The 130,776-nt window shown below is 44.7% G+C and overlaps 6 protein-coding genes across 27 annotated transcripts in view; 3 read left to right on the forward strand and 3 right to left on the reverse strand.

Annotated features, from left to right (window-relative positions):
• Positions 1–9,766, forward strand: part of LOC139573124 (trafficking kinesin-binding protein 1-like) — a 41,580-nt gene extending 31,814 nt beyond the window's left edge. For 5 of the 7 annotated variants that reach the window (XM_071396238.1, XM_071396239.1, XM_071396241.1 and 2 more), the window contains 2 exons: positions 482–584; positions 7,018–9,766. In XM_071396238.1, coding sequence (XP_071252339.1) covers positions 482–584; positions 7,018–7,843 — 929 coding nt within the window. In that variant the 3' untranslated portion in view covers positions 7,844–9,766. Of the gene's footprint in view, positions 1–481; positions 585–1,048; positions 1,149–7,017 lie in introns of all 7 variants that reach the window. The other 2 variants (XM_071396244.1, XM_071396245.1) reach the window with 2 other exon arrangements.
• A 4,194-nt stretch (positions 9,767–13,960) lies between these two features.
• LOC139573120 (cholecystokinin-like) lies at positions 13,961–17,218 on the reverse strand. Its single transcript, XM_071396232.1, has 3 exons — positions 16,996–17,218; positions 15,567–15,827; positions 13,961–14,273 (listed from the first exon to the last, which is right to left on the reverse strand). Exons 1-3 carry the CDS (start codon positions 17,201–17,203, stop codon positions 14,134–14,136), a joined length of 609 nt encoding a protein of 202 aa, XP_071252333.1. The 5' UTR covers positions 17,204–17,218; the 3' UTR covers positions 13,961–14,133.
• Positions 17,219–59,844: 42,626 nt separating this feature from the next.
• On the forward strand, positions 59,845–79,327 carry cnot10 (CCR4-NOT transcription complex, subunit 10). Of its 4 annotated transcripts, none has more exons than XM_071396234.1 (19): positions 59,846–60,077; positions 60,682–60,725; positions 60,911–61,072; positions 61,264–61,414; positions 61,612–61,751; positions 62,474–62,560; positions 62,667–62,750; positions 63,066–63,183; positions 66,074–66,232; positions 66,458–66,660; positions 66,763–66,884; positions 67,072–67,251; positions 67,448–67,528; positions 69,142–69,255; positions 77,001–77,131; positions 77,307–77,342; positions 77,765–77,892; positions 78,028–78,103; positions 78,501–79,327. In XM_071396234.1, exons 1-19 carry the CDS (start codon positions 60,059–60,061, stop codon positions 78,665–78,667), a joined length of 2,202 nt encoding a protein of 733 aa, XP_071252335.1. In that variant the 5' UTR covers positions 59,846–60,058; the 3' UTR covers positions 78,668–79,327. The 4 variants fall into 4 exon arrangements, with proteins under 4 accessions (XP_071252338.1, XP_071252335.1, XP_071252337.1 ...); XM_071396236.1 differs by having other exon boundaries at positions 77,768–77,892; XM_071396235.1 differs by having other exon boundaries at positions 61,615–61,751.
• Positions 79,328–79,977: 650 nt separating this feature from the next.
• Positions 79,978–106,015, reverse strand: trim71 (tripartite motif containing 71, E3 ubiquitin protein ligase). Its single transcript, XM_071396233.1, has 4 exons — positions 104,275–106,015; positions 92,591–92,758; positions 87,127–87,261; positions 79,978–86,971 (listed from the first exon to the last, which is right to left on the reverse strand). Exons 1-4 carry the CDS (start codon positions 104,968–104,970, stop codon positions 85,520–85,522), a joined length of 2,451 nt encoding a protein of 816 aa, XP_071252334.1. The 5' UTR covers positions 104,971–106,015; the 3' UTR covers positions 79,978–85,519.
• Positions 106,016–108,733: 2,718 nt separating this feature from the next.
• On the forward strand, positions 108,734–115,124 carry LOC139573126 (putative nuclease HARBI1). 11 transcript variants are annotated; one of them, XM_071396259.1, is made up of 10 exons: positions 108,734–111,601; positions 111,689–111,865; positions 111,956–112,017; positions 112,100–112,186; positions 112,834–112,875; positions 112,944–113,117; positions 113,197–113,232; positions 113,331–113,885; positions 114,167–114,278; positions 114,373–115,124. In XM_071396259.1, exons 1-7 carry the CDS (start codon positions 111,538–111,540, stop codon positions 113,230–113,232), a joined length of 642 nt encoding a protein of 213 aa, XP_071252360.1. In that variant the 5' UTR covers positions 108,734–111,537; the 3' UTR covers positions 113,331–113,885; positions 114,167–114,278; positions 114,373–115,124. The 11 variants fall into 11 exon arrangements, with proteins under 11 accessions (XP_071252360.1, XP_071252359.1, XP_071252354.1 ...); XM_071396258.1 differs by having other exon boundaries at positions 112,944–113,232; XM_071396253.1 differs by adding an exon at positions 113,955–114,070 and having other exon boundaries at positions 108,734–111,865; positions 112,944–113,885.
• Positions 115,125–115,569: 445 nt separating this feature from the next.
• Positions 115,570–121,652, reverse strand: tcaim (T cell activation inhibitor, mitochondrial). Of its 3 annotated transcripts, none has more exons than XM_071396246.1 (11): positions 121,508–121,652; positions 120,929–121,033; positions 120,428–120,560; positions 119,918–120,068; positions 119,423–119,687; positions 119,013–119,135; positions 118,508–118,605; positions 118,251–118,342; positions 117,917–118,149; positions 116,432–116,563; positions 115,570–116,293 (listed from the first exon to the last, which is right to left on the reverse strand). In XM_071396246.1, exons 2-11 carry the CDS (start codon positions 120,961–120,963, stop codon positions 116,068–116,070), a joined length of 1,488 nt encoding a protein of 495 aa, XP_071252347.1. In that variant the 5' UTR covers positions 120,964–121,033; positions 121,508–121,652; the 3' UTR covers positions 115,570–116,067. The 3 variants fall into 3 exon arrangements, with proteins under 3 accessions (XP_071252347.1, XP_071252348.1, XP_071252349.1); XM_071396247.1 differs by having other exon boundaries at positions 121,386–121,523; XM_071396248.1 differs by having other exon boundaries at positions 116,104–116,334.
• Positions 121,653–130,776: the final 9,124 nt, after the last annotated feature.

Here is a 130,776-nt window from a genome sequence, read left to right on the forward strand (position 1 = left end):
ACACTGCAGAGTCCACACACAGCTCCAAACAGTCAACACTGCAGAGTCCACACACAGCTCCAAACAGTCAACACTGCAGAGTCCACACACGGCTCCAAACAGTCAACACTGCAGAGTCCACACACAGCTCCAAACAGTCAACACACCACTTCTCTGCAGTGTTTTTAGTTCAACCTGCATTGTGTTCCCTATGGAGAATCCCTATGTTAGAGTGGAACACTAATTCATGCCTGGGATATTAGGAATCTGCTGAAATCATTGTCATTCCTTTATCTGCCTTTCTAATTGTTTTCAGTGGTTTAAAATGGCTTCTTCAGGCAAAAATACAGCGGTTTCATCTTTGCAACTGATGCAGCTTTAAACCATCCACTCTGTCTTTGAGTGTTTGATTTTAAGTTTTGTGTTTAAAAGAATGTTGGTATCTCTGCCCAGTACTAACCCTCTACCCTTCCTCCCTCTCTCCCTCTCTTCCTGTCTACAGCCCACTACCCTGGTAAATGCATGTCCAACACCAGCTCCACCTATACCTTCACCACCTGTCGGATCATGCACCCCTCAGACGAGCTGACCAGAGTCACCCCCAGGTTAGATAACCCTCTTACCCCACACTGGTGGAGTCCCAAATGGCTTCCCTATACACTGTGGGACCTGGTCCAAAGCAGTGCACTACAGCATATAGGGAATAGAGTGCCATTTGAGATGCTGACACTGCAGTGTACCCTTGTAGCCACTAGGTGGCAGTGTCTGTCTGAACCGCTATCACTGCAGACGGTGGAAACCTCCTTGGCTTTCAGCATTGGGCTGAGAATGATAATACAGAGAGGATCATAATAAGCCCATATTGCTGAAGGAAATACTGACATAGAATAATAATATTAATTAATGTTGATGTAAAAACTAAGTTAGTCATGATTCGTTCACAAGTACGTTTTCCTTTGCCCTGGCTGAGCCATAGTGTGTTTAACACATACCCACTGTCTGACAGCTATAATTGCCCCTCCTGAATAAAGATGATTGAATTGTATTGAATTGCCCCCATCCCCTCCAGGTCATGTGATGAGGAAGAGGAAGCCGCTCTCTATCATGTTGTTCTGAAGGCTGATTTAGAACAGCAGGCCCACTGAGCCACGCCCCCTCCCGCCACGTGGGTGAGACCTGTCGCATGTCACATGACTAGTAGCGTGGCCTCGTTGTAGGGGATTTGGGGTCTGACTCCGTAGTTTTGGGGTTGTTCCGGGGAATAACAAAGCCTGCCTCACTGTCCCCTTCTAACTATTCTGCTTCCTTTGGTCTCTAAACCCTCTAACCCCCCTCCTGTCAACTGTCAATCAAACAAATCTAGAACAGCTCCGCCCCAACGGGCTGAGACTCTCTAATCAATGACGATCAGATCAAAATGTCTTCCATAATGTAATGATGGCCCCTGGCAGTGATTCATACAATACAACTTGATTGTGGTCTGATGATTGATGCTAAGCTTGTGGTTGTTCATTGCTTACAGAACTATGTTTGGATCAGTGTTCATAACACTGGTTTGTATAATTACCGGTGTGTTAGCACTGCGTCTCTGATACTAATTGATGAGTAAATTTCCTTTGGGGGTTTTCCAGGAAATGTTATCTGGGGTTGAAATAGCATGTGTTTGAGTAAACATCCAGATTACCTTGTCAAAGTGTCCCATTGACTTGTCTGTTGGTTTCTGAATGAAATAGTCAGTGAGATGTTGATGTTAATATTGTTTTCTATTTGATCTGATATTGATACGGGCAGTGATTGGTTAGTACATTTACCTTGTACCAGGAAGCTCCATTATATTGTACTAGTCTTATTTTATTTTATTTCACCTTTATTTAACCAGGTAGGCAAGTTGAGAACAAGTTCTCATTTACAATTGCGACCTGGCCAAGATAAAGCAAAGCAGTTTGACACATACAACAACACAGAGTTACACATGGAATAAACAAAACATACAGTCAATAATACAGTAGAAAAATAATTCTATATACAATGTGAGCAAATGAGGTGAAAGGCAAAAAAAAGGCCATGGTGGCGAAGTAAATACAATATAGCAAGTAAAACACTGGAATGGTAGATTTGCAGTGGAAGAATGTGCAAAGTAGAGATAGAAATAATGGGGTGCAAAGGAGAAAAATAAATAAATACAGTAGGGGAAGAGGTAGTTGTTTGGGCTAAATTATAGATGGGCTATGTACAGGTGCAGTAATCTGTGAGCTGCTCTGACAGCTGGTGCTTAAAGCTAGTGAGGGGTCTGCATCAGTGTGTGTGCTAAAAAAGGAAACTAACATTGATGATCAGACTAAAATCAACCTATTGAATAGCTATTGTATAGCTCAATAAATCCTTGTAGAAGGATTTATTGTGTGGTTTAGGCTCTAGAAGGATTTATTGAGTGGTCTAGGCTCTAGAAGGATTTATTGAGTGGTCTAGGCTCTAGAAGGATTTATTGAGTGGTCTAGGCTCTAGAAGGATATATTGAGTGGTTTAGGCTCTAGAAGGATTTATTGAGTGGTCTAGGCTCTAGAAGGATTTATTGAGTGGTCTAGGCTCTAGAAGGATATATTGTGTGGTTTAGGCTCTAGAAGGATTTATTGAGTCGTCTAGGCTCCAGAAGGATTTATTGAGTGGTTTAGGCTCTAGAAGGATTTATTGAGTGGTCTAGGCTCTAGAAGGATTTATTGAGTGGTCTAGGCTCTAGAAGGATATATTGTGTGGTTTAGGCTCTAGAAGGATTTATTGAGTGGTCTAGGCTCTAGAAGGATATATTGTGTGGTTTAGGCTCTAGAAGGATTTATTGTGTGGTTTAGGCTCTAGAAGGATTTATTGAGTGGTCTAGGCTCTAGAAGGATTTATTGAGTGGTCTAGGCTCTAGAAGGATTTATTGAGTGGTCTAGGCTCTAGAAGGATATATTGAGTGGTTTAGGCTCTAGAAGGATTTATTGAGTGGTCTAGGCTCTAGAAGGATTTATTGAGTGGTCTAGGCTCTAGAAGGATATATTGTGTGGTTTAGGCTCTAGAAGGATTTATTGAGTCGTCTAGGCTCCAGAAGGATTTATTGAGTGGTTTAGGCTCTAGAAGGATTTATTGAGTGGTCTAGGCTCTAGAAGGATTTATTGAGTGGTCTAGGCTCTAGAAGGATATATTGTGTGGTTTAGGCTCTAGAAGGATTTATTGAGTGGTCTAGGCTCTAGAAGGATCTATTGAGTGGTCTAGGCTCTAGAAGGATCTATTGAGTCGTCTAGGCTCCAGAAGGATTTATTGAGTGGTCTAGGCTCTAGAAGGATTTATTGAGTGGTCTAGGCTCTAGAAGGATCTATTGAGTGGTCTAGGCTCTAGAAGGATCTATTGAGTGGTCTAGGCTCTAGAAGGATCTATTGAGTCGTCTAGGCTCCAGAAGGATTTATTGAGTGGTCTAGGTTACAGAAGGATCTATTGAGTGGTCTAGGTTACAGAAGGATCTATTGAGTGGTCTAGGTTACAGAAGGATCTATTGAGTGGTCTAGGTTACATAAGGATCTATTGAGTGGTCTAGGTTACAGAAGGATCTATTGAGTGGTCTAGGTTACAGAAGGATCTATTGAGTGGTCTAGGCTCTAGAAGGATTTATTGAGTGGTCTAGGCTCCAGAAGGATCTATTGAGGGGTCTAGGCTCTAGAAGGATTTATTGAGTGGTCTAGGCTCTAGAAGGATTTATTGAGGGGTCTAGGCTCCAGAAGGATCTATTGAGTTGTCTAGCCTCTAGAAGGATTTATTGATTTATTTGAACTCCATCTGTGTTGACTCTTATAAAATATTGTCATGTGGATATGATCTCAGGACCAATAGCCAGTAATATTAAAGCTTGAATCATCAGTCTAGCTGACTGGCTGTGTCTGTCATAGCTGAGGAGCATAGCTGACTGCATAGCCGTATGGCTGACAGTATAGCTGTATAGCTGACTGTAAAGCTTTATAGCTGACAGTATAGCAGTATAGCTGACTGTGTGGCGGACTGTATAGCAGTATAGCTGACTGTAAAGCTTTATAGCTGACTGTATAGCTGACAGTATAGCAGTATAGCTGACTGTGTGGCGGACTGTATAGCTGACTGTTCAGCTGACAGTATAGCTGTATAGCTGACTGTAAAGCTTTATAGCTGACTGTATAACAGTATAGCTGACTGTAAAGCTTTATAGCTGACTGTATAACAGTATAGCTGACTGTAAAGCTTTATAGCTGACTGTATAACAGTATAGCTGACTGTAAAGCTTTATAGCTGACTGTATAACAGTATAGCTGACTAAAGCGTTATAGCTGACTGTAAAGCGTTATAGCTGACTGTATAACAGTATAGCTGACTGTATGGCAGCATGGCTGACAGTATAGCTGTATAGCTGACAGTATAGCTGTATAGCTGACAGTATAGCTGTATAGCTGACTGTATAGCTGTATAGCTGACTGTATAGCTGACTGTATAGCTGTATAGCTGACTGTATAGCTGTATAGCTGACTGTATAGCTGTATAGCTGTATAGCTGTATAGCTGACAGTATAGCAGTATAGCTGACAGTATAGCAGTATAGCTGACTGTGTGGCGTACTGTATAGTAGTATAGCTGACTGTTCAGCTGACTGTACAGCAGTATGGCTGACTGTATAGCGGTATGGCTGACTGTATAGCGGTATGGCTGACTGTATAGCCGTATGGCTGACTGTATAGCCGTATGGCTGACTGTATAGCCGTATGGCTGACTGTACAGCTGACTGTAATAGCAGTATAGCTGACTGTATAGCAGTATAGCTGACTGTAAAGTAGTATAGCTGACTGTATAGCTGTATAGCTGACCCTGTGGCGGACTGTATAGCAGTATGGCGGACTGTATAGCAGTATGGCGGACTGTATAACGGTATGGCTGACTGTATAGCCATATGGCTGACTGTATAGCCGTATGGCTGATTGTATAGCAGTATAGCTGACTGTATGGCTGACTGTATAGCCGTATGGCTGACTGTATGGCTGACTGTATAGCCGTATGGCTGACTGTATAGCCGTATGGCTGACTGTATAGCAGTATAGCTGACTGTATAGCTGACTGTATAGCTGACTGTATAGCAGTATGGCTGACTGTATGGCTGACTGTATAGCTGACTGCATAACGGTATAGCTGACTGCATAACGGTATGGCTGACTGCATAGCTGTATGGCTGACTGCATAGCTGTATGGCTGACTGCATAGCTGTATGGCTGACTGCATAGCCGTATGGCTGACTGTACATAGCAGTATGGCTGACTGTATAACAGTATAGCTGACTGTGTGGCTGACTGTATAGCCGTATGGCTGACTGTATAGCCGTATGGCTGACTGTATAGCCGTATGGCTGACTGTATAGCCGTATGGCTGACTGTATAGCGGTATGGCTGACTGTATAGCCGTATGGCTGACTGTATAGCCGTATGGCTGACTGTATAGCCGTATGGCTGACTGTACAGCTGACTGTATAGCAGTATAGCTGACTGTATAGCTGTATAGCTGACTGTGGGGCAGTATAGCTGACTGTGTAGCTGACTGTATAGCTGACTGTATAGCTGACTGTGTAGCAGTATAGCTGACTGTGTAGCAGTATAGCTGACTGTGTAGCTGACTGTATAGCTGACTGTGTAGTAGTATAGCTGACTGTGTAGTAGTGTAGCTGACTGTATAGCTGACTGTGTAGCTGACTGTATAGCTGACTGTATAGTAGTATAGCTGACTGTATAGCTGACTGTATAGCAGTATAGCTGACTGTATAGCAGTATAGCTGACTGTGTAGCTGACTGTATAGCTGACTGTGTAGCTGACTGTATAGCTGCCTGTGTAGCTGACTGTATAGCTGCCTGTGTAGCTGACTGTATAGCTGCCTGTGTAGCTGACTGTATAGCTGACTGTGTAGCTGACTGTATAGCTGACTGTGTAGTAGTATAGCTGACTGTATAGCTGACTGTGTAGTAGTATAGCTGACTGTGTAGCTGACTGTGTAGCTGACTGTATAGCTGACTGTATAGCAGTATAGCTGACTGTGTAGTAGTATAGCTGACTGTATAGCTGACTGTATAGCAGTATAGCTGACTGTATAGCAGTATAGCTGACTGTATAGCTGACTGTATAGCTGACTGTATAGCTGACTGTATAGCAGTATAGCTGACTGTATAGCTGACTGTGTAGCTGACTGTGTAGCTGACTGTGTAGCTGACTGTGTAGCTGACTGTATAGCTGCCTGTGTAGCTGACTGTATAGCTGACTGTGTAGCTGACTGTATAGCTGACTGTGTAGCAGTATAGCTGACTGTGTAGCAGTATAGCTGACTGTGTAGCAGTATAGCTGACTGTGTAGCAGTATAGCTGACTGTGTAGCAGTATAGCTGACTGTGTAGCAGTATAGCTGACTGTGTAGCAGTATAGCTGACTGTGTAGCTGACTGTGTAGCTGACTGTGTAGCTGACTGTGTAGCTGACTGTGTAGCTGACTGTGTAGCTGACTGTATAGCTGACTGTATAGCTGACTGTTAGCTGACTGTATAGCTGACTGTATAGCTGACTGTATAGCTGACAGTATAGCTGACTGTTTAGTAGTATAGCTGACTTTATAGCAGTATTGCTGGCTGTATAGCTGACTGTGTTGCAGTGTAGCTGACTGTGTAGCTGACTGTATCAATATAGCTGACTGTATATCAATATAGCTGACTGTATAACAGTATATCTGCCTTTATAGCTGACTATTTAACAGTATATCTGCCTTTATAGCTGACTGTATATCAATATAGCAGCTGACTGTATATCAATATAGCAGCTGACTGTATATCAATATAGCTGCCTGTATATCAATATAGCTGCCTGTATATCAATATAGCTGACTATTTAACAGTATAGCTGACTATTTAACAGTATATCTGCCTTTATAGCTGACTGTATAGCAGTATGGCTGACTGTATAGCAGTATGTATGTGTGACTGTCTGTGTGTGTCCCTCTCCACCTCCCTCTTTCAGCCTTATGTCTGGCCCTACTGCCTCCTGCGTCATGACCAGCAGCAGCAGCGTCAAATCTACCCCCTGCTCAACCCCTTGCACCCCGCGCCGCCTCAGCCTGGCAGCCGAGTCCTTCACCAACCTGAGAGACTCCACCAAGACCATGAGCACTAGTGGAGGTCTGGTGCGGCTCCTCCAGGAGCGAGGCATCTCTGCAGCAGTCTACAACCCTCAGAGCTGGGACCGAGCAGACTGTAGCACCTCAATCACCACTGGAGGGGTACCGTCGCTTCTACCGCCGCGGCCCCCCGACACCCTACCCTCCACGCCGCCCAACTCCCCAACCCACCGCTCCCTCTGTGCCAAACCCAGCAGCCCCGTGGGCCCCTTCGAACTCAGTCCCAGCGCCCCGCCCTATGACAACTTCCTGGCTTCGAAGCCGGCCAGCTCCATCCTGAAGGAGGTGAGGGCAGAGGCCCAGAGCAGTGAGTCAGCAGACAGCGATTGTCAGACTGACGTCAGCGTCCACAATCTGAAGCTGGTGGACAAGCTGAAGCGCTTCAGCGTGGCTGGGGCCGGTCCCTCTTTATCAGGGTCCACGGGGCCCACCATGCTGGGGCCCCTCAGCGGCCTCCACCGCCCTTCCCACTTCTGCCCTTCTGTGGTGACCAGTCCCATAGGGGGCCTCGGCCCCGCTCTGAACGCAGGCATCCGCCGTAACCGCAGCTACCCGGCCATGGTAGGGGCCGGCATGGCTATGAAGGGCCCGGGGCCCCACAGCCCCACAGACATGCTCCTGGCTTCTTCCTCCAAGCTCCTCAGACAGACTAGTCTCAATGATGGGTGAAGGAATGTTGACTTTTCTCTTCTGTCTGTCACCTGTCAGATGAGTTGGATGTATATATAGCTGCTGTATGAGTCCCCGGTCTGTGACAAATCAACTCTGTGCCTGAAAGAGATGCCCTTTCTTTTTACAGTGCATTTTGTATCAATGCTAATTATTTTGTCTTTATCTTTCTTTCTCTATTCTGTCTCTCTCTCCTCTCCTGTCCTCTCTTTCTCTATTCTGTCTCTCTCTCTCCTCTCCTGTCCTCTCTTTCTCTATTCTGTCTCTCTCTCTCCTCTCCTGTCCTCTCTTTCTCTATTCTGTCTCTCTCCTCTCCTGTCTCTCTCTCTCCTCTCCTGTCTCTCTCTTTCCTCTCCTGTCCTCTCTTTCTCTATTCTGTCTCTCTCTCCTCTCCTGTCCTCTCTTTCTCTCTCCTGCTTTTCTTTCTCTGTCCAGCTTTTCTCTCTGCTTACAACCTTCAGTAAATAGTACCATGATGTGTTATTGTTTTATTGTTGATTGGCCCTGCAGATCGGTAGGCTGAAGAACATGTACTGTAGCACCTGTTATCTGTTTAGGAAACGGAGCGCTTCCAAGCCCAGGTAAACTCATATTAAAGATCTATTTATTTTATTCCCAGGTCTAAACGTATACATGTAGAGAGAAAACACTGTCTCTTCCTGTTAATTAGCCAATGAGTGGCAAGCAGTACCAACGAACGCACCTTAAGTGGTATTTAAGGGTGTTCTGTGACATCAATGACAATATGCACATAACTAAGACCTTTATTGAGGAAATGAAGTGTTGGAGGTACAGTTCATACTACTAGCTAGCACAATACTGGGCAACAACACATGTTATTCACCTCAGAGTTTATCCAAATAAAGAGTGGGAAGGAGCCACACTTGAAGCTAAGAGGGATGCATGGATGTTTGCCGTGAATGAATAGGCTATGGTTTGAACTTGGATACATTGTAACAGACCAACATGATTTCTAGACATTTGTGTGCAGTGTGAGTATGTGAACTTGTGTGTGTATAAAGTTGTTGAAAGATTTACCTATAGGCCTAGATAGTCTAAGAAAGGCTGGAGTCATTTGGTTACGGTGATAATCAGATATACAGGACATTTCAACCAGAGCCCACTAACTGCTGTCTCCCAATACAAAAAGTGTGTAGGAGAGTTCTCTGGGAGGGACGCCGTTGACTTTTATGAGAGAAACATTATACAAGTTAGATTTTTCTTCTGCCTTTCATCTTTCTGGTAACAAGCTTTGGTGACTGAACTGTTAGCTTTAAACTAAAGCCACTGTACTGTAAATTAAGTTGTGGAACGGAGAGATGGAGGGAAAACGTCCTAGTGCCTCATACTTTACATAGTTCCCTTGTTGTTGGGCTGATCTGTCTGGTTCCACCCTGGTATGAGCAGACAACTGCCTGGTGTTCTGAGGATATCCTCCTCGTAGGAGTTTTCACTTGAACTGCAGAGAAGATGAGCTCTCATTACATCTTGGATAGATGCAGTACATGTGTTGAAATAAAGAAGAAACACCTATTATTTATCATTAACCTCTGACAAAAGTAGAGATTCGTCCTTGCTGACATTGTGTGTAACTTGAATATCCTTTGAATGTATTGATTAAGAGCAGAAAATATTCTGTCCATATGTGTCTGTTGATTTAAAGGATGGTTTTACTGCATTTCAACCACAAAGGGAATTATTATTATACTACTTGTACATTGTAAATGGTATGTATGCAATGAATTTAGCCATGTTAACTATTTTTTAATAAACTAGAAAATATATATAAGGGACAAAAATGTTGTTCAGGCAATGAAGTGGTCAGAACACTGGTATAAAAATAAAAACAAGGGTTTTGTGTTCTGGAATTTCAAGAGCACCAATTTGCAAAAAAGGCTATTATCAATAAAACAATTGATATGACCTGCTTGCTATCATGTCTTTTATTTATCCGTCCATGTATTGTTGGTTGGAGTTCACTAAAGACAAAATAATAACATGTTGGAGCACTAATCATCAAAAGTCCTCATGATAATGAACCGTTTGTGAAGAAATGTACTTGACAACAGTTGGTTCATGGTGTTTCACCATTCTGGTGCCCACACAGCTTTATGAGGACAACATGGACCGAGCTACAACACGTGTTCACATGGGAAAGATCTTGGCCTCAGTTTCATGCAATTAGATGAGAATTTGAGTGTTGTTGGAACCAAGTGCATTGTGTTGATGGTCCATTACTACAGACAGCAGCAGAAATAAACCCACTACTCATTCAGCTGCCAATGTTCCCCTAAGTGCTCTTTCACTGCCCTTTTCTCCATGTTCAAGGAAGTCTTCTCTTTTGTTCCTAATTAGTGGGCACGTATGGCATGATCACACATCCACTTGAAAAACAATCCACTTGATATTCATAGATGGATAAAGCGTAGCAGGTAGCCTTGAGGTTAAGGCATTGGGTCAGTAACTGAAAGATTGCTGGTTCGAATACCGGAGCCGACAAGGTGAAATAAATAATCTGTCACTGCCCTGGAGCAATTAACCCTAATTGCTCCAGGGGTGCTGTACAATGGTGACCCTGGCCATGATCCCACTCCCTTCGGGTGTCTTAGGGGGAGTTGGAATATGCAACCCCCCCCCCCCAATTAATTATTTATGTCAATTTGTTTTTGCATTATTATAAGGTCGTTCAATTAAATATGCTGGAGCTCTTGTTCTATTCAACATATTCACATTGTCTTAGTGATATTTTTGGTTTCTTACAAACCGATTGATGATCAAATTGACATTTGACTTGCATTATCATAGACTTCAAAAGAGAATGTTGATGCCCAAAAAAAAATATTCAAGGAACTGAAATGATTCATCCTTTTTGGGATCTACAACAAGTTTTCCAAAATGTTTAGTGGTCCTACATAATCCTCCCTACCTGCCATCTCTCTCTAGGTCTGTCAAATCACTGTCTCCCTGTGGGGTTTCACCATCACCAGTCCCAACCTTCTAGCATCTCATTGAGCCTAATGTGGACCCAGCAGTCAGCCACTGTCTGTTGTAAATGGGCACCAATACATGTAATTGCCCCAGCAGCAGCAGATGTTTCATGTTTTTCTGTATTTTATTGTCATGCTTTATTATGCAACAGCTCCCTCTCTACTCCCACCTCATCCTCCCCTTCTCCTCCACCTCCCCTCACCCTCCCCTTCTTCCCTCCTCATCCTCCCCTTCTCCTCCACCTCCCCTCATCCTCCCCTTCTTCCCTCCTCATCCTCCCCTTCTCCTCCACCTCCCGTCATCCTCCCCTTCTCCCCTCCTCTGCCTCCCCTCCACCCCCCCTCCTCACCCTCCCATTCTCCCCTCATCCTCCCCTTCTCCTCCACCTCCCCTCACCCTCCCCTTCTTCCCTCCTCATCCTCCCCTTCTCCTCCACCTCCCCTCATCCTCCCCTTCTTCCCTCCTCATCCTCCCCTTCTCCTCCACCTCCCCTCATCCTCCCCTTCTTCCCTCCTCATCCTCCCCTTCTCCTCCACCTCCCCTCATCCTCCCCTTCTTCCCTCCTCATCCTCCCCTTCTCCTCCACCTCCCCTCATCCTCCCCTTCTCCCCTCCTCTGCCTCCCCTCCACCCCCCCTCCTCACCCTCCCATTCTCCCCTCATCCTCCCCTTCTCTGCCTCCCCTCCGCCCCCAATTCTCCCCTCATCCTCCCCTTCTCCCCTCCACCCCCCCTCCTCCTCACCCTCCCATTCTCCCCTCATCCTCCCCTTCTCTGCCTCCCCTCCGCCCCCAATTCTCCCCTCATCCTCCCCTTCTCCCCTCCTCACCCTCCCCTCATCTCCTCCTCACCCTCCCCTCATCCTCCCCTTCTTCGTTCCTCTGCCTCCCCTCATCCCCCCTGATTCTCCCCTCTGCCCCCACATTCTCCCCTCCTCACCCTTCTCCCCTCTTCTGCTTCCCCTCATCCTCCCCTCCTTCTCCCCTCCACCTCCCCTCATCCTCCCCAGCTCCTGTCTCCCATCCCACATCGAACACCTGTCGCAAATAATTAAATCAGCTCATTGAGGGACACCTGTGCTAGCATTAGTGCAGCGCTAGCCAAGCTTTATGCTCACAACAGTGCAATCCAAGCCATGCCATTGTCTCTCCAATGCACCTAAGTGGTACTCCATCCAATATTTGTTAAGCTGCGTGCGTTGTCTAATGTAAAAACCCAAGCTTTATTTGTCTCCTCTGTGTTCCGGTTTTTCTATTTAGTGACAGATGTGATATTGCCTCTGTTATTGCTGCTACAATCACCCCCTAAGGCCGTGTGTCTGGAAAAGTAGATCTGGAGGACTGCTCGTTAACAAAAACGCTCTTGCTCTTTAATTCAGTCAGAGTGATGTGCTGGGCTGCTGTAGGTACAGTGCTCTTTAATTCAGTCAGAGTGATGTGCTGGTCTGCTGTAGGTACAGTGCTCTTTAATTCAGTCAGAGTGATGTGCTGCTCTGCTGTAGGTACAGTGCTCTTTAATTCAGTCAGAGTGATGTGCTGGGCTGCTGTAGGTACAGTGCTCTTTAATTCAGTCAGAGTGATGTGCTGCTCTGCTGTAGGTACAGTGCTCTTTAATTCAGTCAGTGATGTGCTGCTCTGCTGTAGGTACAGTGCTCTTTAATTCAGTCAGAGTGATGTGCTGCTCTGCTGTAGGTACAGTGCTCTTTAATTCAGTCAGAGTGATGTGCTGCTCTGCTGTAGGCACAGTGCTCTTTAATTCAGTCAGAGTGATGTGCTGCTCTGCTGTAGGTACAGTGCTCTTTAATTCAGTCAGAGATGTGCTGCTCTGCTGTAGGCACAGTGCTCTTTAATTCAGTCAGAGTGATGTGCTGCTCTGCTGTAGGTACAGTGCTCTTTAATGCAGTCAGAGTGATGTGCTGGGCTGCTGTAGGTACAGTGCTCTTTAATTCAGTCAGAGTGATGTGCTGGGCTGCTGTAGGTACAGTGCTCTTTAATTCAGTCAGAGTGATGTGCTGGTCTGCTGTAGGTACAGTGCTCTTTAATTCAGTCAGAGTGATGTGCTGGTCTGCTGTAGGTACCGTGCTCTTTAATTCAGTCAGAGTGATGTGCTGCTCTGCTGTAGGTACAGTGCTCTTTAATTCAGTCAGAGTGATGTGCTGCTCTGCTGTAGGTACAGTGGGTCTATAAGAAGACAAGTTGCTCAGGGAGGTATCACTTCAGACCTAAATTCATTAAGTGCTGCTAATACACCCACTGTAGTCTCTCACTGTCTAACCTCCCTGTACCTTCTGCATTAAGAGGAGGATCCTGCTGTATGTTGCTGCATCTCCGTGGCTCAGTGATGACTAGAGCTGTAAACAATGTGTGGCAACTGTGGTCCAGCATAATAGGGGAGCAAATATGAGTCAGATGAGCTGTTGTGTAACATTATTATTTGTAAGTGACAAATAGAGCATGAGCCCACTAAATGCACTAGACTGCATGGCACTTAGGACTACAATGAACCCAAGGCCTTAGTGTTTGGAAACACTATGGAAAAGGATGTGTGTATATTATGCAGGCTTGTTTTAATCTACTACAAAATCTGTCTGATTAGATATCTCTGTGTTTTAAGGACATCAGACTGTGTTTATTTATTTTATTTTATTTTTTTATTTTACCGTTATTTTACCAGGTAAGTTGACTGAGAACACGTTCTCATTTGCAGCAACGACCTGGGGAATAGTTACAGGGGAGAGGAGGGGGATGAATAGGCTAATTGTAAACTGGGGATTATTAGGTGACCGTGATGGTTGAGGGCCAGATTGGGAATTTAGCCAGGACACCGGGGTTAACACCCCTACTCTTACGATAAGTGCCATGGGATCTTTAATGACCTCAGAGAGTCAGGACACCCGTTTAACGTCCCATCCAAAAGACAGCACCCTACACAGCGCAGTGTCCCCAATCACTGCCCTGGGGCATTGGGATCTTTTGTTTAGACCAGAGGAAAGAGTGCCTCCTACTGGCCCTCCAACACCACTTCCAGCAGCACCTGGTCTCCCATCCAGGGACTGACCAGGACCAACCCTGCTTAGCTTCAGAAGCAAGCCAGCAGTGGTATGCAGGGTACATGTAAGAAAACCATGAAACTTTTTAGTTTTCTTCAAAAATCTGTATACGTACTGTATATATATTGCTTCATATCAGTTTTACAAACACATTTACATCAAATACATCATAATAAATATAGCTTTTGGGGACAATGATTTTTTTGTTTTCCGATTCTGATAATTGAGATGGATTTAGTGGCGGTGCGTCTGTTTCTATGAGGAGTACTCCTCGTACTCCTCTGCACTTCGGCGTCCGAAGTCCATCCAGCCCAGGTAGTCTCTGTCCTTTATCTTGTGGCTGGGACCCGGACCGCTGGCTCTGCTGCTCAGGGACGAGCTCCTCTGGAAGGGTCCTGGAACCAGGGAATTTGAGGGGTTACTTTTCTCCAGCACAATCCTTCAGCTTTTTACCAAAGAAATGGCGGTTGTGCCTGGTTTAAATCCCAGATTGCCCTTTTAAATACTACATTATATTCTAATGTATATGGATATAATATATATTTCTATGTCTGGAACAGAGACAGATGTCACATAGCATCTATACTGTAACGGGCACTGGAGTCTCCTGTTGGAATAACCTTATTAATTTGATTGTATCATTAGATGAAAGAACATAGTATAATTATTCCTAGAAAGCATCCCACCCGTATGACTGTTTGGGATCATGATAACACAACTCCTTGATATGTTGGATCATGTTTCTTAACCATTTTTTGTTTCAGGGAAGACCTATTGGATTAAAACAAATGAACACTTGTTAATTGACTAAATCAGTGTTGGCTAGCTATCTGCTGGAACCATTCAGCAACATCCGCTCAGCATCATCCCAGGGACTGGTGCCGGTCAGTCATTATCAATCCACTGGAGACACTGACTCTTTCATTCTTTGGCATGTACTTCTGTGTGTAAATGTTCTGGCACTCTTCAGAGGAGTTAAGGATGTCTACAAACCGCACTAACCTACACAACTTTTGTAGAGTGCCTTTTAAAATGGCAAAATATAGCCATTTATTTGATTGTTTATAAAAGTCAAAAAGTCCAGTTCGAGCAGGGCCAGACAACAGCAGCATGACAAAGCCATGACTGGATTGTGACAACACCCAGAGAGATGAATGATGACAGAGGAGGAGGCACGGAGAGAGAGGGAGGCTTTCTTTCTCTAACGATGTCATATTTCTTCATCTCTCTGTTACGTGATGAAAACCACCGGAGGGAAGGCCTCCTCTCAGTCTGGATAATTCCCACTATCAACTTTCTCCTCCATGGCTGTCTGTCTCATACTGTGGGACTTCTCTTCCTTCTCAGAGGGAAAGTGCTTTAACTATAGAGATGGGAAAGCTATCAGAGTGGAGATGATGCTAATCCAAAACTCATACAAGGTCACTGTCCTGAGCCACAAATGGTACCCTATTCCCTAAATAGTGCACTACTTTTGATCAGAGTGCTATGTGCCCTGGTCAAAGTTGTGCACTACATAGAGAATACGGTGACTTAATACATGACTTAATATAATTGGTGACTTAGTTCATGAGTGAGGGATACTAGGATTGTGATAACATACAACCCTAGAATATGATATTTATGAACAAACCTTTAACATTGTTCTATTTTACTTTAACAAACATTTAACAGATGTCATGGCTTACCTTTCCTGGATATCAATCTTGCCAGTAGTTCGTGCAGACTGGTGCGGGGGTCCTCTGCCTCGTCCTCTGACGGTTTGGAGAAGGGGGTGAGCTGGCCACTGGAGGGCGCTGAGCGGGTGTGGCGTCTGTGTTGGGGAGACATAACGCTGTCGAGCTGGGGGGGCTCAGGCTTGTCCTCATCCTGCGAGTGCGACGGGCGCCCCAAACTGCTGCTAGAGAATGCAGCCAGCAGTACACATACACAGATGCCTGCATTCATTGCTGACGGAGGGGGCACAGAGAGAGAGGGAGGGGGCACAGAGAGAGGGAGAGAGGGAGGGGGCACGGAGAGAGGGAGGGGGCACAGAGAGAGAGAGAGAGAGGGAGGGGGCACAGAGATAGAGAGAGATGGACAGAACATCAGAAAAGATTAGCATCAAAAGAGAACATGAATTAACATCTCTGCATAGATCTGTATTACATTTGAGTCTATTTAAAAAAAATACATTTTACAAGGAATACCATGATACATGATATGTTTTACAAGGAATACCATGATATGTTTTACAAGGAATACCATGATACATTTTACAAGGAATACCATGATATGTTTTACAAGGAATACCATGATATGTTTCTCATGACACAACTGAAACCTTTGTGTTGCATTATGCAGCACAGGGGTAGAAGGCAATTATCCAAAAGAATACATTTGGTTAAAACAAAATTAAAGTGCCCTTTCCCACCCAATATGAATTGACCAATCATATAAGTTGTAGGGTAGTAATACTGACGGATGAGTCTTTCCTGTTGTAATATAATCCTGGAGGAAAGGACCAACACAATTAGGCAGCGATCCATGTTATCGGCTTCTTCAGCTTCCAGTCAGGAGAATTTACTTTTCTACCATAAGACGCCTCAGAGGCAGAAAAAACAGACTCTTCTCTGTTTAAAGAGCCATTGGAAAGTACTCTCCAGGGTGAAGATGTCTGTGATTTCACACCACCATGCCACCAATGGACTAGTGAATAATTCATGTAGATTCAACAAACAAGAACTGTCTGGGTTGTATAGAATTAAAACAAATATAGAGGGACAGCAATCCAAAGGAAGGTATATCCAGGCAGCAATAATACACCAGATATTTAACAGGAGTCAGGACACACCATCATTTCTCAAACTAGCTACAGTGACTGACTGTCGATACATTCATTCAAGACAGATTTCATATGAAAAACACAATTGCGTCCTCACGTAATTGACTGGAACCCAGTCGGATTATTCCACTCATTGACCTGAACTTAAACCCTGTACTTCAATTTTAGAGAACCCATTGTGCAAGGAATTAGTCCCATGCTCCAAGTGTTCATTAAGCTTCTTTACTGATAACCACAGCGCCCTCACAGCAGAAACATTAGAAGAAAAAAATAGCCACACAAAGTTCAATTACCTTCAGTTAGTCCACACAGGCTGGGCTCAACAGTCTGGTAACAGTAGAGGAGAGGAGGAGGAGTGTACAGTAGAGGGAGTACAGCTGGAACAGACAGCGGGAAACTTCTCCTGAAGGTGCAGGAGTGACCCTTATATACCCGGAGTGGGAGGGCCGTACCCTTGGTCCCTGGAGCGGAGCTTTTGCATCCTGTCATGTATTTGCGCATCGCTGACGCAGTAACGGGATAGACGCACTCACCGCCTCCTTCAGAGAGGGACAGGGCACCACCCTGAACCCACTACATTCCCCACGCTCCTCTCTCCTCTCCTCTGATGCTGACGCACTAGGGAACAAGAGGGAGAGAGGGTCAAAGATCATAACAACCACTCCCCACACCCCCCTCCCCCAAAAACAAGGAACCCATGGTCGTATTCATTAGGACACTTTTTTAAATTATTGGGTGTGTTCAGGTATAATCACTCATAGTTTCAGTCCATTTTCTTCCGTTTGGTTCCTAATGAATATGACCCAGAAGTAAGCCCCTCTCCTAGACCCCAGTCATCAGCCTCAGTCTCCAGACAGTGATAGGCTAATCCTTCTCCCTCATAAGAGAGACTGCTGCCTGATTAATATGGGGATGCACATCTGGCTGTGTGCCTGGGAATGAAACACAAGGCACGATCTCTTAAAGGTCTTTTAAAGTTGTCTAACTGAAGGACGTGGAGATTATGTTTTTCAGGATTACATTCATACCACAGGAGGTTGGTAGCTACTTAATTGGGGAGGAAGTGGTAATGGTTGGAGTGGAATAAGTGGAATGGTTTCAAATACATCAGACACATGATCTCCATGTGTTTAATGCCGCTCCGTGTTTTGGACATTATTATGAGCCATCCTCCCCTCAGCAGCCTCCTGTGATTCATACACTGTATCATTAGAGAATTAAACAGTTCTCCCCTCATCAGCCTCCTGTGATTCATACACTGTATCATTAGAGAATTAAACAGTTCTCCCCTCAGCAGCCTCCTGTGATTCATACACTGTATCGTTAGAGAATTAAACAGTTCTCCCCTCATCAGCCTCCTGTGATTCATACACTGTATCATTAGAGAATTAAACAGTTCTCCCCTCAGCAGCCTCCTGTGATTCATACACTGTATCGTTAGAGAATTAAACAGTCTCCTCCCCTCAGCAGCCTCCTGTGATTCATACACTGTATCGTTAGAGAATTAAACAGTCTCCTCCCCTCAGCAGCCTCCTGTGATTCATACACTGTATCGTTAGAGAATTAAACAGTCTCCTCCCCTCAGCAGCCTCCTGTGATTCATACACTGTATCGTTAGAGAATTAAACAGTCTTCTCCCCTCAGCAGCCTCCTGTGATTCATACACTGTATCGTTAGAGAATTAAACAGTCTCCTCCCCTCAGCAGCCTCCTGTGATTCATACACTGTATCGTTAGAGAATTAAACAGTTCTCCCCTCAGCAGCCTCCTGTGATTCATACACTGTATCGTTAGAGAATTAAACAGTTCTCCCCTCATCAGCCTCCTGTGATTCATACACTGTATCATTAGAGAATTAAACAGTTCTCCCCTCAGCAGCCTCCTGTGATTCATACACTGTATCGTTAGAGAATTAAACAGTTCTCCCCTCAGCAGCCTCCTGTGATTCATACACTGTATCATTAGAGAATTAAACAGTTCTCCCCTCAGCAGCCTCCTGTGATTCATACACTGTATCATTAGAGAATTAAACAGTTCTCCCCTCAGCAGCCTCCTGTGATTCATACACTGTATCGTTAGAGAATTAAACAGTTCTCCCCTCATCAGCCTCCTGTGATTCATACACTGTATCATTAGAGAATTAAACAGTTCTCCCCTCAGCAGCCTCCTGTGATTCATACACTGTATCGTTAGAGAATTAAACAGTTCTCCCCTCATCAGCCTCCTGTGATTCATACACTGTATCATTAGAGAATTAAACAGTTCTCCCCTCAGCAGCCTCCTGTGATTCATACACTGTATCGTTAGAGAATTAAACAGTTCTCCCCTCATCAGCCTCCTGTGATTCATACACTGTATCATTAGAGAATTAAACAGTTCTCCCCTCAGCAGCCTCCTGTGATTCATACACTGTATCGTTAGAGAATTAAACAGTCTCCTCCCCTCAGCAGCCTCCTGTGATTCATACACTGTATCATTAGAGAATTAAACAGTTCTCCCCTCAGCAGCCTCCTGTGATTCATACACTGTATCATTAGAGAATTAAACAGTTCTCCCCTCAGCAGCCTCCTGTGATTCATACACTGTATCATTAGAGAATTAAACAGTTCTCCCCTCATCAGCTTCCTGTTGTCACGATCGTCAAAGGGAGAGATAGAGGACCAAGGCGCAGCGCGTGAAAAATACATCTTCTTTAATGAAGGAAAAAACAACCACTTACAAAATGAACAAAACAAACGATCGTGAAGCTAAACTGAACTAAGTGCACACATGCAACATAGAACATACATAGACAACTACCCACAAAAGCCTACTGCCTATGGCTGCCTTAAATATGGCTCCCAATCAGAGACAATGAATGACAGCTGTCTCTGATTGAGAACCAATCCAGGCAGCCATAGACATAACTAGACAACTATACTCTACTCTGCCCCATACACATACAACACCCCATAGACTAGACAAAACACACAAAAACAACCCACCCCAACTCACGCCCTGACCAACTAAATAATTAAAAGAAAAAGGAACAATAGGTCAGGAACGTGACACCTGTGATTCATACACTGTATCATTAGAGAATTAAACAGTTCTCCCCTCAGCAGCCTCCTGTGATTCATACACTGTATCGTTAGAGAGTTAAACAGTTCTCCCCTCATCAGCCTCCTGTGATTCATACACTGTATCATTAGAGAATTAAACAGTTCTCCCCTCATCAGCCTCCTGTGATTCATACACTGTATCATTAGAGAATTAAACAGTTCTCCCCTCATCAGCCTCCTGTGATTCATACACTGTATCGTTAGAGAATTAAACAGTTCTCCCCTCAGCAGCCTCCTGTGATTCATACACTGTATCATTAGAGAATTAAACAGTTCTCCCCTCATCAGCCTCCTGTGATTCATACACTGTATCGTTAGAGAATTAAACAGTTCTCCCCTCAGCAGCCTCCTGTGATTCATACACTGTATCATTAGAGAATTAAACAGTTCTCCCCTCAGCAGCCTCCTGTGATTCATACACTGTATCGTTAGAGAATTAAACAGTTCTCCCCTCATCAGCCTCCTGTGATTCATACACTGTATCATTAGAGAATTAAACAGTTCTCCCCTCATCAGCCTCCTGTGATTCATACACTGTATCGTTAGAGAATTAAACAGTCTTCCTTTTGGTTCTCCTCCTGACTCGATACTTGCATCTCAAATAACTATAAACTGAATTACTGTCTTTGTTCAATCCAATCCTTTGTCCAGCTTCTACGATTAGTGGAGGAAACATGCTTCCTGTACTTTTGAATTAATATACAGTATTCAGAGTGTCTAATATTCCGATTATCTTTCATGTCACCCAGTGAACACTATTTTATAGGAATGTAGTTTTATCTTACCGTTATACATCCAGATAGTGGTTTTAAATATAGGTTCCTTTAATATTTGTATAACTAACACATTACTCATTGCTGTTGTAACATGATTTAATTAATTGTTCTTAAGCCCAGTTGACTTTTCTAACGAGGGAAATTAGAATTCCACTGTACACCAATTAGCTGTCCCACGGGGATGTGGGATTCAATCTCAGATAAACAGGAATAGTGGTGTATCTGCACTCTCCCCTGTGTATTTTAAGCATGGTCCTCTATGTAAATGGACTAGCATTAGCGATCCGTTGCTCTTCAGAATGTCATCGCCAGGTGGTTGTCCTCTTGGAGTGATATGGCTGTCACACGGAACAAGCTGCCACTCAGCTCTGCACATACAGAGACCGAGAGAGAACAGACCCTTGTTGTTATAACAACAACAACATTAAGGAGAAAGACAGCATCTAGAAGAACATCAGTAACATCACCTACACCACTTAAAGAGCTGATATTGTTTGCGTCCCAAATGGCACCCTATTTCCTATATAGTGCACTACTTTTGATCGGGGCCCATAGGAGTCTGGTCAAAAGCAGTGCACTACAGGGCAGGGGTGTTCAACTCTTACCCTACGAGATCTGGAGCCTGCTGGTTTTCTGTTCTACCTGATAATGAATTGCACCCACCTGGTGTCTCAGGTCTATATCAGTCCCTGATTAGAGGCGAACAATGAAAGAGGAAACACCGTGGAACTAGTTGGTGGTTCAGGTCTATATCAGTCCCTGATTAGAGGGGAACAATGAAAGAGGAAACACAGTGGAACTAGTTGGTGGTTCAGGTCTATATCAGTCCCTGATTAGAGGGGAACAATGAAAGAGGAAACACCGTGGAACTAGTTGGTGGTTCAGGTCTATATCAGTCCCTGATTAGAGGGGAACAATGAAAGAGGAAACACCGTGGAACTAGTTGGTGTCTCAGGTCTATATCAGTCCCTGATTAGAGGGGAACAATGAAAGAGGAAACACAGTGGAACTAGTTGGTGTCTCAGGTCTATATCAGTCCCTGATTAGAGGGGAACAATGAAAGAGGAAACACAGTGGAACTAGTTGGTGTCTCAGGTCTATATCAGTCCCTGATTAGAGGGGAACAATGAAAGAGGAAACACAGTGGAACTAGTTGGTGTCTCAGGTCTATATCAGTCCCTGATTAGAGGGGAACAATGAAAGAGGAAACACCGTGGAACTAGTTGGTGTCTCAGGTCTATATCAGTCCCTGATTAGAGGGGAACAATGAAAGAGGAAACACAGTGGAACTAGTTGGTGGTTCAGGTCTATATCAGTCCCTGATTAGAGGGGAACAATGAAAGAGGAAACACAGTGGAACTAGTTGGTGGTTCAGAGTTGAGTTTGGCTTCGGGGAATAGAATGCCATTTGAGATGCACCCAGACTTTCTGATGTGAATCTTTGAAGAAAGGGGGGCCAGGTGGGCCATCACTGGCCAGCAGGGCGTCCCCATAGACCCTATCAGATCAGCCTGGCAGAGCTAAGCAGGTCCCCATACACCCTATCAGATCATCCTGGCAGAGCTAAGCAGGTCACCATACACCCTATCAGATCAGCCTGGCAGAGCTAAGCAGGTCCCCATACACCCTATCAGATCATCCTGGCAGAGCTAAGCAGGTCACCATAGACCCTATCAGATCAGCCTGGTAGAGCTAAGCAGGTCCCCATACACCCTATCAGATCATCCTGGCAGAGCTAAGCAGGTCACCATAGACCCTATCAGATCAGCCTGGCAGAGCTAAGCAGGTCACCATAGACCCTATCAGATCATCCTGGCAGAGCTAAGCAGGTCCCCATACACCCTATCAGATCAGCCTGGTAGAGCTAAGCAGGTCCCCATACACCCTATCAGATCAGCCTGGCAGAGTTAAGCAGGTCACCATAGACCCTATCAGATCAGCCTGGTAGAGCTAAGCAGGTCCCCATACACCCCATCAGATCATCCTGGCAGAGCTAAGCAGGTCCCCATACACCCTATCAGATCAGCCTGGCAGAGCTAAGCAGGTCACCATACACCCTATCAGATCAGCCTGATTGAGCTAAGCAGGTCACCATACACCCTATCAGATCAGCCTGACAGAGCTAAGCAGGTCACCATACACCCTATCAGATCAGCCTGGCAGAGTTAAGCAGGTCACCATAGACCCTATCAGATCAGCCTGGTAGAGCTAAGCAGGTCCCCATACACCCTATCAGATCATCCTGGCAGAGCTAAGCAGGTCCCCATAGACCCTATCAGATCAGCCTGGTAGAGCTAAGCAGGTCCCCATACACCCTATCAGATCAGCCTGGCAGAGCTAAGCAGGTCACCATACACCCTATCAGATCAGCCTGGCAGAGCTAAGCAGGTCCCCATACACCCTATCAGATCAGCCTGGCAGAGCTAAGCAGGTCACCATACACCATATCAGATCAGACTGGCAGAGCTAAGCAGGTCCCCATACACCCTATCAGATCAGCCTGGCAGAGCTAAGCAGGTCCCCATACACCCTATCAGATCAGCCTGACAGAGCTAAGCAGGTCACCATACACCCTATCAGATCAGCCTGACAGAGCTAAGCAGGTCACCATACACCCTATCAGATCAGACTGACAGAGCTAAGCAGGTCACCATACACCCTATCAGATCAGCCTGGCAGAGTTAAGCAGGTCACCATAGACCCTATCAGATCAGCCTGGTAGAGCTAAGCAGGTCCCCATACACCCTATCAGATCATCCTGGCAGAGCTAAGCAGGTCCCCATAGACCCTATCAGATCAGCCTGGTAGAGCTAAGCAGGTCCCCATACACCCTATCAGATCAGCCTGGCAGAGCTAAGCAGGTCCCCATACACCCTATCAGATCAGCCTGACAGAGCTAAGCAGGTCACCATACACCCTATCAGATCAGCCTGACAGAGCTAAGCAGGTCACCATAGACCCTATCAGATCAGCCTGGTAGAGCTAAGCAGGTCACCATACACCCTATCAGATCAGCATGGCAGAGCTAAGCAGGTCACCATACACCCTATCAGATCAGCATGGCAGAGCTAAGCAGGTCACCATACACCCTATTAGATCAGCCTGACAGAGCTAAGCAGGTCACCATACACCCTATCAGATCAGCCTGGCAGAGCTAAGCAGGTCACCATACACCCTATCAGATCAGCCTGACAGAGCTAAGCAGGTCACCATACACCCTATTAGATCAGCCTGACAGAGCTAAGCAGGTCACCATACACCCTATTAGATCAGCCTGACAGAGCTAAGCAGGTCACCATACACCCTATCAGATCAGCCTGACAGAGCCAAGCAGGTCACCATACACCCTATCAGATCAGCCTGACAGAGCCAAGCCAGGGAATATAAGTGGCAAATGAAAAAAGGATAAAATAAGATATTCCCGGTAAGCTTTCAATTGTTTCCTAAACAGTTTGGCATTAGTTGGCATTTCCTAAGCATATGGAAACCACGTTTGACTACGTTCCATTTATTCCATTTCAGCCATTACACGGAGCCCGTCCTCCTATAGCTTCTCCCACCAGCCTCCACTGGTTGGCATTATCTGTGCACTAATATCCAATAAAGAGAGGTCTCTCTCTCAATCCAGAGCGTCCAGCCAAACGCCTGGATGTTTTAGAGAGAGATACATCTGATCTGATTCCCTTTCAGCAGCGGTGATGGAAACAGAGCAGATAGGCAGAGCTCGTGTCCCAACCCATATGGCTCTGGTCGAAAGTACTATGTAGGAAATAGGGTGCCACATGACGCAGCCACAGAAATGTCTTGCCCATGATGACTCCATCTCCTCCTCTCAACACATTCCCTTCATCTCTCCATCCCCTCCTCTAAACACATTCCCTTCATCACTCCATCCGCTCCTCTCAACACATTCCCTTCATCTCTCCATCCCCTCCTCTCAACACATTCCCTTCATCTCTCCATCCCCTCCTCTCAACACCTTCCCTTCATCTATCCATCCCCTCCTCTCAACACATTCCCTTCATCTCTCCATCCCCTCCTCTAAACACATTCCCTTCATCACTCCATCCCCTCCTCTCAACACATTCCCTTCATCTCTCCATCCCCTCCTCTCAACACCTTCCCTTCATCTATCCATCCCCTCTTCTCAACACATTCCCTTCATCACTCCATCCCCTCCTCTCAACACATTCCCTTCATCTCTCCATCCCCTCCTCTAAACACATTCCCTTCATCACTCCATCCTTTCGTCTCAACACATTCCCTTCATCTCTCCATCCCCTCCTCTCAACACATTCCTTTCATCACTCCATCCCATCCTCTCAACACATTCCCTTCATCTCTCCATCCCCTCCTCTAAACACATTCCCTTCATCACTCCATCCCTTCGTCTCAACACATTCCCTTCATCTCTCCATCCTTTCGTCTCAACACATTCCCTTCATCACTCCATCCCCTCCTCTCAACACATTCCCTTCATCTCTCCATCCCCTCCTCTCAACACATTCCCTTCATCTCTCCATCCCCTCCTCTCAACACATTCCCTTCATCTCTCCATCCCCTCCTCTCAACACATTCCCTTCATCATTATCACATCCTCTTGTTTCTTTCTTTGGGAGAAGAAACGTTTGACCCTGTAAGCTGCATCACTTCCCCTTTATATACCCTTATGATTTGTCTCGGCAATTGTTTTAAAACGTCAGGCGGATGAATACTGAGATGGAGTGACATCGGGGACTTGCGTCACAGACCGGAGAGTGTGAGCGACTCTGACAAACTGAATGTCATCCTTGTTGTATTAGCTGTATGTTATAAAGCAGGGGAATTCAAATCAGAGCCTGAAGGTCCCGAGTACTGTTGGTTTTCTGTTCTACCTAATAATTCATTCCATCCACCAGGTGTCCCAGGTCTAAATCAGTCCTTGACTAGCAAGGACACATTTAAATCAGCTGTGGAACTGGCTCTGGGGTCCAGCATTGAGTTAGTCTGCTATGCATGAATGTTAATTCAGAATAGGCCACTGCAGCTATTCCATTCTCCTGTAGTACCTACCTAGAACTGACCTTTTACTATCCATACGCTCTACAATATTGTGATGAAACCACAGGACAACAATGGAGCTGCTCTTGAAACACAACAGATAAAGATAGCTTAATCAATGATCAACGTGGGGGGCAGAAACAGAAGAGGTGTTTTGATTCAAAGCTTTGTTAAAATGACAAAGACCGACGTACATTTTAGCAATGATAAATTGTTTTTATCTTTGTTGTATTGTTACGGTACTTCTGAAAACAACAGCTGGGTGAGTTTCTATCATAATGTTCATAATAAGCAAGTGTTCACAGCACTCCCACCTAAATCCCTCAATAGAGAGGTTTACACTCATGCAGCTAGAGCTGAGAACCTCCACTTCAGTGGCTGACCCTTTAAAAACCTGTACACACAGACACGTTTGTTTGTGAAAATACTACAGTTAATGTGTTTTCCACAGAATTGGCCAGTCTTTCTCTTCATATAGTTATGCCTGGACAATGTACTGCATAGAACCAAGGCTTGGTCCACAATGGGAGAAAAAAATAATCACATTTGTTTAACATTTTGGCTGCCATCTTCTCGGTTCACATTATGCAGATACAGATGGAGATTGCTGATTGCAGTCCAACAGACCTCTACTACAGAGAGCAATTAAGGCTTGGATTTGTCTCTCTAAGTATTTCTAGAGCATCAGTACCAGGCAGTTGTCACGACTTCCTCCGAAGTCGGTCCCTCTCCTTGTTCGGGCGGTGTTCGGCGGTCGGCGTCGCCGGCCTTCTAGCCATCGCCAATCCACTTTTCATTTTCCATTTGTTTTGTCTTGTCTTCCACACACCTGGTTCCAATTCCATAATTACATGTTGTGTATTTAACCCTCTGTTTCCCCCATGTCCTTGTCCGGAAATTGTTTATTGTAATGCTTGTGCACGTTAAGCTGGTGTGTGATGGGTTTTACCCATTTAATATTGTACTGTTAACGGGGGTTTTATTTATTAAACTGCGCCGTTGTAAATCAGTTTTTGCTCTCCTGCGCCTGACTTCTCTGCCGCCAGTACGCACCCCTTACAGCAGTAAATATATCATTACAGCGTCAATACATGAAAATAAAAATAAATAAATAAATCTTTCATTTTGTTCTTTTCAGAATTCAAATATCAAGCGAGGGCAGCTTTCATTCTGTAACCGTGATTAAAAACGGTCCCCAACGTAGCTATTGAACAAACCCTCAGCACCACTGCTCAGCAGGCCAGCAACCCCTCTGAAGCCTCACTACAATAACACTGCAGTACATCAAATCAAATCAAACTCATTTATATAGCCCTTCTTACATCAGCTGATATCTCAAAGTGCTGTACAGAAACCCAGCCTAAAACCCCAAACAGCAAGCAATGCAGGTGTAGAAGCACGGTGGCTAGTTAAAACTCCCTAGAAAGGCCAAAACCTAGGAAGAAACGTAGAGAGGAACCAGGCTATGAGGGGTGGCCAGTCCTCTTCTGGCTGTGCCGGGTGGAGATTATAACAGAACATGGCCAAGATGTTCAAATGTTCATAAATGACCAGCATGGTCAAATAATAAGAATCACAGTAGTTGTCGAGGGTGCAGCAAGTTAGCACCTCAGGAGTAAATGTCAGTTGGCTTTTCATAGCCGATCATTAAGAGTATCTCTACCGCTCCTGCGGTCTCTAGAGAGTTGAAAACAGCAGGTCTGGGACAGGTAGCACGTGCGGTGAACAGGTCAGGGTTCCATAGCCGCAGGCAGAACAGTTGAAACTGGAGCAGCAGCACGGCCAGGTGGACTGGGGACAGCAAGGAGTCATCATGCCAGGTAGTCCTGAGGCATGGTCCTAGGGCTCAGGTCCTCTGAGAGAAAGAAAGAGAGAAAGAGAGAATTAGAGAGAGCATACTTAAATTCACACAGGACACCAGATAAGACAGGAGAAGTACTCCAGATATAACAAACTGACCCTAGCCTCCCGACACATAAACTACTGCAGCATAAATACTGGAGGCTGAGACAGGAGGGGTCAGGAGACACTGTGGCCCCATCCGATGATACCCCCGGACAGGGCCAAACAGGAAGGATATAACCCCACCCACTTTTCCAAAGCACAGCCCCCACACCACTAGAGGGATATCTTCAACCACCAACTTACCATCCTGAGACAAGGCCGAGTATAGCCCACAAAGATCTCCGCCACGGCACAACCCAAGGGGGGGCGCCAACCCAGACAGGAAGATCACGTCAGTGACTCAACCCACTCAAGTGACGCACCCCTCCTAGGGACGGCATGAAATAATTAATTTGCACATTCATTCTACAGTACAGCGACAAGTCCTTAAAAAACACCCAAACGGTCTCGATCAGGGAGGAAAATCCAGATTCATTAAAATCCTGATGCCAGGCAGGGTACATCTTTTTCAAGTGGGTTCAAAACGCTGGAACTTGAACGTAGCCAATTACCTGGAGTGTGTGACTCAGTATAATAATGAACTTCATATTTGGCAGACATCACAGATACATTTAGGACTCTTTACAAGAGTAATTTGTGTGGCAGGAAACTAGGAGAGCAATCAGTCCCCAAGATACTCAAGAGACGAGAGAAAGGGGTAAGAGGTATGGGGAAAAGAAGGAGATGGAGAAATGTGAGGAACAAGAGGATGTATTTTAGGATGTGGACGTAAAATGGGTGAAAGGAGTTGAAGAGTGAAGCGAGTGATCTTGAGAATAGATTGAGTGTCCAGAAAGAAGTTGTTTCCCCAGTCTTCACCCCCCTGACCCGACTCATCCCTACTAGTGGCAATTCTCTGTCCATTTTAAAAACAATCATTTTATTTATTTCCTTTATAGAACTACTTTCCATAAATGATATAAAGCTCATCCAGGAGCGACCCCCACACTAACTAGCCCACCATTAACACCGACTTTAAGGCTAAATTCCCCAGGGAAATGAATTCACTCAAACACACCAGCAGCATGATGCATCATTCTCGATGGAGTTTACTTTATGAATATTGACTAGTGCATTTCAAAGAGGGAGAAATATGTTCTAATAACATCAGACGAATTAGCCGGGGAGGCCCCTGGTAAAACAAAGACATGGAATGTGTGTGGACGACTCCGCAGAATGTGCTAATTAAGAGACATTGATCATGAATAGGGTTGCAAAGGGAAGGTATAACACTGGAAAAGTTCAAAGTTTACCAGTAAACTACCAAATTATCAGACAGGACTTCCCAACTAACACATGACTTAGTCACAACGACGCAAGTAAGTTGTGAGGAGGTTGGTTGTGACATTACCATGTGGCAATGTTGTGACAACCTGTTTGGTTAGCAGCGTTATGGTACGTATCCCAGGATTCCTCCCAAATGACATCCTATTCCTTAATAGTGGACTACACTCTTAGAAAAAAGGTGCTATCTAGAATCCAAAAGTTTTTTTTTTCGGTTGTCCCCATAGGAGAACCCTTTGAAGAACTCCTTTTGGTTCCAGGCAGAACTATTTTGGGTTCCATGTAGAACCCTTTCAACAGAGGAACCCAAAATAATTCTGCCTGGAACCAAAAAGGTTTCTACCTGGCACCAATTAAGGGTATCTTCTATGTGGACAGCCGCAGAACCCTTTAGGAACCCTATTCCCTACATAGTGCACTACTTTTCCCTGTTCAAACGTCTAGTAAATAAGAAATAGGGTGCCATCTGGGACATAGACATAACGACACATTATGAATGAATCTTGGTGAGAACATGGCCGTCAGTCATTCTACCACTCCCATTGTCCTCAGAAAAGACCTGGCTGATTTCCCCTCCGTTCCAGTGTTTAACATTCACAGGAACGCTACAGTGGGCTTTGACCAGGACGATGACGTTCCCTCCGACTGGAAACTTTCTCATGTACCACTTATTCCTCTAATCCCCCAGACTCAGAGTTAGAACCTTTAAATCACCTAACGGTTTTTATTCTTCAAAGAAACAGAAAGACAAAAGCTCCACAAAGGAAAAGCTGGAGGAAGATGAATCTTATTTTATCGAACTGAGTTATTTGAAGCCGTATCATAACATTGTGAGCAATTATTTTTTTTAAATAGGGCAGAGCCTATCAATTTTCATGAGGGAACTCTTAAGAGGTATCTGACTGTAGTTGTGATGTAATTAAAGTTTTTCTGAGGGATTCTGAGATTTCAGGGGCTTTTCTCTGTAAGCCCTATATTATTGAAGGTTTCATTATTCTGGCCAAACTTTAAAGAAGAGGCTTATTTGAAAGAATGAACGCACAGAGAGGAAAGGATTGTCAATGATTCCATTATGATGAAGTATACTGTAATTATTAACACTTTACAGTAAGCTACCGTCTATGAGGGGTTAAATGGGTTTACAAACCAGCGCAGGTTATAAACGGCAACAAGACAATATTCCTCAATAACATCCTCCGACGGCCAGAAGTGACACATATATTACATGCCATTAGGCATTTTGTCACTTCCCTCAAACAGGAATAGAACGGCTTGCTACTTTGTGCTTGACTGGAGTACATGCCTATTCTACGTGTAAGATCCTTTCTGCACAGCGAGCATGAACACACACAGCATGCGCACGGCAGTGTCTTACATCAGTGTCACAGCTCACACTTAAAGATCAACCTATTCTTAGTGATCCGTCTGGACAAATAGAGACTGAGACCGTTGTTTTCATTGTGTCTTAACACACAATGCTTGCTTCCTACAGCCAAAGGCTTGTAATGTGTTGATTCTCCCTCAGCCTGTTCTGCTTCAGGACATATGATAGTCTGACACTTCAGGAGATTGATCATAGAAATCATGCAGCTTGCTGACTTGGGCCGGTGATAGGTAGCCTAAGCTGCTATATGATCGAGCACCTCTTACAGGTCGACCACACAGCCCTAAGGAGGCATAACAGAAAGCACCAATTAGGAAACAGTAGATCCATACAAGACTAGGGCCTTCAATGATGGAGCCACACAAAAAACTCTCTTCATACAATAATATTGTCTGTGTATCCCATCCAACTAGCTATGATAATACAACTCTATATGCTGGGACACTGAGGACAACTGTATTGTTTGAACAATTATACCATCAGAATGGAGCTGCTAGTTAGTCAGCAGCTGTGAAATGCTTGTGATTCATCCAGTGCTTAATTTGAGCCAGATCCTGCCAGAACAGGATCCTGCCGGAACAGGATCCTGCCGGAACAGGATCCTGTCGGAACTGGATCCTGCCGGAACAGAATCCAGCACTTCTCAGTTTTGTACTCTTTTATTCCGGAACCCATTTGCCAGGATCAGGTACCTCTTGTGGCATGAAACATCATTTTCACTGTTTGCAATGTAAAAATCCTAATAATTAGCAATCAGAGTAACTGAATTTGGATCCCTCTGTAATTGCCATGCTCCTAAAAAACGTGCCTGATATTCTAGGAATTGATTCACGTTGGACCGTCCCGGGTTTATGGTTTGTGCAACATTGTAGTCTATGTAGACCAACACGTGGTCATTGCTGTGGTGAAGAGAGAGAACAGAACTACAATGAGATTCATGTTGTATGATCTCTCTCCCTCTCTGTGCTGTTATTATTTCCTTATACAATAATAGCTGTGGGAAGTGTGCTGGAGGTGCTGCAGCACATATCTGTCTGTCCAGAAAGAAATGAAATAGTTCCCAATACTACACCAGTAGTAAGCCTAGAATTTAGGATCAATAGCTAATTAAACAAAAAATAACCTGACTGTGGATTGTGTGTAGCCCAATCACAAGGCATGCCTGCAGTCGGCAACGTGTGGCAAATCTGTCAGTGAACAGCATGCAGCCAAAACAGGCCTTTCGCAATATTTCAAATACAATTGTGGGAAAACACACTTTGGAAAGCAAATGGATCCTGCTGAAAAGAAAAGACTAATCTGTCTGTATGTTACCAAGCTATCAACTTAGGCCTGTTGAGCGAACAGCATTTTTTTACAAAGTAAAGCAAGAGATAGATGGGGCACTGCATCTCAGTGCTTGAGGCATCACTACAGACACCCTGGTTTGAATCCAGGCTGTATCACAACTGGCTGTGATTGGGAGTCACGTAGGGCGGGGCACAATTGGCCCAGCATCGTCTGGGTTTGGCCGGTGTAGGCCGTCATCGTAAATAGCAATTTGTTCTTAACTGACTTGCCTGGTTAAATTAAAATAATAGATAAGCTTTTGGCCAGTGAGTGAGCTGCACATCCTTGGAAGAGTCAGTGAAACTGGAAAGGTTTTTTAGAACTATAATTTCCTCTTCATTTTGAACAATATGTGTTTCTCCTCACACCTGGCCAAGGCTATTGATGGATTCAAGACAAGATCGTTTTTATTGACCTCAGATTCTCAGTTTGTCAGTGTCAAAGTAGCCTGTCATTTTGAACATTTGTGAGGTATTAAAAGAGATTCTGTGAAAGTCTCCAGCCATCTAAAATTTAGTAGAATTGCATGAAAGCCGTTTATATAAGGCCACATGTACTCCATGTATACAACTTCTGCAAGCAGCTCCACACCACTGCTCTAAGCGATGATAATGCATGCAATGCTTTATTATAAAGGTTTTTTTTTTTCATGCGTTCTGACACCTCAGAGCCCACAGCCCCCCCTCACAGGCTCACCTTCTGTTCCGGCACCTCCCAAATTACAAATGAATGTCACGCCCTTGCCTTAGTTATCTTTGTTTTCTTTATTATTTTAGGTCAGGGTGTGACATGGGGGATGTTTGTGTGTTTTTGTCTCGTATAGGGTGTTTGTATTGTATAGTTTTTTTTTGTAGATTTCATGGGGTTGTGTTCAGTGTAGGTGTTTATGTATGTCTATTGTTGCATGGATTGGTTCTCAATTAGAGAAAGCTGTCATTCGTTGTCTCTGATTGAGAGCCATATTTAGGCAGCCATAGGCATTAGGTAGGTTGTGGGTAATTGTCTATGTTTGACGTTAGTAGCGTGTCTGCACTTTAGTTTTGTAGCTTCACGTTTGTTTTTTTGTCTAGTTTGTATTAGTGTTCGTTTTTTCATCTTTTAAATAAAAGAAGATGTATTCATATCACGCTGCGCCTTGGTCCTCTCATTCACCTAAAGACGATCGTGACAATGAAGCACTGAATTGATCGTCATGAATCATATTACCTACTGAAAATGACTGTAGGCTACTATCTATCCTGACTATCTTACAATAAAGACTGCCTGTATAAAGACTGACCAACCAACCAAACAATTATAAATTATAAATCAAAATGAGAAAAGAAAAAGTGTTTTTATTCATTTGTTTTGTGTGTTTTTTTATTAAGTATTAAAGCACCCTTATGCAATGGGTGTAGTCGAGAGGTTTGATGATTGCAACTTTTTTGTAATGCTTAATTTAAAAAAATTCAAATCAGAACACTGTTGATACACACACTTCTAATACAGAATTCTCAATATCTTCAGAGAGATAGACAAAACCGTGGAACAGTTCAGATACCAGTACCATTTATCATTGCTCCAGTACTGTAGAGATGTACAGATGTAGGATCTTAATTTGAGCCAGTCTCCTACAGCAGGAAAATAATCCTACAGCAACAGGAAATGTGAATTATTATGTGGATTATATAATTAATGGACATTTTTGTAGCAGTTAATACATTTTCGGTCTGAAATTTCACAAGTGGAAATTACAAACTTTAGAAGCATTTTTAAACCTCAAATACACTACAAGTGTTACATTTGCTGCGTTGAAGTTCTCCTGCAACAGGGTGATCAAATTAAGATGCTACATCTTTACAGGTAGCTGCAGGTGATCCGTCACAAGTGTGGTGATGAGAGGACAGTATAAGTGCTAATATCATCCCTACAGCCGACCTCTCTATCACTCACCCTCTACAGCCCCTCTGGCAACAGGACACCAATAAAGAGTGAAGAGGAGAACTCAATTGCAGGTGTACCAGTAACAAGAGGTGTTTATGGCCATATTTGACACCAGGGAAACAGCGATAGCACTCTATTGCCTCAGAGGGTTGTAGCATTGTCATTGAAGACATCAACCCTCTATATCATTTCCTCTGTCTAATGTGTTGTGGAAGGAGCATTAAAAAATTATTAAAAAACGGTTATTAAAGGGATGCTTCACCCATATGTCATGTTGTAATTTGGATGAACTATCCCTTTAACTACTTATGAGCCCTTTATTGTCTAGATGTAAAGTGTAAATCATGCTGCATTCATAATAAATCATGGGCCAGTAACTGTTGGGCCAGTAACTGAAAAGTCACTGGTTCAAATCCAGCGAACCCAGGTGGAAAAACCTCTCTGATTCAGAGGGTAAAATGAGGAAGACACATTTCAGTTGCAAGCATTCAGAGAGGTGCGAGGGGCTGCCTTAGTCAACGTCCACGGCACCCAGGAAGGAGTTGTTGTTGAGGGTTAACTGCCTTGATTTTTCCACCTTCCCGGCTCTGGGATTTGAACCAGCGACTTTTCAATTACTGGCCCATGATTTATTATGAATGCAGCAACTGACTAGGTGTCCCCTCCCATGGGGTCCTGGCTCTAATTTGGGAGTCTTGGGACACTGTCACAGTCAGATGACAGCCAGGTTGATGTGAATGGCATCACATGATATTTTTTATTTATTTGACTAGGCAAGTCAGTTAAGAACAAATTATTATAATGACGGCCTAGGAACAGTGGGTTAACTGCCTTGTTCAGGAGCAGAACGACAGATTTTTACCTTGTCAGCGCAGGGATTCGATCCACCAACCTTTCAGTTACTGGCCCAATGCTCTAACCACTAGGCTACCTGCTGCCCCATGTGATACATGATGTCTATTGGTTGAAGCTGGAAACATTAATGATGAAACAACAACAAAGAAGTTACTTCAAACAACTGACACTGTTTTTTCCCTCAGACATCATTGCATGCAAGATAGAAGAGCACAGTCCCCTCACAGCCGATGCTGTGACAGAGGAGACTTTAGACTGATGGATGATGTCATTGTTGCTGCCATTAATGATCCCCAAACACCCACCTCCACATGATCCACTCACAATCAATACACAATAGAAGCTGTTTGCTTTGACAAAGTCCTCAGCCATTATGAGGCCTTACCTTTTACCTTTGAATCACTAAACAAATAGTGTCTGTAACTTCAGACGAGACAGCTGGATTACAGTAGGGCAGTGGAGGCTGCTGAGGGCAGAACGGCTTAATGTCTGGAATGGACTAAATGGAATAGTATCAACAACGTGGTTTTCATGGGTTTGAAACCATTCCATTCACTCCATTCCAGACATTATTGTGAGCCGTTCTCCCCTCAGCAGCCTCCACTGGAGTAGAGGTAGGTAAATATAGTGCCTGTCAAAACAACGGCTCATTTGTATTTCACAAAGAAATATTATATTACAGTGTTTATTATACTAATAGTGTTTCATAAGTTTCCTTTTCAGATATTTACTACAACTCGGTTTGTAAGAAGACAAAAATGGACTTGAACGATCAGAATAACATCACACAAACCATATGGCTTTTATATCGATATGCCCAAAAGCAATCGCTTGATAAGGGCAAATCAGGCAACATTAACATATGACCGATGGATTTTCATATTTCAGTTACGCTCCGCTTGCCCTGAGCTTCCTATAGTCAAGTGAAACCTGGGATTGTCTGTTGTAATCCCAAACATTAAACAGAACACAGTTCCACTGTCCGATTCAAGAAAAGGGCAGCACATTTTAATTGGTCACTTCGCTCTCTGCAATTGTCTTGTCCTTTGTTATTCTCAAGTTGTCTGATAATTATGTTCAAGAAGAGAGGCCCCAGACTCAAAATAAACAGCAAGATACGTTGGTCGGCCGACCAGGATTGTCATTTCAACACAAGCAGATTGTTGACGTTAACTAGGCTTTGACATTGATTTGATGTCTTTCAAATATTTTTGCTCACCAACTGGATATGTGTTCATTTATGACCTCTTTGATTCAAGGGGTCTATGTAAAATCATCACTTGGTAACATGGGGGGACAAGAACATGGGTGCCATTCCCAAATCCTCAAAACCCAATTAAATGACAAGATGTTTACAGCAATCAGACTGTGGATTAAAGTGGATTTGAAGTGTTGTTTGTGTCACACTGACAATGGACTTGCTATAGTCCTCTCATACTGGAGAGTTGTAACTTGCAGAGGTTGGCTACAGCAGGCTTGTCTGTTGGTGACGTGGTCATTGGATGGCTAATGTGCATGATGCCCACAGTATGAGCCCCGAAGAGGAAGGCAGAGGCAATCAAACTTCTCAGAGTTTAGATCTCAGTTCTGCACATAATGTCTGTCTGAGTGAGGATGGCTCGTCTGTGCTCGTCTAGAGTGGTCTGAAATGACTGACAGTCGTACAGACTGGCATAGAGACCCAATCTGTTTCCTCCACAACCCTGCACCAACCCTGTGCCTTTGCCAGCAAGAGTTATATGTCATAAACAGACATGTAAACAAGTCCGGGATGAGCTATTTCTCTGGCTGGAGACTGCTATTGTCTGCCCGGAGACTGCTATCATCTGCTTAATGCGGCTGCTATCATCTGCCTAATGCGGCTGCTATTGTCTGCCTAATGCAGCTGCTATCATCTGCCAGGAGACTGCTACCATCTGCTTAATGCGGCTGCTATCATCTGCCTAATGCGGCTGCTATCGTCTGCCTAATGCAGCTGCTATCGTCTGCCAGGAGACTGCTACCATCTGCCAGGAGACTGCTATCGTCTGCCTAATGCGGCTGCTATCGTCTGCCAGGAGACTGCTACCATCTGCCAGGAGACTGCTATCGTCTGCCTAATGCGGCTGCTATCGTCTGCCAGGAGACTGCTACCATCTGCCAGGAGACTGCTATCGTCTGCCTAATGTGGCTGCTATCGTCTGCCAGGAGACTGCTATCGTCTGCCCGGAGACTGCTATCGTCTGCCTAATGTGGCTGCTATCGTCTGCCAGGAGACTGCTATCGTCTGCCCGGAGACTGCTATTGTCTGCCAGGAGACTGCTATCGTCTGCCTAATGTGGCTGCTATCGTCTGCCCGGAGACTGCTATCGTCTGCCCGGAGACTGCTATCGTCTGCCAGGAGACTGCTATCGTCTGCCTAATGTGGCTGCTATCGTCTGCCAGGAGACTGCTATCGTCTGCCAGGAGACTGCTATCGTCTGCCTAATGTGGCTGCTATCGTCTGCCCGGAGACTGCTATCGTCTGCCTAATGTAGCTGCTATCATCTGCCTAATGCTGCTGGAGCAGCAGCCCTATTAGAGGGTGCTTAAAAAGGTTTACCTAGAATCGATGTGCACGCCCCCGCAGAAGTATAATTAGCATATTAACAAAATCCCCATTCAAATCTGTCAGTTTAAGCTATAGATATCTGGGGGGCTTTTCAATCCACCACATCCACTGACGTCGCAGTTCCGCATCTGTGGTGAAAGGTGACAGAGCTAGAGCGGTTTGAAAATTGGTCTTCTCACAAAATCAACTGTCGTCTCCAAATGGTTTGGCTTACGAACTCTATAGAAAAATAATGCTCTCCCGTTCACGATGGTGTTCTCCATTTTGCTCTATGACCCCCACAAGCATCTTGGGACTCGTTTGAAAGTCGGTTACAGCCGATCTGCCAACCTCTGTCTGGAGCTTCCGAACAGTTTGGGCTACACACTAATATGACCCCTCTGTGGAAAGGTGAGACTCTCACAAATAAGACTTGTCTGAAGGTCCCCTGGTACTAGTTGAAAAAATTAATGGAAGTACAGTAAATATGGAGACAAAAAAAGAGGTTAAATACATGTCAAATAAATATATACAGTGCATTCGGAAAGTATTCAGACTCCTTGACTTTTTCCACATTTTGTTGCGTTACAACCTTATTCTAAAATTGATTAAATCATTTTCTCCCCTAATCAATCTACACACAATGCACCATAATGACAAAGCAAAAACAGGTTTTTAGAAATGTTTGCTAATTTATAAAAAATACTAAACGGAAATATTATTAGTATTCAGACCCTTTACTCAGTACTTTGTTGAAGCACCTTTGGCAGTGATTACAGCCTCGAGTCTTTTTGGGTATGACGCTACAAGGCTGGCACACCTGTATTCGGGGAGTTTCTCCCATTCTTCTCTGCAGATCCTCTCAAGCTCTGTCAGGTTGGAAGGGGTGCGTTGCTGCACAGCTATTTTCAGGTCTCTCCAGAGATGTTAGATCAGGTTCAAGTCCAGGCTCTGGCTAGGCCACTCAAGGACATTCAGAGACTTGTTCCGAAGCCACTCCTAAGTTGTCTTGGCTGTGTGTTTAGGGTCGTTGTCCTGTTGGAAGGTGAACCTTCGCCCCAGTCTGAGGTCCTGAACACTCTGGAGCAGGTTTTCATCAAGGATCTCTCTGTACTTTGCTCTGTTCATCTTTACCTTGATCCTGACTAGTCCCTGCCGCTGAAAAACATCCCCACAGCATGATGCTGCCACCACCATTCTTCACCGTAAGGATGGTGTCAGGTTTCCTCCAGACGTGACGCTTGGAATTCAGGTCAAAGAGTTCAATCTTGGTTTCATCAGATCAGATAATCTTGTTTCTCATTGTCTTTCTCATTTAGGTGCCTTTTGGCAAACTCGGATCTGTTTCACCTGTCTTTGTGATTGTCTCCACCCCCCTCCAGGTGTGCCCATCTTCCTCATTATCCCCTGTGTATTTATACCTGTGTTCTGTTTGTCTGTTGCCAGTTCATCTTGTTTGTCAAGTCAACCAGCGTTTTGTGTCTCAGCTCCGGCTTTTTCCAGTCTCTCTTTTCTCGCCCTCCTGGTTTTGACCCTTGCCTGTCCTGACTCCGAGCCCGCCTGCCTGAACACTCAGCCTGCCCCTGACCCTGAGCCTGCCTGCCGACCTGTACCTTTGCCCCCCTCTGGACTACCGACCTCTTGACCTGTCTATTGCCCCCCTCTGGACTACCGACCTCTTGACCTGTCTATTGCCTGCCTCTGGACTACCGACCTCTTGACCTGTCTATTGCCTGCCTCTGGACTACCGACCTCTTGACCTGTCTATTGCTCCCCTCTGGACTACCGACCTCTTGACCTGTCTATTGCCCCCCTCTGGACTACCGACCTCTTGACCTGTCTATTGCCCCCCTCTGGACTACCGACCTCTTGACCTGTCTATTGCCCCCCTCTGGACTACCGACCTCTTGACCTGTCTATTGCCCCCCTCTGGACTACCGACCTCTTGACCTGTCTATTGCCCCCCTCTGGACTACCGACCTCTTGACCTGTCTATTGCCCCCCTCTGGACTACCGACCTCTTGACCTGTCTATTGCCTGCCTCTGGACTACCGACCTCTTGACCTGTCTATTGCCCCCCTCTGGACTACCGACCTCTTGACCTGTCTATTGCCTGCCTCTGCTGGAATATTAAACTATTGTTTATTCGACGTAGTCTGCATCTGGGTCTTACCTTCTTACCTGATAATTATGTGTATTTTACTGAGGAGTGGCTTCCGTCTGGCCACTCTACCATAAAGTCCCGATTGGTGGTGTGCTGCAGAGATAGTTCTCGTTATGGAAGGTTCTCCCATCTCCACAGAGGAACTCTGGAGCTCTGTCAGAGGGACCATCGGGTTCTTGGTCACCTCCCTGACCAAGGCCCTTCTCCCAAGATTGCTCAGTTTGGCCCGGTGGCCAGCTCTAGGAAGAGTCTTGGTGGTTCCAAACTTCTAGGATTTAAGAATGATGGAGGCCACTGTTCTTGCTGACCTTCAATCATGTTTTGGTGCCCTTCCCCAGATCTGTACCTCGGCACAATCCTGTCTCGGAGCTCTACGGACAATTCCTTCGACCTCATGGATTGTTTTTTGTATTATTTTTCATTTAACCTTTATTTAACTAGGCAAGCCAGTTAAGAACAAATTTTGCTCTGACATGCACTGTCAACTGTGGGACCTTATACAGACAGGTGTGTGCCTTTCCAAATCATGTCCAATCAATTGAATTTACCACAAGTGGACTCCAATCAAGTTGTAGAAACATCTCAAGGATGATCAATGGAAACAGGATGCACCTGAGCTTAACTCGAGTTTCATAGCAAAGGGTCTGAATATTTACGTATGTAAATAAGGTATTTCTGTTTTTTATTTTTAATACATTTGATACAATTTCTAAAAACCTTATATCTCTCAGATATAGAACAGACACTTCAGAACAAACTTCCTATTAGAATTTTCGCGGGGGACTATCTGTTGTTCCATATAGTGAATCTGTTTTTCAGTGCGTTTGTATGGGCTAATAGCAAAATATATATTTTTTATACTTCAAGGGGTCTTAAAATTAAAAATCAAATAGCAAATTATCCTTGGTATGACCTTCTTAAAATAATTCCATATACAGCAGCTTAATGTTAATTTCTCTACCATAAGTCGTCTCCAACGTCGTTTTAGAGAATTTGGAAGTACATCCAACTGGCCTCACAACCACATGTAACCACACCAGCCCAGGACCTCCACACAACTGTCAGAATCCGTCTCAGGGAAGCTCATCTGTGTGCTCATTGTCCTCACCAGGGTCTTGATGTGACTACAGTTCGGCGTTGTAACCGACTTCAGTGGGAAAATGCTCACCTTTGATGGCCACTGGCATGCTGGAGAAGTGTGCTCTTCACAGATGAATTCCGGATCTCAACTAGACTGGGCAGATGGCAGACAGCGTGTATGGCCCCGTATGGGCGAATGGTTTGCTGATTTCAACATTGTGCCCCATGGTGGCTGTGGGATTATGGTATGAGAAGGCATAAGCTATGGACAAATAACACAATTGCATTTTATCAATGTCAATTTGAATGCACAGAGATACCGTGACGAGATCCTGAGGCCCATTGTCGTGCCATTCATCAGCATGGTAAATCATTTCCCCATGTCGCAAGGATCTGTACACAATTCCTGGAAGCTGAAAATGTCCCAGTTCTTCCATGGCCTGCATACTCACCAGACATGTAACCCATTGAGCATGTTTGGGATGCTCTGGATTGACGTGTACGATAGCGTGTTCCAGTTCCCGACAATATCGAGCAACTTTGCACAGCCACTGAAGAGGATTGGGACAACATTCCACGGGCCACAATCAACAGCCTGATCAACTTTATGCAAAGGAGATGTGTCACGCTGCATGAGGCAAATGGTCACACCAGGTACTGACTGGGTTTCTGATCCACGCCCCTAACTTTTTTGAAGGTATCTGTGACAAACAGATGCATTTTTAAAATGTATTTAACCACCCTATGGGACTCCCAATCATGGCCAGTTGTGCTACAGCCTGGAATCTAACCAGGGTCTGTAGTGATGCCTCTAGCACTGAGATGCAGTGCCTTAGACCGCTGCGCCACTCGGGAGCCCAGCCATGTGAAAGCCATAGATTAGGGCCTAATGAATTTTTTCAATTGACTTATTTCCTTATATGAACTGTATCTCAGTAAAATCATTGAAATTGTTGCATGTTGCGCTTATATTTTTGTTCAGTGCAATATGTCTTCATGGCATAACGTCTAGCCAGATATTTGACATAAAGGGATATCTCTCAGAAATACACTCATTTAATAGGGTGTTAGAACATGCTAAATATTAACATAATGATCAAGCCATAGGTCTCAATGTAGCCTACAGCTGCCCCTACAAATCCCCCTTATCCATAGGCCAATTAGGTTGACAAATACCTCCCATCTCATATATGTACAGCTCTATATCTCCCCTGTGATTGGTGTACAGCTTGGAGCCGATTCACTCAATCGCTACGAATCATTGCCTTGGTGAAGTAAAGTACAGACCAGAGCAGACCAGCAGCGCAGACCAGAGCAGACCAGACCAGAGCAGACCAGACCAGAGCAGACCAGACCAGAGCAGACCAGACCAGAGCAGACCAGACCAGAGCAGACCAGACCAGAGCAGACCAGAGCACAGGGTGTAGAATGTAAATGCCTGTTGGTGCGTGTGTGTGTGTGCCTGCGTATGTGTGTGTGTGTGTGTAAGAGTGTGAGTGTGTGTGCGTGCGTATGTGTGTGTGCATGTTAGTGTGTTTGTGTGTGTGTTAATCATCTCCCTGATCAGCGCTGAACAGAGGAGACGTTTGGTTTGTCTTGAAACGCCTGCATGGCTAACAGGGAGAGATTGAGCCTCTGTTTCAATTTCTAGTTTCTAGTCTCAGCCAGTTAACAGACACAGACACAGATGCTTTGTCCATGTGGATTTGGTTGTCCAGAGCCACTGTCAGTGGCAGTGCTGCAGACTAGATGCTGTGTGTGTCAAATGGCACCCGATTCACTTTATGGTACACTACTTATGATTAGGGCCCCTAGGGAGACTCCTGACCTACGGGCCCTTCTGGCTCAGATAAGGCTTGTACAGTATGTAGGGAATAGGGTGCCATTTGGGATGCACCCAGAGGCTCTGTTGATATGGATGGCCTCTGACTAGACAGACAATGCTCTGTGGCTGCAGATGGCCACTGTCAGTGGTGTGGACTAGATAGGCAGAGGCAGGGCATTATTAACAGGGGACGAGACGTGACATTGTCCTGCCATTGGCCTTCGCTGTCTCTCCTGCTGAGTGTTGTGGACGAGTCTGGCTCAGTCTGGATGAGCCTGAATGAGTGTCAGCCTGCCAGGACTTACATAGCACAGGAGGTTGGCGCCACCTTAATTGTGGAGGACGGACTAGTGGTAATGGCTGGAGCGGAATGAGTGGAACGCTATCAAATACACCAACACGTGGTTTCCATGTGTTTGATGCCATTCCATTCACTCTGTTCAGGACATTATTATGAGCCGTCCTCCCCTCAGCAGCCTCCTGTGCTACATAGTCAACATTGCAATGCTGGCAAAATATTAGAGCCGCTACTATTTCAACTTTCTTTATGCTTTATCAATGTTTTATAAACCCTTTAAATAACTCTACACACAGGAAATCTGTCTATGAATGTACCACTGACATGAAATGGTTAGGAGAATGTCTTCTGAGCACACCTGCTCTGCCAAAAGCGGTTGAGTGATTGTGATGACATAACACTCTGTGGCTGAGGCAAGTCAGTTGTGTGATGCACAAAGCACAAACCATCACTGGTTATGTGCAGAAACAGTTTTTGGTTCAAACAGCAGAGGACATATAGCTGAACTGCACAACTCAGTAGGAAATTCAATACATACAATACAATATATTGGTCATTGAAGTTTCATAACACAGAAATGAATGGCGTTTGAGAGCTTTGCATCTAAACTAATGAAGAAGGCAAACCACTTAGCCTGGAGTCTGAGCAATATTCAGGCAGTGTGGATTCCAGGCGACAAAACACTTCAAGTCAATGACTGTTGTCTGACATTATGATGCAATAACAGTGCTCATTACACAGGACAGCTTAGAAACAACAAACAGCTGGTCTCTAGTCATTACTTGATAAAAGAAAAGAGCATTTACATTTTTACACACAAATGAAACATAGTGTAATAGTGAAATGCAATGTGTGCATGGCTGGTCAAAATGCAGCTGGCATTTGAAAATACTGTAATCATAAATATGTACTACAAATAACCATTTCTATTTATTGCTTAGCTGAGAGGACATTCTTATCAACGGTGACCATAATTAATTAATATTGCCATCACGCTAATGATCACACTCATACATTGTATCGATCGAAGCATGAGGGTCTTGGCGAAGCTTCCATGTCATTATCATCTTAATTACTTCCTGGAACAATAAAGAACTGCATTCTGGTAATATCGGGAGCAAATGTAATCAATCACATTTCCACTGACGTTGAACAGACGGGATCATTCTGTGCTTAAAAAGTCATCATTTTGTCTGATGGTTACCATGTCTACATGATGCTGTCTGTATCTAAGAACAGAAAGATACTGTATGATATAAACCGGTCCCACTGCATCTAAGAACAGAAAGATACTGTATGATATAAACCGGTCCCACTGCATCTAAGAACAGAAAGATACTGTATGATATAAACCGGTCCCACTGCATCTAAGAACAGAAAGATACTGTATAATATAAACCGGTCCCACTGCATCTAAGAACAGAAAGATACTGTATGATATAAACCGGTCCCACTGCATCTAAGAACAGAAAGATACTGTATAATATAAACCGGTCTCACTGCATCTAAGAACAGAAAGATACTGTATGATATAAACCGGTCCCACTGCATCTAAGAACAGAAAGATCCTGTATGATATAAACCGGTCCCACTGCATCTAAGAACAGAAAGATACTGTATGATATAAACCGGTCCCACTGCATCTAAGAACAGAAAGATACTGTATGATATAAACCGGTCCCACTGCATCTAAGAACAGAAAGATACTGTATGATATAAACCGGTCCCACTGCATCTAAGAACAGAAAGATACTGTATAATATAAACCGGTCCCACTGCATCTAAGAACAGAAAGATACTGTATGATATAAACCGGTCCCACTGCATCTAAGAACAGAAAGATACTGTATAATATAAACCGGTCTCACTGCATCTAAGAACAGAAAGATACTGTATGATATAAACCGGTCCCACTGCATCTAAGAACAGAAAGATACTGTATGATATAAACCGGTCCCACTGCATCTAAGAACAGAAAGATACTGTATGATATAAACCGGTCCCACTGCATCTAAGAACAGAAAGATACTGTATGATATAAACCGGTCCCACTGCATCTAAGAACAGAAAGATACTGTATGATATAAACCGGTCCCACTGCATCTAAGAACAGAAAGATACTGTATGATATAAACCGGTCCCACTGTATCTGGATAGACCCATATAGATGCTTTACAGATGGTCATACTATCAACAAACTATCTGTTGATAAGCAACTGCTTTGCTAGGGTCAGCGTTAGGGTTAGGGTTAGGTTTAGAATAAAGGTTAAGGTTAGGGTTATGGATAGTTAGTTGATATGTTGTTGACAGTGATTGAACATCTACAATCCATCTACTAGGGACTATCCCAATCAAGTGTTTCCTATGAATGTGCACCTCAGGGCTTGTCCACATTTTACATCCTGGCTAGCTCAATGTATTGTGGGTTCTCGAAATGAACTGTACATTCATTGTACACATTATTTAATTCAGGCCATATGAGTGAAATTGTTAAGAAACATAAACAGCTATAATCATTATCACTGTGATATAATTACTATTAAAGTACAATACAATACAATACACAATACAGTACACAATAACGTACTCAATACACACTACAATACTCAATACAATACACAACACATTATGGCAGGTAGCCTAGAGGTTAGAGCGTTGGGCCAGTAACTGCAGAGGTTGCTAGATCAAATCCCAGAGCTGACAAGGTAGAAATGTGTCATTCTACCTCTGTACAAGGCAGTTAACCCACTGTTCACTGGTAGGCTGTCATTGTAGATAAGAATTTGTTCTTAACTTGCTTGCCTAGTTAAATAAAGGTTAAAGAAAGTACAATACAGACATGCCTTTTTACATACAACAGGTATTCTTTTCTCACTCTCGTGTCTAAAACCTTCGTCTCGTGTCAGCTTGAGCAACTGAAGAATACATTTAACCTTACGACACACTGGATTTTATTGTGGATGACACTTTGACATTTGTAAGCCACAGTAGAAATAGCGAACCTGATCCTCAACGACAGATTTTCCACACTTTAGGCTCACACATTATTATTTTATTATTTAACCAGGCAAGTCAGTTAAGAACAAATGCTTATTTACAATGACAGCCTAGGAACAGTGGGTTAGCTGCCTTGTTCAGGAGCAGAACAACAGATTTTTACCTTGTCAGCTCGGGGATTTGATCTAGCAACCTTTCGGTTACTAGTCCAACGCTCTAACCACTAGGCTACCTGCCGCCACGCGTGCCTGGATTACCTCCACTGTTTTTGTTCTCATGTTTGAGTCACTCAGATAGCATAAGAACACGGCATGAGCGATGGAAAAATGTGTAGAATTGCAGAAAATGTGTTTGAAAAGGGCAAAATAACAGCCTGTTAGGTAGCATTGTGAGTGTCACATTTGTTTAGCACTATCTTGCTTGGAAGCTCTGATATACAGATTTTAGTGAATAGTTATGGATGCTTCAGAGCACAAGTCCAGCACTTGTACCTCTAGCTCTATGTAATCTAATGTGTGAAACACTAAAACACTCAGCCGCGAGAGGAAGGAGAGAGAGAGAGAGAGAGAGAGAGAGAGAGAGAGAGAGAGAGAGAGAGAGAGAGAGAGAGAGAGAGAGAGAGAGAGAGAGAGAGAGAGAGAGAGAGAGAGAGAGAGAGAGAGAGAGAGAGAGAGAGGTGCCTCAGGCCAGGCGTGTGTTGTCTGTAGATTTCTAATGTCTGCTGATGTCACGCATCTCATTATGGCACCCTTGAACTGGAAGAATGGTAAAGTGCCATCCTGCGCCTGTCTGTCTTCATCCGTGTAATGTTTGTAACATAATTGTTCCACTTACATCCTGTATGAATAATACCATTTCAAATTACGGTTCAACCAAATGTTATTGTCAATAATAGTGCCAAAACTCATCACACATCGCACACTGGCTTCAGGACACAATTAAAGAAGCCCTGGATCCAGCTAATCTTTGTGAGCGGTCAATTAAATCATCATCTCTAGCCAAAAGCTACGGCAGAAACTGTCCTCATTCAAGTCACGCAGATGAAAAGGCACAGAATTCAAATGTCACATTTTTGAATGAGTGTTTATCATTGTTGTTGTGTGAATTTGGATCCCAAGTTGTCTGGTTGGATCACAAGCTGTCTCGAGCTGTCTGGTTGGATCCCGAGCTGTCTGGTTGGATCCCGAGCTGTCTGGGTGGCTCCCGAGCTGTCTGGTTGGATCCCGAGCTGTCTGGTTGGATCCCGAGCTGTCTGGTTGGATCCCGAGCTGTCTGGTTGGATCCCGAGCTGTCTGGTTGGATCTCGAGCTGTCTGGTTGGATCCCGAGCTGTCTGGTTGGATCCCGAGCTGTCTGGTTGAATCCCGAGCTGTCTGGTTGAATCTCGAGCTGTCTGGTTGGATCCCGAGCTGTCTGGTTGGATCCCGAGCTGTCTGGTTGGATCCCGAGCTGTCTGGTTGGATCCCGAGCTGTCTGGTTGGATCCCGAGCTGTCTGGTTGGATCCCGAGCTGTCTGGTTGGATCTCGAGCTGTCTGGTTGGATCCCGAGCTGTCTGGTTGGATCCCGAGCTGTCTGGTTGGATCCCGAGCTGTCTGGTTGGATCCCGAGCTGTCTGGTTGGATCCCGAGTTCTGGTGGGATCCCGAGTTGTCTGGTTGGATCCTGAACTGTCTGTTTGGATCACGAGTTGTCTGGTTGGATCCCGAGCTGTCTGGTTGGATCCCGAGCTGTCTGGTTGAATCCCGAGCTGTCTGGTTGAATCCCAAGCTGTCTGGTTGGATCCCAAGCTGTCTGGTTGAATCCCAAGCTGTCTGGTTGAATCCCGAGCTGTCTGGTTGAATCCCAAGCTGTCTGGTTGAATCCCTAGGCTGTCTGGTTGGATCCCTAGGCTGTCTGGTTGGATCCCAAGCTGTCTGGTTGGATCCCGAGCTGTCTGGTTGGATCCCGAGCTGTCTGGTTGAATCCCAAGCTGTCTGGTTGGATCCCAAGCTGTCTGGTTGAATCCCGAGCTGTCTGGTTGGATCCCGAGCTGTCTGGTTGAATCCCGAGCTGTCTGGTTGGATCCCTAGGCTGTCTGGTTGGATCCCTAGGCTGTCTGGTTGGATCCCGAGCTGTCTGCTTGAATCCCAAGTTCTCTGCTTGAATCCCAAGTTGTCTGCTTGTTTCTGTCATGTAATATGAGGGAGAAATTAATCCATGAAGATGTTGTGTATATCTCAGATCAGTTTGAATTGCCTGTTAGATTTAAGAGACATTGACACATTGTTTTCCGGTTTCTGATACGGCTCCTTCACCGCCCCTGTGTCTCCTCCATTCTATTTGCTTCAGTGACATTCTCATTGGTGATCAAATAGTTATAAAACCATTACAGGGACAGCTTAGTCATAAACTTGATTTATTAAACTACCTTCAATCATAGATTAGTCATGACATAAAAATTAATGATTGCCACCTGATTTCTGTTAACAAATCTGTGTTGAATCAAGTATATTTTCCACCACTATGTACATACAGCTTTACGTCCCAAATGGAACCCAATTCCCTACATAGCGCACTATTTTTTACCAGGGTTCTGGACAAAAGTAGTGCACTATGTAGGGAATAGGGTGCCATTTGGGACGGGTCCCAAGTATATTTCCATAATATTCACCAGAGCAGGTGCCCTCTAAACGTATTTTATCATGAGTGTTATAGTTTATCATCAGTGTTATAGTTTATCATCAGTGTTATAGTTTATCATCAGTGTTTTAGTTTTGTTATCATGAGTGTTTTAGTTTTGATATAATATTTTGTGAGTAGTATACGGTTTACTACAATAGTACATCATTTATAAGTCCTAACTATGGTTGAAGTATCCCTCTAAAATAAAGCTGTACCTTTTAAACGTTCTCATATGTGTCCGTCATTCTCTTTGCGTGACCCCCGGTTGCAAAAATACAACAGGTCCTAAACTCATGTCAAACACTACTTACAGTCATTCATCTCCTCAAACCCAGATATATCTCTTAGTAGCACATGGTGTGTGTCCTGTCTTCTCTAAGATGTAGTAGAGAAGCAAACCTTCTGAGCCAGAGCTAGAGGTATTTATGTTACAAAAACGCTTTGGTCTCACAGGGTGATCATCTGAAAAAGTCATCTTCTTATAGAACCGGGAAAAGGAGGGTAAATATGATGAATATGAATGAAATAATGAGTATTCAACAACTAAGTTGACCCGTTCTAACCCATTCTGCCACAAGACTGCTTAGAGCAGCAGAGAGCAAGGCAGTGAATGAGTGAGTTTTGTTCATTGCTTTAAGTCTATGAGGCTATACTGGGGGTGCCAATTATTATAATATGTAACAGAAAAGTTATTTACAGCTTTCAGTGACTTACTCAAAATATTGTTATGCCTTGTCCTGAGCAGACATGATCTCTAGCTGATCTCTTTGTTCATATGTCTTTATGTAATTCAGAAAACGGCATAAACATAGCTCATTTTAAAGATGACAATATAGAATTAGCTGTAGGCCTCAGTCAAAACACTGACAAAGGTGCATTTGGAATGGTAATTCTCAAGTTAATATGACAAATCAGATCATAATCTGTGTTGTAAAAAAAAATGTGTCTCTCAACAAGCAATTATTGTCTAACTGTTGACAAATAATTAGTGTTTGTAGAACAAGCCTTTATTAACCATGTTTAATATCACCTAAATCAGTCTCATTTTGTGCATATCTTCATTAGGAATATTGCTCATCTAATTGGTTTTGTAATGAAGGGAACAATATCCGGATTTATTAGCAGCTTCAGATTCAAAATCAATCTGAATTCTCACGTTGATGAATACCTGCCTAGAGAGGCAACGGATGAGTCCATCAATTAGAACTAGTCCTTTCCCTGTCTAATTATAGCCTGGGTTTTACATACATACCCACACAAACAAGGTGCAGTGATGGCAATATGTAATGTCAATGCTGTGACACAGAGGTGGGAGGTAAATGATATGTAATGTCAGTGGTGTGACACAGAGGTGGGAGGTAGATGATATGTAATGTCAATGCTGTGACACAGAGGTGGGAGGTAGATGATATGTAATGTCAGTGCTGTGGCACAGAGGTGGGAGGTAGATGATATGTAATGTCAGTGCTGTGACACAGAGGTGGGAGGTAAATGATATGTAATGTCAGTGCTGTGACACAGAGGTGGGAGGTAGATGATATGTAATGTCAGTGCTGTGACACAGAGGTGGGAGGTAGATGATATGTAATGTCAGTGCTGTGACACAGAGGTGGAAGGTAGATGATATGTAATGTCAGTGCTGTGACACAGAGGTGGGAGGTAGATGATATGTAATGTCAGTGCTGTGGCACAGAGGTGGGAGGTAGATGATATGTAATGTCAGTGCTGTGTCACAGAGGTGGGAGGTAGATGATATGTAATGTCAGTGCTGTGACACAGAGGTGGGAGGTAGATGATATGTAATGTCAGTGCTGTGACACAGAGGTGATAGGTAAATGATATGTAATGTCAGTGTTGTGTCACAGAGGTGGGAGGTAGATGATATGTAATGTCAGTGCTGTGACACAGAGGTGGGAGGTAGATGATATGTAATGTCAGTGCTGTGACACAGAGGTGGGTAGGTAGATGATATGTAATGTCAGTGTTGTGACACAGAGGTGGGAGGTAGATGATATGTAATGTCAGTGCTGTGACACAGAGGTGGGAGGTAGATGATATGTAATGTCAGTGGTGTGACACAGAGGTGGGAGGTAGATGATATGTAATGTCAGTGCTGTGACACAGAGGTGATAGGTAGATGATATGTAATGTCAGTGTTGTGACACAGAGGTGGGAGGTAGATGATATGTAATGTCAGTGTTGTGTCACAGAGGTGGGAGGTAGATGATATGTAATGTCAGTGCTGTGACACAGAGGTGGGAGGTAGATGATATGTAATGTCAGTGTTGTGACACAGAGGTGGGAGGTAGATGATATGTAATGTCAGTGTTGTGTCACAGAGGTGGGAGGTAGATGATATGTAATGTCAGTGCTGTGTCACAGAGGTGGGAGGTAGATGATATGTAATGTCAGTGCTGTGACACAGAGGTGGGAGGTAGATGATATGTCATGTCAGTGTTGTGACACAGAGGTGGGAGGTAGATGATATGTAATGTCAGTGTTGTGACACAGAGGTGGGAGGTAGATGATATGTAATGTCAGTGCTGTGACACAGAGGTGGGAGGTAGATGATATGTAATGTCAGTGTTGTGTCACAGAGGTGGGAGGTAGATGATATGTCATGTCAGTGGTGTGTCTTAGTGTCTTCTGGGGTATAAGGAATCATTAGTGAGGAAATGCTCTGGTGTAAATGCTCTGGTTTTATCAAGCTCAGAGATCACAGACTTAGAAACAACAGGAAAGATGGAATCTCCCATTATTAGCCAAATACTTATAGAATTAACGTTACTGATGCATTCCTCTATGGCTGGTCATTTCCCTGACTATAATCATTGGTTACATACTTCAAGACAAGCAAGCACACACATTCTCAAGATGCAATTTTATTTTTCCATAACACACTTTTTACTGTTTAAATATACAGTATGATTCATATGGTATGATAACATCAACCAAAGCCAGTGTAACATGGCTACAGAGCCACACTGCAACAGCATGAACAACGCTCAGCAGCGAGCATGTACGTAAAACAAAATGTGTGTGTAGGACAGGTAACTGACAAAATAAAGAAAACACTTGAGTAAAGGAGGGATACAAAGTATATTGAAAGCAGGTGCTTCCACACAGGTGTGGTTCCTGAGTTAATTAAGCAATTAACATCCCATCATGCTCAGGGTCATGTATAAAAATGCCCAGTTGCTACCATGGCTAGAAGAAGAGATCTCAGTGACTTTGAAAGAGGGTTCTCAAAGCAGCATAGGAGGTGTGTGTGTGTGTGTGTGTGTGTGTGTGTGTGTGTGTGTGTGTGTGTGTGTGTGTGTGTGTGTGTGTGTGTGTGTGTGTGTGTGTGTGTGTGTGTGTGTGTGTGTGTGTGTGTGTGTGTGTGTGTGTGTGTGTGTGTGTGTGTGTGTGTGTGTGTGTGTGTGACCAGATCTCAACCCAATTGAACACTTATGGGAGATTCTGGAGCGGTGCCTGAGACAGCGTTTTCCACCACCATCAAAACACCAAATGGTGTTTCTTGTGGAAGAATGGTGTCGTGACCCTCCAATAGAGTTCCAGACACTTGTAGATTCCATACCAAGGTGCACTGAAGCTGTTCTAGCGGCTCGTGGTGCCCAATGCCCTATTAAGACACCATATGTTGGTGTTTCCTTTATTTTTAGCAGTTACCTGTAATATGCCAACTCATTCACAGTCCCATTTTATAGTCCCTGCAATAGACTAGCATCCTGTCCAGGGGGTGTACTACATCAAGCTGTACTCACGCTACAGAAACCAGAGATACAGTATGCTCCTGCTCCTATGAGCCTTTCCAGTTCACGCCAGCCAAGGCTTGTGTAAGGCTACTAACTATGAATGTGAGTGTGGGCTGTGTGGCATGGCATTTATTGCAACACCTCTGGGTAGAGCAGACCAAACTCAAAAGGATTACGCTGGCACAGAGCGTCATAGAGAACAACAGAATCAGAATCAAAATATCCAACCTCCGATTCCTACAAAAATTACCATTAATTATAATCCACATAATATTTCCTGTTACTGCAGGATTATTTTCCTGCTGTGAGAAGCAGGGTCAAATTAAGATAGTACATCTGTATAGTGTCTGGAGCAGGCAACATTCCCTTTGGGCATATTGCTCATTGCATGGCACCACTCTGCAATGCAAACAGAAATGGACTCCACTTCTCTACTTCTGCTGCCTGCTGTGTAGTTCCAACTCCCTCATACACTCTCAGTCAGGGTAACAGAATGCATAGCGATGGGGAGGGGGGATATCAAAGGAACCAGAACATTCAAGGCTCCTCTTTGATGGTTATTCCGAGCGTATACGTCTGTCAATACTCCAGGGGCCACGTGGCACAGGTTGCTTATTAGTGGCTCTGGGCTCCCAAAGTTCAATAAAACATCAGCTGCTAGGGAGGACCCTACAGGCCCCTACAGATGGTCAGTCCCCTGGCACTGCCCCTGGTCAAAACACACTCATCAGGCATTCATCCTCTCCCCTCTCTCTCTCTCTCTCTCTCTCTTCCTTTTTCATTTTTTTCTCTCTCTTTTTCTATCTCTCTCCCTCCTGCCTCGAGGCACAGTAGGAAGATGTCAGTGAAATGGGGTGACTGTGGAGTTCAAAGCAATTTGAGGCATTTCTATTCAGTCCTCCGAGGATAAACTCAATCTCTCAGAACAGTGGAGCACCTTCAATGCCTCAAGGGCTTCGCTCCCCCATACAATGGCACCTTCAATTTTCCCTTCTCTTTACTTGAGTAATACAGTTGGAGAAGTGGAGAAACACCTTCAACAGCATCAGGGGCATCGTAAGTCTACTTTTTAGTCAACTGTCTTGAGTCTTTTGTTGATGTGTGGGATACTTTCCCCTTCCTGTCTCTTACCTGTAACATGCAGTAGAGCAGTGCTTGACTTGGACGGAAATAGGTACCGGTTAAAAAACAAAACATCTATTTTTTGATTGTTGGAGATAAAAGACTGTAAAAACACCAGGAAATCAGCTCCAAGTAATTTTCATTTTGAAATCTGTTCCCAAGTATTCCCACACATAATAGAGAGACATGATTATATACAAATGTAACCAAGGTTTTACATTATTATGTTTTAGTCAAATATTATATTTGTTTGGGCTTCTTGCAGTCTACAAATTATTTGTAATTATGTTCCGGCCCCCTGACCCTCCGCTCAAGAAAAAAAACAGCCTGTGGCTGAATCTAGTAGATGATCCCTGCAGTAAAGCAACCTCCCTCAATGTTTTGCCCCATAATGCCTTTTTTCCTTTGCCGTGAGCAAAGGTGAGTGGTGACTTCACTTGATGTATTAGCAGGTTATTTTACAATTTAACCTCAGACTGGTGGTTATTATATTATTACAAAGCCCCAGTGTAGCTCTGTACTCACCTCTACCCCTTGTTGAAGGTGGCAGGGCCCACCTATTGCCGGTAAACAAGCAACTTTATCAAATAATGTACAAAAAACAATATTTTTCACTCAAAGGAATTGTATTCCCTTACAACTTTGGCTATGGTGAATACTTACTATGAAGAACTAGGACCACGTGTGTTTGCAACACCTTATCTCTACAGTATGACCTATGACCTCTCCTCAAATCTTCACAACCTAATTCAGAACATGAAGAGCTTGTAAAAGAGGAGCCATCCGTGCCTATCGCTCAATGAATCCCTGAGAATATTCCTCTGTAGGTTTGTGCTTCTTTCTCTTATTGGCTCAGCAGGTCACTACAGTGTGTGTTGTTAAAGTTGGACAGCCCTGGAAAGTACATGTGGACACCCTAATGACATAACAGTCAACACGGCTAGAAACAGCCTCTATCAACAGCCTCTTTCATGCCCTTGGAGAAGCACAGACCAATATGATTGGACAAAGCAGATACATCACTTTCCCTTGTTCTAAGCCGACATGCGTTTTAATGGAACACTTTATCCTAATGGGCAGAGCTGTGCACAGGTTCTCTCCGGGGTAGGATGTGTGTCTGTGCAGTCCAAAGGACCTCTGGGCCCAATAAAAGCTTCACCTCCTTTCCGTAATGACTTCCTTGTCTATTGCAAATTACAGTCCTTCCATGTAATTGCTTAGATTGTAAATTACAACAAGAAGCATTCACTTCTTGCAGGCCAAGCTTGGCCAGAGTATCTTTATTGAAATATGTCAATGTGTTATTTGCTCTCGTTGATCTAATATCCTGATAGTCACACATTGTTCAAGTCTGAAGCAGGATGTACTGTAACAAGGGTAGGACAATGTTACCTAACACAAGTTTGTACAGTACACCTGAGCATCCATGATTGAACCCCCAGAGCTGTCCTGGGTCTTTATTTATTCTAACACTGGGGATATCCTGAATTGAATTGTATGGGGTATGGGGCGGCAGGTAGCCTAGCGATTAAGAGCGCTGGGCCAGTAACCGAAAGGTCGCTGGTTGGTCAAATCCACAAGCCAACTAGGTGAAAAATCTGCCGATGTGTCCATGAGCAAGGCACTTAACCCTAATAGTTCCGGTAAGTAGCTCTGGATAAGAGTGTCTGCTAAATGAAAAAGTAAGTTACTGTCCTTAGGAGACCTGTCACGTTCCTGACCTGTTTTCTCTTGTTTTGTATGTCTTTATTGGTCAGGGCGTGAGTGTTGGGTGGGCAGTCTATGTTTTCTATTTCTATGTTGGGTTTTGTGTTCGGCCTGGTATGATTCTCAATTAGAGACAGGTGTGTATCGTTTGTCTCTGATTGAGAGTCATACTAAGGTAGCCAGGGTTTCACTGGTGTTTTGTGGGTGTTTGTTTCCTGTGTTAGCGTTTGGGCCACACAGGACTGTTGCAGGTTAGTCACGTTTGTTGTTTTGTTTATTTGTAGTGTTTGTTGGTTTGCCATTAAAATCATGAATACCTCCTACTCCGCATCTTGGTCCGATCCATGCTCCTCCTCGTCTGAGGAGGAGAACGACATTGACAGCCGTTACAAGACCACTTCCATAGTACAGTTCAACCCTCCATCTTCGCCATAATTAGAGGGAGCTTCCCTTAGCTTGGCATCCAAGCTGATTTCACTATATTTTAGTGTTGTTTCAAGTGAAATAATGTTGAGGACAGTGTTCAGTCTGGTTTAACCAGGCTAGTTGTCACTAACTTGCCACATCTCAATGGTGCTGTAGCATCCACAATGATTTGTCTCAGAGTTGTGATGATAGTCTCTGGGGAGCTATCATTAAGCCACTGTCTGATTGCCATCACTAACACAGAGAGGCTGCTGCCTACAGTACATACAGACTTCAAATAAGTGGCCACCTTAATAAATGGATCACTAGTCACTTTAATAATGCCACTTTAATAATGTTTACATATCTGGCATTACTCATCTCATATGTATATACCGTATTTTATACCATCTATTGCATCTTGCCTACGCCGCTCTGTCAGTGCTCATCCATATATTGATATGTATATATTCTTATTTCATTCCTTACTTAGATGTGTGTGTATTAGGTAGGTGTTGTGGAATTGTTAGATTACATGTTAGATATTGTTGCACTTTTGGGACTAGAAGCACAAGCATTTCGCTACACTCGTAATAACATTTGCTAACCATGTGTATGTGACCAATAAAATGTGATTTGATTTTGATTTGATTTTGATTGTGCACCTCAAGCAGTTACCTAGGATCCTCTGCTCCAAATCACAGTGGAATCGATTACCAGACCAACAGAGCCACTTTATCTCAAGAACTGACGTAACCACATTAAATAATCATTTTTTACGTTTTGAGCTCTTCATTTCAATGTCCTCGTTTTCTTGTTAAAAATGGTTTTGGTGTAATGATGACTCACTTAGCCAGAATGTCTACATTTCCCCTGTGCCCAAATACATCAAATAGTCATCCTTTCCCATTCTCCACAGTCAATCAAGAGCTATCCATCACAATTCCACCTGAACCTGAGTAGTATATCTCTCTGTCTCAGCGTCATCATTTCCTTCAAGTCAGAAGTTCAGGAGAAGTGCGGCAGTTTTCGGAGATACTGCCCTGTGATATTCTCCATTGACTATCCTCATACCTTTCTTTGCTCTCCTTTTTAAGAATTTATACAATATTGTCTGACATTTTAATGAAAATTGTTTTGTGAGGGATTGTGAGGGAAAACATATAGCCACCACCTTTGAGAAAGTAGACAGTATGTGTCAAATATGTGTCAGATATTAGTCAAAAATGGCCCCAGTCCGTAGCACAGCTTGATCATATTGTTATGTTACATCTTCAATTGACCTTTTCACAATTATATCCAATACTGTGTGACATCTATACTTGACAGAGAGTCTGAGTTAACTTAGACATTTCATTGAAAAGTATTCTTCAGGATTGAGAGGGAAAGCATATTGTGTATTAGAACCTTTACCCTTTACCCTTTCACCTTCCCCCAGTCAAGCCTAGAGGTTAGAGCACTGGCCAGTAACTGAAAGGTTGCAAGTTCAAATCCCTGAGCTGACAAGGTAAACATCTGTCGTTCTGCCCCTGAACAAGGCAGTTAGCTTATTGTTCCTAGGCCGTCATTGTAAATAAGAATATGTTCTTAACTAACTTGCCTAGTTAAATAAAGGTTAAAATAAATGTTTGATCAACAACAACAAAAATCTCAAAAAGCTGTGGGTATCTGTGGGTTTAACCATATACTACATTGCAGAGCTGAGCTGCATATGAATCTAACCAATCCCCATACACTGTCTGCTGGCCCTCTCTCATGGGTAAAGGGGAGCTATTGTGTTGTATAGTGAGAACAGGATGAGACCCTCATGGGTTAGAATACTCCAGGAACAAGGAATACAGGAATTTCCCACTGGTAATACATACAAACACAGCCATCAGTGTGCTGAGACTGTATAATTAGGATCTCAATGATTCTAAACAGTGGTTCTAGAGAGTAATATTACAAATGTTCCATATTGTTATCACTCACTTTCAAACAATTTTATTGATGGGGAAAAAAATCCTAAAATGTTTATGCTTGAATCAAGATAGTTATTATTTGGTACACATCTTAAACTTTGAAATACAGTACCAGTCAAAAGTTTGGATGCACTCATTCAAGGGTTTTTCTTTATTTGGAATATTTTCTACATTGTAGAATAATAGTGAAGACATCAAAACTATGACATAACACACATGGAATCATGTAGTAACCAAAAAAGTGATAAACAAATAAAAAAATATGTTCGATTTTAGATTCTTCAAAGTAGCCACCCTTTGCCTTGATGACAGGTTTGCACACTCTCGGCATTCTCTCAACCAGCTTCACCTGGAATGCTTTTCCAACAGTCTTGAAGGAGCTCCCACATATGCTGAGCACTTGTTGGCTGCTTTCCTTCACTCTGCGATCCAACTCATCCCAAACCATCTCAATTTGGTTGAGGTCGGGTGATTGAGTAGGACAGGTCATCTGATGCAGCACTCCATCACTCTCCTTCTTGGTCAAATAGCCCTTACACAGCCTGGAGGAGAGGACCAAGCATGCCCCCATTCTCATCGACGGGGCTGCAGTGGAGCAGGTTGAGAGCTTCAAGTTCCTTGGTGTCCACATCACCAACAAACTAACATGGTCCAAGCACACCAAGACAGTCGTGAAGAGTGAAGCGACAAAACCTATTCCCCCTCAGGAGACTGAAAGATTTGGCATGGGTCCTCAGATCCTCAAAAGGTTCTACAGCTGCACCATAGAGAGCTTCCTGACTGGTTGCATCACTGGTATGGTAACTGCTCGGCCTCCCACCGCACGGCACTACAGAGGGTAGTGTGAACAACCTAGTACATCACTGGAGCTAAGCTTCCTGCCATCCAGGACCTCTATACCAGGCGGTGTCAGAGGAAGGCCTGAAAATTGTCAAAGACTCCAGCCACCCTAGTCATAGACTGTTCTCTCTGCTACCGCACGGCAAGCGGTACCGGAGCGCTAAGTTTAGGTCCAAGAGGTTTCTAAACAGCTTCTACCCCCAAGCCATAAGACTCCTGAACATCTAATCAAATGGTTGCCCAGACTATTTGCATTGCCCCCCTTTTCCACACCGCTGCTACTCTCTGTTGTTATCATCTATGCATAGTCACTTTAATAACTCTACCTACATGTACATATTACCTCAACTAACCGGTGCCCCCGCACATTGACTCTGTACCGGTACCCCCCGTATATAGTCTCGCTATTGTTATTTTACTGCTGCTCTTTAATTACTTGTTACTTTTCCTTATTATTCTTATCCGTATTTTTTTTAACTGCATTGTTGGTTAGGGGCTCGTAAGTAAGCATTTCACTGTGGTATTCGGCGCATGAGACTAATAACATTTGATTTGATTTGATGTGTGTTGGGTCATTATATTGTTGAAAAACAAATGATAGTCCCACTAAGCGGAAATCATATGTGATGGCGTATCCCTGCAGAATGCTGTGGTAGCCATGCTGGTTAATCGTGCCTTGAATTCTAAATAAGCCATGCTGGTTAAGCGTGCCTTGAATTATAAATAAATCACTGACAGTGTCACCAGCAAAGTACCCCCACACCATCACACCTCTTCCTCCATGCTTCACAGTGGGAATCACACATACAGAGATCATCCGTTCACCTACTCTGCGTCTCACAAATTTTGTACTCATCAGACCAAAGGACAGATTTCCACCGGTCTAATGTCCATTGCTCATGTTTCTTGGCCCAAGCAAGTCTCTTCTTATTATTTGTGTCCTTTAGTAGTGGTTTCTTTGCAGCAATTCAACCATGAAGGCCTGATTTATGCAGTCTCCTCTGAACAGTTCATGTTGAGATGTGTCTGTTATTTGAACTCTGTGAAGCATTTATTTGGACTGCAATTTCTGAGACTGGTAACTCTAATGAACTTATCCTCTGCAGCAGAGGTAACTCTGGGTCTTCCTTTCCTGTGGCGGTCCTCATGAGAGCCAGTTTCATCATAGCGCTTAATGGTTTTTGCGACTGCACTTGAAGAAACTTTCTACGTTCTTGACATTTTCCGGATTGACTGACCTTCATGTGTTAAAGTAATGATGGACTGTCGTTTCCCTTTGCATATTTGAGCTGTTCTTGCCAAGTCTCTCCTTCGAGTCTTCACTATTGAGAGCAGGAACTGCCACTGGGTTTCAAACATCTTTCAGCATCTTCTGTTTCTTTTTGACTTTGCCAAATAACCGATCTTACTCTGGTTCCTTTACTCAAAGAACCACAGACTGTGTGGAATTGCCTGAGTGAAATACAATTAAAAAGCCATTAGCGTTTTTTATTAACTTTCTTTTTGATGAGACAGAGAGAGATGGAGAGAGAGAGATTCTGTAACGATGCTTAATTGATTTTCATTATTAGCCTGCAGTACACAATTGGTTTACTTTGTTAGTTATATTGTCCTCCTTGGAGCTTCACGACAGTATAGTGCAGCCCTTTTATAGTGAGAAAACATAATTTTGTAAACAACATTTTACATCATATTTGAACAGGTGTCAAATATGCATGATTTTGAAGCGAAGCAATGCAACGATCAGGCCTACTTTATATTTTATTTTTGCTTTTCTGACTTTCTTACTTACCAGTCTGCAGGGCATCATCATGTATCAATAATGATAATTTACTGCCACCATGTGGAGATAAGTTAGGGGTGCGAGTTATTGAAAACTGATGAAAAATATTTGATTAGCTTTGGGTTTTTATTAAGTTGTGCAGATCAAATTTGTCTTCTGATTACCCGGTAATATTTGATTTTACAGTGAGAGTGACCACATTATTTGATGTATGGGATGGGGACCAGGCTTTGTGTAGATGCACTTTTCTTGCATTTTCCCTCCATACCGATAGATGGTACTATTTATCTGTGTTGAATGGCATCTGCGTCACGAGCTGCCCTTCTTTCAGATTTGTTTACTTCAGCGTCATTTCAATGGCGGAACACTGGAAAAAAAGCATTTGAGAGCGGTCAGATTTCGGATATCTTGTTCTAGTTACGAACGAGCTGAGTACTTAAATTTATCATCTTGGCTAGCTAACATAGTAAACGAATCGTTTTGTCCCAATATTTATCTTAGTAAACCTTCTGGCTGGGGCATTTCCATCAATTAAAGCACGAGATCCCCAAAATGGCAGATAACAACACAGGTGGGGAGTGACTAGCTTGCTAATATGTGTTAACTAAAGTGGTATGCTAACTCGGTTATTTCTATCCTGCTAACTATATACGGATAGCTAGCTAGTACAAACACTAGTTTTAATCCACTAGCATTTACATGGGCTTTACATTTAACCAACCATCGGTTGTTTGCTAGCTAATATTAGCAAACGTCAGTGTTGCTCGCTAGCTATCCTTCCAGTGTCCTTGCGCTAGATGCGTTGGTAGCTAACTAGCTATAAATTGATATTTACTAACTAAACATGCCAATAAACAACTATTTAGTCGGCTAGCTAGTTAGTTGTTAATTGTGTCACGTGTGACCAACATTGGCACACTCGACTAACTATGCACTAGCTAGCTAGTTCCCAAACTTGTCATGTCAACAATCTTGACTAGCGTGTCATGAACGCTAACTGTCAACACACGCCCACCAGAATTTGGACCTAGCTAGCTTACGTTAACTAACTTGTTTTAACATTATGTTATGGCTTGGCAGCAAACAGTTGCCATTATTAGCTAGCTAAATGGGCTGTATATTGTTTTTATTTATTGAAGTCAAGCATGATAACACTTCTTCCCCTGGGATTTCAGACCAAGAAAAAGCAATAGCTGCAAATGCGTTGGAGGCGTTTACGGTAACGTCGCATTTATTTACCCTCAACAGTTTGCTGCAAATTGTGCAATCCAAGGGAGTTGGCCAACTTGGCTACAACTCCATCTGTCAAACCTATCTGATTTACAATGTTTGTTTACATTTGTTGATGCAACTATTCACAAGTTTTTTTGTTACATTTGTTGATTTTAATTTGTTTACTCACAGGCCGGAAACTATGAGGAATCTTTGAAACACCTTGGGAAGCTGCAAGAGTTGAACAAGGAGGACTACAAGATTGCTTTGAATAAAGCAATAGCTGAATTCTACAAGAGCGGCCAAACCACCACATGCACCCTGAAGCAGACTCTTATTGCAATGAAAAACCAGGTGACTAACGTTGAAACCTTTTATCCAGTCTCTCAATGATACGCCAAATAAATGTTAAACATATTCTGGTATCGTTGATTCCTGTTTTAAATGTCTTGATTCTTGATCAATATATTCACAGATGCACACAATAGTTCAGTCATTAAGTTGGCAAATCCTTAACATTCATGCATTTTTTGTCGTCTATCAAGGTTCACACTTCAATGGAGGATATTGATGGTTTGGATGATGTAGAAAACAGTCTGCTCTACTACAATCAAGCTATCATCCACTACCACATGAGACAGTACTCCGAAGCTATTGCTATTGGAGAGAGGCTGTACCAGTTTCTGGAGCCGTTTGGTAGGTTTTGGTGTTTTTATATGGACATTCATATTTGTCAGACTATAAGTACTTGTCAGAGAACACAAACATTTAAATGTATTGCATGACTACACAGTACACGCACACACTTAGTCACAGCAACTGGCAATGTTCCTGATGAATCGGCCTTTGCAGCCCAACAGTTTAGCATGGCTTGATGGTGTTATTTGTCCTAGAAGAGAAGTTTGCTCTGGCGGTCTGCTTCTTGCTGGTGGATCTGTACCTGCTAACGTACCAGCCAGAGAAGGCCCTCCATCTCCTTGCTGTGCTGGAGAAACTGTCTGTACAGGGAAACAACAAGAACAGCAAAGGGGAGGTACGTGTCCCTCTAAAGAGGGGTGTGCTAGCATGCACCATTCTCAGGTGTCATGTTTCTGACTTTGACCCATGATGTGCTGATGTTTGTTACTGTGCTCATGTATGTTGAATGTTATTTTCCACCTCTTAGAGAAAGGACTGTTCTTCCTAAGCAGATATGTTATTGTTAGTGGCATTTGTAAGGTTCTTGTGTTGACGGCAAAGATGTGCTGCTGCGTGTGTACTTACATTGAGGTTGTCTGTCATGTCCAGGTAATATTTCAGGCACAGTGCAAGTTCTACATTCACAGGGACCTGGTAGTGGAGGCAGCAGACCTCATTCAGGATAATCTCAGGGAGCTTACTGGAGGACAGGTTACTAAAATATACTTCAGGCGCTTACACACTGACACAACATTGACCAACAAACACAGAATTGGATAGATGTGATTTGGCGGTTGTTGGCAAATGTTGGAGCGTTGGTCAATGTTGGGTCAGTGTAAAGGTGCCTTTAGAACCAAACACAACACACTCCTACTTTGGATGTCCACGTCATTTTTGCCTGCCAACATTTTTTATCTTACTGAGGTTATGCAGTTACGCTAGTTACATCTGAGTGCAGGCTATTTTACTAATGGTTTTAAACTTCACTTACTATGAGATGAGAAGACATTTGAAGTCTATATTTTCTTAATGCAATGTGGTTATTTTCAAACGTTGGTGTCTATCTTGGTATTGCAGAGTGTCAACAGCGCCAACAAAGATGGTCGGAACCAGAAGGCAGAGTTCATTGGCATGATCGAAGCTGCAAAATCCAAAATGCACCAGGTACGTTTAACACCAATCCTTTTCCTGAGGTGGAAGAAATGAAGACGGGAAAGCAGCTTTTGTATTGCTGCTTTTGTTTCACACTTGTCGTTCTTGTCGTCCACAGTACAAAGTGCGAGCGTACATTCAGATGAAGTCATCAAAGGCATGCAAGAGGGAGATCAAGTCTGTGATGAACACAGCAGGGAATGTGAGTCATGATGTTTGCGTTGCTAAACCCATTACTAAACTAGCCTGGTTCCAGGTCTGTTTGTGCTGTCTTACCAACTCCTATGGTCAATGGCGTGACAATGACCATAGGAGTTGGCAAGACGGCACGAAACGATTTGGAACCAGGTTATTAAACTGCCTTACTAAACCTGCTCTCTCCCAAACATCCCCTTCCTACCTTTCCCTGTTTCAGTCGAATGCACTGATTGAAAATCGTTTTGGATGAGAGCATCTGCTAAATGACTAGAATGTTAATGTTTCTATGCCAACCTGTGTTTCCTTCATCTCCCACTAGTCTGCTTCCTCACTCTTCCTCAAGAGTAACTTTGAGTACCTGAGAGGAAACTACCGCAAAGCAGTGAAGCTCTTAAACAGCTCCAACATCGCAGAGCACCCGGGGGCCATCAAAACAGGTACGTTTAGACCCCTGCTTACCTGGTTATACATCCAACATAGTTGTTGGACCGTGCTGGAAAAGACCATGTAAAAGTATACAGTGATCCCTCGCCACTTCGCGGTTCACTTATCGCGGATTCGCTATTTCGCGGATTTTCATAATGCATTTTTTTTTTTTTTTTGGTGCATTGTGCTCTGCATTCTGATTCGCTAAAAACTCACTCCCGCTTCTTGTATCAAAACATGCTACGAATTGTGCTATCATTTTGTCGTCTCGTGCAGTTATGTGTACGTACATAAAACAGCTTGGCAAATTTACATTAAGTTGGCCAAATTATCTTGTAATTTCGAACATCTCCTAAACCCATAATGTCGACGAAACGGCCTACACGTGAGTCACTGTATTTGTATACATGTAATAGTTGCTAATTGTAAAAAAAAAAAAAAGTTTTCTATTTCGCGGATTTCACTTATCGCGGGTCATTTTCGGAACGTAACCCCCGCGATAAACGAGGGATTACTGTATATCCGATTCAGGACTATATGGATCAGGTTGTCTAGATGGTGTGAAAAGGGTTTCAGACTGTCCTGTCAGCGACAGAGCACAATTGAGTATTACCTATATCAGGTATTCCCAAACTGGGGCACGCAATGTTCGGGGGTACCCCAAATAAAAATCTGATCCACATTTTTTTTAAATTACAAATGTAAACAGTACTTTTATTTTTTCCAATGGGTCTATACATTTGGGTGAGGGTCTTTTTCTCATCTGAGTAGCCTCGTTTCAATGACAGAAATAAAATTAAACCATCTAGTGTTCAGCGAAATAACAACACAATGTCAAATACAGGTAGCCTTGTCAAATAATTAACATCTAATCACATTAACCGTTACTCTCTCGTGGGAAACCTTCACCCATGCGCAGACATTTAGAAACGAAACATGACAATTTGGAAAATAAGCCACGGGAGTTTTTTGAGCGAGAATAAAGACTACTTTTGAGTAGTAAGACATGTAAAAAAGCAACAGATACCATTAATAAGAAGGGGCTAGAAGCTTCTTATATGGTGAGCTACTGAGTGGCTAGGACAGGCAAGCCCCATACTATTGTGGATGACTTAATTCTTCCTACGGCCACAGATATATCTGGGACAATACTGGTGGAAAAGGCCCCCAAAACTATACAGACAATGTCTTCATCAAACAACACTGTTTCACACCGCATCAGTGACATGGCAGAACATGTTTTGCAACAATTACTGCTTCTTATATAAGCCAGTGAATTCTATGCATTACAGCTGGATGAGTCAACAGACGTGGCGGGCCTGGCACAGCTCCTGGTATATGTCCGTTACGTCTATGGGCGGTCAATTAAGGAAGACATCCTCTTCTCCAAACCACAGGACAACAGGAGAGGATATTTTTAAAGTACTGGACAGCTTTGTGACATCAAATGGACTTTGGTGGTCAAGATGTGTTGGTATCGGTACTGATGGTGCAAACGCCATGACAGGGAGACATAGTGGAGTGGTAACGCGCGTGCAAGCATTTGCTCCCGACGCCACTTGGGTACACTGCAGCATCCACCGAGAGGCTCTTGCTGCCAAGGGAATGCCTGACAGCTTGAAAGACGTTTTGGACACTACAGTGAAAATGGTTAACTTTGTTAAAGCAAGGCCCTTGAACTCTCGTGTATTTTCTGCATTATGCAATGATATGGGCAGCGACCATGTAACGCTTTTACAACATACAGAAGTGCGCTGGTTATCAAGGGGCAAAGTATTGACACGTTTTTTTGAATTGAGAGACAAGCTTAAACTTCATTACTGACCATAATTTTCACTTGTCTGACCGCTTGCATGATGACGAGTTTCTCACACGACTGGCCTATCTGGGTGATGTTTTTTCTAGGCTGAATGATCTGAATCTAGGAGGGATTACAGGGACTACGCAACTATATTCAATGTGTGGGACAAAATTGAGAATATGATTAAGAAGAGCTCTTCTCTGTTTGCATTAACAAGGACAACACACAGGTCTTCCATCATTGTATGTTTGTTTTTTTGTGTAAATGAACTCAAGCTTACAGACAATGTCAAATGTGAAATAGCGAAGCACCTGAGTTGGGTGCGCAATTACACAGGTACTATCCTAAAATGGACGACACAAACAATTGGATTTGTTATCCCTTTCATGTCCTGCCTCCAGTCCACTTACCAATATCTGAGCAAGAGAGCCTAATCGAAATTGCAACAAGCGGTTCTGTGAAAATTGAATTTAATCAGAAGCCATTGCCAGATTTCTGGATTGGGCTGCACTCAGAGTTTCTTGCCTTGGCAAATCATGCTGTTAAGACACTGATGCCCTTTGCAACCACGTACCTATGTGAGAGTGGATTCTCGGCCCTCACTAGCATGAAACTAAATACAGTCACAGACTGTGTATGGAAAATTATTTAAGACAGACTCTCTCCAATACAACCCAACATTGCAGAATTATGTCCATCCTTTCAAGCACACCCTTCTCATTAACTTGTGGTGAGTTTTTCACAATTTTCGATTAACAAATTAAGTTTATATTTAAGAAAGCTAAATAAAAAGCTAAATTATTGATTTTAATTGTGCCTTGGTCCTATAAGAGCTCTTTGTCACTTCCCACGAGCCGCGTTGTGACAACTCACACTCATTCTTATGTTTAATAAATGTATTGTATAGTGTGTGTGTGGCAGGGTTACAATGATGGCAAAAAACAACATTTGAGAGTGCGCTGACCCTGGTGCTAGAGGGGGTACGCAGCTGGAGGTTGAATGTTTGAAGGGGTACGGGACTATAAAAAGTTTGGGAACCACTGCCCTATATGAAAGTTAACTTCCACTAAATGTTCTGTCTTGTTTGTTTCTACCATCAGGTGAATGTGTGCGCTGTATGTTCTGGAACAATCTGGGTTGCATACACTTTGCCATGGGGAAACACAACCTAGGCATATTCTACTTCAAAAAGGCTCTGCAGGAGAACGACCACACGTGTGCACAGCTGGGGGACGGCGGGGCGACGGGTAACGGGCAATGTGAGTCAACATAAACTGGGTTTAATGCTATTCAAAGCCACAGGACAGTTTCTTCTTGGACTTAAAAGTATGTTAAATGCAGATTCTGACATCAAAATGGTATCCTAGTGCAGGACTAGTTTAATCTGTGTCCGGGAAACTGGTCCTACATGTTTTTCCTGTCATTGTACGCCGACTAGCTTTGTTGTTGTACGCCGACTAGCTCTGTTGTCTCTGTCCTTCCAGCTAAGCAGTTCTCGGGCATCCCCATGTGTGCGCTTCTAGCCAACAAGCGTTATGAGCTGCTGTATAACTGTGGGATCCAGCTGCTGCACATCGGCCGGCCCCTGGCCGCCTTCGACTGTCTGATGGATGCTGTGCAGGTGTACCACTCTAACCCTGGCCTCTGGTTACGGTTGGCTGAGTGCTGCATTGCTGCCAACAAGGGTGTGAGTTGTGATTCAAAAAAACACAAACACACACACACTTTTTTTTTTACAGTGAAATAAAACTTAACAACATTCAAATTTTGCATTTTGTTATTTTTCCAGAGCTTAGAACAAGACAACAAGGGTCTTCCGAGTAAAAAAGGTATCGTTCAGGCCATCGTTGGGCAGGGCTACCATCGCAAGATCATCCTGGCGTCACAGTCCACCCAGAACACAATCTACAGGTCAGTTTTCCCTCTCCCTATGGACCTAACCAGTACTGTCCTGGAGATGGCGCTAAAACATTTGTTTACGTGGTAGTGATTGCTGAAATTAGAGGGTACTCTGAGACAACTCAATATGTTGATCATTACTATATCTCCATTAACCTGATGGTTTACTCTTTCCTCTCCTAAATGTGGGTGTGTGTAGTGATGGGCAGTCTGCAGCCATTCCGGTGGCCAGTATGGAGTTTGCAGCGATCTGTCTGAGGAACGGCCTGGTCCTCCTCCCTGATCACCAGCAGCAGGAGAACAAGGCAGAGAACGGCTCCAAGACACCCAGCCAGTCAGGCAGCACAGAGAGCGGCTCAGAGAACAGCGACGCCTGCAGGTCAGTGTCTCATCTCACCCTGAGATTGGCTCGTTGCTAAAACATGCCTTGTCAAATCTATTTTTGTTCAGCACTGTGTTTAAGATTATAGACTATTAACAAGGATTCAGCTCTCCATGTCCTCTTATAGAAGAAGAACTTTACAGGAAGTATGTTTCTTTCCATTTCCCCGACTTCCTTATCGTTGGTTTGACAGTGGGAAGGGTCAAGAAGGAGACAAGTTCCTTTCTGCAGCACCGTCTTCACCTCTGAGGAAACAGGAGGTTGAAAACCTCAGGTAAGAGAGACCTCTCTACCCAGACCTTTCTGTCTCCCTCCCTGTCTCCCCTGTCTCCCTTCCTGTCTCCCCCAGTCAGTTAATAATCCTCTCTCCCCTTCCTGTCTCCCCCCAGTCAGTTAATAATCCTCTCTCCCCTTTCTGTCTCCCCCCAGTCAGTTAATAATCCTCTCTCCCCTTCCTGTCTCCCCCCAGTCAGTTAATAATCCTCTCTCCCCTTCCTGTCTCCCCCCAGTCAGTTAATAATCCTCTCTCCCCTCCCTGTCTCCCCCCAGTCAGTTAATAATCCTCTCTCCCCTTCCTGTCTCCCCCCCAGTCAGTTAATAATCCTCTCTCCCCTTTCTGTCTCCCCCCAGTCAGTTAATAATCCTCTCTCCCCTTCCTGTCTCCCCCCAGTCAGTTAATAATCCTCTCTCCCCTTCCTGTCTCCCCCCAGTCAGTTAATAATCCTCTCTCCACTCCCTGTCTCCCCCCAGTCAGTTAATAATCCTCTCTCCCCTCCCTGTCTCTCCCCAGTCAGTTAATAATCCTCTCTCCCCTCCCTGTCTCCCCCCAGTCAGTTAATAATCCTCTCTCCCCTCCCTGTCTCCCCCCAGTCAGTTAATAATCCTCTCTCCCCTCCCTGTCTCCCCCCAGTCAGTTAATAATCCTCTCTCCCCTCCCTGTCTCCCCCCAGTCAGTTAATAATCCTCTCTCCCCTCCCTGTCTCCCCCAGTCAGTTAATAATCCTCTCTCCCCTCCCTGTCTCCCCCCAGTCAGTTAATAATCCTCTCTCCCCTTCCTGTCTCCCCCCAGTCAGTTAATAATCCTCTCTCCCCTTCCTGTCTCCCCCCAGTCAGTTAATAATCCTCTCTCCCCTTCCTGTCTCCCCCCAGTCAGTTAATAATCCTCTCTCCCCTTCCTGTCTCCCCCCAGTCAGTTAATAATCCTCTCTCCCCTTCCTGTCTCCCCCCAGTCAGTTAATAATCCTCTCTCCCCTTCCTGTCTCCCCCCAGTCAGTTAATAATCCTCTCTACCCAGACCTTTCTGTCTCCCCCCAGTCAGTTAATAATCCTCTCTCCCCTTCCTGTCTCCCCCCAGTCAGTTAATAATCCTCTCTCCCCTCCCTGTCTCCTCCTGGGTCTCTGTTGCCCTGGGTCTCTGTTCTCTGGACTAGTTGGACAAAGCTTGCCCTCCTTCCTTCCACTTCTCATTAGGAGGGGGTAGAGGGTGGGGGAGGGGGTAGAGGGAGGGGGTGTGGAGGCGGTAGAGTTGGGGAGGGGGTAGAGTTGGGGAGGATGTGCTGAATGAAGGGCTGACCCCACAGGGAAAGTTTACCAGCAGCCCCGTCAACTACTTGGGTTTATTTCCTGGAATACCTGAGTGTTCTGTTGCCAACCAGTGAGAGGCCTGGGAGGGACACGACCACTACAGTCCAGACTCTCTCCGTCTGCACTTTTCTTTAACCAAGAAAAATAATTGAATGAACTGAATGAATTGTTTAATTAGTATTAATTTCCCCCACATCTGAATGTTATGCAACCCACTATGTTTCCTAGTGCAGGGTTGGTGTGATCTGTTGTGTTGTCCTGTCTGTGCTGACTGGGTCCTCCTATGTGGTGTTGTCTCTCTAGGTGTTCCCTTCTGGCCTGCAGTGCCTACGTGGCCCTGGTGTTAGGAGACAACCTGATGGCCCTGAACCATGCAGAGAAGCTCCTTCACCAGACCAAGCTGTCTGGATCACTCAAGTAAGACCTCTATCCATCTCTCTCTCTCTATCCATCCCTCTCTCTCTCTCTATCCATCCCTCTCTCTCTCTCTATCCATCCCTCTCTCTCTCTCTATCCATCCCTCTCTCTCTCTCTCCATCCCTCTCTCTCTCTATCCATCTCTCTCTCTCTCTCTCTCTCTTTCCCCACTCAGATAAACTCTTACACCAGATGGACTTCATTCCTCTATCCCCTTTTCCCTTTCATCCTCACTCCCCCTTACCCCTCTCAACACCTCTTTCTGTTTCTTCCTCTCCCCCCTCCTTCCCGCTACGCATGCACCTCTTGTTATCACTTCATTAACCTCCATATGACTTACCCCCCCTCCCCCAAAGCTTACGGCACTTAACATGACTCACCGTCTGGTAATGGTACTGTGGCCCGAGCAAACCTCTTGACTCTTCAGAATACTTCATGACTTCATGACCACAGACTTCCCGTCAGTCCCTCCTCCTTCCTTGGACTGCACTGCTGTCCTCCTCACCCCAGAATGTGGAGGGTTAATGACAGACTAGGGGGGTATCCTGCTGTCCTCTTCACCCCAGAATGTGGAGGGTTAATGACAGACTAGGGTGGTATCCTGCTGTCCTCACCACAGAATGTGGAGGGTTAATTTCAGATTTGGGGGCGGTCATTTTGCTGTCCTCACCACAGAATGTGGCGGGTTAATGACAGACTAGGGGGGTATCCCGCTGTCCTCCTCACCCCAGAATGTGGAGAGTTAATGACAGACTAGGGGGGTATCCTGCTGTACTCACCACCCCAGAATGTGGAGGGTTAATAGACTAGGGGGGTATCCCGCTGTCCTCCTCACCCCAGAATGTGGAGGGTTAATGACAGACTAGGGGGGTATCCTGCTGTCCTCCCCACCCCAGAATGTGGAGGGTTAATGACAGACTAGGGGGGTATCCTGCTGTCCTCACCACCCCAGAATGTGGAGGGTTAATAGACTAGGGGGGTATCCTGCTGTACTCACCACCCCAGAATGTGGAGGGTTAATGACAGACTAGGGGGGTATCCTGCTGTCCTCCTCACCCCAGAATGTGGAGGGTTAATGACAGACTAGGGGGGTATCCTGCTGTCCTCCTCACCCCAGAATGTGGAGGGTTAATGACAGACTAGGGGGGTATCCTGCTGTCCTCCTCACCCCAGAATGTGGAGAGTTAATGACAGACTAGGGGGGGATCCTGCTGTACTCACCACCCCAGAATGTGGAGGGTTAATGACAGACTAGGGGGTATCCTGCTGTACTCACCACCCCAGAATGTGGAGGGTTAATGACAGACTAGGGGGGTATCCCGCTGTCCTCCTCACCCCAGAATGTGGAGGGTTAATGACAGACTAGGGGGGTATCCTGCTGTCCTCACCACCCCAGAATGTGGAGGGTTAATGACAGACTAGGGGGGTATCCTGCTGTCCTCACTCACCCCAGAATGTGGAGGGTTAATGACAGACTAGGGGGGTATCCTGCTGTACTCACTCACCCCAGAATGTGGAGGGTTAATGACAGACTAGGGGGGTATCCTGCTGTCCTCCTCACCCCAGAATGTGGAGGGTTAATGACAGACTAGGGGGGTATCCTGCTGTCCTCCTCACCACAGAATGTGGAGGGTTAATGACAGACTAGGGGGGTATCCTGCTGTCCTCTTCACCCCAGAATGTGGAGAGTTAATGACAGACTAGGGGGGGATCCTGCTGTACTCACCACCCCAGAATGTGGAGGGTTAATGACAGACTAGGGGGTATCCTGCTGTCCTCTTCACCCCAGAATGTGGAGAGTTAATGACAGACTAGGGGGGTATCCTGCTGTCCTCCTCACCCCAGAATGTGGAGGGTTAATGACAGACTAGGAGGGTATCCTGCTGTCCTCCTCACCACAGAATGTGGAGGGTTAATGACAGACTAGGGGGGTATCCTGCTGTCCTCCTCACCACAGAATGTGGAGGGTTAATGACAGACTAGGGGGGTATCCTGCTGTCCTCCTCACCCCAGAATGTGGAAGGTTAATGACAGACTAGAGGGGGTATCCTGCTGTTCTCCTCACCCCAGAATGTGGAGGGTTAATGACAGACTAGGGGAGGTATCCTGCTGTCCTCCTCACCACAGAATGTGGAGGGTTGATGACAGACTAGGGGGGTATCCTGCTGTCCTCCTCACCCCAGAATGTGGAGGGTTAATGACAGACTAGGGGGGTATCCTGCTGTCCTTACCACAGAATGTGGAGGGTTAATGACAGACTAGGGGGGTATCCTGCTGTCCTCCTCACCCCAGAATGTGGAGGGTTAATGACAGACTAGGGGGGTATCCTGCTGTCCTCCTCACCCCAGAATGTGGAGGGTTAATGACAGACTAGGGGGGTATCCTGCTGTCCTCCTCACCCCAGAATGTGGAGGGTTAATGACAGACTAGGAGGGTATCCTGCTGTCCTCCTCACCCCAGAATGTGGAGGGTTAATGACAGACTAGGGGGGTTTCCTGCTGTCCTCCTCACCACAGAATGTGGAGGGTTAATGACAGACTAGGAGGGTATCCTGCTGTCCTCCTCACCCCAGAATGTGGAGGGTTAATGACAGACTAGGGGGGTTTCCTGCTGTCCTCCTCACCACAGAATGTGGAGGGTTAATGACAGACTAGGGGAGGTATCCTGCTGTCCTCCTCACCACAGAATGTGGAGGGTTGATGACAGACTAGGGGGGTATCCTGCTGTCCTCCTCACCCCAGAATGTGGAGGGTTAATGACAGACTAGGGGGGGTATCCTGCTGTCCTCCTCACCCCAGAATGTGGAGGGTTAATGACAGACTAGGGGGGTATCCTGCTGTCCTACTCACCACAGAATGTGGAGGGTTAATGACAGACTAGGGGGGTATCCTGCTGTCCTCCTCACCCCAGAATGTGGAGGGTTAATGACAGACTAGGGGGGGTATCCTGCTGTCCTCCTCACCCCAGAATGTGGAGGGTTAATGACAGACTAGGGGGGTATCCTGCTGTCCTCACCACAGAATATGGAGGGTTAATGACAGACTAGGGGGGTATCCTGCTGTCCTCCTCACCCCAGAATGTGGAGGGTTAATAGACTAGTGGGGTATCCTGCTGTCCTCCTCACCCCAGAATGTGGAGGGTTAATGACAGACTAGGGGGGTATCCTGCTGTCCTCCTCACCACAGAATGTGGAGGGTTAATGACAGACTAGGGGGGTATCCTGCTGTCCTCCTCACCCCAGAATGTGGAGGGTTAATGACAGACTAGGGGGGTATCCTGCTGTCCTCCTCACCCCAGAATGTGGAGGGTTAATGACAGACTAGGGGGGTATCCTGCTGTCCTTACCACAGAATGTGGAGGGTTAATGACAGACTAGGGGGGTATCCTGCTGTCCTCCTCACCCCAGAATGTGGAGGGTTAATGACAGACTAGGGGGGGTTTCCTGCTGTCCTCCTCACCCCAGAATGTGGAGGGTTAATGACAGACTAGGGGGGTATCCTGCTGTCCTACTCACCACAGAATGTGGAGGGTTAATGACAGACTAGGGGGGTATCCTGCTGTCCTCCTCACCCCAGAATGTGGAAGGTTAATGACAGACTAGGGGGGGTATCCTGCTGTCCTCCTCACCCCAGAATGTGGAGGGTTAATGACAGACTAGGGGGGTATCCTGCTGTTCTCACCCCAGAATGTGGAGGGTTAATGACAGACTAGGGGGGTATCCTGCTGTCCTCCTCACCCCAGAATGTGGAGGGTTAATGACAGACTAGGGGGGTATCCTGCTGTCCTCACCACCCCAGAATGTGGAGGGTTAATGACAGACTAGGGGGGTATCCTGCTGTACTCACCACCCCAGAATGTGGAGGGTTAATGACAGACTAGGGGGGTATCCTGCTGTCCTCCTCACCCCAGAATGTGGAGGGTTAATGACAGACTAGGGGGGTATCCTGCTGTCCTCCTCACCACAGAATGTGGAGGGTTAATGACAGACTAGGGGGGTATCCTGCTGTCCTCTTCACCCCAGAATGTGTAGAGTTAATGACAGACTAGGGGGGGATCCTGCTGTACTCACCACCCCAGAATGTGGAGGGTTAATGACAGACTAGGGGGTATCCTGCTGTACTCACCACCCCAGAATGTGGAGGGTTAATAGACTAGGGGGGTATCCCGCTGTCCTCCTCACCCCAGAATGTGGAGGGTTAATGACAGACTAGGGGGGTATCCTGCTGTCCTCACCACCCCAGAATGTGGAGGGTTAATGACAGACTAGGGGGGTATCCTGCTGTCCTCACCACCCCAGAATGTGGAGGGTTAATAGACTAGGGGGGTATCCTGCTGTACTCACCACCCCAGAATGTGGAGGGTTAATGACAGACTAGGGGGGTATCCTGCTGTCCTCCTCACCCCAGAATGTGGAGGGTTAATGACAGACTAGGGGGGTATCCTGCTGTCCTCCTCACCACAGAATGTGGAGGGTTAATGACAGACTAGGGGGGTATCCTGCTGTCCTCTTCACCCCAGAATGTGGAGAGTTAATGACAGACTAGGGGGGGATCCTGCTGTACTCACCACCCCAGAATGTGGAGGGTTAATGACAGACTAGGGGGTATCCTGCTGTCCTCCTCACCCCAGAATGTGGAGGGTTAATGACAGACTAGGGGGGTATCCTGCTGTCCTCCTCACCCCAGAATGTGGAGGGTTAATGACAGACTAGGAGGGTATCCTGCTGTCCTCCTCACCACAGAATGTGGAGGGTTAATGACAGACTAGGGGGGTATCCTGCTGTCCTCCTCACCACAGAATGTGGAGGGTTAATGACAGACTAGGCGGGTATCCTGCTGTCCTCCTCACCCCAGAATGTGGAAGGTTAATGACAGACTAGAGGGGGTATCCTGCTGTTCTCCTCACCCCAGAATGTGGAGGGTTAATGACAGACTAGGGCGGTATCCTGCTGTCCTCCTCACCCCAGAATGTGGAGGGTTAATGACAGACTAGGGGGGGTATCCTGCTGTCCTCCTCACCCCAGAATGTGGAGGGTTAATGACAGACTAGGGGAGGTATCCTGCTGTCCTCCTCACCACAGAATGTGGAGGGTTGATGACAGACTAGGGGGGTATCCTGCTGTCCTCCTCACCCCAGAATGTGGAGGGTTAATGACAGACTAGGGGGGTATCCTGCTGTCCTCCTCACCCCAGAATGTGGAGGGTTAATGACAGACTAGGGGGGTATCCTGCTGTCCTCCTCACCCCAGAATGTGGAGGGTTAATGACAGACTAGGGGGGTATCCTGCTGTCCTTACCACAGAATGTGGAGGGTTAATGACAGACTAGGGGGGTATCCTGCTGTCCTCCTCACCCCAGAATGTGGAGGGTTAATGACAGACTAGGGGGGTATCCTGCTGTCCTCCTCACCCCAGAATGTGGAGGGTTAATAGACTAGGGGGGTATCCTGCTGTCCTCCTCACCACAGAATGTGGAGGGTTAATAGACTAGGGGGGTATCCTGCTGTCCTCACCACAGAATGTGGAGGGTTAATGACAGACTAGGGGGGTATCCTGCTGTCCTCACCCCAGAATGTGGAGGGTTAATGACAGACTAGGAGGGTATCCTGCTGTCCTCCTCACCCCAGAATGTGGAGGGTTAATGACAGACTAGGGGGGTTTCCTGCTGTCCTCCTCACCACAGAATGTGGAGGGTTAATGACAGACTAGGGGGGTATCCTCCTGTCCTCCTCACCCCAGAATGTGGAGGGTTAATGACAGACTAGGGGGGTATCCTGCTGTCCTTACCACAGAATGTGGAGGGTTAATGACAGACTAGGGGGGTATCCTGCTGTCCTCCTCACCCCAGAATGTGGAGGGTTAATGACAGACTAGGGGGGGTATCCTGCTGTCCTCCTCACCCCAGAATGTGGAGGGTTAATGACAGACTAGGGGGGTATCCTGCTGTCCTACTCACCACAGAATGTGGAGGGTTAATGACAGACTAGGGGGGTATCCTGCTGTCCTCCTCACCCCAGAATGTGGAAGGTTAATGACAGACTAGGGGGGGTATCCTGCTGTCCTCCTCACCCCAGAATGTGGAGGGTTAATGACAGACTAGGGGGGGTATCCTGCTGTCCTCACCCCAGAATGTGGAGGGTTAATGACAGACTAGGGGGGTATCCTGCTGTCCTCCTCACCCCAGAATGTGGAGGGTTAATAGACTAGGGGGGTATCCTGCTGTCCTCCTCACCCCAGAATGTGGAGGGTTAATGACAGACTAGGGGGGTATCCTGCTGTCCTCCTCACCCCAGAATGTGGAGGGTTAATGACAGACTAGGAGGGTATCCTGCTGTCCTCCTCACCCCAGAATGTGGAGGGTTAATGACAGACTAGGGGGGTTTCCTGCTGTCCTCCTCACCACAGAATGTGGAGGGTTAATGACAGACTAGGGGGGTATCCTCCTGTCCTCCTCACCCCAGAATGTGGAGGGTTAATGACAGACTAGGGGGGTATCCTGCTGTCCTCCTCACCCCAGAATGTGGAGGGTTAATGACAGACTAGGGGGGTATCCTGCTGTCCTCCTCACCCCAGAATGTGGAGGGTTAATGACAGACTAGGGGGGTATCCTGCTGTCCTCCTCACCCCAGAATGTGGAGGGTTAATGTATTTCTTCTAAAATAAGTTGAAATGTAAATAAACTTTTGGTCACCACACCTTGTACATCCATAACCTATGGTGAGATCTGAAAACAGCAGTTGGTGGAGGGCACCCCTCAAACATGAAAGAATTAGAGCAGATTGCTGCTGAAAAGGGGGCCAAAGTGTCAGTAGTGTTTGTCTGCAGTTATCTTGGCTAAAGGCTGTGCAAGTTACTGCTCCGGGGTGCCAATAATTTTGTCCATGCCATTTGTCTTTATTTTCTAAATTAATATTGCAAATTTATCTTGGCTTAAGTTTACAAAGCTAAAATTGGTTCTGCAATGTTGAAAATCCAATAAAAGTATGAAGGGAAAAAAAACGTCATGTCAAATTTATTTGAGAATAGGGGAATTATTTAAGGAAAGTGCAGGGGTGCCAATATATTTGGTCGCACCTGTACATACTGTAAAACTCAGTATCAAATAGCCACCAGTCCCATTTAATAGCCAGGCAACAGCAGACATTTCAGCAAATGAACTGTTTACGAGATTACCATTAATCGTTTACGAGGTTTAATGTTTGATTTGTGACATAAATCAATTATGGCAATCATCCGTTTTATCGGCAGTAGGAAACCGCTAATAACTGCTAGCGAACTGGTCAGCACAAGAACACAACACTTTGGGAGTACAGATAATTGTCCGATAACCCTCTAGTGGCAAAAGTAAGAACTGCTGAAAATGCACAGTCATAAAGGAGACTAGTACAGTTTTATAGAGGCATACTAAGACAAAATAAACCTGACCGTGTATAAATGATAACACATTAGTGCAGGAAATTGATTAAAATGAATGCTGGAATTAAACAATTAACAATGCAAATGAGCAAAAGCTGTGCGCATTAAGGACAAAGACGCCGGGCTCAAATAGAAGCCTGTCTCTAAGAAGTGTGTTGTGTTGAGTGATTTAACGCCCGGGCTGTTCATTGAAGTTTTACGGTATATCTTATTTTTTTGACAGTATATACGATTAGCTATGTTCACATCCCCATGAACAAGCCCCAGTACTAGTGAGTCAATGGTGCATCTGATTCTGTCTGACGGTGCATCCTCTGTCTCTCTGTTCCAGGTTCCTGGGCCACCTGTATGCTGCAGAGGCCCTCATATCCCTGGACCGCATCTCAGAGGCCATCGGTCACCTCAACCCAGAGAACATCACTGATGTCTCCATGGGGGTGTTGTCCAGCGAGCAGGACCAAGGTTCGTCCTCACACCCACCTCTCTAGCTCCAATCGATGGGTCTGCTGGAAAACACAGCACCCCAACCAGTATTCTGCCCTAACTGAAATGACCTATCCATTTAACCACATGATGGTTTGATGTCTGAGTCACATGATGACTGGATCACTGTTTGATAGTGTGTTTGTGTTCACAGGGCCAGATAAAGGGGATCTGGAGCCTGTCGAGTCACGTGAGTATATACACACACACACTTATCACCTAACACACTCCCTGCAGTCTCAGTAGAGACTCCCCATCTGTGTGTGAGGTGATATCCAGTGATCATGTGTTGACAGGGTGTGTTGTGTGTTGGTGCAGCAGGGAAGCAGACTCCTCTGTTGACAGGGTGTGTTGTGTGTTGGTGCAGCAGGGAAGCAGACTCCTCTGTTGACAGGGGGTGTTGTGTGTTGGTGCAGCAGGGAAGCAGACTCCTCTGTTGACAGGGTGTGTTGTGTGTTGGTACAGCAGGGAAGCAGACTCCTCTGTTGACAGGGTGTGTTGTGTGTTGGTGCAGCAGGGAAGCAGACTCCTCTGTTGACAGGGTGTGTTGTGTGTTGGTGCAGCAGGGAAGCAGACTCCTCTGTTGACAGGGTGTGTTGTGTGTTGGTACAGCAGGGAAGCAGACTCCTCTGTGTTACCCCAGCACAGTGAGCTCAGCCCGGGCCATAATGCTGTTCAACCTGGGCAGTGCCTATTGTCTGAGGAGTGAGTACGAGAAGGCCCGCAAGTGCCTGCATCAGGTACGTTTCATACTCGCAGACACACGCCCACACACACATCTACAGTAGATGCTTATCTCTTGAAACCATTCAGATGTGTTATTGTCCCAAACATGACTGTGTTTAGATGTCTGTGAACCTGTTCCTTTCTCCCAGGCCGCCTCCATGGTGAACACGAAGGAGATTCCTCCTGAAGCCATCTTACTGGCTGTCTACCTGGAGCTGCAGAACGGTGAGTCAGCTACACCTCTCTGGGTTCTCATTCCCACCTGCAAAGGTGATGTGGGGCCCTCAGGTTTCCCAATCTGGCCCTTATGATAGTTGTCTTAGATTCTTCTTGACTATTCCTTTTCTAGCATAGTTTGAGGTTGGGCTGGGGGGTTCCAAGGAAGTGTTGGGGCTGATGTCAAACTCTTGACATTCCAGTTCTAGAATTCCCCAGGTAGAATGCTGAAGGCCACACTCTGGCACAAAGGCAGTGATGACAGATTACTGCTGTCAGTCAACTTCTGTCCAGTGTAGAAAGGTCAGGGGTCAGGACCTTATGACCTTACTAAGAGCTGTGTATGATCTCACTGTTTCCCTCGGCCTCTCTTTTTGTTTCTCCCCCCCCCCCTCTCCTCTCTCAGGGAACACACAGCTCGCCTTGCAGATCATCAAACGTAACCAGCTCCTCCCCTCAGTGATCCAGACGCCCTCTCCAGACACACGAAAGAAGCCCGTTCCCACCTCCTTCCAGCCTGTCCAACCACCCATCCAGATGCCCTCACCCTTCACAACAGTCCAGCGCAAATGAGCCCTCAACCCTTGGTTCCCCTAACCCTCCGTGCCCCATTGCACACCAACATCAACACGCACCTGTCCACCTCTCATCACTTCACCTCAGTGTATTATTTATTTAAGGCAAGCTGACCCCAACTCAGTGCCGGTGTAGGGTGAAGTTGTCCCTAGATGATGATCTTGGCTCAGCTTTGCATTTCCTCCCACTAATGGTTAAGGTTAACATTGGTGGAGAGGAAGCTGATCCTAGATCTGTACCTAGGGGGAAACTGAACCCCTCAGCGCCCAGACGGAGCCCCTCCAGGTCAGGTCCTGGTATGAAATGCAGAGGTCTCCTGTCAGGTGGGCGAAGGGTGCGTTCACATTATGGACCCGCCTCGGGTGCGCCCAAATTACACCTTATCCCCTATGTAAGTGCACTCCTTTTGACCAGAGCCCTATGGGGCCCTAATAAAAGTAGTGCCCTATATAAGGAACTGGGTTCCATTTGGGACGGAGCCTGTATTCAGTGGCTATCACCTGCAGTGTCTTTGGGGCAGATCTGACATGATTTCTCTGTTCTCTGAGAGTTTTAACTTTCCATTTGTGACAGCAACATCCGTTATGATATATACTGACTGACTTTGCTTGGGGCAAATGAAATACCTGTATAAAAAATAAATTTTATTTACAGAAATAAGCTGACTTGCATTTTATATGTCTGGTGGGTCTGTAATAGTTCTCAGACCCTTGAGGGAGAAGGTGGAGTTGTGCTGCAGTCATGTCAGAGGAGGAATGTGTTTAATGCTTTGTGTGGGGGAGGGGTTAAGAGGAGGGCACAAGGACCACACACAACTAAAACCTGGTATTGGTCCCAAATTGGTACATAGTACAACACTTGATTGACCAGGGCCCATCGGTTTTGGAATAGGGTGCCATTAGACACACTCCAGCTATTGATCTTTTCCTGTTAAAACAATATGTATAAATACTGTTACGTTTGTGTACATTACCTGTGAACTTTTAGACAAATGCAAATTTCATGGAGTAGGCATTCAAGGAGTTGATCTGTCATCAGCCCCCCCCCACCCCCCTACTTGAGGATCAATAGAGGAAGGCCCCCTCCCCCTACATGGGCCATGTCGATACCTGGACCACCCATTGTAATGTACCTGAAGTAAATCGGGTGTTACTTTCTAAAGCCTCCCCTTCACTGCTGACAGACTAAGCCATGAGAATACTCCTCTAATAAAAACAAATGGCCTGATCACTGCCCTCACCTCTTGGTATGCAGACACACCGCTTTTCTGGCGTTCTACTGGATTCAAAAAGAGACGGATCAGGAAATGGATGTTGGATACAAGAATCCCATTTTATTGAAATCCCAAACTGCATAGGAAATGTTAAGTCCATATAGACGAGAAGCAGACGGCAGGTTAACAGTAGTCGCCTAACATCCTTCAGAATGCTTCTTGAGTCCCAAATGGCACCCTAGTCCCTATATAATGCACAACTTTTGATAGGACTCTAGTCAAAAGTAGTGCCCTCTATAGGGCAGGGGTGTTACTCATTCCATGGATGGCCTAGTCTAGTGTCTGCAGGTTTTTGGTTTTTGGTTTTTCCTTTCAGTTAAGAGCTAGACAACCCAGGTTCCGTGCGTCTAGTTGGTAGAGCATGGCACTAGCAACACCGGGGTTGTGGGATCGATTCCCACGGGGGACCAGTACAGAACGTCTCTCTGGATAAGAGCGTCTGCTAAAACAGAAGAATCAGGTGACCTAAATTCCTCAATCAAGTACAAGGAAGAAGTGAAAACAACCAGCCCTCCGTGGAATGAGTTTAACACCTGTGCTCTAGGGAACAGGGTGGCATTTAGGACTCACACCAACACTTCCAACCAGTCAATAGAGGGTATAGAGAAGGAGGGAGTATTGGAAGAACTCTTTTAGAGTCCCCGAATCTCACTGCTATCCCTTTCAAACACTCATAAGTGGAATCCATATGGAGCATCCTTCCATTTCACTTCAAATGAAACGGCACCATATTTAGGCTTGACTCCAGGTTATATAAACCCCACAAACGGTCAAATGACCTCAACGTTTTTCATACAGTGAATTTTTGGGGTTCAACACAATTCCAGAGTAAAAAGTATCAAATAATAAAGGATTAATATACCCCATCCCCATTTACCATGCTCAAATGGCCTGAGTGGGACTAAGGAAGAGAGACATCTGACAGTATAATGGATATTTGGATACATAGACAGTATAATGGATACATAGAATTGTCACAATACAGAATATTTTTTCCTTGAGCCATTTTCCCCCACATACGAGACACACCCCAACAAAAATTATACATTGGAAAAGTAAAACAAATCTGTTTGAGTCCACTCCCTCATAATCAATATTTTTTTCCAACAAAAATTATCTGATTAAGCATTCTAAAGTTGGATCTTATGTAAATTTAAAAAATAATAATAATCAGAATATGTAAAGGTTGCTTATTGAAAGTTTTTCAAAACGTGGAACACTAGCATTATACCTGAGTTCGACTTAAATTGACTACATGATCACATTAGTCTAAGACCATGTTCTAATGAACTGATAGGCTTCTGTTGTTTATCTCCATGAGAGGAAAAGTACTAATGCTGGAATCCTCCCATACTGCTCAACCAGATAAATTACTGTGGATGACAGAACACAGAGCATTTCTAATAGTTTGGATAGACTGAGGCTCAATTTAATCTGTATCGAAGAAGTTCAGCGCTATAGCGCAATTGAAATGTAAAAAGGTCATTTCTGATTTGAGTCGACATATGCAGCGTTAACCATGAATGCAGTCTCCACGAAATGTGGGAACGTTGCCTTTAATTTCTCTACAGTGCTGAATTTCCACCATACGGATCAAATGGAGCCCAAAGTATACTTCCGGCTAGGGTTGCAAATAAACTTTCCACCAATTCCCAGAAATCCCGTTTGGAAGATTCCCTCCCTCTTTATCCACTCCTGATTCCGGGAATCCTCCAATCTGGAATTCTTGAAAACATACCAGAATTTTGCAACCTGACAATAAAAAGCAAACAGCAGGTACAGAAACAGGTAAATAACAAAGTTCAACAAAGGTTACCTTAATCAAGAAAACTACCAAGGGCTTAAAGTTAATTGTGATACTTCCAACTGTGGAAGTATAGACAGAGTACATGTTGAATGTCCTCTACTAGTATAGTGTTATGTACTGCTTTAGCAGTAGCTAATGAGGGTCCTACTGAAATACTTAAGGCAAATGTATTTCTGTTTGAACGCTGTTGTTGTTTGACATCATGAGGTAACTTGATTGGGCCCAGTAAAGCTGTTCATAAAATAGATACAATCGTATAGTCAAAGGAAGCCATCCTCCTCAACCTAACATACTGTAACTGTATATAACCCTAAAATAATTAAAAAGCAGTGACAAATCTTTCCCACAATAACTTTTTGAATCATGCATTAAAATTAAAATATACAAGTCTTGTCTTCTAAGTGTCAAGACCTTGAGGTCTTTTAAGAAACTGCTAACTTAAGTTCAAACGATAGGAACCAACAATGTACTGAAAATACATCAGATCAGTGTGGATTTGAAGCCGCATTGTCCTGGGTTTAATCTACTTGATCAAACTGTTCATAACTTCTCCAAGCCTTCCCTTTCCATTCTCTAGTGTAACAGTACACTATAAGACCACACATCTAACTGCAATTCAACTGAGGTTTGAAAAATGCAACCATGCCAACGAGGTATTAACAGTTCAGCAATGAGGTAATGGGCGTAGCTCAGTAATACTGAGGTAAAGATGTACATTATACCGATATCTTTCTGTATAATGAGGTATATATGGGGCGGCAGGTTGCCTAGTGGTTAGAGCGTTGGACCAGTAACCAAAAGGTTGCTGGATCGAATCCCCGAGCTGACAAGGACAAAATCTGTCATTCTGCCCCTGAACAAGGCAGTTGGCCTACCGGGGAACAGTGGGTTGTCATTGTAAATAAGAATTTGTTCTTTACTGACTTGCCTGGTTAAATATATATATATAAATGATATGTTTTTTTTTTATATTCCAGGGGTCATACCAGCAAGAACAAAATTAAATACTGAAAAACTAAATGATAGTGATGGTGGGCCATTTTTAAGAGTTATATTTATTACTTCAAATAGTCCATTTATACCATTTGTTTTTGTCACAATGGCTTTCCTGCTGGTCACAAATTGGCCCAGAAACAGTGTAATTTATCTCCTGTATAACAAAAGGCACAAGCTACAACACTGGAACAGTGTTAATGTGAATAATCCACTAAAATACCTGGAAACTCAATATCTAAAAAGTGGCCATTTTGGTTCAATCTTTAAGAGGATGTAACCGAGTAAGCCGTGTCTGGAGCCCAACGTCTCACTGGTCCCCCTGTACACCCAGCTGTGATTATTAAGGTAAAAGAGATATGAGGTGTGTCTGGCGAGCTGCATGCCTTCCAGCTCTTCTGGGGGTTAGAGCAACTGGAGACCTACAGCTATGGTGCCTCACCAACTTACAGAGGGTGGTGTGCCAAATGGCAACCTAGTCCCTATTTAGTGCACTACTATTGACCAGGGCTCATAAAGGTCTGGTCAAAAGTAGTGCACTATATAGGGATTAGTGTGCCATTTGGAACAGAACCGAGCTCTCCTCGTAAACCAGCACTTGTGGCAATGTGGCTCAAAAGACAGGAAATACTGGCCCATTAGACGCAGTCAGAGACACAGAGGGAGGAGAGGCTGGGACTTGGCGTTAACAGTTAATGCTATAAGCACAATATTAACAGCTATGAACAGCTAGCTTATAACAGGGCAGGCTACAGCGGTAAAAAAATAATTCAATTTTAACATTTGCATTTTTACTGGTTCTTGGTGTTCTGTAGTTAATAGCCACTGTGGAACCATGAATGACCTGGTTTGGTTCTGTTCTCTCAAACAGGTACATACAATAGAGAGGAACTGCTGTGCTGACTGAAATTACAACGTCTAATGTGACCAACTGCCATCACACTTTAGAGCAGGGTGAATGTGGGTGTGGGAGCAGCAGCTGATGGAATTCTAATTATGTGGAGCCTTTTGCTTTGGTTACTCAGCCATCTGTAGGCTACATGAGTGGGTCATCAGGCAACTGACAAGCAGCTAGGGGTTACTATGGAGAATATCTATTGAAAATACTATGGAGGCAATGGAGATCAACATCAATGCTGTCACTTTTAATTTACTGGTCAGTTTTACTTTTAAAAATGATTTTATTTGCCACCAGAATAAAACAATATTCTCTTTCAGAGCGGTTTCCCATGAATGACGCATTCTATTTTGAAGAAATAGAAGAAGCATTCTATTTTGAAGAAAAGCTAAACGGATGATTTTCTTTGATGGGAACAGAGTCGAGGCACAGAGGCAACGATAGACTTTTCAAACAACGACCACAAAGAAAGGAACATGGTGGCATCATTAGGGTGCCAATCTAAACCACCAACCATGCAGAAACGTTGTTCAAACATATCAGGATGAAACTTCACTACTCTTAGACCCCTCTACTCTTAGGAAAGTTAGTCTACACAGATTTCATTGATTTCTAAATGGATATCAGTAAATAGATTTAGACTCAGCAGTCGTACACGGTTCAGATTAAATCCAAGTTAATCCACACCAGTGTGTCATTGTCTAATCTTCACTGTGTTGTGGCCGGATGCACTAGTTGCCTTAGGATATATTAATCCTGACATGTATTCATTCATCTAACAACAATGATGATTGCCAGTAGTTTCAAGTCACAATTCTTCATAGATGCCCAGAAAATAACAATTCTGATGATTCACCCAATTCAAGGTGGTCAATTCCTTGTTAAATGTTTTTTCCCCTTCAAGCTGAAATCACACGACTGACTGAACTGACAATGGTAACTGATATCAAATATTCAACCTGCCTATAGCAAACTGGCAGCAGCCATTTTGTGGAGAGAATCCATTTTACAGGACGAGTCTCAGATTACAACCTATTCGCTATTTAGTGCACTACTTTTGACCAAGGTCCATAGGGCTCTGGTCAAAAGTAGTGCACTATTTAGGAAATAGGGTGCCATTTGGAACTCGATCATACTATCAACCTGAGGACACTGGAGTTCTGAGGTACTATGTGGTCGTGACATGAGGTAAAAAGGTTTTACAGAGGTATGGAGGCATATTCAAAAACAAAATGGAAAAATAACAGTTGCCGAGTTTATAAAAATGTCTGACTCCACGTTTCCACATGTATGTAACACAGTCATTATTATACATTGTTCTCAGCAACATTCTGGGATTTCACACCTTTATGTGCACAGTAACAATTAGAGAAAATGTGCGCGCGCTTTCTGTGCAAATATCAACCAAATGTTACTTCATGTTAACTATACTTTTCTCTTGCATTGAGGTAGTTACTTTATCAAAATTCCACTGGCGAAATCTCTGCATCAAATAATAAAGGAGTACATTCAAACACAGCTACATGAGGTAGGTATGATGCAGTGGAAATCTTTCAAGAATGCAAGAAATTCCCTGAGAAAATCAGAGATTTTGACGCACACATCAGGAGAAAAGACAACTATCGAGCCAGATAGTGTCACAGAAGGCCTACTATAGGGTTCAAAATGTCAGCTTTTGACAATAACCCCTTGTTGGCATTGGTTCATCTACTGCATTGATTTGCTCTTTCAAAATAGAGGTAATAACTGAGAGAAAAGGTCAAGTTTCAATATTACTGTTTCCATTTGCTCACAAAGACATTTGCCTCTGATGGGTGTGTTTCAAAATCTCCTCTTCAATGTTTCTTTCTTTGCAAACCAGCAGACAAACTGCCTAGCCTAGAACATAATGATTCGGTTGTTTCCAAAATCCACGGCAACAATCCTTCCGTCTGGAGTAACAGCTATACCCGACGGGCGATCCATCTGTCCAAAGCTGCTACTCTGAGTCCCCAACTTGCATAAGAAATTACCGTTGGTTTGGAACACCTGGATCCGGTGGTTCCGGGAGTCAGCCACCACGATGCGGTCCTCCTGGTCCACTGCTACGCCCTGCGGCCGCAGGAACTGACCGTTACCGGTTCCCTCTGATCCCAGGAAGCGGGCCGACTGGCAGTCCGACCGGATGATCAGCAGACGGTGGTTGTTGAAGTCTGTCACCACCAGGTGGTCCTCCTGAGTGAAGGCCACGCCCCTGGGGGAGTCCAAGTGTTTCCATAGAGCCCCCTCAAAGCCGTACTTGTTGAGGAAGGTGCCGTCCTGCCTGAAGAGCTGGATGCGGTGGTTCCGGGTGTCTGAGACGAGGATCTTTCCCTCCGAGCTGACCGCCACGTCCCAGGGGTAGCTGAACTGACCGGTCTTGGTTCCCTTCTCCCCGAACTTGAGGAGGAACCGGCCTTCAAAGGTGAAGATCTGGATGCGGTGATTATCCTTATCGGCAACGATGATTCTCCTCTGGCTGTCGCAGGCCACCCCAGCTGGTCGATCCAACTGGCCTGGTCTGGAGCCCAGCGTACCAAACTTGTGGTGGAAGGAACCGCACGGCTTGAAGATCTGCACCCTGTTGTTGCTTCGGTCAGCTACGATTATGTAGCCCTCTTTGTCCACACACACCCCCCAGGGGCGACACAGCTGCCCATCTCCGTCCCCCTCTCTGCCGAACGAGGCCACCGGCAAGGGGATACCTCCATAGCTACGGCCAGACTTGACCAGCACTTTAAAGGGGCTGCCTTCGATGTGCTGGTTGCAGATAAGGACTGACACCAGATGTTCTCCTTCTACCTTGGGCAGGTAGCTGACCGTGTACAACCCGTTCTGATGGTCGGTCACCTCAGCGTTTAGCAGGTTACCATCGGGCGCCACCATCACAGCTGACACACCATCCCCCCCAGACAGCCTGAGCTCTCCATCATGATCATACCCCACCACAGTGAAGGAAGCCTGCTTACCCTGCAAGCCCCGACAAAGCCCCTCTCCCTGGGCCTTGGTGAGGGGGGCGAAGGCCCCGGAGCTGACCAGACCTAGGGACTGGATGGCGAGGAGCAAGGTCTGGTCGGGGGCGGTGAACAGGATGCGATCATCATCCTGCGGTAGTAACAGCTCCCTGAGGGCCTTAAGCTCTGTGATCTGGAGGAGCATGCTCTCTCTGGCCAGCAGCAGGTCCAAACTACTGCCCTTCTCTAGGACCTGGGTTACTGTAGCGATGGTGCTGTCCAGCTTGGTCAGGTTCTGGTGCAGCTTCTCTAACTGGAGATAGAGGGACTTGGCTTTCACCTGACGGATCTTCTCAACCTTTAGAGAGGGAAAAAGGAGGGAGAGTGGAAAGGGACAGAAGGGAGAAAGAAAAGATAGTTAAACCTGTCTGTTAGGTTTTGTAACACTGCTGGAATGTGTAAATATACTGTAGGTCCTACAGTATGATACTACTTAGCAGAAAACCAACTTACTTTCCACAGCAGTTCACACTCTCGTTCCTCCAGGGCCTTCTTATGACGCTCTGTGATGGCTTTGACCTCTGACTGGACCACCATGACCTTCAGTTCCACCTGCTCGGCAACGGCCTGGGCTTTCTCAATGCTCAGCTGCAGGTAAATCATTAAGAAACTGCTTTAGTGGGGACAAAATGTAGCGTGACCTTTGAATGGTACATTGACACATTATTCACAGGTTAAGACCTTTAAATAGTGACACATTGTTCCCACATTGTTCCAGATACAGTCAATCAGGGTTTCTCAACCTTTTTGCACCAAAATTGATGCGTGACCTCTCAAAGTCCTTTCAGTATGAGGCCAGCTGGTTAAGTGAATGAAATACCTCAGACTGGCTCCAGTACTACTGCTGGAGAGAGGCTGTTGACCCCAGGCCAACACAGCAACTGTTTTCCAGCAAGTAGTTGGTCCTCATCATGAAGTCACCCCATAGAGGCACCTCTGGTGGATATAGGGGTCGGAACTAAAGCTCAGAGCGTTAAGTTAAGACTGTGTTAAGATCTGCTACCAAAATGCTTTATCAGCAGACAGGCCTTTAACTGTTGGGAGAGTGAATACAGTGTATGCACGCATGACTAAGTCGCTTGGGATAAAAGTGTCTGCTAAATGGCCTTGATATAAAGTGTGACTGACTAGGACAAAAAGGTTAAATGAACTTCTCACTAGGTGGGAGCTGACAACCGTCCGTAACCTGATCCCTCCCGGCAGGACTGAGCTCAACCAATGGAATGAGGGGTACTACCAGGGTGGTGGTGTCAATCAGAGAGGAAGCACCAATGACGTCATCTATAGGGGTAACAAATCCTGGGTCAGAGGTTAAGGGGGTGGCAGAACAGGCAGAAAAAGGCGGCAAATGAGATTATGGTGTTTTAATGTGACCCTTTAGGCCAAAGGTCTTCTACCTTTCAGGACAGAGTTCTACAGCTCGGGCTTTGTGCCATTCAAGCCCATGAACATGATGTGTGTCCCAAATTGCACCCATTGCCTATGTAGTGCACTATTTTTGACCAGGGCCCATAAGGAAGAGGGTGCCATTTGGGACACAGCCCATGAGATCTCTTCATAGGAGATAATGGATTATCAGGCTGGTCCTAGTCATAGTACAGCCTCTTCACAGGAGCTAAAAACACTCAACCTAGATTGAGTTAGCAGCATTTGATGAATTAGGTCTTCAAGTTAAGTGAGCCTCAAAACACCAACTGAGTGTCACAGGACTGAAGGGGGTAGGGGGAGGTGTGCTTTTCTATTGTGTTTTGAGAAAGGGGAGGGGCATACATATTTCACTGCCATGTGAGTGAGTTGGTTTGGGGGATATGGGAGGGGGGGGGCGGGGGGGGAAGGAAGTGTCTTCCTAGAATTCCTCTCCATTGTGTCCGTCCTCCCAAAGCCATCCCGTTCCCAACACCCTTCACTCTCTATTCACAGCTGGATGACAACCCATCTCCCAGCCAGTAGCCTAAGGAGGAGTGGCCTAATGTTTGTGGTTGTCTGCATCCCAAGTGATACCCTATTCCCTTCATAGGGCTGACACCCTATTCCCTTCATAGGGCTGACACCATATTCCCTTCATAGAGCTCTGGTCAAAGTAGTACGCTATGTAGGGAACATGGTGCCATTTGGGACACAGACATGGTATTAGAGGGGCTATAAATGGGCACTATGGCCTCTCCCTCCCTCCCTCCCTCCCTCCCACTCCCATTCTCCGGGTCCTGTGAGGCTGGAGGGATAGAGGACACTAATGATCCATTCTGCTCCTGATGCCGTCAAGTCTCTGAATACAAACTGTCAGAGCTGACTAGTGGCCGTCATACACACACACACCAAAGTAGAGTCCCCGGTGTATATCCCCCTATAGATCTACGTAGAGTTCCCGCTGTATATCCCCCTATAGATCTACGTAGAGTTCACGCTGTATATCCCCCTATAGATCTACGTAGAGTTCCCGCTGTATATCCCCCTATAGATCTACGTAGAGTCCCCGCTGTATATCCCCCTATAGATCTACGTAGAGTTCCCGCTGTATATCCCCCTATAGATCTACGTAGAGTTCCCGCTGTATATCCCCCTATAGATCTACATAGAGTTCCCGCTGTATATCCCCCTATTATAGATCTACGTAGAGTCCCCGCTGTATATCCCCCTATAGATCTACGTAGAGTCCCCGCTGTATATCCCCCTATTATAGATCTAAGTAGAGTCCCCGCTGTATATCCCGCTATAGATCTACGTAGAGTTCCCGCTGTATATCCCCCTATAGATCTACGTAGAGTCCCCGCTGTATATCCCCCTATAGATCTATGTAGAGTTCCCGCTGTATATCCCCCTATAGATCTACGTAGAGTTCCCGCTGTATATCCCCCTATAGATCTACGTAGAGTTCCCGCTGTATATCCCCCTATAGATCGACGTAGAGTCCCCGCTGTATATCCCCCTATAGATCTACATAGAGTCCCCGCTGTATATCCCCCTATAGATCTACGTAGAGTTCCCGCTGTATATCCCCCTATAGATCTACATAGAGTTCCCGCTGTATATCCCCCTATAAGATCTACGTAGAGTCCCCGCTGTATATCCCCCTATATATCTACGTAGAGTCCCCGCTGTATATCCCCCTATTATAGATCTACGTAAAGTCCCCGCTGTATATCCCGCTATAGATCTACGTAGAGTTCCCGCTGTATATCCCCCTATAGATCTACGTAGAGTTCCCGCTGTATATCCCCCTATAGATCTACGTAGAGTTCCCGCTGTATATCCCCCTATAGATCTACGTAGAGTTCCCGCTGTATATCCCCCTATAGATCTACGTAGAGTCCCCGTTGTATATCCCCCTATAGATCTACGTAGAGTTCCCGCTGTATATCCCCCTATAGATCTACATAGAGTCCCCGCTGTATATCCCCCTATAGATCTACGTAGAGTTCCCGCTGCATATCCCCCTATAGATCTACATAGAGTCCCCGTTGTATATCCCCCTATAGATCTACGTAGAGTTCCCGCTGTATATCCCCCTATAGATCTACATAGAGTCCCCGCTGTATATCCCCCTATAGATCTACGTAGAGTTCCCGTTGTATATCCCCCTATAGATCTACGTAGAGTTCCCGCTGTATATCCCCCTATAGATCTACGTAGAGTTCCCACTGTATATCCCCCTATAGATCTACGTAGAGTTCCCGCTGTATATCCCCCTATAGATCTACGTAGAGTTCCCGTTGTATATCCCCCTATAGATCTACGTAGAGTTCCCGCTGTATATCCCCCTATAGATCTACGTAGAGTTCCCACTGTATATCCCCCTATAGATCTACGTAGAGTTCCCGCTGTATATCCCCCTATAGATCTACGTAGAGTTCCCGCTGTATATCCCCCTATAGATCTACATAGAGTTCCCCTGTATATCCCCCTATAGATCTACGTAGAGTTCCCGCTGTATATCCCCCTATAGATCTACGTAGAGTCCCCACTATATATCCCCCTATAGATCTACGTAGAGTTCCCGCTGTATATCCCCCTATAGATCTACGTAGAGTTCCCGCTGTATATCCCCCTATAGATCTACGTAGAGTCCCCGTTGTATATCCCCCTATAGATCTACATAGAGTCCCCGTTGTATATCCCCCTATAGATCTACGTAGAGTTCCCGCTGTATATCCCCCTATAGATCTACGTAGAGTCCCCGTTGTATATCCCCCTATAGATCTACGTAGAGTTCCCGCTGTATATCCCCCTATAGATCTACGTAGAGTCCCCGCTGTATATCCCCCTATAGATCTACGTAGAGTTCCCGCTGTATATCCCCCTATAGATCTACGTAGAGTTCCCGCTGTATATCCCCCTATAGATCTACGTAGAGTTCCCGCTGTATATCCCCCTATAGATCTACATAGAGTCCCCGTTGTATATCCCCCTATAGATCTACGTAGAGTCCCCGCTGTATATCCCCCTATAGATCTACGTAGAGTCCCCGCTGTATATCCCCCTATAGATCTATGTAGAGTTCCCACTGTATATCCCCCTATAGATCTACGTAGAGTCCCCGTTGTATATCCCCCTATAGATCTACATAGAGTCCCCGTTGTATATCCCCCTATAGATCTACGTAGAGTTCCCGCTGTATATCCCCCTATAGATCTACATAGAGTCCCCGTTGTATATCCCCCTATAGTTCTACGTAGAGTTCCCGCTGTATATCCCCCTATAGATCTACGTAGAGTTCCCGTTGTATATCCCCCTATAGATCTACGTAGAGTTCCCGCTGTATATCCCCCTATAGATCTACGTAGAGTTCCCACTGTATATCCCCCTATAGATCTACGTAGAGTTCCCGCTGTATATCCCCCTATAGATCTACGTAGAGTTCCCGTTGTATATCCCCCTATAGATCTACGTAGAGTTCCCGCTGTATATCCCCCTATAGATCTACGTAGTTCCCGCTGTATATCCCCCTATAGATCTACGTAGAGTTCCCGCTGTATATCCCCCTATAGATCTACGTAGAGTTCCCGCTGTATATCCCCCTATAGATCTACATAGAGTTCCCGCTGTATATCCCCCTATAGATCTACGTAGAGATCCCGCTGTATATCCCCCTATAGATCTACGTAGAGTTCCCGCTGTATATCCCCCTATAGATCTACGTAGAGTTCCCACTGTATATCCCCCTATAGATCTACGTAGAGTCCCCGTTGTATATCCCCCTATAGATCTACGTAGAGTTCCCGCTGTATATCCCCCTATAGATCTACATAGAGTCCCCGTTGTATATCCCCCTATAGTTCTACGTAGAGTTCCCGCTGTATATCCCCCTATAGATCTACATAGAGTCCCCGTTGTATATCCCCCTATAGATCTACGTAGAGTTCCCGCTGTATATCCCCCTATAGATCTACGTAGAGTTCCCGCTGTATATCCCCCTATAGATCTACGTAGAGTTCCCGCTGTATATCCCCCTATAGATCTACGTAAAGTTCCCGCTGTATATCCCCCTATAGATCTACGTAGAGTTCCCGCTGTATATCCCCCTATAGATCTACATAGAGTTCCCGCTGTATATCCCCCTATAGATCTACATAGAGTCCCCGCTGTATATCCCCCTATAGATCTACATAGAGTCCCCGCCACCTACAGCATGCTTGCATCACATCACCCACCTACAGCGTGCCTACCCTGCATCACATCACCCATCTACAGCGTGCCTACCCTGCATCACATCACCCACCTACAGCGTGCCTACCCTGCATCACATCACCCACCTGTACAGCATACCTGTCCTGCATCACCCACCTAGAGCGTGCCTGACCTGCATCACATCACCCACCTAGAGCGTGCCTGCCCTGCATCCCATCACCCACCTAGAGCGTGCCTACCCTGCATCACATCACCCACCTAGAGCGTGCCAGCCCTGCATCCCATCACCCACCTGTACAGCGTGCCTGCCCCGCTGGGCGTCTGCCAGCAGCTGGATTGTGAGGGTCCTGGAGTCCTGCAGGGAATCCTGGAGGTAGCGGAGGCTGTGGCCCGAGTGACAATCCACACTGCCCTCCCCACAGACAGGCACGGAGCACGTGTCACAGAAGAAATGCAGAACCTGCAGAGGGACAGGCACAGAAGCAGATAGTTAACAACAGAACAGCTATCCTCTCACATACAGCAACAACCAACCGCAGCCAGTTCTATTGTTACATTCTGTACAGTATCTAACATGTTGACTGTCGGGTCCTGACGATTTAATAATAGTAACAATGACATTAAGCTATGGCTCTGCCTCGGTCTGCACAACGATGTACTGTACGGCATCACATACTCAGTGTTTTGGACACAGTCCTGTCTAAAGCAGAGTGAAAGAAGAAACAAGGCTAAGAAATAACGAAAGAGAAAGAGAAGCAGGAGTGCAGTGGTGTGAGGTACTTAAGTAAAAATACTTTAAAATACTACATAAGTAGTTAGTTTTTTTTGTTTTTGTATCTGTACTTTATTTTTGACAACTTTTTCCTTCACTACATTTCTAAAGAAAATAATGTACTTTTTACTCCATACAGTTTCCCTGACATCCAAAAGTACTCATTACATTTGCTTAGCAGGAAAGGAAAATGGTCCAATTCACACACTTATCAAGAGAACATCCCTGGTCATCCCTACTGCCTGATCTGGTGGATTCACTAAACACAAATGCTTTGTTTGTAAATTATGTCTGAGTATTGGAGTGTGCCCTGGCTATCCGTAAATAAATAAAAAACACAAAAATCATTCTTAAATAAAGGAGTTTGAAATTATTTACACTTTTACTTTTGATACTTAAGTATTTTTTAAACCAAATACTTTGACTTTCTCACATAGTATTTTACTGGGTGACTTTCACCGGAGTAATTTTCTATTAAGATATCTTTACTTTAACTCAAGTATGACGATTGGCTACTTTTTCCACCACTGCAGGAGTGAAAGGGTAGCGCGTACAGGATAGGATGGAGAAAGCAGGGTGAGTGATGCAGGCCAATCACTACATTGTATAGAGAAAGGAGGCCAATAAACAATTACATTGGTCAGTTGCCAAGAACATCAATATTTACAATACAGAGCCCCTAAAGATGTTTATCTTTGATATGTTCCTATGTATTACCACTAAAGTGCATGGATGTGTGGCATGTATCCAGCACTTCATTCAAGCACCGTATAATACTTAGCTAGTACATGTCTCTATAGCAACAGTCATCATCTTAAATAAGCATGCCCCATTCAAAAAATGTAGAACTAGGAATATATATAGTCCTTGGTCCACTCCAGACCTGTCTGCCCTTGACCAGCACAAAAACATCCTGTGGCATTCTGCATTAGCATCGAATAGCCCCCGTGATATGCAACTTTTCAGGGAAGTTAGGAACAAATATACACAGGCAGCTAGGAGAGCTAAGGCTAGCTTTTTCAAACAGAAACTTGCATCCTGTAGTACTAACTCTAAAAAGTTCTGGGACACTGTAAAGTCCATAGAGAATAAGATCACCTCCTCCCAGCTGCCCACTGCTCTGAGACTAGGAAACACTGTCACCACCGATAAATCCACGATAATTGAGAATTTCAATAAGCATTTCTCTACGGCTGGCCATGCTTTCCATCTGGCTACCCCTACCCCGGTCAACTGCCCGGCACCCTCCACAGCAACCTGCCAAAGCCCCCACCATTTCTCCTTCACCCAAAGCCAGATAGCTGATGTTCTGAAAGAGCTGCAAAATCTGGACCCCTACAAATCAGCCGGGCTAGACAATCTGGACCCTCTCTTTCTAAAATTATCTGCCGAAATTGTTGCAACCCCTATTACTAGCCTGTTCAACCTCTCTTTCGTATCGTCTGAGATTCCCAAAGATTGGAAAGCTGCCGCGGTCGTCCCTCTCTTCAAAGGGGGTGACACTCTAGACCCAAACTGCTACAGACCTATATCTATCCTACCCTGTCTTTCTAAGGTCTTCGAAAGCCAAGTTAACAAACACCATTTTGAATCCCACTGTACCTTCTCCGCTATGCAATCTGGTTTCAGAGCTGGTCATGAGTGCACCTCAGCCACGCTCAAGGTCCTAAACAACATCATAACCGCCATCGATAAGAGACATTACTGTGCAGCTGTATTCATCGACCTGGCCAAGGCTTTCGACTCTGTCAATCACCACATTCTTATTGGCAGACTCGACAGCCTTGGTATCTCAAATGATTGCCTCACCTGGTTTACCAACTACTTCCCTGATAGAGTTCAGTGTGTCAAATCGGAGGGCCTGTTGTCCGGACCTCTGGCAGTCTATGGGGGTGCCACAGGGTTCAATCCTCGGGCCGACTCTCTTCTCTGTATACATCAATGATGTTGCTCTTGCTGCTGGTGATTCTCTGATACACCTCTACGCAGACGACACCATTCTGTATACTTATGGCCCCTCTTTGGAGACTGTGTTAACTAACCTCCAGACAAGCTTCAATGCCATACAACTCTCTTTCCGTGGCAAGCAACTGCTCTTAAATGCAAGTAAAACTAAATGCATGCTATTCAACCAATCACTGCCCGCACCTGCTTGCCCGTCCAGCATCATTACTCTGCACGGCTCTGACTTAGAATATGCGGACAACTACAAATACCTAGGTGTCTGGTTAGACTGTAAACTCTCCTTCCAGACTCACATTAAGCATCTCCAATCCAAAATTAAATCTAGAATCGGCTTCCTATATCGCAACAAAGCATCCTTCACTCATGCTGCCAAACATACCCTCGTAAAACTGACCATCCTACCGATCCTCGACTTCGGCGATGTCATCTATAAAATAGCCTCCAACACGCTACTCAACAAACTGGATGCAGTCTATCACAGTGCCATCCGTTTTGTCACCAAAGCCCCATACACTACCCACCATTGCGACCTGTACGCTCTCGTTGGTTGGCCCTCGCTTCATACTCGTCGCCAAACCCACTGGCTAGAGGTTATCTACAAGTCTCTGCTAGGTAAAGCCCAGCCTTATCTCAGCTCACTGGTCACCATAGCAGCACCCACTCGTAGCACGCGCTCCAGCAGGTATATCTCACTGGTCACCCCCAAAGCCAATTCCTCCTTTGGTCGTCTTTCCTTCCAGTTCTCTGCTGCCAATGACTGGAACAAACTGCAAAAATCACTGAAGCTGGAGACTCATATCTCCTTCACTAGCTTTAAGCACCAGCTGTCAGAGCAGCTCACAGATCACTGCACCTGTACATAGCCCATCTGTAAACAGCCCATCTATCTACCTACCTCATCCCCATGCTGTATTTATTTATCTTGCTCCTTTGCACCCCAGTATTTCTACTTGCACATTCATCTTCTGCACATCTACCATTCCAGTGTTTAATTGCTATATTGTAATTACTTAACTCCATTATCTTACCTCATTTGCACTCACTGTATATATACTTTTTGTTTTCTTTTGTTCTACTGTATTATTGACTGTATGTTTTGTTTATTCCATGTGTAACTCTGTTGTTGTATGTGTCAAATTGCTATGGTTTATCTTGGCCAGGTCGCAGTTGCAAATGAGAACTTGTTCTCAACTAGCCTACCTGGTTAAATAAAGTTGAAATAAAATCATTTGGTGCTGGTGTGGGGACATACTCTGACGATACTAAGGTTTAATGCAGAGGTGAAGTTGTCAGAGAGTTTTCACAATGAGAGTTCATTTAGACTGGATGCTCTTGAGTTAGTTCTGGAGATTCAGTACGAGTGTGTGTGTGTTTAGTCCACTCAGCACCACAAAGCCCTCAAATGAAATGATGGATCACTCAGCATGGGTCGGGGTACATAGCTCACCCATTGGCCCCTTCCCTCTTCCCAGTGAGCCGTTTGAAAATGTCAGCGGTTCTGTCTGACAGTAATCACTGAGGCGGATTCCTCTCAATGAAAAGACCAAATGAAGGAGTTTGGAGGTGCTTTCCTCTCCCCACCACAAAGGCCAATCCATCAGCGCTGACTAATACCTCCAACACAGCCCTCAACACCACGTTCAGGACTTCGGTAAGGGTTTTTTCAGCTGTTTGGCCACACATTTTTTCATGCTGCACCAAACATTTTTTCATGCTGCACCATGCTTCAGCCCAACTGAAGCATGCTGATGTCGTCAGCCCCCATGTCAGAACAGCAGAGGAGAGGACAAACATGGCAGCCAAAATAATTCTTGTTTGTTATTCAAAACGCCTATTACGGTGACCGAGGTCATTTGGCTGGCCAATTACAGTCATCCAAAATTCCATGACCGTTACAGTCCTAGTGTTGTGTTATCGTACCAGAGGTTGTGATCCTGTATCTATCAGCATCACAGAGGGAGGGGGGAGGAATAGAGGGGCCTTTAAACACCAAACTGCCAACAGAAGTGGCCAAAGACAACCCAAAGCTGGGGTAAAAGGAACCAAAGTCAGGATGCACTTGAACTTCTGTGGAACAGGACAGAGCTGTTATCACGTTCAAGTCCATGTTATGGTATTTCATGTGTCTGAAGTGAAGAAAAGGGGACAGTCAAACCATTCCCTGGGATGGTGGACTTCAAAAACAAACAAATCAGAAAACATCTGGAATTATGATTCATCAGAATCTCAGACAGTAATTCAACTAAGTTGTTGTTTCCTCACTAGCCTGTAGATCTATTGGAAATTTAAAGAGGGACAGAATAATGCAACGTCCCAGAATTCCCACACAGGGCTGATGTAAAACACACACGGAGCATGGAGCATACAGATTAACACAACCCGAGGGTGCCCTGTCCGTGCTAATCCGGTTTCCCAGAAGTCACACGTGCACAGCGCTGCACACACACACACACACACACACACACACACACACACACACACACACACACACACACACACACACACACACACACACACACACACACACACACACACACACACACACACACACACACACACACACACACACACACACACACACACAGAGCCAGGCTGAAAACTGTGTGCAAGACCACCGTATCAAGACAAATAGAGTGGCAATATCAGCTGAGAGAGAGAGAGAGACAGAGAGCACCATGACTGAGTGTGTACCGCTCTGTCCAGCAGTGTGCAATCACACTGCCCTAACCCATCTGGACAAGAGGTATACCTATGTATGAATGCTGTTCGTCGACTACAGCTCAGCATTTAACACCATAGTACCCTCCAAACTCGTCATTAAGCTCGAGACCCTGGGTCTCGACCCCGCCCTGTGCAACTGGGTCCTGGACTTCCTGACGGGCCGCGCCCAGGTGGTGAGGGTAGGAAACAGCATCTCCACCCCGCTGATCCTCAACACTGGGGCACCACAAGGGTGCATTCTCAGCCCTCTCCTGTACTCCCTGTTCACCCAAGACTGCGTGGCCATGCACGCCTCCAACTCAATCATCAAGTTTGCAGACGGCACTACAGTGGCAGGCTTGATTACCAACAACAACGAGACGGCCTACAGGGAGGAGGTGAGGGCCATCGGAGTGTGGTGTCAGGAAAATAACCTCACACTCAATGTCAACAAAACAAAGGAGATGACTGTGGACTTCAGGAAACAGCAGAGGGAGCACCCCCCTATCCACATCGACGGGACAGTAGTGGAAAAGGTGGAAAGTTTTAAGTTCCTCGGCGTACATATCACAGACAAACTGAAATGGTCCACCCACACAGACAGCGTGGTGAAGAAGGCGCAGCAGCGCCTCTTCAACCTCAGGAGGCTGAAGAAATTCAGCTTGTCAACAAAAACACTCACAAACTTTTACAGATGCACAATCGAGAGCATCCTGTCGGGCTGTATCACCGCCTGGTACGTCAACTGCTCTGCCCACAACCGTAAGGCTCTCCAGAGGGTAGTGAGGTCTGCACAACGCATCACCGGGGGCAAACTACCTGCCCTCCAGGACACCTACACCACCCGATGTCACAGGAAGGCCAAAAAGATCATCAAGGACAACAACCACCCGAGCCACTGCCTGTTCACCCCGCTATCATCCAGAAGGCGAGGTCAGTACAGGTGCATCAAAGCGGAGACTGAGAGACTGAAAAAGAGCTTCTATCTCAAGGCCATCAGACTGTTAAACAGCCATCACTAACATTGAGTGGCTGCTGCCAACATACTGACTCATCTCTAGCCACTTTAATAATGAAAAATTGGATGTAATAAATGTATCACTAGCCACTTTAAACAATGCCACTTTATATAATGCTTACATACCCTACATTACTCATCTCATATGTATATACTGTACTCTATACCATCTACTGCATCTTGCCTACGCCGTTTGGCCATATGTACACATGGCTTATGTACATATTCTTACTCATTCCTCTACACTTGTGTGTATAAGGTAGTTGTGAAATTGTTAGATTACTTGTTAGATATTACTGCATGGTCGGAACTAGAAGCACAAGCATTTCGCTACACTCGGAATAACATCTGCTAACCATGTGTATGTGACAAATAACATCTGCTAACCATGTGTATGTGACCAATAACACCTGCTAACCATGTGTATGTGACCAATAACATCTGCTAACCATGTGTATGTGACCAATAACACCTGCTAACCATGTGTATGTGACCAATAACACCTGCTAACCATGTGTATGTGACCAATAACATCTGCTTACTATGTGTATGTGACAAATAAAATAGTATTTGATTTGTTTGTTGGTTTGGGTGTTCTTCCAGTAACATGTACGACTTGATCTCTATGGCTCAGCCTCTACAATAGAACACTACAAGCAATACACCAAGTTGTTCTGTGTGTAGATGACCTCCAGTTCTGATACACTAGGGTTGCTAAATTCCTGGAACTTTACCGAAACTCACAGGTTTTTCTACATTCCTGTTTGGAGCGTTCCTAGATTTCCTGCTTATTCCCTCCCGATTCCACTGATCTTCCAACCAGGATTTCTGGAAAAGTTTTTGGGGAAGTTCCCAGAATTTCAGAACCCTAATAAAGAACTGTGCCTCCTCATGGACTGACCATGAGCCAGAACACATGAGACGTTTCGGAGCCCATCGCTGTCTAGGAATAGGGCTTCCATCCCATCCCAGAGAGAGAGCTGCTTTGATGCCATGCCAGACATTTCTTGTATATAAAATGATAAAAGCGCTTCCATGTGAGCTGTGCGTGTGGGAGGAGAGGAGGGGGGGGGGGGCAGCCAGACCTGCATCTGCTGAACTACCCTACAGCCCCCCTCCCACACCCATATGAGCCCCCTGGTTAATGGAAGAGTGAAGGAACTACCCAACTAACGGGAAGTGTCTGAACAGAATGTCCACTCCAGTACCCGGACGTTCCAGAGCCAAAACAGAGACCTGGCGGTCAAAACAAAAACACATTCATGGACACATCTCTCTTTGACAAGCTCTACACTGATCGATGTGTCCAACACTTCCACACAGCTGTGACTGTGTGTACACCCATTCTGTTTCAAACAATGGTGATATTCCATCTGTACTAAAATCTAGGCTCAGCAGAAGAAAAGACGTGACCCACACTGAGTGAATCACCCTTCTACTTTCCACTGTTCATCAGAAACACACAATCTGCAGACCATTCCAACTGCTTTCTTTACTTCCCTGGACTGACTGCTCCATCTGTCTTCTTCATACAACAGCATTAAATGTTCAGACATATGTTCCACTGACTCGCCGGCCATGCTGCCTGCTTTATGGCAACACAGAGTCTACGTTCCAAATGGCACCCTATTCCCTTCATAGTGCACTACTTTACCTTAGTGCACTACTTTTGACCCGACCCCTATCTAGGGAATAGGGTGCCATTTGGGACGTATAACAGAGTTATTTTGGCTAGACAATATTTTCATATTCCCAATGAGAAGGCCGGGCCCCATCGTTAATGCAATGTCTGCTGATGTCTGCCGCCTTGTAGGACCAGCAGGGAAACCAAACGTCCACTCTGTCAAGTTAAAACTATTTTCAAAGTCTCTTCAACACAGAGATTTACAGTCATGGGGATAAAGATGTACAATTCCTTTCATTAAAAGACCTGAATCCTGCCAATGCAATGGTTGTGCATGTGTACCCTACAGTAGAACTTTAAACTGTATTAAAGGTTTGGTCGAGAACTAATCAATATGGACTACATCTGCAAAGTTCATCCACCTTCAGAAGCAGCTGAACTAGGAGGAATAGAGCTACATTAGAGAGAGAACTTTCCATGGGAATAAAACAACAGATCTCCAGTTCTTCTGTCTGGCTTCTAATTCTGTTACATAAGAGGCATATTAGTAATACTGCCAGTCAGGCCTCCCTCCTCAGCCCTAATGAAGACCGTTCCACATTCCTGATGAAGGTCTGGTCCTACCATAGGAGGAAAGGAACCCCCATTAGAGGAATCCCTCTCTCTCTGGTTACGTCCTAAGCTGGGCCGGGGCTGGGCCGGGGCTAAGCCGGGGCTAAGCTGGGGTTGGGCCGGGGCTAAGCTGGGGCTGGGCCGGGGCTAAGCCGAGGCTGGGCCAGGGCAGTGAGGTTGTTTTACGTTTGTGCCTCTAGCTGCCAGATTCAATATCAAAGCACCGGGAGGGGCTCCTCTCTCACATGAAATGGGTTGAAACTGAAAAAGAAAGGCACAGGGAGGAAGAAGAACTGAAACAGAATAATAACATAGTGACTGACGGGGAGGCTTTTGGGGTTGGTTCACACAGGATATCCCCAGCTAGACAGAATTATAAACCAGACAAGATTCCTTACGAGTTCACTGCACTGGTAGGAGCGATGGTAGTCAATCACAGGCGGCAGCTGGCACCTTAATTGGGGAGGACAGGCTCATAGTAATGGCTAGATAGGAATACATGGAATGGTATAAAACACATCAGACCCATGGTTTCCTGGTGTTCAATACTATTCCATTCCAGCCATTATTATGAGCCGTTCTCCCCTCAGCAGCCTCCTGTGTAGTCAATGAGAGACGGGACTACTCGCTCCCCGCCCTCTTCCCCACAGTTAACTGTCTAATGTACTGTGGAATCATTGACTGAATGTTCATAGCTGACAGTGTTGTCAATAACGGCAACAACAGTGGCTTTTATTTCAGTGACTGAGACAATATCTGAAAACACATTAACCTAGCCTGTAGCAGTGTCTCATCAGATCGTCGTGCCACTAGATGAGAGTTACAGACAGAGACTAAACTGGTTAGTGACAGGCTGGGAGTGTCATCATGCAAAAGGCTTCTCTTCTAACCACTAACCTCTTATTGTCCTGTTGATTAGAGGATGAGTTAGATGCATTCCTCTAACATGTCATTAAGCTGCACAGCAAACTAGGTTGGCTATCCAAATGACTCAAGGCCTAAACATACCAGCAACGTTCACATTTCCTCATTATAGAATAATCAAGTCTTCCTATCCTAATGTAATCTACAAAAAGGAGTCTTTACTGAACGTTCTACACCGTCACCACATGGCAACCAGTGTGGCCCCGCCCTCGTAACCCCTGACCTCAAGCCTGAGGGAGAAAACAGACAACAGCAACAATGCAGTGACGGGCTTCCGTCCCTTCCACCTTGTGACCTACTGTTGGAATCAAAGTCAACACAGAGAGAGAGAGAGGGCACAACATTCTCTCAGCTTAAACATTGAATGTATATAGGTCTCCTACTAGTTCTGACCCAAGGCCATTCACAACTAGAAAAGGGAAACTGTTTTTTAGACAATAAGTTACATAAGGTATTGTAGTGAGTTGAGTTTCTAGTCAAGCGTCTGGCGGGGGGGAAATAAAAAAAAATCTAAAAAAATCTATGTCCACCCTATGGGCCCTGGTCAAAAGTAGTGCACTATTTAGGGAATAGGGTGCTATTTGGGATGCACACTATGTCTGAGGTGGCCAACTTCAACCCAACCTCCTTGTTGTCAAGGCTATTCAGATGCTGTATTTCTTTGGCTTTGCCCCACTACAAGGCAGGAATGTTCAACCATCTCACTGACCTGGTGTTAGTGTTCTCTGTAACATTCAACGTTCTCACCAGAGACTGTAGAGAATTGGTAGACAAGAGGGTGAATGGGTAGAACAAATAGAAAGTGTGTCTGTGGGGGTGTGGGAATACAGAGAGAATGTGTGTGTAGTCCCATCCTCAACATGTCTCCCAGATGACTGCTCTGCTGAAGGCTAACGTCATGACATTCCGACTGGCCTTCCACTGAGTAAAGGCTTCCTGTATGCTTCTCTATTGGGAGCATGCACTCCTATGCCACACTACATGCACCGGAGTCAGGACAGGAGTGTATTGTCTCACGTCTGCACTCGCTCCTGGCAACTGCGTTAGAATGGCGCCTAGTGACGTCAGAATGGCACCTAGTAGTGACGTCAGAATGACGCCTAGTAGTGACGTCAGAATGACACCTAGTAGTGACGTCAGACAATGGACAGGAGTGAGGGACTGCACTGCTGCTTAGTCCAAGTACACCCCAGCAGAGACACTGCTGCTTAGTCCAAGTACACCCCAGCAGAGACACTGCTGCTTAGTCCAAGTACACCCCAGCAGAGACACTGCTGCTTAGTCCAAGTACACCCCAGCAGAGACACTGCTGCTTAGTCCAAGTACACCCCAGCAGAGACACTGCTGCTTAGTCCAAGTACACCCCAGCAGAGACACTGCTGCTTAGTCCAAGTACACCCCAGCAGAGACACTGCTCCAACCACTCTCCAAATGTACATTTATATCATATATTATTTATCCATGACATTGGTATTATGAGACTGAGACTGTGAAATTGGTGTTATGAGACTGTGATATTGGTGTTATGAGACTGTGATATTGGTGTTATGAGACTGTGATATTGGTGTTATAAGACTGTGATATTGGTGTTATAAGACTGTGATATTGGTGTTATAAGACTGTGATATTGGTGTTATGAGACTGTGATATTGGTGTTATAAGACTGTGATATTGGTGTTATGAGACTGTGATATTGGTGTTATAAGACTGTGATATTGGTGTTATGAGACTGTGATATTGGTGTTATGAGACTGTGATATTGGTGTTATGAGACTGTGATATTGGTGTTATGAGACTGTGATATTGGTGTTATGAGACTGTGATATTGGTGTTATAAGACTGTGATATTGGTGTTATGAGACTGTGATATTGGTGTTATGAGACTGTGATATTGGTATTATAAGACTGTGATATTGGTATTATGAGACTGTGAAATTGGTGTTATGAGACTGTGAAATTGGTGTTATGAGACTGTGATATTGGTGTTATGAGACTGTGATATTGGTGTTATGAGACTGTGATATTGGTGTTATGAGACTGTGATATTGGTGTTATGAGACTGTGATATTGGTATTATAAGACTGTGATATTGGTGTTATGAGACTGTGATATTGGTATGGACTGTCAAGCCCAAATGGTAGATCCCATTTGAGTTTGTACAATAACACCCAAACCCACGTTAGGCTTTGAAGAGGTGTCCAATAACACTCAAACCCACGTTAAGCTTTGAAGAGGTGTCCAATAACACTCAAACCCACGTTAAGCTTTGAAGAGGTGGTGGGTCAGACAGAGGATATGGGGGCGATCTCATGATGATATTAAACAACATTACTGCAGTTAGACTCAGATGGAGAAACTTACCGCATTGTCATGCTCCTGGCAGAAACTCAGCCTGTCCTGAAAGAACGGCAGCAGAGAGTAGCTTGACTGGAAGGAGGACCGGCTCAGAGTGGCAGTAGGAATGTTGTTAGAGTTGTTGGTTCGGTTCCCCAGGTGTTGGTGAAACAGACTCTCCACTAGTCTATCAATGAAATGGTCTTTGGTAAGCCGGACCCTCTGATGTGCCCATACACAGTTGTTACAAAGGTCCTCCTGGCAGTCTCGGCAGTGAGAGGTAGCGGGGTTGCCCTCGTTGCAAGAGCTGCACAGGGGCTCTCTGCTGTGTCTGTGAGAAAAGTTGTTGCCCCTGCTGCTAACAGTATTGTTGATTTGCTCCTCAGACGAATTTACCACGGCATCCAACATGTTGCTAAATAAAAAGTTTGACGAGGGCAAGGCATCTACTCCTGATACGGGCATTAGAACCTTTCGGTCACAAGTCGGGCACCGGAGTGTCAAGGGGTCTCCGGGGTTCCGCTGGCCCTCCAGACACTGCCTGCAGAAGGCATGGAGGCATGGGAGGACGTGGAGCCTTCTGGAGGATGAGGTAGATGAGCTAGTTGAGGTATGAGACGAGGACGAGGAGGAAGAAGAGTTGGAGGAGAGCGGAGCAGAGGAGCAGCACAGTTCTTTGCATAGGGGGCATGTCTTCAAGTCGGAGTCAGGGAAGGAAGCCATCTGGAATAGGGGTCTTTAAACCCGCATTTAGACATAGCCTACGGTTGCCTTTGTAAATAGATGCAATGACGATAGACTAGATTAAATGGTTCTATTAAATGTTGCTCCTATTGTACAAAATTGGTATCCACTCACTGACAACAAATAAGATGTGTAACTGATGAAATAGGTCTGCGGGTGAAGGACGTGTGTTTGAAGGAAATTGGAATGGCAGTCAACGTCAATGAAAGCTCTTTGGAATAGAACAAACTTCAGGTCGTCCTTATTTGCATACATAATTCACATTTGACGTGTTCTGCGTATTGAAATTTGAGAGTAATTATAACTTAATATTACAGAGTTGTATGTTCTTGTTTACGTCAATGATGCGGGGAAGAAACCAATATTGTGGAATCGGCTGCGTGTCCCCCACTCCGATTCTCCCCAAGCACAGAGAAGGGCCACTGCCGGTTTTCGTTATCAATTCCTCTGTTCAATTACGCACAAACGTGTTTTAACAGTAAGTCTCCGTCCAATTATTATAATCCACCATCACAACTCTTTCAAATGTAGCCAACCATGCGCATCAAACAGAGACTGTTGAAAGCAATTAAATAATGAATCCATTTGATGTAATAAGTTAGCTCGATACTTGCGCGCATAAGATCAAATAGCCAAACAGTTGCTGAACAGTCTCCCAAAAAGGATTTGCTACTCTATGATACCTTCTCTGAACGAAATGCTCTCTGCGATGCATTCGTTGTGCTTTAATAAAAGGCTGCACTTTCTTGAGATCAAATGTACAGCGTTTTCCACTGGCTTCCCTTGACCATCCGCCAGCGCAGAATTAATCCATTCGTTCCGTGCAATGAAGCGTTCCATGGAATGTGTTCATTTGCGCCCGTGTCCTTGTGCACGCGCAAAATATCAAGAGGTACAACGTAGGTTTTTCTATATATGTGTATTATGTGCCATGTAAACTGCAAGACGTGAGTTTCTCGAAAATGCCCTGAATGTCTCTAATCCTACAGCCGTGAGCATACTTCCGTTTCATCACACGGAAGGTGACTCCAGGACTTTGTTGGACAGCGGGGCTGGGCAGTTACATACTAGCGTCGCCCTATTGATGCCATTTTAACAGTAACATTTGAATTGGAAATGTTACAATATAGTATGCAATATGTCGTGGCGTAGACCTCAAACAGCAGTTGTGCAAAAACAAGGGAGCTATTTCAATATTTACATTTCGTGGAAAAAATTATAGACTGTGGCTTTAATTTAATTTGACACTTTTGAGACTATTCCATTGGTTCCATGGTACCAGGCAAACTAAATCAAACGTTCTCTCTGGCTTGTGTATTTAAAACAACTAAAAACTAAATAATTTGTATTTAAACTGCAGTAAGTAGCCTAATGTTAACGTTTTATTTAAACAACTATAATGTCCACTTTGAATGTGAACAAATAAATGACTGATCATGATCGTATCCATTCATCCTGTCTCAGACTGACAAGCAATGCTTACTCATGCCTGCCTCTGTGAATGCCATGCCATTGATGTTGTGCTTTCGGTTCAGTCTCCAGGAATATCTCTCTCACACACACACACACACACACACACACACACACACACACACACACACACACACACACACACACACACACACACACACACACACACACACACACACACACACACACACACACACACACACACACACACAGACACACACACAGAGGCCAGGACAGGAGAACCCCAGTGAGGTTTATCCTTTACATGTTAGCAGTCCAAAATAAGCAGTGGGATGCCAGCCTGAGTGACAGAGCTCTGACCCCATTATCCAGTCCTGGATAAGGAGCTGGCCCCGCCCAATCCTGCTCAGAGGAAAAACCCAAGAGTGTAGGCTACTAGGACTGGGGCACTATGAAAAGAAAGAGTCAAGAAGCGTCAGTGTTGGAAATGGCCAAAGACAACTTGGTTGTCCGTCTAACCAGCCGAGATCTGAACCCGAGTCTCCCACGGGAGGAACCAACCAACCGATCTTAACCATTAGACCAAGAGGACAGTTCCACCGCACTTGTGTTGATGGACGGGGTAGACACGGTGTCGACTTCTAACATGGATGTCTCCCTTCCCTGAGTCATATTAAACTTGGTAAATAAAATCTGTGAAAGACTGGGAGACATAAAACATGGGAATCACATGAACACCAGTAATATTCTTTCAAGCCCCAATCAATATCTGAATGTCAAATCAAAAGTCACAGGTGGATAAAAATGCTACCTTTCCTGTTATTTAGGTTGCTGGGAAAATAACTTGAATGTCCCTGGCTACTTCAAAGTAGATCATATTTCTGGTTCTGAACTGAATGTTATGATCATAATGCCAGGATGTATTTTCTGGTTACAAAAGGAAGCAAGATGACGCTGGGAAAGAGAGTAGAGTGATCAGAAACATTCAGTTCAGAACAAAAAATATGATCTACTTTGAAGTAGCCAGGGACATTCAAGTTAGTTTCCCAGCAACCTAAATAACAGGAAAGGTAGCATGTTTGTCTTCCCATTACTTTTCATTTGACATTCAAGATATTGATGGCCCTTGTTATTTTACAGAATAATGGCCAACTGTATTGCACTTGATTAAAACCTTTACCACAGTCACAAGAGGGCCAAACGCTGGTCAGGTCGCCGCCTCTTGTCATGATCAAATGGGGTAATTGATAGTGAACGCCCCCCCCACGTCTGTGAAAACGCATTAGAGCAGGAGCAGTATGGAACAGTGCGTTAGAGCGCCTGGTTGCTGTCTCTGTTCAGTTATAACATTCGACTCCTTGCCACTCCTGTCATTTGCCAAAGACAAGAGTGTGAAGGTGTGGAATGTTAGTTCTAAAGACTGATACCCTGACTACATTAGATCAGGGGAGGTATGGCAACAACAGCGGGAGCTCAGGTATAAATCATTAAAGGCTTTCCTGTTTCAAAACAGTCTGATTTAGCGTCATGACCTCCATGGCTTTATGGCAACACTCAAACTCAGAGGGGGTTCCTCTCTAACTAGGAGGAAGTGGCCGATCAGGATCAGCTTGCCATAAACCAACCAAACCCATATCCTGCACAATGAAGAGGCAGGATGACTAACACTAGCACTGCTAGAAGGCCAACCCCATGCCAGGCGGGACACAACCTCCCCTGTCTATTAATGTCTCCTAAAAAGCTAGGAATTACTCTGCTAATATCCATCCCACCCTGCCTCAGGGTCCATCCCAAATGGCACCCTATTCCCTAGTGCACTACTTTTTACAGGCCCTGAATCTAGGAGCTGAACAGTCAGACCGACAGGCAGACAGGTGATGGTGGATCTATGATTTGTTGTTTCTTTGAAGAGGCTGTTCTGACCACTGATTTAAATAAAGAACATATTATCTATCTATATAGTTCTGGCTCAGTGTACAGAGGAGGAAGGGACTTCATATCGTCTAATTCAACACACATTTATCACTCTGGGAGAGTGAGAGACATCCACATGTTCATGTAGAGTTTATGTATGGGTGTGTTTGGATCAAATTGGCTTTTGACAACCGTTCAGCACAGAGCTGATTCGGGATGGAGTCAGTCAGCTCTGCAACAAGTTACAACACACTTTGTGAAGGACAATGGCAAACAAACAAGAATTTTGAAAATAGTGTTAATCCAGCAATAGTCATACACATTTTACATTTGTCATTTAGCATCTCTAAATTATATTAGATTAAATAAATTATCCATCTTCTCCCAACGCTTGAAATCACTCACTTTATTTTAGCAGGTCTTTATTCTGTGGTATTGGTTGTGTTCAATTTAACAAGAGGTAAAAACAAACATATTAAGCATTATTGTTCCCAGTTGTCTCAACAGTATTCTAGCTAGTCAGGTAACTGATGCAAAATACAGTTAGTATTACTTGATCTTGCAGTATAAAGTCTCCATTCCATTTGACTGTCCCGTCGCCCGAGAGCTGCATCAATGCGGTGGGATCCACTTCCAGTACTATAGCGCTTCTTCTAGTAGCTGTTGTCCATTTCAGTTGAGGTCAACCTACAGTAGACCACTGACCATAGGTTCTACGTATCAAACATCGGATCTAGAATCAGGTCTCCCCTGTCCATGTAATGTTTTTTTTATTGTGATCTAAAAGGTCAAACTTATCCTAAATCCGCACTCCTACTCTGAGAAACACCAGAACATCAAATCTCACTCAGAAGAATATACATCATTACAAAAACCAATGAACCCCATACTGAGTTTAGTGAGAGCACTTCATCTAGTGGAGAGTTTAAACACTGCAGCAGTATAGGACGTCTCCACTCCGATCATCGTATGAGACAGTTTGTAATACCGAGCCATTTCTTCTCTTAGCTCTTCTTTTGTGACAGCAAAGTGTGTTTCTGTACAGTTTAAAGTCAAGTGTAATAGATTTGAATAAGTGTTATAGTTGTCTTCGTAGATGGTCTCGGAAATAATACTCCAACATATTCATTAAAATAACACAATCAATAAAAAGCGCTACTGTACTACATTAACAAACATCTTATTATTTTCCCTCATACACCCCTAATGACAATATTGATAATATTACTCTGTGTTGGTTTCTTCACTCGCACACCCTCCTGAACACTGACTGACTTCAAGATACTAGACCTTCTTGTTGGTTAATACAAACTAACTCTATTGCACCAGCCTGCTCTGACCAAATCTTTTCACAATACTAAACCAAGCTGAGCTGCGCTAGTCTGGTTACGCATCCTATAGTTACTGGAACGTGCTGGAAAGGACATTATGAAAAGAACGTATGCAAGCCAACACAGTACTGGGCCTGGTTTCCCGATATCGATGGAATGGAATTTAGGCTTACGAGTGTTTTAACGATTAATCTTTCCTACAACGGCCGAAGATATACTGCCACGCAGACAGAACGTTCGCTAAGTGTGTCGATACTGACAAGATTGAAAGAAACGGATCACTGCTCTCGGATCAGCTTTCTTCATTAATATCTTACCTTAAAATTATAATTATTCCACAATACTGACGATGGATCAGCTAGTACGACTGCAAATATTGAGACGGCTTATTCTAATGCTTACCCTATAATAAATGCACTAAATCATGATTTTACATATCATGAAATATAGAGGCATAAATTACAGACGGTAGCCAAATAGTTTTATTTATCTATTTGAAATATAGGCCTATGTAGACTATACTGTAGGTAGGTAGGCTATTTATATCTGAATGCAGTCATATAGGTTTTCATTTAAGCATAATTTTATATTTTGGTTGTTTCTAACAATTGCATAGACATTGGCAACTTTTTATTTGTAGTCGCTGCTCTGGCACCCCAATGGTGGAACAAACTCCCTCACGACGACAGGACAGCGGAGTCAATCACCACCTTCCGGAGACACCTGAAACCCCACCTCTTCAAGGAATACCTAGGATAGGATAAAGTAATCCTTCTGACCCCCCCCCCCCCCCTTAAAAGATTTAGATGCACTATTGTAAAGTGGTTGTTCCACTGGATGTCATAAGCTGAATGCACCAATTTGTAAGTCGCTCTGGATAAGAGCGTCTGCTAAATGACTTAAATGTAAATGTTAAATGTAAATGTAGTCAACATCGTTGTGAAGTTATCAGCGGTCACAGTGAGACAGATAAGCATCTTGATTCTATGTTTAGTGGAAGGGAAAAATAACACTAGCTGTTCTAGGAGTGATCTGAGGCAGGCGGTAAATAACAAGCGTTTTCAAGTGCAACTTTAGTAAGGACGGCTTTGGAAAACAGTTCAGAGATCTAACAATGCTCCTACAAAGGTTCTAACTATGAACTCAGCCTTCAGATGCTTTTGGGAAACCGGGCCCTGGGGCCTGTTGCACAAAAGTAGAATTAAGACATCCGGGATAAATGACTCAGCTGAGCTCAATGAAGCCAAAACATGTGCGTCCAGGCTTAATTGGTTGCACAAAGACCAAGCCAGGATGAGCAGACACGGATTCATTAAGCCAGGTGAAACCAATCCTGGATAGGTGCGCGCTCACGGCTCACTCAAATAGACCCCGCCACAGATCACAGATTAACTGATTTACCATGGCAACTAGAGCCGCGTACTTTTCCCCGTCGGAAGCACAAATCCTCATGGAGGCATACGAGGAGGTAAAAGATATAATTAAGAAGAAAGGCAACACCGCCACAGTGATAAAGCAAAGAGAAAAAGCGTGGCAAAGTATTGCAGACCGCCTGAATGCGTAAGTAGTGCACAATTACACACTCACCGCTCCGCTGAAACATCACAATTACAATTCAAATATTTAATTCACATCTCCAAAAATGCAGTTGTACTGTAATTATGAAACGGTTAAATTTTTAATTGAAATGCACTGCAGATATGAGTGAAATTGTGTAAAGTAACTCCATCACACTGTATAAAGCTATGATAAATTTTTTGATATTTTTACTGAAAACAAGACAAAAATACCAAGTAATTTTTTGCAGTGTGACTCCATTAAATGTGTGTGTGTGTGTGTGTGTGTGTGTGTGTGTGTGTGTAGATTAAACATGAACGGGCCAAAACGGACATGGCTGCAGGTCAAAATCAAATACAAGAACATTCTGCAGAATGGTATGGTCCCTGACTAATATTTAACAAAGCACAAGCATATATTGTACCCAGAAGGTGCCTGCTCACACATTGTCTGTACTGTTTTAGCAGTGAAAAAGAATACCCACAGACAAGGCACGGGTGGTGGGTCACCAAAGGCTGACCTTACCCCAGCAGAGGACATGGCCTTGGAGCTAAATAAAGGCAGGCCCGTCTTAGAGGGGATCCCTGGGGGGAAAGAGACGAGCATAGGTTCCTCCCAAGATGCCACCCGCTTCATTCAAGGTATGTCCTTCCATCTCTACATGGGATACAACCACATTCATATTGAATCAATTTGGACTGTCTGACTTTGGTTTACCTATTGCCTTGCAGTGTCTGGCAGCACTGTGTTCCTGTTAGAGCCACCAGCACAAGCACCAGACGATGCTGATCCAGTGAGTACTCCATCAAAGGCATACTGTAGGCCTGGCATGTCTTGTCTACTAGCTTCAATATGAATCCGATTAAATGTGATAGGGTGAAGGCCCCAGTGCAGCAGCAACAGCACATGATGGAGACGATGATGAGGAGGAGACCATCTCTCTGGATTCCAGAAGGCATGAGGTATCATGTTAAGACTGTGAAAGTAGAGCCTCCCGGGTGGCGCAGTGGTCTAGAGCACTGCATCGCAGTGCTATGCTGCGCCACCAGAGTCTGGGTTCGCGCCCAGGCTCTGTCGCAGCCGGCCGCGACCGGGAGGTCCGTGGGGCGACGCACAATTGGCTTAGCGTCGTCCGGGTTAGGGAGGGTTTGGCCGGTAGGGATATCCTTGTCTCATCGCGCTCCAGCGACTCCTGTGGCGGGCCGGGCGCAGTGCGCGCTAACCGAGGGGGCGGGTGCACGGTGTTTCCTCCGACACATTGGTGCGACTGGCTTCCGGGTTGGAGGCGCGCTGTGTTAAGAAGCAGTGCGGCTAGGTTGGGTTGTGCTTCGGAGGACGCATGACTTTCGACCTTCGTCTCTCCCGAGCCCGTACGGGAGTTGTAGCGATGAGACAAGATAGTAATTACTAGCGATTGGATACCACGAAAATTGGGGAGAAAAGGGGATAAAATTTAACAAAAAAAAAAAAAAAAAAATATATATATATATATATATATATATATAAATAAAAAATAATAAAAATAAAAAAAAAAGACTGTGAAAGTACTATTTACTCTACAATGGTGAGGAGTCCTCATCAAAATCAAAAAATCTAATTTATTTTACAGGACCCAGATGCTATACAGTGGGAAAACCAGCCTGGCAACATAGTGCGTATTAATAAAAGGACACCACATCCTGCCAAATTCCAGCTGCGCTAATTGTATTGTGTTCACAGAGCTCACAAGCTATCAGAAAGTTGTATGGCAACCACCTCCGGCGCCAAATAGAACTGGCAGACATAGACATTCAGTACAAGAAGAAAAAGATGGAAAATCTTGCACTGGAGTCCGAAATAAAAAAGAGGACAATTAGGAAACTGGACCTTGAAATAAAAAAACTTGAGAGGGAGGTGAGATATGCCTTCAATGTACACTGTATGCTAACTGTAACACAAATGTATTAATCATTATTTTTCTTTCCTCCCCCAGCTCCAAGAAGATGACACAGCTCAAAATAAAAATTAGGTATATTCTCGTAAAGTCAAGTGAGCCATGACATATGAGCTCTTATTGTGAGCACACAGGACGGTGGCATCTTTCTAAGGTTTTTTTTATTTTCCCAGCAATCAGTACAACCAAGTCATCGTTATAAGGCATCGCCCTCTTTTGCCCACCCCCCCAGCACCAGGTGTGGCCACTAGCCTATATGAAGGCCCAAAATTGTGTGTTCCTTTCTGCTCTGACAATGGCATGCCCATTCGTGCGAGATGTGGTGGATGAAGAAGCACTTGTGCTGAGGAGAGCCTTCAGGCGAGAAAGGGTCTTCAGGGACCGGTTGGACCCACTGGCCTTCCCTGATGACCATCTATATGAAAGATACAGGTTTTCTGCAGATGGCATCAGGTATCTATGCAGACTACTGGGTCCCAGGATTAAGCACCGCACTGCACGGAGCCATGCACTGAGTGTGGAGCAAATGGTTTGTGTGGCCTTGCGCTTTTTTGCTAGTGGAGCCTTCCTGTACTCAGTGGGGGATGCAGAACAGCTGAACAAGGCCACAATTTGCCGCACAATAAGGAGTGTGTGTCTGGCTATCAAAGCATTAGCAGATGTCTTCATCTCCTTCCCTGGCCACAGAAGACTCTGTGACATCAAAGAGGAGTTCTATAGGATTGCAGGTAAGAGGATCTACAAATTACAGGACAACTGTTAACACATAGTAGGATACTCATTACTTTGTGTGACAGGTTTCCCCAATGTCATTGGTGCAGTGGACTGCACACACATAAGGATAAAAGCCCCCTCAGGTGCCCATGAGGCCGATTTTGTGAATAGGAAATCCTTTCACAGCATTAATGTTCAGGTGAACATAACTTTTTGATATTGTCCATTGACGAACACTCTGCATTGCCAGTGATGTGCATTGATTGGTGTAATATTCCTCATCTTATGATTTCAGATGGTCTGCAATGCTGACTGTGTGATCAGCAATGTTGTGGCAAAATGGCCTGGCTCAGTCCATGACTCCAGAATCTTTCGGGCCTCTGAAATCTATCAGTGCCTATCACAAGGTAAGCCACACAACCCCTATTTATAACCATCATGGCTGTGTCAAGAATATCACTGTGTTTATGAGGTAGTAATGATGAGATTTTGTGTTGACAGGTGAATTCTCTGGTGTGTTGCTGGGAGACAGGGGGTATGGCTGCCAGCCTTTTCTCCTGACACCTTTCACAGACCCCCAGGAAGCACAGCAGGCCTACAACCATGCCCATGCCAGGACCAGGGCCAGAGTTTAAATGACCTTTGGCCTCCTGAAGGCACGCTTTCACTGCCTTCACAAATTAAGGGTCAGCCCTGTTAGGGCATGTGATATTACTGTGGCTTGTGCTGTCCTCCACAATGTGGCCTGCCTGAGGAAGGAGAGGGCCCCCAGAGTGCCACCAGCCATGGACTGGGACAATCCGGCAATCTTCCCTGATGACGACAGTGGTCGGCTGCTGAGGGACCAATATGTGTTGAATTATTTTAGTTAGTATGTGTGCTTTCAATTTTGGTTAAATATGTCCTGCGGTGGCAGAGGAATTTGGTTTTTTTTGGGTTCGTTTTTTGACGAATTTGGCCTCTTATGATGTTTGTGCGGTATACTGTGTGTAATACAAGGCTGCAGGGAGGCTACTGCATCCATTCATTTGTCTGTTCAGTTGATGTGTATGGATTTGTCCTGCATTTATTTTAGTGTGCAGACATGCAGGGTGTGTTATATACAGACCTTTGAATGTGTATGTATCATTTTGTATAATATGCTTGGATTCTGTGCTTTCCATCTTGTAGAGTCACGGTGACTTCAGTTTCGAAAGGAGCTGATGGTTTACCTGCTTTGTTTTGTCCTTATTCAATAAAGGAACATAATGTTACACATTGTGTTTTTATATTCATATGGAATGTGTATTTGTTTATATGACAGAGTACTAGGGCCACACTGAAGAAAAAGGATAAAGTCATAAATTTATGAGGCTGGTTCTTTCTGCAGAAAAGCTACATATTGTTTTTACAGTTATGACAATGTGATACTTAATATTCTGGCACATCAGCATGTCTTTGTTTATGAAACCATACTGAAGTACAATTTCACGAAATGCCCCACATCTGTCATTTTAACAACTGTCCTCCTTTAAAACAACTGGTTACAATATTATGACTTGTGTTTTTTTCCCCTCTGTGGCCCTAATATTCTATCATTTTATATATAGCCTTATAGTCTATGGGAAACTGTAAATTATCTAATGATAGCAACATCATCTAAAAATCATTTTTTATCCAAAATCATTGAAATTAATGATCACAAACGTTTAAATAATAACAGTGGGTCTAGTTATATGTGATAACAATGTATAGTGAGCAGTGAAATAACTATTGGTTTCCATTTGTGGTGACTGCTGACTGACATTAGGGATGAGATTAAATAGATCCTGGAATTTAGCCTGGTCTGGAGCAGGCTAGCTCCACAGAATAAATCTCCATGGTAATTTATACCATAACATATCCTCCTGCCCCCTATCCATCTTTAGTGCAACCGGATTACGGATCAATTGAGCCAGGATCACCAAGATATCCTGGCTTAATCCCTTATCCTAGTTTTGTGCAACAGGCCCCTGGTTCAGCACGATAGTGTGAAAAGAGTATGTCTGTTTATCTGTGCTCTCCAGTAGAAGGATAACGTGGTTGACCTTGTGAGAGTTGGTTGGTTTGTTTCTCTGCTGTGGCAGCTGCAGTGTAGCCTGGTGGTAGACATGGTGAGCACAACATTCAGTCTGGTTCAACCAGGCGTGCTGCAGCATGTCCCCTGTCCCTGTGCCCTCAGCCCTTCCAGTCCCAGGGGATGCACAAGTCCCCGTCCTGCAACACAGAGTAGAAGTGGGAGACCTCCACCCGGAGGCCCTCCATGAGGGGGGAGCGTTCCTCCAGCAACCGCCTGCAGCAGGGGATCATCTGGTTGTGTCTGACACTGGGCTCCTTGGACAGATTCCTCAGGGCCAGACCCTCCAGGCAGTGGAGCAGTACCTCCTCCTCCTCCGCCTGCAGCCTGGGGGACGGACACAGGTCAGGGTCACACACAGAGCTCGCCTAGCCACACACAGACAGAGGGATAATCAATACAACAATGTACACAGACATGTAGGAAGTAGGAGGGCAGGAAGACATGGTTGACAGAGACACTCACTGGTTCCTGTGTTTGATTCGTTGTCGGGCCTCCCAGGCCATGCTCTGGAGGAAAGTCTGTAGTCTGCTAGGCTCACAGGTGGCTGGGATGATGAAGTGACCCATCTCATGCAGGCTGGGGCTGGAGCGGTCACTGGGACAAAACACCACAGGTACATCATCAGTGGCCGGGGAATCTCTCACATGCCTCTACACCAGGTTCCCCTATAGGCAGCCCGCCGGTGATTTCATTTGGCCCTCCAAGTTCTCCGAGCAAAATAAATCAATAATAATAAAAAAAGTTTTGGGGAATTGTTGTTGTTGGACATAAAAGACTAAAAATCACCAAGAAATTTGCTCAACGTGATTTTAATTTAGGAAATCTGTTCCCAAGTATTCCCACACATTTAGAGCGAGGCTTATGTGATCCTATCCCAATGTAATCAATGTTTGAAATGATTCTGCTTTTGTCAAATACTATATCTGTTTGGGATCCAAATCATTTATAACTATGTTCCGGCCCCCCGGCCATCAGGAAAAGTCGGCTCACGGCTAAATGTAAACTGAACAAAAATGCAAACACAACATGTAAAGTGTTGGCCCCATGTTTCAGGAGATGAAATACGATTCCAGAAAATGTTCCATATGAACAAAAAGCTTATTTCTCTAAAATGTTGTGCACACATTTGTTTACATCCCTGTTAGTAAGCATTTCTCTTTTGCCAAGATAATCCATCCACCTGACAGGTGTGGAATATTAAGAAACTGATTAAACAGCATGATCATTACACAAGTGCACCTTGTGCTGGGGACAATAAAATTTGCAGTTTTGTCACACAACACAATGCCACAGATGTCTCAAGTTGAGGGAGCATGCAATTTGCATGCTGACTGCAGGAATGTCCACCAGAGGTGTTGCAAGGTAACTGAATGTTCAATTCTCTACCATAAACTGCTAATGTCATTTTAGAGAATTTGGCAGGATGTCCAACTGGCCTCACAACCGCAGACCACGTGTAACCACACCAGCCCAGGACCTCCACATCCGGCATCTTCACATGCACCATCCACCTGGACAGCTGATGAAACTGTGGAGTATTTTTGTCTGTAATAAAGCCCTTTTGCGGGGAAAAGCTCATTCTGATTGGCTGGGCCTGGCTCTCCAGTGGGTGGGCCTATGCCCTCCCAGGCCCACCCATGACTGTGCCCCTGCCCAGTCATGTGAAATCCATAGATTAGGGCCTAATACATTTATTTCAATTGACTGATTTCCTGATATGAACTCAGTAAAACCATTGAAATTGTTGCATGTTGCGTTTATATTTTTGTTCAGTGTAATTGGGGACCCCCACTCTACAGACTGGTATTACAGTAGCCTCAAAATCACACCCTTGAACAGCAATGTGCTGCATAAACAGAGTATTTTGGCCCACTGGTAGACTTCTGGTACATGGTAGACAGTAGGGTACATGTCTGTGGTGTGGGTGGATAGGGAAGAGTCTCTTACTTCTCCAGGGTCATGGCCAGGCCCTGCAGGCTCCTGGGATGCAGGGCTAGGCGTCGGGCCAGTAGTCTCTTATGGAAGGTGTTGAGGATGCTGCAGTGTTCCTCTATAGGCTGTACAGGTCCCAGTCTCTCTATGTTAATTACCTGAATACCTCCCAACACATGGCTGATCCTCTCCTTCAGCCACTCTGTCTGCTGGAGCAGGCTACGGTAGCTGGGGAGACTCACAAACAGCTAGGACACATGTACACACACAAACAAACACTGAACATGAGCAATAAGGAAAATAAAAAAGACTGGTAACTTTTCCAGCTGAAATGTAACATGTGCCTTACTTTTGTCCATTGGTGATGAACATCCATTGTTCCCAGCATCACATGACCTGAGGCATTCATCCCTGATTGGTCAGTGAATATTATAGTGTGTCCTAGAAGAAAATAAGGAATGCATAAAGTAATTTACCATACATCATTTTAATTCACTCATCATTCTCTGTCAGTCAGGACATCTTTCAAAATGTCAACAGAATAGAACAATTCAAGCCCACTTTTAAGACATAAAGACCCTTATTGACTCTTCCAGGTGTGTATACCTCGCAGGTTGAGCACAGCCTCAGGGTTCTGCTGGGAGAGACGGCTCAGACTCTGGAGCTGACAGCATCTGTGAGTCACTCCCCAGCTGCGATGCCACCTGCAGGACGAAGGAGGTATTGTCCTCAGATCAGGTGTTGAAGTGGGAGCAGAGATCCCCAGTCATGATGTAACAACAGGAGGAGGCTCAAAGTCTCCAGAACATTGATAATACGTTACTTTGGAATGACATTAACCACCTTCTGTTGTACCGCAGGCCAGTGGAACCCAGTCAAACAGTAACTCAAACATGCACCCTATGAAGCTGAAGGGTCTCACTTTACTTCATAGGGCCAGCACTTTGCGTCAGAGTCATGTTGTATTCGGCGCATGTGACAATTCGGTTTTTACTATGTGTCTCTGCACCATTTTCTATCTGCATGGGAGTTGGTGCACTTAATGAAACTCACCAATGTTTTCATCTTCTATCATAATGGAATAGCTGTTGTTCAGAGTGTTGATGATTACCTGATATCTTCCAAGGCAAATTTCTGACACAATTCCTTCTTGAGTCTCTTCAGCTCCTCCCGTCGAGGGACACTGGCGTTCTGCTTCTTCGTAGCCTCCTTCTCATGGTTTCTCAGCCACAAGCTGCAGTAGAAAGACAACTCTTCAGACAGACCAATGGCTCGCTTGTAGAGCACGTCACTTCTCTCAGGGCGAGTGGAATGAGCCAACTAGAAGAATGCAAGTACACAGGCAGTGACGAAGACAGCAAGATCATTTGTTTCTTTTTAAACCCGTCTTCGGAATGCATCTGTGAATTTGAGTTGACAGTTAAAAAGTGATCGAGCTAAAGCGATGCTAATGTCTAATGTGTCATTCTACATACATAAGAAGCTACCGTTTGCTTTGGCTAGGTAGTCATCATACAGTACCTTAGTGTGGGCTCTACTTTCTTGGCCTGCTCCAGCTCCTGCTCTGGGTCTCTGAAGCCAGTGAAGCTGTAGTAGCTTTTGTCCCATTTGATGGGCCTGTAGAAAGGGTTCCCATGCCCAGCCACTGGCTGCTGGCTCTTGGGTGACTCTGAGCTGGCCTTGAGTCCCTTCATGTGCTCTGTGGACAGACTGCAGGACTTCAACACGTCCATTACGGTGGTCAGGACATCCTTGGTCTGCAGAGTGAAGCTGACCGAACGGAACCCTGGGAAATGTAGTCAAATGTATTACAAACGTAGTCAGTCAGAAAAAAAATCCAAATTGCACCATGTTCTCTATATAGTGTACTACATTTAACCAGGGTGCATAGGGTGTCATTTGGAATGCATCCAGGCATAATACTCACCCTCTCAGAGGAAACGGTATGAAAAAAACAAATGATCAAGAAACACCAATACTGTAGTCTACATTTTAAGCAGGCTAAAAGGACATTACCAGGAGGAAGGATGTCCTTCTGAATGCCTTCCTTCTCCTTTATTTCCCTGACATAAAAGGTGAGCTTTGTTGGTTGGACTGAGCGGGTTCCCGGTTTCTGAAGGTTTTCCAAATAACCATTGAGTCTCTTGAGGGAATTCTCATTCACTTCCTGAAGACAATTACACAAAGAATTTATTATTATTTATTTTTTTGATTGGCAATTCCACGATAACAGAATGATTCTGAGGCTCATATTTTTCACTTTAAAATGTCAAACAAAAAACAATGAATGCAAAGTTAAACAAACCATACAACTCTATGCACAAGGTCTAATTTTAACAATTACCACTGAACATTTTACAAAAACAAATTTAATTGAATAGCATCTACACTGTCCTTCAAGTAAATGTGTTTTTGTAAAATGTTAAATGGAAATTGTTAAGTCACTATGGAATGGCCCTACGACATAATTCTATGATACATTGACATTATTGCTCTTTTAGCCTACGACAGGACATAATCATTCACCCTTTCCCTGGGATGCTGGCCAAAGAAGTCTGGATGCACTGCAAAGTAGAAAGGTCTCAGTGCATTGATAGCATCTGCCCCTGAAAGAGCTCTCTGATGGACCAAATGTGCTGCAACATGTCTGTTCCCCACTCTGAAAAACAACATGGACCAGAGAGTGAGGATAAAGGGTTGTCACCATGATCACTATGAAGTCCAAAGGGAGCCTGCTGTGCATTACATCAGGGTCTCCCAAACTCAGCCCCCCCTGCACGTTTTGGTTTCTGCCGCACCACTACACAGCTGATTCAAATGGTAAAAGCTTGATGATGAGTTGGTTATTTGAATCAGCTGTGTAGTGCCTGGGCAAAAAACAAAACATGCACCCAGGGGGGCCCCAGGACCGAGTTTTGGAAACTATGCATGACATCACTAACAACAGTGGCCCTTTTCACAAAATCAATTCAGAGTGCAGGTGATGATGTAAATATGATAATGTAAGTACTATAGTGGGTTATTTACCTCATGGCACTTCGCAGGAGAGAGGTCACAGACATAGCTGTAGCTAGCTCTAGCTGGACACCATCAAATCAATGACTTGTGACATCCACAGGTGTTGATTCTCTCCTGTTGACGAAATAGGTTACAGATTATGAGTTGACTGACTGGTCCAAACTGACAAATCTTAATAAAGATTGTAGTAGCATTTATACTACAGCAGTAGCTAGCCAGCTAAGCCTTGGTTTGTTGGGCAAACTCAAAATAGGTCTTATTTACAGTATCTCTGGCATTCACAGGACTAGCCTAAGGCAAGGCCAAGGGGACACATTGGAGAACACTCTAAACAACAACGCTATCAAATCGTCTGGCTTGCAAGTTCTTTCAGTTTATTCCATCACAAAACTGAGCAATAAATCGTATGACCTGTTATAACTAACAGACAATCACAACAACAAACAGGTTCAGCTAGTTTACCCACCTAGCTAGCTTCCTTGCAGGCTAGCTGTGTGCTGAAAATAAGCAACCACATTCAGACTGTACCAGCCACATGTCGATAAGTGTTTGGCTCAGAATATATCAAAATTAATGAATACAGATTACCTTCTAAAGACTGCATTGCTGAATTGGTAGCATGGCAGTGAATTATTTACATAGATTTTGAGTCCAATGTCAGCCAGTGCTCCATTCACAGAAATCAGAGACAAAAGCAATCGCACTACTATACTAAAGCATCGATTGCTCTGATATGGACGTTTAATGACCTCTGCTGGTGAGTTTAGAAAACTACAAGTAATATCTCGCTCATCATTGCACCTCTTCTAAATGCAGTCCAAATTCATTTTTTTCTGTATTTTGTATGATATTGTACAACAACAGCAGATGAAACTAACACCGTAAAAGAGTGATAAAATGTGATCAGTGTTATTTCCTGATAGTTGCTGGTTGAAAATACAATCTACACAGGACCTTCTAATCAGCAGGTTTTGCATGGGTGAAGTTTCGTCTTTCCATGGTGACATCATCAGGCGGTAAATTAGTTAATAGACCAATAACAAAGACAGTTCCAAACCTCTGCCAATAACAGCTAGTTCTCGGTTTTCCCCTCCCCACTCAGACCACTAAGTCCTAGCAAAAATATTGCTTGAGAAACAGTTTTTTGCTAAAAAAAACATTTTTGTTTCTTTTTGTACATGATGCCATATATGTTATTTCATAGTTTTGATATCTTCACTATTATTCTACAATGTAGAAAATAGTAAAATTAAGAAAAACCCTTGAATGAGTAGGTGTTCTAAAACTTTTGACCGGTAGTGGACATGCTTGCAGGTCTTTGGGAGAGGAATTTGGAAATTCTACTGCACGGGAACTTAAATTCTACAGTCGTGGCCAACATTTTTGAGAATTACACAAATATAAATTTTCACAAAGTCTGCTGCCTCAGTTTGTATGATGGCAATTTGCATATACTCCAGAATGTTATGAAGAGTGATCAGATGAATTGCAATTAATTGCAAAGTCTCTCTTTGCCATGCAAATGAACTGAATCCCCCAAAAACATTTCCACTGCATTTCAGCCCTGCCACAAAAGGACCAGCTGACATCATGTCAGTGATTCTCTCGTTGACACAGATGTGAGTACAAGGCTGGAGATCACTCTGTCATGCTGATTGAGTTCGAATAACAGACTGGAAGCTTCAAAAGGAGGGTGGTGCATGGAATCATTGTTCGTCCTCTGTCAGCCATGGTTGCCTGCAAGGAAACACATGCCGTCATCATTGCTTTGCACAAAAAGGGCTTCACAGGCAAGGATATTGCCGCCAGTAAGATTGCACCTAAATCAACCATTTATCGGATCATTAAGAACTTCAAGGAGAGCGGTTCAATTGTTGTGAAGAAGGCTTCAGGGCACCCAAGAAGTCCAGCAAGCGCCAGGACCGTCTCCTAAAGTTGATTCAGCTGCGGGATCGGGACACCACCAGTACAGAGCTTGCTCAGGAATGGCAGCAGGCAGGTGTGAGTGCATCTGCACGCACAGTGAGGCGAAGACTTTTGGAGGATGGCCTGGTGTCAAGAAGGGCAGCAAAGAAGCCACTTCTCTCCAGGAAAAACATCAGGGACAGACTGATATTCTGCAAAAGGTACAGGGATTGGACTGCTGAGGACTGGGGTAAAGTCATTTTCTCTGATGAATCAACTTTCCGATTGTTTGGGGCATCCGTAAAAAAGATTGTCTTGAGAAGACAAGGTGAGCGCTACCATCAGTCCTGTGTCATGCCAACAGTAAAGCATCCTGAGACCATTCATGTGTGGGGTTGCTTCTCAGCCAAGGGAGTGGGCTCACTCACACTTTTGCCTATGAACACAGCCACGAATAAAGAATGGTACCAACACATCCTCTGAGAGCAACTTCTCCCAACCACCCAGGAACAGTTTGGTGACGAACAATGCCTTTTCCAAGATGATGGAGCACCTTGCCATAAGGCAAAAGTGATAACTAAGTGGCTCGGGGAACAAAACATCGATATTTTGGGTCCATGGCCAGGAAACTCCCCAGACCTTCATCCCATTGAGAACTTGTGGTCAATCCCCAAGAGGCGGGTGGACAAACAAAAACCCACAAATTCTGACAAACTCCAAGCATTGATTATGTAAAAATGGGCTGCCATCAGTCAGGATGTGGCCCAGAAGTTAATTGACAGCATGCTAGGGCGGATTGCAGAGGTCTTGAAAAAGAAGGGTCAACACTGAAAATATTGACTCTTTGCATCAACTTCATGTAATTGTCAATAAAAGCCTTTGACACTTATGAAATGCTTGTAATTATACTTCAGTATTCCATAGTAACATCTGACAAAAATATCTAAAGACACTGAAGCAGCAGACTTTGTGGAAATTAATATTTGTGTCATTCTCAAAACTTTTGGCCACGACTGTATATTTATTTTATGATGAAATGGGTGTATGAATTATACGATTAACTTCCAATGTATCGTACAGTCTGAATGGAAATAATTTTACACAATAAAATATTCAAATAATTTGCAAAGATAATCATATAAATGACAAGATACATAGCTGTAATTGTTCACATGTATCCTACTTTATTATTGGAATAATGATGCAAAAACTAATTCACAATTGTACTTAAACACTTTCACTCACAAACTACCACCACACAATACAATTCGTTCCGTAACGAATAACAAATAAAAAGTCCTTTGATGAGTTTTAATAAAAGTATATAAAATAAAGTGAAATAAAAGCAGCACAGAGGGATGCTAACAAAGCGTACTGATACTAAGACTGAGACTAACATCAAAATCCATTTTCAATTTAATCCCAGACAAAGCAATATACCCAGCCTTTCATTTGTCATGCTTTTACATAAACCGGAACACATTTCATTATGATTGATTATTCATTTCATGCTATTCCCATCACACTTGTTCAGAGAGGCACTGTCCTCTCTCTAGTTGTACTGTCTTATGCTCTGATAGTTCACTGATGATGAATCCTAGTCCTAGTGTGCAGACACACAGAAGCTGTCATAGGGCAAGTCAATGCAATACAACTCTACTTTAATCACAATTGAAAATTAAACAATGGTGGTTATGCTTCGGACCCATGCTCAAATGTTCCTCTTATGCCCCAGACACACAGTGGAATATTTTGTTTATTTTTAATTAACTTCGACTAGTCTGTTTTTGAAAGACACATCCTCCACTAGTCTCGGCATGCATTTTGATCTGTCCTCCTGTGATCTGCTGCTGTGCCTTGCTGCTGGTGAGGGAAAGGGCTGGGCTCCGGGGCTTCGGTGCTGCAGACAGTGCTGCTGCTGTGCCTTGCTGCCGGTGAGGGAAAGGGCTGGGCTCCGGGGCTTCGGTGCTGCAGACAGTGCTGCTGCTGTGACTTGCTGCCGGTGAGGGAAAGGGCTGGGCTCCGGGGCTTCGGTGCTGCGTACAGTGGGGTGTGACCCTGGTGTTGGGAAGAAGCCGTGTCTGGCACTATAGCGGCCTGATTCACAACACCAGCTGTCCCGCCCCACCAGAAGTCAGAGCTGGCTAGAGCTGTTCCTCCTGAGGCCCTCCTGAGGCCCTGCATCCTCCTGGGTGGATCCTACAGCTCTCAGGGGCTGATCCAGAGAGAATCTGGAAGTCAGATAAAAACAACAGCATCATTATTTATTCATCAGTATTACAGTTATTATTACAGTAAACACTCATTCCTATTCAGTGCCATTCAGTTTATTTGTATTTATTTATTTCACCTTTATTTAACCAGGTAGGCCAGTTGAGAACAAGTTCTCATTTACAACTGCGACCTGGCCAAGATAAAGCAAAGCAGTGCGACAAAAACAACAACACAGAGTTACACATAAACAAACGTACAGTCAATAACACAATAGAAAAATCTATGTACAGTGTATGCAGATGTAGTAAGATTAGGGAGGTAAGGCAATAAATAGGCCATAGTGGCAAAATAATTACAATAAAGTTTAGGTTAGAATGTATCACCACTTTAATAAACTGCTAACATGGCTACAAATGCAATGTCTAAACAATAAATACTTATCAAAATCTAGAGTGTAGTATTGGGTGTGAGTAGGTTCAGGTAAATTAGGGGCAGCCTTCAGATGTGGCAGATACTGTAGCAACATGCAGAGTGGAGCAGAGTTGACTATTTCAGAGGAAGTGTATTGAGGTCAAGGCAGAGATAGATGGAGCAGAGAATAACTGAGAACCACGCCTGTAGTTCTCCATCCACCTCTGTTTACACTGGGATTGGGATGGGGTGGACAAGTACAATTATTGGGAGGGAGAGGTTGCATATAATGTGCAAATGTCCATTTATTTAGAGTGAAGTTTAGAAATCCAACTAGAGACGTTTGACTAAGTTAAAGAGGCACTCCTGCTATTTTGGAACTATTCCTGTTGAAAAACAATATCCCACGTAGAAATACAGTAATGTACACACACACACACACACACACACACACACACACACACACACACACACACACACACACACACACAAATGTTTTTTGGAGCAAAATGTTGTTTTTTCGACACGACTGAAAACTTGAAGGAGTTAGTCTGATGGTGCCCTCTGATGTCATCGGCCCCCCCACTTGTGTCTTGTGTGGGGGAACAATAGAGGAGTAATAGAGAACAGATGAGAAAGCCACCCCCACCCCACTTGTGCCATGTCATGATACCTGGACCACATATTGAGATGTACCTTTTGTAAAGTTAATCAGGTGATAAATGAGGGTAAAAGGAGACTGGAGTGCCACTTTAACGATGAGGGAGGTTATGCTACACAGGAAATGAGTGAGAGACATCATCCAACAACGCAGCAGACCCATTACAGAGAGATTTGGATAAGCTTTTTTGTCTGTGCTAATTTAATGATTCCCAGAGGACGATCTGACTAACTGGCCTGGTTGTTATGAGGAGACAGAGATGGAGAGAGAGAGAGACAGAGAGACGGAGACAGAGAGAGACGGGAGCGTACTGGAGAGGGAAAACATCGAGTGAATCATAGCTCCACCATCTCAGCCAACTGTGTTAAAGGAGCTAAGCCTCTGCAGTCTGTCTGGCACCACCTGTGTGACAGAGGTCAGAAAGAGGACAGAGGTGCTGAGGCCATACTTAACTGGAACTTCCAAGGTGGAGCCAGAGCAGTAAAACAATGGCTCTTATTGGCTGCTGCCTCAGTGACTGTGGATAAAGACTGAGGCTATGTCCCAAATGGCACCCTATGTAGTAGTTCTCATACAGCTCTGGTCAAAAGTAGTGCAATATATAGGGCTTAGGGTGCCATTTGGGATGCAGCTTGGGCAGATCGAGGGGACATCTTAAAAGGGCAAAGTGACCACAGTGATTAACATATTGTTGCTCTGACTTCAATTCCATCCCACCATACAACTTAATCTCTTCTTGATAGACAGGCACAAACCATCAACAGATACATTCCATGTTCCTCCTCAATGGATGCCATTTTGTGAAAACATGGTTGACATATTAATATGAAACTCATTCTAAAAGCCATCAAAATACACTTTAAGTTGTAAGTGAGAAGAGCATATTAACGGTGTCACAGAGAGAGAGAGAGAGAGAGAGATACCGGTAGGTAGCTGCATTTGAAGCTGCCACGGTTTGGGGACCAAACACCTTTACCACTGTTAGCTGTAATGCGACTCTATTAATCTGCAGTTTGTCCTCTCCCCTGGACATATTCCATCACTGGAGGGTCAAGTCCAGCTAATTCCTCCACAGTTGAACATGCCACACAGCATAATATCCCAGCAATACCTTTCTGCCCAATCCTGTTCTATCCGCTCTGTTGCCCTTTCTGGTTAATCTAATTGCGACAAAGCCCACATAAGGGCTTTTGTGCCAAGAACTTCTTTATGGTTTAAAATTAAACGGCTCGGGCGCCCAGTTTTTGGACGGCAGCCAGTGTCCTTCAGACAAAGAATGTCACTGTGCTTAATAGGCAGAAAAGCTCTCCCGTCCCGAAAAAAAGCAGCCACCACACGCCTCAGTACTGCGCATGTCTGCTCCCACTACTTTCTGCCAGGGCAACAATGAGAGCAGTTACATCTGAACTGCACCATAGTGTGAGAGGTGCTTTTGGACAGGCCTGTTAACAGACACACTTCCATTTCTGTACAGACAAGTTAAAGACAGATAATCCTTTCAAAAAAGCTTTTTTTGGGGGGGTACTTAATGACCTGATTTAGATTTTCTCAAGTTCTGGAAGTTGCCAGAATTGACCATAGTTTCTAGTAGCTCTGGTCCAGAGCGTTAAGTCCAACTGGCTGAAGGCTCAACATCAGAAAGCTGCACTTAATGCCCTGGACCAGAGCTAAGGTTCCAGCTGAGAACAAAGAAGAGTACTTCTTCCAGTAATTCTCATATAAAATATGATAATCTCCCAAACAGCCAAGCCAAGCATCATTTCACACACAAGGGGCCACCAGACACAAGCTATGTCACTATTTCTGACACCTCCACATTGTCTGAACAAATCTATTTCCTTTTCATCAGATCTCTATGTAATCTACATTCAGTGATGTCATGTCCTTTGTGCTGAGCTGTATTCCATTCTGTGGATTCCATGATTGGATTCCATTCTGGGGAAGTCCCGTCGGCACAGCAACATGCCTCCTTGACATTTCCGTCGGATAGTTCCGGAATCATTTTGCGTATCCCCCATTCATTACAATATTTGCTTAGCAGAATCCCTTGAAATTATGAATCTACCTCTCACTGTTCCAATGTGGTTGTATGCACCTGCATTCCCCTTGGAGAAATTCAGGATCAATACATTCTCAAGTCAAAGATGCTTATCCTACTCACAAGCTAAGAAAAGTGTTTTACAGAACCCATAATGATATACTGTAGTGTGGCACAGTACCAGTACAAGTGTCCATGTGTAACGGCTAAACCAGTCATTTGAGGTAAAAAATATCGAAATAAAAATAATGCCAATTCAAGCAAAAAAATAGGAGACCTTCCTTGGAGTGAAGACCCTTTGACAAGCAATTAAGGACTTGTTCGTTGTCTTGCTTGGGCTATGTCCTAAACGCAGCCATTAGTTAGCATTAATAGCTTCTCACGGTAATTAAAACTCCCTTCTAAATGATCCTGGTGCCCGACCAGACAGTGCAGTATGTCCCCTGTGTCTCCAGACAAGCCCAGCCTACCCCACCCACCCTCCCACTTCGGGCCACATTTCCCTCCCTCTGGCCTGGCTTTGTGCTGATGGACGAGCCCATCCCTCACGGTCCTCCCAGACAGCTGTGCTTAGCCTGCAGAATGGAGAGAGAGACTTTGGGACTTTGCTTACTGGATGAAAGCAAGCATTTGTTTCCTAATGGAACCTTCAGCCCTCCCGGAAGATCAATTATATTCTGTACACCCAAAAATAAGACATTGGCATCATCACCGTCTTGGTAATTGATCTCTTTCTGAGGGCTTGGCATCCCTGGCTGTGTCTGTTTATTTTTGTTTTAGCACAGACTGGCTGATGTGTGATACAGTGTTCAGGTAATAGGGGACATGTCGATGGTATTGTATCTAATAATATTTGCAAATCTGTAAGATTGCACAGTTAGTATCGAATTCTATGAATGTGGAAATTCCCCCCACTGATAATATCACCTGTATTATGGGAAATGCATCTTCCTAATCCATCTGAAATGGTTTTCCCTTTCCTATGCATTTCCATTTCCAAATACTAAGAGAAAAAGCCCAAACAAATTCGACAGAAACTTGTTTTGGCATGCTAGACGGAAGGGGAAATATCGACTGCAATTTCTGAGAAGACGTACAGACAGACTGACAGACAGACAGGTCTTATCATGGATGCAGCAGCTGTCAGGAACAGCCCAGGTGACAGAAAGGCATCATCTCATCAGCCTTCCCACAGCCTGTCAATCCTGCACAATGGACTGATTGACATATCCCTTATATACACCACTACAGCAACCTTCCCACAGCCTGTCAATCCTGCAGAATAGACTGATTGACAAATCCCTTACTGTATATACGGCAACCTTCCTATAAGCCTGCCTTAAAACAACACTATTTCAGTATGAGAGTATATTTCTTTCCTTCCATAACTCGACATCGGAAAGATGAACATTTGCTTTCATGCTTCACTCCTAAACTGAAAATGAAGTGAAATGAGAGAGAGAGAGAGACAAAGAGAGAGAGAGAGAAGAAGGAAGTATATGTAATGAGAGTGTTTACGGGAGGTTCCTGTCCATCGGTGGAAGGCAGTCTGCTCATTAAGCTATAGAGAGAACAGAGAAGGCAGTCTGCTCATTAAGCTATAGGGAGAACAGAAGGCAGTCTGCTCATTAAGCTATAGTGAGAACAGAGAAGGCAGTCTGCTCATTAAGCTATAGGGAGAACAGAGAAGGCAGTCTGCTCATTAATCTATAGGTAGAACAGAGAAGGCAGTCTGCTCATTAAACTATAGGGAGAACAGAGAAGGCAGTCTGCTCATTAATCTATAGTGAGAACAGAGAAGGCAGTCTGCTCATTAATCTATAGGTAGAACAGAGAAGGCAGTCTGCTCATTAAACTATAGGGAGAACAGAGAAGGCAGTCTGCTCATTAAACTATAGGGAGAACAGAGAAGGCAGTCTGCTCATTAATCTATAGTGAGAACAGAGAAGGCAGTCTGCTCATTAATCTATAGTGAGAACAGAGAAGGCAGTCTGCTCATTAATCTATAGTGAGAACAGAGAAGGCAGTCTGCTCATTAATCTATAGTGAGAACAGAGAAGGCAGTCTGCTCATTAATATATAGTGAGAACAGAGAAGGCAGTCTGCTCATTAATCTATAGGGAGAAGTGTGTGTGATGATCGAGCCACTGGTCTGGATCTTTCTGCATGGATTCATTAGTTTCTCTGTGGGACACACACACTTCTGATGATATTGTGGTTCCCAGACCACAAAACACACTGTGACAGACAGTCCTCTCTGGAACTCTGTCCTCCATCCCTCTCCTGTCCCTCATTCCTCTCTGACAAGATATCATTATGGACCGATTTTATACATATCTAATATACTCCATTGGCATCTGTAACATACCAGGCAACATCCCAACAGGCAGTAGCATTGAACAGTAAAAGGAGCCTGCTTTGTGCTACAGCTGCAGAGGGTGTTGGATGTATGTACACGGCTGCCTGCTACTCGACTGTGATGGTATTTCACTGAGTGTTTGGCAGGCGTGGCACTGCAGCATTGCTGAAGGAAACAGCTGTTCTCCACAGACAGACAGACAGACAGACAGACAGACAGACAGACAGACAGACAGACAGACAGACAGACAGACAGACAGACAGACAGAC

Source organism: Salvelinus alpinus, chromosome 4, assembly GCF_045679555.1.
Source record: "Salvelinus alpinus chromosome 4, SLU_Salpinus.1, whole genome shotgun sequence".
Lineage (NCBI taxonomy): Eukaryota > Metazoa > Chordata > Actinopteri > Salmoniformes > Salmonidae > Salvelinus > Salvelinus alpinus.

What these genes read in the sequence shown, in the direction of transcription:
- LOC139573120 (XM_071396232.1), bottom strand. Translation starts at nt 17,203, where the DNA reads ATGCGCAAATACATGACAGGATGCAAAAGCTCCGCTCCAGGGACCAAG. An exon ending in CCTGTGTGGACTAACTGAAG is followed by an intron (nt 15,828 to 16,995) that starts GTAATTGAACTT and finishes CCCCTCCGTCAG; the next exon opens with CAATGAATGCAGGCATCTGT. An exon ending in AAGATTGATATCCAGGAAAG is followed by an intron (nt 14,274 to 15,566) that starts GTAAGCCATGAC and finishes CCCTGGTTCCAG; the next exon opens with GACCCTTCCAGAGGAGCTCG.
- cnot10 (XM_071396234.1), top strand. An exon ending in GTCCAGCGAGCAGGACCAAG is followed by an intron (nt 77,132 to 77,306) that starts GTTCGTCCTCAC and finishes TTGTGTTCACAG; the next exon opens with GGCCAGATAAAGGGGATCTG. An exon ending in CTACCTGGAGCTGCAGAACG is followed by an intron (nt 78,104 to 78,500) that starts GTGAGTCAGCTA and finishes CTCCTCTCTCAG; the next exon opens with GGAACACACAGCTCGCCTTG.
- trim71 (XM_071396233.1), bottom strand. Translation starts at nt 104,970, where the DNA reads ATGGCTTCCTTCCCTGACTCCGACTTGAAGACATGCCCCCTATGCAAA. An exon ending in GCCAGGAGCATGACAATGCG is followed by an intron (nt 92,759 to 104,274) that starts GTAAGTTTCTCC and finishes GTCCCTCTGCAG; the next exon opens with GTTCTGCATTTCTTCTGTGA. An exon ending in GGGGCAGGCACGCTGTACAG is followed by an intron (nt 87,262 to 92,590) that starts GTGGGTGATGGG and finishes ATTTACCTGCAG; the next exon opens with CTGAGCATTGAGAAAGCCCA.
- LOC139573126 (XM_071396250.1), top strand. Translation starts at nt 113,414, where the DNA reads ATGAAGGCCCAAAATTGTGTGTTCCTTTCTGCTCTGACAATGGCATGC. An exon ending in TTCACAGCATTAATGTTCAG is followed by an intron (nt 114,071 to 114,166) that starts GTGAACATAACT and finishes TTATGATTTCAG; the next exon opens with ATGGTCTGCAATGCTGACTG. An exon ending in CTATCAGTGCCTATCACAAG is followed by an intron (nt 114,279 to 114,372) that starts GTAAGCCACACA and finishes TTGTGTTGACAG; the next exon opens with GTGAATTCTCTGGTGTGTTG.
- tcaim (XM_071396246.1), bottom strand. Translation starts at nt 120,963, where the DNA reads ATGTCTGTGACCTCTCTCCTGCGAAGTGCCATGAG. An exon ending in GCCAGCATCCCAGGGAAAGG is followed by an intron (nt 120,069 to 120,427) that starts GTGAATGATTAT and finishes AATTGTCTTCAG; the next exon opens with GAAGTGAATGAGAATTCCCT. An exon ending in TTTGCCTTGGAAGATATCAG is followed by an intron (nt 118,606 to 119,012) that starts GTAATCATCAAC and finishes TTCGTCCTGCAG; the next exon opens with GTGGCATCGCAGCTGGGGAG.